General features: G+C 39.0%; 2 protein-coding genes across 6 annotated transcripts; both read right to left on the reverse strand.

Annotated features, from left to right (window-relative positions):
- Window positions 1-33,130: 33,130 nt before the first annotated feature.
- On the reverse strand, window positions 33,131-59,505 carry calcrla (calcitonin receptor-like a). 2 transcript variants are annotated; one of them, XM_054615370.1, is made up of 13 exons: window positions 59,378-59,505; window positions 42,009-42,117; window positions 41,042-41,195; window positions 40,690-40,800; window positions 39,597-39,709; window positions 38,682-38,773; window positions 38,476-38,602; window positions 38,081-38,234; window positions 37,667-37,727; window positions 37,152-37,218; window positions 36,203-36,421; window positions 35,472-35,513; window positions 33,131-33,868 (listed from the first exon to the last, which is right to left on the reverse strand). In XM_054615370.1, the coding sequence occupies exons 2-13, from the start codon at window positions 42,081-42,083 to the stop codon at window positions 33,647-33,649; spliced, it is 1,437 nt and encodes a 478-aa protein (XP_054471345.1). In that variant the 5' UTR covers window positions 42,084-42,117; window positions 59,378-59,505; the 3' UTR covers window positions 33,131-33,646. The 2 variants fall into 2 exon arrangements, with proteins under 2 accessions (XP_054471345.1, XP_054471344.1); XM_054615369.1 differs by lacking the exon at window positions 59,378-59,505 and having other exon boundaries at window positions 42,009-42,207.
- A 576-nt stretch (window positions 59,506-60,081) lies between these two features.
- On the reverse strand, window positions 60,082-97,595 carry tfpia (tissue factor pathway inhibitor a). 4 transcript variants are annotated; one of them, XM_054615303.1, is made up of 7 exons: window positions 97,463-97,593; window positions 76,362-76,562; window positions 67,546-67,722; window positions 65,070-65,147; window positions 64,208-64,267; window positions 61,683-61,831; window positions 60,198-61,549 (listed from the first exon to the last, which is right to left on the reverse strand). In XM_054615303.1, exons 1-7 carry the CDS (start codon window positions 97,548-97,550, stop codon window positions 61,532-61,534), a joined length of 771 nt encoding a protein of 256 aa, XP_054471278.1. In that variant the 5' UTR covers window positions 97,551-97,593; the 3' UTR covers window positions 60,198-61,531. The 4 variants fall into 4 exon arrangements, with proteins under 4 accessions (XP_054471279.1, XP_054471277.1, XP_054471278.1 ...); XM_054615301.1 differs by having other exon boundaries at window positions 60,200-61,549; window positions 61,683-61,871; window positions 97,463-97,592; XM_054615304.1 differs by lacking the exon at window positions 65,070-65,147 and having other exon boundaries at window positions 60,082-61,549; window positions 97,463-97,595.
- Between the last annotated feature and the right edge of the window lie 46,584 nt (window positions 97,596-144,179).

Here is a 144,179-nt window from a genome sequence, read left to right on the forward strand (position 1 = left end):
GAATGGTACACACACTATGGGGCTTTAACTCACACATTAACTATCCTGCCCAAGTTCTGATCCCTTTCAGTAAGACATTTGAAAATAAGAGTGGATCATGATCATGCAGAAGGATTAGCCATGTCCTCACCAATCTTCAGCACTAAGTAAGATGCATTTTGACTGAACACGAAGCTTACCTCCCCTGTGATTTGCGAAATGTAACACCAGTTGTGTTTTTTTTGTCCTTTTGCAAATTTAACTCCAAGAATAAATTATTCTGTTAAATCCCAAAAACAAACTGAACAAGTAATGTCCAGTTTTACATCCAACTTTCTGTGATTCTCAATACAAACCTTCTCTGGTCCAACTTGTCTATGTCAGTTTTTTTGCATTTTGCTGTAGTTTAGTCACTGTAGACTATAGCACATTGTCTCTTTTTTGCTTAAATAATAATACATTTATTTTTCTCTATGTTAAGAAAATGTAATTAAAAGATAAATTACAAATTACATTAAAGCTCAAAGCAAAATGAAGGTCAGGGGGCTAGAGAGGTCACACTGACTAAAGATGAACAGCCTACTGCATGATATAAAATACTGCCTTACAGAATACAGTAGAGTGTTTTGGATCAGTATAAAACAGTAGCATCATATTTATGGTTAAAATAATGGAAGTAGGGTGTGATCTTATGCGCTTCTTCATGGGCCCCTATTTGAAACCTTGTTTTAGGGCATCCATGTCTGTGAGGTCTTGATGTATACAGTTGATTATGCCTGTAGCTAAGGGCCATTATGTTTATTGATCTGTTGTGATGTTATCCTGTTTGATCCTAGAGGATTTATCGTTCAGCTGCACTTAACAAGGTAGCTTGTTATCCTGCCTGCTCCTAATGATGCCAATGATGCATTGATCTAAAGCTGCCTGTGTTTGCACAAGAAGGTTGCATCGCTTGATGCAAAGAACACTCAGTTTTTTGTTAATAACATCAGCAGAGCAGTATCCAAGGTTGCAGCCATTGCATATATCCTTTCTCGTGACTGCTCTTGAGGGACACGCTCAGTGATTAGCAGAATTGTGTGTTACATATGGGACATATCATCCATGTCACTTAAATCAACATGACAATAATATCGAACAGGAAGTGTTATTTCACCTATATTATGCTCATACAAACCTGTACCTATCTAGTTTCTAGAGTTATATTCAACACTTTGAGAAAAACCTAAACTTTAATTCATCAAATTTACCTGTATTGCAGTTTTTTCTAACCTGACCTCATGCAGCAAATAACCGTGTTTAGTTGACACAAATTTTACTTTTTTTCATTACGCAATGTTACTTCTATTGCTAGTGAGCGGTGTGTAATGACTTCTTTGTGTCAGATTTTTTGCAGGATGGAGCAGTGCGTCAAATATTGAGACCAAAAAAAAAAAAATAAAATAACGAAATGCCAAGAAGAAATGTTTTAAGATATTTGAGAGATTTAGGATCAGAATATGAGAATGTTCTTGCATTCTGAATGTATTACATCAAGGAAGCAGATGTCAGTTAGCTTTAATGGATTTCACAAAATAATGGGAGTCTGATTTCCGGGAAGTTAGGCAATCTCCACATGTAAAAATTTCCATATGTCAAAACAACATTTTTCATGATCATCGTGGAATATGACACGCATACTCTATTCTCTGGCAAACAATTTGTAACCCTCCTCAAATTCTGTTAGTGGGGACCTTTTCGTTTTTAATGCTGTGCAGGCCGGCAGTGTGCAATATGTTCCCTCCCCAACCCAAAAGGCCTCACAGGAAGAAGCATGACAAAGGTTCAACCAACATATGCGAGCAGGTCATCTGTTGTCCTGGTAACTTTGCTCTGAGGCAGGGCCCCCTCGCTGTGCTTTCGGCTGACAAGGTTTCAGGTGCTGACATTTACTTTCATTCTGTTTATCCGCTCTCCATTTTTAGAAAAAAAAACCGGTTGAGAATGCTTATGTGTCTAAAATCTGGCACTTACAGTACTAATTGTTATGCTGTTGTGCAACCGTGTTATCCTTGCTCTACAACAACATGAGACTCACTTCACTTAAAAAGAGCCAATGAAAGGCTGGAATATCTTTCGCTCCAAAAAAGGAAAAATAAAAAACATGTTTTGTCATGTTTTACCCTTAAGAATATATTTGATTAATGGTATGTCCCTATATGGTTTAGTTTTCCCCCCCCTTTTTTTTTTCTTGGGGATTTTTCTCGGGTAACATCTGGATTGCATTTCACGGAGCTTGGCTTTGAAGAGACCTGCTGCCCCTTTCTGTTGAAATGGAAATGAGTGCAAATTCTCTGGTGAAAGATTAAATCCCTGAGAAGTGGGGAAACATTATTTACGGTGCATGGGCTTGGGATTAAGCCACAGTATATGTATGAAATTTGGTTGTGCGATTTAAGATGCAGGGCTCAAAGAAACAGTTTGTCATTTTGGGAAGTAAATTTAATCACTTAACACAATGACTGAAAAGATTGTAAATTCTTTTAAATGGTGGCGTAATGATCAGGTACATTTTTTCAAGCGGTGTCAGGCCTATTTGAGTATTTAATGTACTACAAAAAAAAAATCCTGGAAGCCTTTTTTCCTCCCTGTTTGACAGAGTATCTCTTGCCTTGTCAGCAGACAGTCGGCACCACGACCACTTCCTTCCACTATTGACTCCTTCCCTCTTTTCAGTCTCCCGGCTGGCGGTTGGCTCCAACATACATTTACAATGCCATTTTGTTTACCTATCTTCAAAGTGGAAAATGTGCTGAAGCTTAGTCTGGTGAGCTGACTTGCTTGCATCCCTACAAAAAAATGTATGACCATTTCCTTCTTTTTTCCTCAGTTTCCTGTGTTCTCAGAGGGACAGAGCATGGGTCTTCAACCCCCCTCCCTCAACCCCATTTCCCACTTTAAAAAAAAAAAAACACTCAGAGTCTGTCTCTAACACACTCTCTCACTCAACGAGGGGACAAAAGAAAACAGAAGGAGCTTTTACTTCCACACTTTTCTATTTCTATTGTTCTGTCTTGTTTCTCCTTTTGGCTGGTTCGGGGACAAGCCTGGTCATTTATAATACAAACATCACCCTGAACGCTCAAACTGCCTTCTTCTTGAGACGGAGCACACCCAGGAGAATATTTTAAGGTTCAAGTGTTAGCAGGAAGGACTGTGGTTGCATTCGATGTCTTAAACACCTGGAGACATTTTATTGAGAAGCTTTTGAGATCTCGATAGTTAAGTGATTCTGAATAATTTAAAGTATATTTTCTGTCAACTTTAAATTACTCAAATGCTTTTTTGATTCACTAACCTAACATCACTGGGAGTGAGGGTCCAACCTTCAGGAATTTCCTCAAGGAGTGAGGGAACAATATCAAAAACTTCACTCACTAACATAAAGATAAAATAAAAACAGACAAAAGTCAGTCTAAATGTGGAATCAGGGGTCACACCAAAAACTTTCAGACTGTGAGTTACTGGTGGAAAAATTCTATGAAGCACTGTTTGTGCTCAATCTTTTCAAGATTTCTAAGGATTTAAGGCATGGCAGGCTTATAAGTGATGCCGACTAACTCGGGTCCCACAGGAGATCCATTTTTCTGCCGTCTACAATTGTGAAATTAATTTGAGAAATGTACTCAGAATAGGATGTTGTTTTGAGCTTCTAGCATGCACAGCACAGCAGAGCAGTGAAAACCTGTTTCCTTAATTAAACCAGCCACCCACAGTATCAGCCTGTTTCCCTTTTGGACTGACATGTTATATTCTAGGTCTTCCGTTTTCTGTTCCAAAATATTCCCATTGACATCTGTGTTTTGAGTGAGAGTGGATGCACCTGTTGGTGTCCAGCTTGACCAAGGATTAGGAAGTTAGAGCAACTATATTTATAATGCGAAAGACAGCGGTTTCCCCTAAGAGATTTCCTAAAGCTGCGGAACATCCCTCCTTTGCTAAGAATGCTCTCTATGTTTTAACAATCCCTGTCATCAAAACATAATGATACTAGAGCTGGTAGAATGAGTGAAGTCAGTGTGGCCTTGTGAGACAAATGAAAATGCATGCAGCCATTATGGATCATTTCATCCCCTAATTTTAAGCCTGAACTAAATAGTTTTGCTAGAAAAAGAAGTCTGGTAATTAACATTACCACTTTGCACCTGAATGTCGTTACATGTCTTCATACACATTTTCACAGCCAATGTCATAATAAAGTGACGGTGTTAGCTGCTGACAAAACAAAGGAAAGATTGGAGCGAAAAAGAAAACACCTCAGAGTATTGGGCTACAGTTACACATCAAAAATGTCTTCCTGCTTTGTCCTTTGGTGCCAGAATTAATATAACTAGATTTAAGATAATAAGATACTAATAATACTACTACTTATACTCTAGTTAGTTACAATATCAGCAAGCCTTCCAGAGATGGAGAGAAAATGTTGGCAATTGTTTAGCTTAGCTTTTTGCTAACCTCCCCAGCCTTAATGGCTGCTGCAAAAAACAGCCTAAATTATTAGAGAAATGGAGAGCAGTGTAGCTAATGGGCTAAACTATTAGACAGATTAAAAGATGGCACGCTGTTGGGATTATTTACTTTAACCAGTGTAGCATCAAAGCACAGTGGAATAAGCAAGCTAACTAGTGGATGGCTGGCTACTTAGCTTTCTAATTCCGCCAGCACATGATCCAAACAAAGTTGCTACTTTTCTAGCGATTATAATGTGCTTTCATAGATGAAGCATTAGGTTGTTAAATTGAACTAATTTAGCGGCTGGCTAGTTAGCTAGTTATTTTGTTAATTCCTGTCATGCTATACTGGTTACAGAGACAGATCCTAAAAGCGGTCTGTCGGCCAACAGTAGTGCTGGAACTAACGGTCCCTCTGCCTCACTCCGTCCTCTCCGGAGCTCCTGTCTGCTCTCCCCACTGGGGAAGAGCAGAACCATGTTCTCATTTAACAGTTGCGGTCCTGGAGAGTGAATGACTGTAGAGAAGTACTGGTATTCTCTTTCTTTAAAAAAGAAAGGTAACCATGTGAAATAAGCTGTGATGACAAGAATACTTGGAAATGTTCAGTGTGAGTCAGTGAGAGGTCACTGCTGCATGAAATGAGCCATGTGCAGACATCTGCAGGATTCTCAGCTCTCAGATCAGAGCCCGCAGAATGTATACAGCCCAGCTAAAGCCCAAAGAAAATTCTATAAACATATACAAACAAAAATAACAAGAATGTTGGAAATCGTTTAATGGCAACCGACTGGCGAATAAGTGCCTCAAACTCTTCATCTCTTAATATTAACAAAAAAGCAGAGGGAAATGCAAAATAATTCACATTCTCTTTTGCCAAATGTCTTAAAATTCATTCAATATTTGCACTAAAATTGGTTGAAAACTTGGCCTGTGACTTGATTAGGCGTCTAAGCAATCCATTAAAAAATATAGACCACCAGTGAAGGGCAGCAAGGATGGCTGTAGCATTATCAAGCCTCTTATAGTTCAATAGAAGACAAGAATTATTTTGCACAAGCTGTAGACAAGAGACTGATAAACAATGGGTCTCAAGACAGTGTATAGCACAACCAGCCTCCAACTGTTCATTACCCTGGAGACCAACACATATTTGTACCTTATACTTCAGGCATCAGTTTTCATTTAGACACGTAATGAGCACTGATGGGGAGGTCACAGTAACAGCTGAGGGGAATCCAAATACTAATAAGTCCCCTGATCCATATCCATTGCCAAAACACAAAAAATGAGAAACCAACATATGAAGAGACAAATGTGACGATCAAGTATCTACAATGACTATCTTTTTTTGGAGGTTAACTTTTTTTATGGACTCATGGCTTCAAGGGTATAAGAATGATTAATTAAGCTGGCCAGTGAGCACAGACACAGACAGTGCTCAGCTCAGAGCAGCTCAGATCTGGTCTGGAAACACTGACTGCACGTTATGCAATATCTCTCTCAGGAAGTCGCTTTACGTCTTGTGGATTATGGAAATTCCAGCTCAAGAAAGATGACTATAACAAATGGCGTGGTATGATTTCGTCAGATTGGTTTACCCCTATCTTCTCTTATTTTCACGTATACAGATTGTATATCACAGCTGTGACAAATACATTTTCCACATCTCTGCGCCGTTACTTATATCCACCTCACTAACTCGATTTAAACTGACCCACTTTTTTCCCTTAAGCAATATAGGGGGGGGGTTACAACATTCTGAGCAGCTAATATGGAACCTTGATTTTTATACTCAATCAACACAGCGCTCGGGAAAATTAACTGACAATGCATAAGTTCCCTCGAAAACTGTATCAGAGAAGGATCTGTCTTCAGGTTCAGAAAGAACATGTCTGTACATTGAACTATGAGATTGGCTTACCTTGCTTCAAGTCCTGGATGTCTACTGATTTTAGTAGCACCTCATCAAAAGTAGGAGGGAGTTCATATCATATCCTTACACCTATATTATAGAAATCGGAGCTATTTTTTTTTTTTTGCAAGTTATGCATCGTTTTCCATCAATTTTGACCAACTACGGTGTGTGAGAAATTTAGTTAGAAATGTATTGATCTTCAAAGAAAGTTAATATGTATGTTATCACCCTCTTTAAAGACAAGTTGCAGGATCTCATAGTCATTCAGGCGCACATATAAAAGTAAAGGACAGAAAAGCAAGCAGAAAATTGTTACGTTTTCCAAAACTCCAACCATTTAAGTAAATGTCCTGGCCACAAAATTTTAAATAAGGCCTTCAGTTCAAAATAAGAAAAATAAAGCAACACAGAGCTTGAAACTTCCATCCTGCATAATGATGTGTGTTTCTGGTGTGTGCATTTTTGTTACTATTTCAATTATATATATATATCATAGCCTCATGCTATTTACGTCCCTCATATCATAAGTTTGAGTACTTCTCCCTCACCACTGTGTGCAATTGTTGCTCTCAGTGTAGTTATTTGCTACTCTGAAATTATTATTTTTTCAACAACTTTCTTCCTGTCTGGCAACAGTTTCCATGACTCATTACTGCATTTTGATGGCACTAGAGACACATTAGCACAAATCTAAACACATGGCCATGCATCACATATACAATGACACGCTGCACCTTTTAGCCTAATATATCCAGGGGTGCAAACTCATCAGGGATGAAAAAGGTGACAAGGATCCGAACCCCCTAGGGGGTCCGGGGCATGCTCCCCGGGGAATATATAATTTTAATATATATATATATATATATATATATATATATATATATATGCATTCATATGCTTCAATGTTATTCCAGTAAAACACAAATAAGCTGCGGTTATCTAGTTGCTATGCTAGCTAATTAGCTAGCTAAGGACACTTTTAATAACCTTAAACGATTTAAATGGAAGAGTTAAATTTGCATGAAATGATAGCTAGTTATCTAGCTGATGTTATAGTCTCTGCGATTTAACTCATAAAATTATAATGGAAAAAGGTAGTAACCCTCAGGGTGCTGTCAATGTGCAAGCTGCCAATTTAATGGTGATTTAAGCTACTCTATTGGGTTTATATATTTGTAAATCTGACTCTGAAAGAGTCAGTGCCTCACCAGCCACGAACCTCACCGCACGTCACTACATACACAGTGGGTTATTTGGCCCAAATATGTTCATGTGCAAAGTAAACAACAATCACTTGTTTATGTTGACAACAACTCATGTTCTACAGACACACCATATAATTCATATCAGCATGTTAACGTTATATGTAACTTATTAGCAGCTAAACTCCGGACCAAACTCCGCTGACGGCCGTGTCTTTTATGTAAATGTAAATTTTTCGGCGTTTTTCGCTTAGATTTTTCAAAAGTTACCGAGAAATAGACACTGTACTATCCGATAACACCGTTATTGTAAACAGCAATAATGGTTGATGTGATTTGCGAGGCGTCTGTCAGCCAACTGTCTAACATTAGCACGTTAGCCTACTTTAGATAGCCTAACATTCTTGCAGCGTACCAACGTCACACGTTACCGTAAATGCTATCTTAAAAAGGCCGCTCGAAACCAACGGTTTTTGAAAATGCCTTCACCCGAAAGACATGTCTTGTAATACACCTGTCTATTACGGCATCGAGGCAGCTACCTTCCATTTCGAACAGACCGAAGACTCGAAAAAAAAGTGTCATGATGACATGGGTTGGCCAAACGAACAAGCCTGAAAAAAATATTAGATTCATGACAGCTTGCGTTCGCAGATTACTTGGAGGACCCCCCCCAAATTTGTTTTATTGCAGATCTACACGAATCACACAAATGACCTATTTTGGATCAAAAACGGCGAATTTCGCCGAAAGGTGACGAGTTTGCGCCTATGAAATATCAACTGTTTAATTATTTCTATCAACAAAGAGCCTCAAGCTCACACACTCCAGAAGCTAACTTGTACATAAAGTATAATTACCTCAAAATTTTAACTAATTTAGCTAGTTTTAATAACTAGTTTTTGAGTATTTGTACTTACTCACATTCAACCACTGGAGGCCCATTTAGGATTCAGCCCAAGTATATTGATCCATGGTTCAATCTTCATCTGGAGCACGTGGAAGCAGTGGATTTTACTTAAATAACATTTCTGAATATCTATTTTTCTCGGCCAGATGAATAACAGCAACACATGTAACATTCCAATGTATTATTAAACGTAAGCTTAGTCACTAAATGTGTGTTTAGATTGAATGAGAGGTGAATTTCTGCGTTGCGGTATCTAGAGTATCTAGTGCAAATTCTTTACTTGCAGACAGTTGCACCAGATGCTAGTGTTGCACCAAACTTTTGTGTTGACAAGGGACCTGAAACAATTAGATCACGGATACAAGCGACCAAATAGGCTTCCTTTGTAGGGAGGCTGGGCTCAGCCTTAGAGATAGGCTGAGGCGCTCAGACATCCAGCGGTAACTCGGAGTAGAACCGTTGCTCCTTCGTGTCAAAAGGGGCCAGATAAGGGGTTTTGGGCATCTGATCAAGATCCTCCTGGACGCCTCCCATTAGAGGTTTTCCATGAACATATAACGGGTAAGAAGCCCCGGGGAAGAAGACCCAGAACACGCTGGAGAGATTAGATATCTAGTCTGGTTTAGGAACGCCTCAGGGTCCCTGAGGCTAGGGAGAGGGACGTCTAGAATATACCCTGATAGGCCTATTGTCACTGGGACTCAGCCCCAGATAAGCGGAAGATAATTAATGGATGGATGGATGGATGGATGAATTTAAAAAAAAAAAGTGCCGCCCAGAGCAAAAAAGGTGTCTATGCATTGACTTAATGTGTTTACCACATTCAGTCTGAACACAATTTAGAATACAGCGGTATAATGGACCTGTGAGGCAGCCCATTATCCAATATGCTTGACCCACAATCATTCCTAACATTAGAGAAAATGTGTAGAAAGTGACGGAAACGTTGTGACTGAGTGTAATCTGGGGAGAAAACAAAAAATAACAGGCGCTTTTAAAGGCGTCTCTCTTATATATAACATACTTTTTATAAACATGCTCACAATCTAAAATTAGTTTTCACTGTCATAGCCATTAAACAAATCAGGTTTCCAAAAAAGAAGTTCAGGAAAGCTAAGGGGAAGCCACTGTTCTGACACTAATAGGAGAAAGCAGTGGGTCCAGCATCCTCCGGGTCCAAATCAAGGGCACGGGAACTTTCTTTTCAACACACACAGGAAGTTTCCACAGGCCATCCCCAGTGCAGGCACACCACTTAGGCTGTTAATTCCATTTAATACCACCACCAACTCCCATTTCCTTTCAACAGTTGCTGTGAGTTTGTTTAAGAGGTTGGGCTGGCTCACTGTATCTTGTTTCACATGACGCTCCACTACCACTCGAAGAGCACTTTGGGATGCAGCTAATCTCTGAGGTAGATGTTACGCAAAGTCCTAGAGACCAGCTGAATGGAAGATATCAGAACATTTTGTTTCAATGTTGTGTGAGAGGGGATCTGGGTTGTCCATATTATTGTACTGGCACACATTTTTTTTGGACAGTGCAATTGGTGCTTTAAAGCTTAAACAGTCATAGGACTACTAACAGTATGTTGCATTACTTTCAGGGCCTTGTTACTAGTGAAGCAACTTGCACTTCATAACTCAAACTGTTTGATCAAAAAAGCGGGTTAAAAAGGGTTTTGGTCAGTGCAAAGAGACACTTCCGTCTGTATCAGTGTCTCTTAGTTTGTCTTAGCTCCACCTCATCCTTCCTGCCCATCCTACCAAGCGCCTTGAGGACAGAAAGCGTTCTCATCTTCACTCACCACACCTACATCTCACAGCCAAAGTGTATTCATCTTTCAAGGGTATCTCATATTTTCCTTTTCAGGTTCACCCATTTCAGCATTTTGAAGTCATCCAGTTCATCCTTGATTTTCTCCAGGTTTTTGCCCTTGAAAGGCTGCTAGCAGAAAGGCTGAGAAATACATTTTTAATTGGTAAAACATCTTAAAATGAGAACTAGAAAATGCAGCGTAAATACGTCTTATGTTATTTTGTGTGTAATCTTCAGTATAAATGAGACAGAAAGGAGAATGCTTAGGGAATCCATGAAGACCTTTTTTCATAATGGGCTACCATTCAAAAGACGGTTGTCCCTGATGTATTTTGTTCTACATTGCTATTTGAAGCGCTCAAACACATAGCAGATGGTGATTAAACTGAACAGATGGAAATACATGCAATGCTGTAAATGGTTTAGAGATGCCACATAGAATATACTATATGAGAATTTAACTAATATGCTGAGACATAATACAATTTACATGATAACTTTCGGATACTAGGTGATACATGGCTCATATAAACCTTGGATGAATTAAAAACTAACCACCCATTAAGGGAATAACATAACATGAGAAAATACATTCAACTTGACATTTTAACATTTCAACGATTTTCTAAACATGATACCTAATTATCGACAACATTCAAGCAATCATTGTGCTAAACTACAAAATGTGTGTATCAGAACCACACAGAGCATATTATTTGTCAAATCTAACGTAGCTGTCAGATAGCGATTGTCAAATCTTTCAGGCAGGAAACAGATTGTGACCAACACAATGAAGCTTACTGTAAATCATATTGTAATCGTTTGTGACAGAAAAAGGCCTGAATAGACTCATTGTGTTTTGTATGCGACTGAGTTTAGATGAACATGAACTGCTCTGCTGCCAAGGACACAGTAGATCTTATCAGACTGAGATGAGAAGGAATGCTTTGGCCTGTGGATTTTAGCTGCTCAATGACGCTGATACACCAAATCACCTACAATGTCGTCTGACACTGGTTACAGTTACCTTAACAAAGCCCCGAAAATCAATGACAAAGTTGGTCTTTTGTCCACCAAATCAACACATTTGGCTCATTCCTATTGGCATATTCTGATCCGCCACTCCTCGAGTTTGAGCTGCTGCTATCAATAATTTTATATTTACAATGGATTAAAGACCATGTGGATGTGAATAGCATGATGGTCCCAAAGAAGTTATCACTCAACTCTGCAGTTCAACCCAGCAACAAAAAGCATTCAAGCAACTTTACTGTAATTCCCAGACGTATCGGACATCTGTTTTCAGAATGCAGCTCCAAAATGCTACGTTTCAGTACAGCACCTACCCAACATAAAACTATTGACAGTTAGTGACTAGCTGATGAACATAGCAACCTCTTGGGCAGCTGAAGAGACAGATATTTCTGAGTTGGTGGACCCCAAAACCGAGGTTAAAGCAGATTAAATATTCGACTCACTCAAAGCCCTAAACGAGGGTTCCGGGACAGTGGATGTCACATGTGTACAGATTGTACATTTTGGGCTATACAAAATAAATTGAATTGAATTGAATTAAATCAGTGAAGTAAATCTTAATCTTGTGATATCATCAACTATTAAATCTGACACTGCTCTATAGAAAATTAATGGGAGATTGATTTTTTCTAGATATTCTCTACATAAAATGTACCCAGAACAATCTCCTGGGTGACTCAGTGTCATGTATAACATATTTCCCAATTCATTATGTATGGATCAGTGTATTTGAATTGGGAGAGAGTTCTTCGTGTTCACTAATCATTTAGCAGACTACAGGAATACCACATATTAGTTTTGAAAATGGGCATTGTTCCCCTTTAAGGTTTGGTTGAGTTGAGGAAAAAGACTTGGAATATTATACATCTAGGGGAAATTTTCTGTCATTAAATTAGCATTGACTATTGGCAGGTGATTGAACCAACCTTGCTATCCCTGGTGTTAAAGTCACATGTTACACTTTAACTTTTGAAACAGACATAATTTCCCCAATTGCAAGATGTCATTTATCAGGAAGATGTAATCAAACATGATATATCATATATCTGAAAATTACACTCCCTGATTTTGGTGAAGTGCCCCACATCCCAAGATTTTGCTGTAGCATGCCAACAATGTTTTAGAGTTCGTTCAAAAATGGTCCAAACTGAAATATCTCATCAAACACTGGAAATATATTTGCTACACATAGCTCAAGTTGTTGCAGATGATGAATCTCAGTGGCGTTGATGATACCCTGACTTAACCTTTAGTGCTACCATGTGGTTAGTGTTTGTGGTTTTTAATGCAATGTCTCACCAACTATTGGATAGATTGGCACACAGAAGATGCTCAATTCGCCAATGCCCTGTGGTAGCTCTCAATAGAAAGCCCTTCCTTTTAAAGTTAAGAGGCAGCGTAATCTGATGAGGCAGCCGGTTACACTCCAGATGAGCCCGAATGTAGCCTCAGGTCCTCCACCCTTTTTTTTATTAGCTTTTTTTCTGGCTGCAGATTAAAGACAAATGATTTGGCATAGCCATTAGGCCTTGTCAACTTTAAAAGAACTTGCATGATGCTCAATCAGACTAAATGTGTTATATTTTACTTGTAAGATTTCATTTTTTAAAGACTTCATCAAGTGTTCGTTCCTTTTCCCAATTTTGTCTTAAGTACCACATAAGTAGCCGGTCCTGCTCCACATTCCATCAATCAGATCTTCCGCCAACTCTCTTCAACAGACTCTGGGGGGAGTATTCCTGATCTAACCATGGCATCTCTACCCCTAAATATACTATGTCACAATAGGGTTTAATCGCGAAAGACACATTTACATTTCATTTTTTGTGCACGATGTAGTAAATGTATTGTTCAGTCTAAATGAAGTCTCACCTGACTGAACTAACTTAACAACCAAATTCTTTTAAGGGTTTCTCGACAACTACACGTTCAGAATGGGCACATGCTCAGATCGGCCACCCCCCAAAACGGGCACAGTACTAGTATTTAAAACTTGCAAGTGTAGAGCATTAGTAAGCTATTGTTGTGCCAATATTTTATCAGGTAGAGGCCTGGAAACAGTTAAGCTTTTCCATGGTAATGCCCACTATTATTATTCCTCATGTTGGGGCATCATTGTTCAACTGTGTGTCATTTCAGGAACCCTCTGATATCGAGACTTGGTGTTCCTGAACATGGGGCAATCTTTGAAAGTGTGGCTTTATCTCAGCAACACATATCACTTTGACAATGCAGAATTAATAATTTACATCCACTGATACTAAACACCAAAATCAATTAAGGACTTTATATGATAGATTTTGTGCATGATCATTGAGTGGGGGTGGCTGGACTATTCCTGAAACCCATCAAAACCTGTGTTGAGCACTTGAAATCGTGGGTGGGCTCTGTTGTCTTTTTTTCCCTCCATGCTTAAAAACAGTGTGAGAGCAAATTCTATTTTCCGTGAGTTGACTGTCACTTTAAGTGGGCTCACAGGTCATGTTAGTCATTGTTATGATGAGTCATTCATGCTGCAGTGCTGGAACTAACTCTGCGTCAGATACATAGTTTATTTTCTTCAAACCACTAGATTAGATATCTATTTTAGTGATATCATCTATGAGTTTATTTTTCAGGGTTCCTAAAATATAAAGCATGTGTTTTGCATGATTGTTTCATTTTCATGACAAATGTGACGAACCTTAACATACATTTTCTAACGCACTACTGAGACTCTACAACTAAGTCCACTTACTTACTGTTTTTCTGAAGCTTTCAATTGCTTCACATGGTTTTCATCAGTAGATGGAGGTAGTTGTTGTGGAGATGGATGTGTTAACATACAAAATTAGTACCTTATATGGTTTCATAGCACTTTTAAGACTTATCTGGGGATGAAATGATTGCATATGAACAGATCTCCATGGCAACTGAGTCAACTCCATCCACTGTGATACAGTTGAAAGCTCCAGGAAAAGCCGAACTGCGGTTGGGCGTGTGTGGAGGGAAACATTTTAGTAGACATGAAGAAATGTTTGATTTGTGCACTGTCATGGTTTGGTATTTAGAGAGGCCTCGGAGTCCTTCACACTTGGCATGCCTTATGTGAGGAGGCTCTGGTTGTCTGGAAAGACAACCAGAGACAAGAGGAAGACCATGTCTGTTCATGAGTCTCGACCGAGGGTTACACAACATTGTATGGCCGCCTCCCTGTTGCTGTGTTTATACGTGATTCTGTATGACGTGAGATAGACTGCATAAAGCTGGGTAAACATAATGTTACTTTACGTTGGTTAGTATGTGTCCATGCATACGAGCTGTACCGTTAGATGTTGTTTCTAACAACTCTATTTAAATAAGGCCAACTGAGGCTCATCAAGTTATTCTTGTATTTATCTTAGGGAAGATTTTCACAGTTTTACACATCAGCTTGTTTTGGCACACCACTTCCAGTCGAAAAGACAAAAAAAAACCCACAATCATGATGCAGGATGTTGCACACTTGCTTTATTCGTCATTTCAGTTTCAAAATGGTATTCTCGCTCATAACCAATCATGTCTGCATTTATATCTCTGAGTCATACACCTGAACTTGAAAAACCACAAACTCATACATTGTAGGATGTGTTGTATAATCATGTGTCTTCCTGATGTAAATACGATGTTTTAAAGTGGTGTCCCCAGAAAGGAAGACCACTTAGGATGAAAGCTGATTTGGCAGTTAATAGTGACATAGTGCTTTACTAAGTTTAAAAGCTCCATAAAGTACTTGAGAAATCAAAGCAGGATACAGCATGTTTAGTTAGTTGTCTAGGTTAACTAATAGGTTCTTGTTTCGGTTTTCTCTTGTGATTTGGTCCATTTACTTAAATAAAAAGATCTACTTGTCTGAATCATACTTCAGTACAAATTATTTTGCTAATTATTCTTTTAGAGATAACCTGACATTATCTACAATCTTTAGACTCCACCAGAAAGATTAGATAAGAATATTTTTTTATAAACACAGAATGTAAGCATATGCTAGAATGCATTGCAAATCCAAGCCAGAACAACTTTTAAAGCAATGATAAACTTCGACTTTTTCTTTTTTTTCAGTCTGTCCTCTGATGCCAAGCTCTGCAGCACTCCCACAATGAAGTCAACATTAATTCAATATCATTTCCTTAATTGCATTGAATTGAGAGCAAAGGGCAAAAAAATAGAGCAGAGATTTTGTAAACAACATATCCTCTGTATACAGAAATCTCTTATCAGGGGATGTGCAGGAGATTAAACAAGAGAGGACATATTTTGCTTGGAACTTGAAGAGGACAAAGCATTGTGACCCACTAAATTTTTTTTAAAGCAATTAAACCATGACATCAGTTCAACAGGAGTGAATATATTTTTTTCTATATTTCTACAAAAAGGTTTATATTTTATTTATTTTATGTTTAATCATTGTTTTAACCTAAACTGTATATTGAACATAAAGCAAGCAGTAACGTTTAGGATTTACGTCAGTTGCTCACATTTTGAGCAACTGACGTAAATCCTTGGGTAGTTGCAAGATAAACCAGCCGGGCGCGAGATGATTGATAAGATAAGAAAGACGAAGACTAAACATCTCCGCTACATGTAAATTATATTTATTTTTTCTGGCTTTTCTCAATCTTTGCTGTTTTTTTAAAGTGAAATGTTGGAGACTTTTACTCCATCAGGATTGCAAAACCTAACAACTAACTGACAATTAGAGAAGAAAAACATCACTATCTGGTTAAAGTGCTTGCAGCTCATAGACGCCTTGTGATGAGGGGTCACAAGTCAGCATAACCAAGCTATGGCGGGTCATTGGCCCAAAAATGGGTGTGAACTATGTGCATTATGAAGAATATATATCTGTATTTAACCTTCATTTGCCATATTAAATTGTGCTGACACACAGCAAGTTTAAAGGGATGACATAAACACCCCTGTGAAAAATCTTTTTAGTTTTATGGTTTCTGTTCGTCAGATGCTTTAATTCATTTTATTGACAATATGGTAACATCAACTATTTGGTTAGCTGCTTAATTAGAGCAGTTGTAGCTTGTGGCACATATATGTATCTTGAGATCAAATTTAGGGCCTCGTGTGGTCAGGCACATTCACGTCTTTAAGGTCCTCTGATTGATCACAGCCTGCTGCTTGGTAAGGTGATCACACTTACACTGATATGCTGCTTATTTCTACCATGTGCAATGTGCTGCTGCCACTGACAAGGACATGCGACACGTTCAGTATCAGTAAACTTTGAATGAACAAGCAAACAGAGCTCTGAGCAGAAGCCGGCTTTGCGGACTGAGTTGACCTTGTCATTTAATAAGCTCACTTATGCCGTGGTTATGTCAAAGCTAGCGACTAATATGCCTTTTTGGAAATTAATACATTTGCTTAGTGAATTTCAATGTTGTTTCTGACCATGAATAGCTGGATTTTTTTTTTTCTTCTATGAACCAGGATGTAATTTACCTGCTCTTCTGAGTAGCCTTGACTTGGGTGTGTGATGTAACTGTCATGGCTGGTGTATTTCTCAGGATGCATGGTATTGCAGTATTGAGTGTGAAGCTGTTTGTATGAGCAGCTCTCATACAAAGCTGCAAGTTGCAATACAACAGGCCAAGCATTTGTCCCATTACGAACAGGCATGTTTTGCTGGGCTACTGCACTAGTTTACTCGAAAGACCAGTGTGTAGGGTTAAGTGGGAACTAGGGGTGAGGTTGCAGATTGCAACCAACTGAATACTTCTCAGCTCGGCTATCACTCACCAAGCCTGTTGAAGAACTATGGTGGCCTTCAGATATTGTAAAATATTGTTTTGTTTTGTCCCTGCAGTAGAAGAAGGAGTTTTATCACAGTTTAGCTTATCTCTCTTGTCATCTTGGCATGACTAATTGAGGTTTACAACAAGCTGGTTGGGACACATGGATCTTACTATAGATGATCAGCTCATAACTTAATAAAGAGCCATCTCCTCCAGTTATGTTTGCCTTATGGCTCTACACTGTGTGGCTCTGGGTATGTGGCAAGGAGGAAGCCCACGCAAGGTTATACTCACAGCAAACATCATTTATTAGACAAAGGTTAACAAAAAACAAACAATGAATCGGTTGGTTTATTGTCAGCAATGAATGCAGTGCATGGATGTGTGTACAGTGTGCTGTGGAGGCGTTGCGATGCAAAACAAAAGACAATGATGCAGGGTGAATGCTAGGAAGACGGAGCCAGAGTGAACACATGGACCAGCATTTATAGCTCAAGTGCCCAGGTGAGCCTCATCAGCACGCAGCACCCTCCCATATCAGCCAATTGCCTGCTAAAGTTGGCCGGGAAGGCCTACAAAACAGTCAAGCAAATGTTTTATTATTTGTTTTAAATCTATCTGGTCAATTTAGTCTTGTGAGCTGAAGAGGCAACTGCATACTCTGATACATGGTAGTAGTGTTGATCTATAGTTATATTAGAGCAGGGCCAGATAGCAGCACAGACTTACAAACTATGATGAGTTTACAAAGTTAATCAGGATTTCCAATGTGGCAAATGCTGTAAACCAATAAATTGTGTCTTCTCACCACAAAAGCATCACACTCACTTTATTTATTATTTTATTGAATTGGAATATTATATATAAATTTAAAAAGCTAGTGTCTGACCTCCTTGCTCTCATGACAAGGACTGTACAATTGTTTGTTTGGAAAACTTTTTCCAAATTGCTTCTCGTCTACGCATTAGCATGGCTTACATTTGTGTGGAGAAAAATAACTATTTTTACAAAAACAAGCAAAGAGGGTATCCACACTTTGAGGCAGTGGTTTCTCACAATTGCAGGAAGACTCTTTAGTGCTCGTGGCCTTCTCACTAAGGAGCAAACTGGGTAGACATTTCCTCATGTGATAGCAGAGCTGCAGTTTGTCGTGTTAGCAGACGTCCTGGATAGTCGGCTCCATAAACAAGCCACTTCTTCCCCTTATCTCTAATTAACTGGGAGGATGTCTGTAAATTGGCGAACATTCCAGTATGCACGGCTGAATGACAGACTTCTTGTTCTCTTTTGCTTCTTCACAATGCAAGAGGAACTAATTGTTAAACAGTCAATGAAGCCAGACTCAAAGACAACATCCAATCAGTGTAATGTATAAAAAACCTGTAAAATAAACAATAACTATGGGGTACATTGCCTTGATTGGTCAACTCCACAGTAAAGCTCTTTGCAGCAGAGTGATCTAATCCACAATAACCATATCTGGTCAATACTAGTGCAATAAGATTCAGGCTGCACATTGCTTGCTTGTTCCCTATTAATCTTTTTATGTTGTCACAACCTGGTTTAAAGGAAGAGCTACGGATACCACACATGACTCTTTAAGTAAGTATAATTTATTTTAGGAAGCTAAACTAAGTGTCACTCAGTTCATCAGTGTGTGTTGATGTGTGAGTGTAACAAAATCTAACCAAACCAAGAGAGGAGGGAAGGATTGACTGTTCATTCAGCAATATATAGCTTCACAGTCACACCAACCCAGGTGTCAGCCATCATTCCTAATGAGCCACTCCCCAGATCTGGAAATTGGTTTTGAGTCCTGAGGGGACATCATGCCCGCCTTGCGTGCCCAAATGATGAGGTTTGAAAAACAAGGAGCATCGCATTAACCTTTGATTTGGATTTTGCAGTGGACACAAAAAGGTTAACAGATTATGTTCAGTGTATTCCACCAAAGTAGAGGTAGACCAAACATGAACATCAAAATGTTGAAGGGCCCAAATAAGAGCAAGTGGTTCTTTTTCTATGACCTTTGATACACTTTAAACTTATTAAAGAAGTAGTTAAGTGGTCTTTCAACCCTGTCTTTCAATCCTTCTATAACAAAGCTGCCCAGTCCAAAAATCAATTGCAAGGAATGGCATATCCAGTTGGTGAGACACAAGAAGGGGAGCTAAAGGCCCTTCACTTGGTCAAATGTCTGTTGACAAATTGGAGACCAAACATATTTAATGTCACTCTTCAACAACTCAGTCAGTGGGGCCCACACAGAAACAAAAAAAGGCACAAAACCCACGGTAATAGCCAACCATCCTCAGGAAACGTAACATCTCCAGGTAAGTGGATGGAACAGGAAAGTATTGACAAAACTTTTGCATGAATTAGACAAGGTTACTCTACGTGGAAATACAAATGTGTATATGGAAATAACAAGGTGAATTAAGGTGAAGAGGAATTATTCAGTTTGTTCACCATTCTTCTTTTCAATTCTACGCAGACATAATGTATGGAAACACTGGCAGTGTGTGGGTAGACTTTCTGTCGTAAAAAGGCTGTCAATCACGTTCACATACAGAAGAATGAAAAGAAGTAGGAACAAACAATCAGTGTGTGGGTATACCAGTGTTTCTGTGCAGATAATTGCAATCCAAGCAGCTCCAGAGTGTCATAGTCTTGGATTAAACGACACTTCTATCATTTGATCATTAGCAGTAAACAGAAAGCACAGCGGATGGGAATGGCAATACTTTTGCAGGTATTTGAAAAAAAAAGGAAAGAAAAGAAAAGGCATTTTACTGTGAACCAAAAATGCCTACCCACTGTTTGCACAAGAGGAAAAGGGGGATCAGGAGAAGAGCACCAAAGTTATTGGAATACATCCTCAGATTCATGTCACTATTTTGTGCAAATCCATCAAATAGATGTTGAGATATTTTACTAATTGTTAAGTGAAGACTTTGACCTGTTCGTGGTAATGGATGAAAAGTCATAGGATCGCCAAAGTCATTATGGAGGTTCCCTGGGAACTATGACGAAAGTTGCATGGCAACCCCATCTCATCTAGACATTTCACTCTGGATCAAAGTGGTGGACCCCTTGGTTGGCATAAATAGAAACAGTGCACATGTCATGCAATTGTACCCATTTGTTTAGAGATAGAACAGTAATCAAAATATGCACATCACTTGTTTAAGATCTTAGCTTACCACTCTTTGTAAATGGCATTTTTTGACACAGTTTAATATAATTTATTAATTGTACTAATTGAAAATACTCATGATTAAGGCACGATTTTGAGTTGATCTTGCTCTCCGATCAGAATTGGGAGTATCGCTGCTGCTGTTGGTGTTAGTTGAACTACTGAACTCTTCCGGGGTTCCAGGGGACAGATTTAGAAAGGAATTAAATCTCTAAACCTCTGGTGTCAAATCCAAGGGCACAGGAAGTATGACCGTTACAGCACACAGTCAGTGTATGTCCGTTGCCATGGACACAAATGCACAACATGAATGGTTTGCAAAATCCCACAATATGCAACATTAAATAAAACTAAATATATGGCAAAACTACTGCTAAATAGGGATGTTTATTTGAACTGCACAGACATACACACTATTTACAAACTTTCAAAGACAGAAACATGGACATGTGATTCACACACATATGGGGACACACACACAGCTCTTATTACGCACACGCAAAAGCTATGTCAAGGCTTACCCTTCTATTCTCACTTTCTGCAGTGTCCGTGCCACTGTTATGATACACCTGTCAACACACTCCCTGACGTCAGCTGCCAAATAGCTTTTTTCCACCGATGTGTAATTCCCCTGAACAGGGTGGATATATTGAGTTGAGCCCACTTGTAGATATTTAAGACAATCTCTCAACAATGTGGTTAATAGTAAATGGAATTGCATTTTTCAAGCTCCTTTCTAGTCTTCCGACCAGTCGAAGCGCTTTTCACTTCATGCGTACGTTTACCCCATTAACACACACATTCATCCACTGATGGCAGAGGCTGCCATCCAAGGTGCCGGCCAGCCTGCTCATCAGGATCTAATTTAAATGCTCATTCATGCACCGATGGCACAGCCTTAGGGAGCAATTTGTAGGTCATTATCCTTCCCGAGGACACTTCAACATGGACGACCAGCTCCATGTCCTGAGCCACAGCCTTATATTGAAACAAATAAAAGTTGAAATCACATATTAAAGCAGAACTCTGACAGTTTATCTGCTGCTGATTGCCCAGTCATTAGAGTGAAAAACGAATCACAGCAGGATGCATACAAACGCAATGACTTTGTTTGCACTTCTGGCACATTGCACTGCAATCAGTAAGTTATCAGCAAGTTTATTAGTAAGTGAACAACAACCACAGCATTCTAACCCAAACTCTATTCTTACACTGCGTTCCAAACAACTCTGCACTTGAAAATTTCTGACCTCTTACTGACATTTTTTTTCAATGACATGCCATTTAAAGTTGGTGATCCTACTTCTGATCTCGGGTAAATCCATCTACCCTGACTTAACAAAGAAGCAGTTATCTGACATCACACAACAATGGAAATTGGTAAACTATCAACTATAAGGCAATGTAAAGTATACCTGCTTGTATTTTAATTAAAATAAAATATGATAACATAAAAAACCTTGTTTTGCCTATTAATTGATATCAAAATATGTCTAAAATATGTTTAAAATATGTAATTTTAAAAGTTATTCAGAAAAACATTGAAATGCAAAAAACTAATGTGGAGGATGTACTGCTGAGATTTCGATTTTGTGTACACCTTACAAAGAAACACGGTCTGTCACGGTCAGCCATGTTTTTTGTTTACTTATGTCACAGTGCACCATGAACACTTGGAGGTCGGATGTTAACAATTTCAAACAGGAAAATTCCAACCTCTGAGTTGTCAGGACCACAGCATAACTATACCCAAACTGACATGCCATCTCTGATACTTCCAAAACAGACCTTTGAGGGGTACCTATGGAGTCACATACTTTGAAGCTTAGGGCCTCTGACCAAGCGCTGGTATTTGACGAGTTGGGAGTGAGAATGTGTTGTCTTCCGCCCTTACTGGTCTCGACTATCTACAGGGTCACTTTAGCTGGCTCCAACTTCCTGCCATCACCAGCTACAGATCTGTAGCAGGGTTTTTTAAACTCATGTAATCTCTCTGGAACTTATGAGAGAATTAACCAAGTATAAGAACATTATTCCAACTCATGTTCTAAATGTTCATTATTATGTATATTTTTTAATCATCATTGACTCAATTAGATTCCCATTAATTGAAAATAAAATAACATGCACTGCCTTTCCATTTCACATCTTGAAAGCCAAAGCCCCCATGGGTGTTTCCCAAGAAATGGGGAGGCTTGGTGAACCCCTCACCCCACTTACGGTCAGAGGGAGAGAAGCAACAGCAAGACTCTCAGATATCTGCACCTGTCCATGCTGTGAACCCAAGGAGGCCTCTGCTGACAAGCTATGGAGTATAAAAAGAAGTTTGTGAGGGTTCAGAAAGAGATGAAGAGATAGACAGTGAGGAGAGAGAGAGCGTGCTAGGAAGAGGTCAGATAGAGTCAGGCTCAATTTCCTGGTGCATTATGTTGCTCAAGTAATAACTTAAAACACACATAGCTTCTTCTGTAAACCAATCTAACTGTGGAGTAGCCCACTTACTCTGGATTAACCCCTATATTTAATACGGTGGGATAAAAAATTGATATTTCACAACAGGAAGAATCACAACTTTAACAAATGAACATGAACACAACTAGTGTATGCAGCCTGTTGCAGTTACTCCTGCTCATTTCTACCAAAATGATAAATACAGTATTTCTGATTCTGATCCTGATATAAGGATAGTGTATCAGAAACAAATCTCTCAGCTAACCAATGGCGTTGACAGACAAGAGTGAACCGCAGTAGCTGAACCAGACTGTGCTGTCAATACCAAAATTTTTGGCAGTACAATTGTTAAGATATCGTTGCCTGGATTCAATTGGTGAATCAACACTGCCAGCACTTAAGCCTCATTTCTAGCTTGGCAAAAACCAAGCTTAAGATAAGTTGTTTCCTTAAATTCGCATGTAAACAAGTTTAAACTACAGATCAAACTAGTTGCCAAATCGGCCAAGGGGCGTAAAGTGGGGGACCAATGGCCGCATCCGACTTCCTACCCCCTACGTCTGGTGTCCTGGCTTGGATCACACCCATCAAACTCGGCCTTAATTTTGATCTCAACGACACACCTGTAAAGCTTCATGACTGCATCTTACAATGCTATGGCATTGACAAAATCTGCCTACAGACAGACAGACATATACTCAAAAACCCTTCTGTTGTAGTTCCCTCTACAGTTACTGTTGCGGCTGGTAATTATCCTGTTAGGATGTTAATATTATAAATATTAAAAGCACAAGCTCAAACAACTGTTGAGACTGACAAAATACAAATGCTGATGTAACATAGAGTGAGTCTGACAGGCTGATTATAAAGATGACCTAAAATGCCACTACACAGAGGATAATGTCATGTTCCCATAGCAGCAAGAAGCATTCATTTGTATTACTGCTTGCATTTACACCATCTGACAGCTCAATGGTTGGTCTGTGACTTTACCAAATAAACATTTAATAAGGGTGCGGTTATCTTGTGTGGTGTGAGTCCTCCATTTTTTTCCAAGGAGATGAAGGGAGCTGCTGGGTAAAAGGGTCTATGAGTTGCTCTACTTGTCAGTTGCAACCATGACCCTGATCAGTACAGAAGGATGGAAAGATACACGTATGGTCGATAATAATAATCCATGAGGCAGTAGAGTAAGGTGAACAAATGGACAAAACAAAAAAATCTATAAAGCCTGGAAATGTCACTGAGGTGTCATGACCATGGCCATGTCTCTGTTTATTCCTTGTGTTTCATGTGTTTTCCCTTGTTTGGTTATCTCTGTGTGTGTGTGTGTGTGTGTGTGTCTCTGAGGTGGGTGTGTCACCCCTCCCACTCTCTCACCACACTCTTCCCTCACTCACCTAATCACCTCATCAGCACAAGCATACTCACCTGCTCCAAGCCACACACCTGCCTTCTATCTACTCATCAACTCTGCAGTATTTAAACACCAGTCTCACACACACTCACTGCCAGATCGCACTCCGCATTATGCCAGACCTTCCAGCGTTATCCCCCGGACTGATTTCCCGTTGCCGAGCCTGCCTGTCTGGACTTACCTGCCTTGCCTGTGCCCCGGTCAACGACTCAGCCTTCTGTCCCCGACCCCGAGTTTAACCTCCGCTTCCTCTGATTTATGTCTGCCTGATCCCCTGCCTGTTTCCCTCTGTGAGTCTTATCCTGCCTGTCTGTATGCTGAGTTCTCTGCTTTAAATAAAGCGCCAGAACTGTATCCGTCTCCTGGTCGTTCTGCTTTTTGGGTCCACACCACATTCCGTAACACTGAGGTATCATTGTGTTGATAAATGTTGATTTGACACAAAAATGAGGAAGTTAAATCAGTGATTCAATATGAGTGTGTTTTTGTGTATATGCAAGTGAGCAAAAAGGAAGTGTGACAGTAAGAGTGAGCTACATAAAAAAATTGCGTAATTCGTAGACTCTTTTGGGAGGCATCATTGCGTGGTCGCAGCCAAGGACAAACTAGGACTGAGATTTAGCCCAGGACTAAGAGATGGAGAGGCCTTTGGAAAAAGAAAAATCAGTAATTCTTAGTTTGTCATCTTCACTATGAAAATCACTGAGCCAATCAGATTTCAACAAAAATGAGGATCAGTCAAAATCAAAAGGGGATGCTCACAACCACCCCCAAAATAAAAAGTATTAGATTGGCCCAAAGCCACATTCAGTAACTACTGAGATTGGAAATGAAAAATCTTTAACCCCCCGACCTAACTTCCCGATTGGCCAATTCTCCCCTGGTTGCGGTTATTGAGAATTTGCGCTCGTTAAACTGTGTATAAAAACAGTTAATGAGCTCATTTACTTACTAGCCTGCTAAATGTTTATGAATAATAGTTCTTAATTTGTGCGTATACACATGCTAATACCTAATCGGAGTGCACAAATACTTCATTAGTTAGGCCCATGTTATTTGAATATAAAACGGTACCCTCCTTAACATTTTTAGGAGAAGATGATCTTTAGAAAAATTTCATCCAACAGTTTGTCTCGGATTCCTGACTCAGATCTGCCCTTGGTTGCATAATATTCCTTAAAAACCTTCTGGTATGACCTGTTAAAAGTGATATCTGAGATTCCCAAAGATAAACAATCTTTCTCAGCATCTTATCAGTGAAGTTGGCCCTTTCCTACTTATACACAACATCAGCTATCGGTACAAGACAGGGTAAAGGTTTTCATTAAGTTAAAGGCCTCTCTTTCGTTCCCGTTTCCTCTGCTGTCATGAGGTGTGGAGGATTGGGCTTGATTAGAGAGCGACAAGCACGCACATTGGCGCCCACTCATCCTGTGGAGCTTTTTCAGTGTGGGGCAGTGACAGCTTCAGACTACACTGGTGTGTTGAAATGAATTTAACCTTTCTTACCATTGCACTCCTAAGTAAGTGAAAAACTGTATTTCTTCAATGAGAAGCTTATGGACTAATGCTGCAACCAAGCACTTTGATAAATTCAACATCTCTTGTGGCTAGAGTGCATTTTGGTTTGGCATAATTATTATCTTATCTCTTGTCTGCATTATAATTCCCACTCATACCCCAGAGCCAGTAACTGAATAGATATCCCAGTCTTGACCTGCTCAACTCATTAACAATTTAAGTCAGATTTCAGTTTAGGCCCATAAGAATCCATTACCCAGAGAAAATGTACATAAATATACATCAATCTTGTCCCTGTGGGAGTGAAGAAAATGAGTTGAGGAAGGCTGCTTATCTTTGCTGTATCTCCCCTGACTCATCGATGGAGGATCAAATGAGAGAAACTATAATGTTTAATGTAACAAGACCACCACTGCATAACAGCAGCAGTTATATACTTTATAGCCAGGAATCAGTCTTTGTCCACTCTAAGACACAGAAAATGAACAAAACTCCAAGAACATAACATCAGACATAAAGACTTAGAGGTTTTTTATCTATTTCAAAATACGATGGAAAGATCAGAGGCCAACCAGCAATACACTACACGTGGTTGGGGCAAACTTTGCTACCTAGCCATAACTAACATATGTACAGCTAGAATAAAGGATTCTGGTTGCAAATAAACAGAATGCTTAAAGTTCAAAAGTCTGAACATACTTTTAGAATGATACATTTTTACTTTAAAGATATTGATTAAAGCCTCTTTAATGAAGCACATATAACATGTCCATAAACAGCCTCAAATGTTGCGTCTAAAAATGAGTAGAAAGAGCCATCTTTTTATCTAAACTGACATTTAGTTACTAAACAACCAAAACATGTTTGCTGGGATGATGATGAAGTTGTGGTTATTTAGCAGTAAGCCCCATGACTAAACTAAACAAAGTAAAAACCAAAGATACATGTGTGACCTTTCCACCAGATGTTGTGCTGTCCTTGGATGGAAAGGGAGGAAAAAGTAAAATAGTCCGTGGGACAGATCGTACAGCTCTGGGAAGCCCTGGAGTAAAATAATTAACTTCTCCATATATGTACCACAGACTGATATTTTCCAAAGAAAGAAGAGATATCTGCCATGTATGACATGCAGTGTCTGCTGCAGAGTTCCATAAGATTAACTATTTGATCTCAGGGCGCATCCCTTAAGGCCGAGAAAAATAGGCGCTTGGGAACAATTGTGTGCCTCTCGATATATAGGAAGCCTATAAAAAAATGATTTTAGGGCAGATAAATGCTGCATGGCCCCTTAGACAGTAATATGTCGGACAGCGGTGTTTTTTTATAAAGGTGCACATCCTTGTTCGTAAAGGCACTCAACAAAATGTTAGGGCAACTGATGTTGAACTCAGTCTGAAGTAGCGCATGTTGGAATATTTTATGGCTTTCAATTCTGATGCTCTAAACCTCCTCTAGAATACATTCATATCGTGCGTGAAAGAAAAACACTCTCCCACTCCAGTCAAAAAGTGTAAACGAGAGAACAATGTAATAGCCCCCATGTTGTGCCGTGTACAAATGTATCACTGCATTTGAGGCTAAGTGCGGGCGACAGCGCCCTAAAGCAGCCTCCCCTTTACCGGTCACCAGCCAGTGGTGTGCAGCCTCGCTTATTCAGGTCACGGAAGGGGGAGACAAGCCACCAGCCATCAGGGGAATAATACATGAAATGTTCGTTCACATAGAATTACAGGAAAATGTGTGCCTCGAATAGTTTGCTCAGGTGACATGTTGTGGTTTGGATCTAAGCTTCCACATGCTGCAAAGTTAGATAAGGGTCATAAGGAATTGGGTATGTCAGCTCAGGCTGGGTGGAGGCAGTGGAGCAGTAGTAGATGAGTGGTACAGGGAGTTATAATTGGACAAAAAAGATAGAAAGGGGGCGGTGGTGGAAATGTGTCTTTAGCCATGTGTTGTTCTACAGACTACAGTAAGAGAGCTGTGGATTGAACTTTTGAACTCATCTCCGAGCAGCTTATGGAATGACAGTATGAACACATTCTTGTGGAGAGACGCCCTCGGCATTAAACAGGAACTCTGCTGTACACTGCACTAGTGGACTTCTTTGTTTTAAAGCAGGTACTGGAAAGAAAAAGACAATGACGACAAATCATTAGGGTCTATTTGTGAACAGTTTCTGGAGCATGGGGACGGAGTGTGTTGGTAATATTGCGCAATGACAAAATATGCCACTGGTGCATAATCTAACAGCCCTGCATCTACGCATCTCATAATTTCATGAATAATATTACAACATAAATATTCCATGGGGACCGCACTCTTTGGAAATTATTAATGCATCATCTCAGAACAGAATTTCATTTATCACAGCAACAGCCTCAATGATTTATTAAAATGTACCATTAAAAAGCCCCACACTGCCTTGCTTTTTAATGTAAGATATAATTTCCAAATGCATGTACCGTGATAGGAAATGCAATGAGGTATGGCACTCAACAGGCGTATAACAGTTATAATCTCCCTCTTTTTAGCTCCAAAAGATATGTTACAATATAAAGCAAAATATTCTTAAATCAAAACTGATGGTTAGCCCATGAGTGAAACAGGTTTGTTCACTATGTTTTACTAGAAAATGTAATTAATTTCATGTGGTCACAGGTGGATATTCTTTGAGTCTAACTTTAATTTATTAATTTAAACCACAAAATTGCCATACGAGAATACACATATAAGCAGACACAATAACTGATATTGATTCATCACCCACCTATACCATAACCAATAATCTGTTTTAAGATCCTTAAAAAGTCAAGGTGAGCAGAGTTAAATCAAATGGGACAATAAATGAGAATCAGAGACACATTTCCACTAAATATAAAATCACAATATTCAATTTATAAAATATATTCTACAACTTCTATGGTAAACTTTTTGAAACTCTGTGAGGTCGCTGCAGTGTTGACTGATAATATGTATATGAATATGTAAAAGCTTAACTTTGCACTTATAAAAAACTACTTAAATATGAACTTATATCTCAGGGTTTCTTCTCTACTCTGCAACATTTCAATGATTAGGTGTTCAGCCCTATACTATCTTAAAAGGCGATGTACTGAACATTTGTCCTCACAGTCTCCTGTAAATGCATTGCTCACAAGGGGGATTGAATTGGATAATTTGTATTATTAAAGTGCCAGTCATAATCCCGTTATCACATATTATTTTAATAGTCTTTCCTCAAACGACTCACTACCAAAGGGATTGGGAATATAAAGAGGAGCTTGTTTGTTCCATTCAGCAGTCACTAAGGGGACCCTTTGCCAGTGTAGCAGATGTTCCTCATTACAAGGCTCCACCACAGAGCCGCAGAGGTGTCAATTCAGTTACATTGTGTTCCTAAGATTTGGCAGACTTTATTTCGACACTAAACTCTTATTGTATACAGTCAGTGAGACAAACATGAAGGATATTAAACGTTTGCTTGTCTTGAATACTCTGCTGAATGGATTTGCTTGCAGGGTAAAGATTGAGGAGGGACAGGACCATTAATAACCTGCCCAGAAAACTACCTGCACTGGTAATGGTTTCATAACGAGTATAAGGTGTGAGATTAATTAACTGGCATGGTGTAGCACTGAGATATAAAACAGCTGTACAACATGTCTTTTTTTTTCTCTTGCATTACGTTTGTTTTCAACATAGGCCTTTCACAAATGTATTTTAATCATAGTCTGGGTAGGAGGGAGGACAGGTTGGATGGGTAAATTACCCAGGAGGAGGCTGTTTTTTGACCGCGTCATTACACTTACACCCCTACCATACTTGAGCATATGCTTATTGCATCTTGCGGACATTTAATGTAGCAAACGTACCTCTTTAAAGCCAAACCATGATGTTTTACTTAACATAACCACGTAGTTTTGTTGTAAAACATCACAAAGTGATTTTGTTGCGTCTTTCTTATGTTTGAATTTGAAACTTTAACCAAGTGTTTAAAACTGTGACAGTAATCCGGGAGAAAATACTTTTCCCTCGACATATAAAAGAGAATGCATAAGCAAAAGTTGTATGGAGGAGACGGGGTTGAAACCTTCACACTAATCCCAAAGGAAGAAAAAAAAAATAACTCTCACAAATAGGACAAACATAAAAAAAAGATGACGACTGGCGCTGTGCTATACTGTATTAGTATGCAGATACACACAAGATAGCAACATTGTCTAATTAAGTGAAATAATAAAAAGAGACACATTGTACGTATATTTATATACATATGTAATATAAGTGTGTATGTGTGTGTGTGTCTTTACATTCAAACAGTGAGGAGTTAATGTGTCAGGACTACCAAAGTTAAATACAATACAGTAAAACTACAAACATTGCCCATGATGCTTTTGTTGTACTTTACATGTCACCAAAGTGTCACAGAGGACTTCACAAACCCTTTGGAGCCATATGAAAAGATATCATACATAAATACTGTACACAACCAAAATAATACATATAGGAGTAACTACATTTGCCAGAAGCCTTTGGCTTTTCCACAGTTGTGAATAAATTGCTGTAGCTTTATGAAAGATTATGATGCATCACTACACAATACATGACTTGGTATATGAAGACTTCATTGTACATGAATTGCTTGCTGCAAAATCAGAGCTGTGACAGCCATACATGTTATCTGTATAGTTTATGATTAAATGGAGAAACTGTCCTGCAGATCTGACATAAAAAAGTACAAACTGTATACGTGATAATGACAGCTGTTGCTAAGAATACTGAGAATATATTCCTGTGTCTGAAATGAACCCTTTGCCTCAAACATTGGCAGCCAAGATACCTTTTTTTCACAGGCGAAAATAATATATACATTTAGAAAAAAACATGTCTCTTTATCTGTCAAATGCTGTAAGTCATCACAGCCATCTTAATAATGAGGATATTGAAAAATTCAAAGATTATTATCAAGAAAATGACTCACCTACCAAAGACAAAAGTTACAGAATGGAAAAAAAAATATGTGAAACAAGATGAGAATTTTTAGTTTCCAATACTGATTGAAATAGTAAAGAAAACATGCCCTTTGGAACGGTGCATGTAGGTCTTCACATATCAGACATACCACACTATTTGTTTCAGGAAACATTTATGTCTGTTCTGGTAAATATGGCAAGAAGAATTCGCACAGAGGCAGTGATACTTTTCTTTCTTCACTTTCAAATACAGGCAAAATAGAAAGGTAACAGGTCTCCACCGAGGATGATGGCAAATAATACGGGTCGACGGATAGAGTAGCTTGTTGCAAGCTATTTCACACCCTCCCTTTTCAAAACATACAAGTAGAACAAACAACTGCTATATCAACGTCCCACACACTGTCACATAAAGACGGTCGCTTCGTGGTTGAATATGCGCCAGAGTAGAAAGAACTCATAAATACTGTATATATAAATCATGCGCACACACACACACTCATATGTTCAACTTCCCCTCTTCTCAGACACGCTAGATTTACAAAATATTACATCGGTTTACACACAGCCTGCTTTAGCTAAATGCTTTACAAAGAATGTTTGTTGTAGTACTATTTTTTTTTTTTTTGCACCATTTCTTGTGAGACCTGATAATATCACTTCTGAATAAGGCGTGTGTTCAGACTGACATTTACACTACAAAAACGCATGTCCCTCGTTTCTTTTTTAATGAGGTCAACCCGCCCTGCAAAATAAGTCAAACCCGACTCAACTTTTGGTGCAATAAAATCTATCATCATCTGGAGACACCCTGCATTGGCCAATCAAATAGGTGCAAGTGCATTTCAGGAATGCCTACTGCACACTTCACAATCAGAGGAGATAGGAGGATACAATTATTTTCATCATGGTCTACAACTCAGGGTTGCAGAATATTTCCTCATAGTGTTATTATTCCTTGGTGTCTAGATGTTTGATAAGCCTTGAAGAAAGGGTTTGGATTTTCTCAAATCAATCTTGACACAATACTCACATGCCATGTAAGGTTGTTCTCATATACTGTTCGTAGCTATACCTATGACAAGGAATGCACTATAATTTGGTTGTAACCAATTTTATCAATTTGTATTGTGTTCACGTAGGTAGGTTTTCGGGGTGGAAAGGTGGGTATTTAACGTTCCAGGATACCGCTGTTAGCCGCTCAAAGTTATTTCGCCCAAACAGTGACTTATTTGTTGCATAACTTCTGTACTTAGCAGCGCCACTTCATTAGTTATTTTAACCCAAACATTGACTTATATCTCAAGTAACTTATGCACTTAGCAGCGCCTTTCCAGTAGTAATTTTAATCAAAATGTTGACTTATTTGTCAGGTAACGTACGTATTTAATTAACACTACTTAAACATAAAAAAAACAAAAAAAACTTCTCAGACATGTTGTACATGTATGCTGCAAAAGTTGGTTAATTAGTAGCCAGTAGGAACAAACTCACTTGATTTGGTTTTCAAACCCACTCTTCCTCTAAAAAGGCCCGTCTTTTATGCTGCCTAAAGGCTCTATCTGTTAGAAGTGCTAGATGTGACTTCTATTGATGCTTACTTGAAAATTACATTAACATAGGCTGAACTTCTTTTCTAATTTTTTGCACCAAGGAATATGGATTTTGCCCCAACAGTGTAGTTGCACTTTGATGGCATTGATTCAGGGCTAATACGAACAGAGGGAATCAATTCAACAACCAATACCCCTTAAATAGTATTTAAGTATTGTATTAAAAATGGACCTCGAAAATCCAAAACCTATCCCTTAAAAGTCATCGATGTATCACTCAAACTGGCCTTGCTGGATCATATTTCATTCCCTCCATTTTTAACACAGTGCTGTTTTCAGTCTGAACACCCGGTAATGCTTGTATAGTGGTTATATCTAAAGAATCTCAGAGGATTAAGGCTAAAGAGAGCAGTGAAGGGGAATGTGATACATGTCAGTCCAGAGCCAGGTTTTCTAACTTCACTGTTACATTCAAGTGTAATGAGTGGATATTTGAGTACATGTGATTCAAAGATGGCTTCTCGGTGATAATAATGTGTGAACAAGTTACATTACAACCTATCATGTGGTTTACAGGATGCACAGGTCACTAAGGATCACTTAAACACATTAGAATGATAAAATCTCTAAAGATGAAGCTTGCAAGCTCACGGTATGATTCCATAAATCATCTGCACGTAGAAACAAACACAGAAACCAACAAGAAATACATAGAACATTTACATGAAGCTGGCAACAAGTCAAATTTGACTAATTTTGAAAACATGTAGCATGTCAACTTCAATAAATACTGTATGGTATTTATTACTTTTTCTTTTAATAAACAATAATACGTTCAGATAAATTAAGTTTAACATGTGAAATATATAGCTGTAATATATTATTATGCACCTGTTAGACGTCTTATCTTCGTTATAATTCAGTTTTTAAAATTATAAAATAAAATATATGAGGCAGGCAAGGATTTCTTGGTTTGGCACTAACCATGTCAAAAGAATTTACAGTGTAACCAAAGGCTTTTTTGTGCACAACATGAGCCCTAAAGGGACAGTCAAGCAGTTAATATTCATCCCTTTAAAAACAATTTTGTCAGGCAGAAAGGTTGCAACAATATTGTGATTATCAGAATGCATCTTAGGTCAAGTGAAGCAGTTCAGTGTCAAATTGTAGACAAAACAAAGCGCAGGAATAGTTGTACCAAGCTCAACGTACAGAACTGTTAAAGGGCCTTTGTTGGTGTGACGATATCCTTCAGGCAGTTGAGAGCCCAGGTATACAATCCTTTTCCTCACCCATTGCTTCCAGCATTGTATCTAAAGGAAGAGGTGGGTATGCCTGGTGGACACTGCGCTTCAAACATGCTGCAGTTTTTAAGGGGGGAATAGGGCGGGCAGGGCTCGGGAGGAGTGTTGTGGTCAGGCGAAAGGGCTGTCCGACTTTAAGATAGAGGGGTCGGCGTCGTGGTAGCCCTTGCCGTTCATGTGTTCTGTGTGGCCGTCGATGCTGTAGCAACCCTGTACCTCTGTGATGGAGGAAGCTGTATAGGAGGCTGAACGCAGGGCATCTGAATGGTTTCCTATGCTGCTTCCAAACTGGATTTGATACTGGTTCCAGTGCCTCCTCAGAACCGCTTGGACCTAACCAGAGAAATCACACATCATATTTAAATGGACCGCTAATGAATCATTAGCTGGCGCACAGCTAAGCTATATGCATTAAAAAGTAAAAGTTCAAGATTTTTGAAAATACACTTAACTGATTTGCTTTCTCTTCAAGAATTAGAAAAGATCAATATGAGTTTCATTTATGTGTGTTAGGTATGGAGCTACACCTTGGACATAATTAGCCTAGCTTAGCATACAGAGGGGGAAACTGCTACTTTAGCTTGGCTACACAACTTGCTTGATTAGGCTTTGAGGCTTGTCAGGACAATATCTAATAAATGTCTGTAACTGAGGAAATGGTGTTTTTTGCACTAGTTCACTATCGAGTTAATTAACAAAACACATGTTATTTTCACTGGGATTTTTTTTTATGTTTAATATGGTATACTCACACAAATGCTGGTGATGGTGACTTAACACAGCACCAGCATGAAATGGTATGTTCCCCTGAATCAAATGATGTAAAACACTTGAAAGAATAAGCGTTTATTTGTCTTTTGGCTTTGGATGGTTAATCCGTGCCCAAAAAGAGATTAAACATGTTTTCATCCCACTAGGAAGTTTGTGGACCATCAACAATGGCTTGAATTGCAAATTTACTGGCAATTAACAGCCATGGATTTTGCCGAGAGCCAGGTTAACAGTTTCCCCCGGTACCAATTTCTGTACTAAACTAGTTATAGTTTAGCATGTCATGTACTTTATGTCATCTCAATCTCAAACAAAGCGTATTTCCCAAAATATTATACATTTCCTTTCACTGAACCTCAGGTGCCAATAAATACAATATCTATCTTGTGTCTATGCTTACGTATGGGGCTAGAGCTGAGACAGGGTTAGCCTAGCATTAAAGCTGGAAGCAAGGGTTACCAGCTAGCTTGGTTTGGTCCAAATGGAAAAGAAAACAAACTAACTAGCTGATTAATTAACAAGCTACATCTCTTCAGTTTAATAATTCACAAACAGAAATGTAAAAAGACAATTTGTCCTTTCATGACAATAGTTATGAGTTGCTGTACAACGGCTAGGCACAGTGATGGCACCCACAGCGTTGTTTTCATAGTTAGCTAGCCAGGTTCGGTAACGTCCATACTTGGACAGAGCAAGCAGGCTAGCTGTCTCCCCATGCTTCCAGTGTTCATGCTGTTCAGCTTAGCTTAATACCTGCTCCTTATTTACTGCAAGGACTTGAGGGTGACATTTATCCTTGTATAATAAGCCAAGGTTTATATGCAAATTATATCAGATGGCCGTCTTAACATGATTGAGTGGCTCCTGTAAGACTATAATTTCAGGCAAGTAATTTTGTACGCCAATCGATCACATGAATAATTGATAGCAATCAATGTATAATTGGCTGTTTGTCAACAGTAAACAATCTTTAGTCCACAGCAAAGCCTTGGGGGACTGAGCTTATCAAGCCATTCTGCTAATTCCCCATCCTGCTCTGAGGGTCATGCAGAGGAAGCTGTCTCGTCTATCCTTCATCACAAAGGGGAAGTGTGGGTGAGTGTGTGCATGCAGGTCTAAAAAAAAAAAAAAAAATACATAGTGAAAGGGCTTGACCCCATCTTACTTCTCCATTGAAAAAGCAGAAGATGGTGGCCACCAGCAGACCCTGAAATTCAGAAAATGAAACACATGAAGAAGAGAGATGATAAACACATAATCACTGGACTTAATCATCAAAAATAATTTGTTTGTAAAGCCCTATGAGCTGTGAAGCAGAGGAACTTAAGAGATTCAGCTGAGTGAATTTTGAGAGCTGATTCAGCCTGTTGCTTAAGATGCTCTCCTCACACTGCCCATTCTGGGACCTCTCAGGATGATCAGATAACACCTCAACAAACATCCAACTGATTTTATCCCCCTCAGATAATTCATGCCTTCCTTCCTGCTGTTCTTCCCTGCGCTACAACATAAACAAAGCCTGGTCAGAGGCCAAAGGGAATGCTCGGCTCTTAATGGAAGTTAAGATGTGGTTTATGTCCAGGCAATAGCTGATTTTAGTAATATTAAAGTCTCCACGTTTCATAACAAATGGTACACATGTTACAAGGACAACAGGACTTCATAAATAGTGCAAAGGGATATTGCAGTACAGCCGACTGTAAACTTTGAATAGCATTCTAAAAATATACTCTGGGCAAGCATTTAAAGAGCATGACATAATGTACAGCTGTTTATGTGTTTAAAAAATGGAAATGTTCAAGGAAGCTGGCAACATCGCTCAGCCACAACTTAAACACATTCCACAGTCAAGGTGGCTGTTCTGTCTGGACAACTCGAACCTGATCACCGTCTCACCTGGTAATGCATTAGTATGTGCATGATGTAGTCGTATATCTCGGAGGACACCCGTCCCGCTGGCTTGTAGGGGATCAGGACGTACTGGATTCCCAGAAGAGGCACCAGGATGAGGGTGGCCCTCACGGCTTTCATGTAGAGACTAGACTCCGCTTGGTGGGTCACCTTCAGTTTGGTGATGAGCACTCGCACAATGTTTAGTAGAAAGAACAAATTGACCTAGGGGGGGTAGCAGCAGAGAGGACATCACTAAATCAGCATGATATTATGGCTTTTAGCTGGTGTCAGCTGGGTAAAGACTAACCCAAGATAAACTGTTAATTCACCATCTACAGACCTTAAAATATGTACCAATATATAGTAGAAATAAGCCTTGTGCAGACAGTTTAAGCCAAAGGTAGAAAAACGTGATGCTATTTTATAAATAATAATATATATTTTGGTACACCTGACAGACCCTGACCCTTACTATATTGAAATGAAACATAAGGTTAGTTGGCACATCATTTCATAACTAAAATGTCCAGTACAAATAAAGTTTAATAAAATAAAAATAAAACATTATGAGCAAACATCTTTTTTGGGCCTGAAACACGACCAAATCTTTGTTCAAGCACAGAACATTTAATTCTGCGTGAGTGTTAAGGGACCAGTTTTCTCTGAAGCATGCCCAGCTATGCTCATTTGGTGAATTCCTAGAATGCAACATAGGCCTGGGGACCAGTGGGTGGATCCTCAGGGGGGCAGACGCATTGATTTCGCAAGATAAAAGTAATTATGCATGCTAGGAAAACATGTCTGGATTCAGACCCCCCACAGTGTCCAATCAGAAGAACGCAAACACAGACATTCATTGCGCAATAATAACAGTTAACCAAAAGAAATGTGGAATAAATAAGATGTTCTGGTGATTTATTTTGCTGTCAGGGGAAAGAACGAAGCCTCTTACCAAAAGAGCAGCACAGATGGGACCGTGGATGATGTAGAGTAGCGATGTTTTGGAGCTTATCCAACACCTTCAGCCGAGAAGAGAGGGACAACACAGGCACATTTACACAACAGTATCAGTGCATCACGTGACAGCTGACCCACGATACAGATCAATGGGTTTAATGAGAAACGAATTAGCATTAACAGCTTAGTGGGGGGACTGATTAAAGAAGCTTTCAGCGAGGTTGAATGATTTGTTGACCTATGAAAGGTCCAGATAAAGATCAAACAATCTTTATCATATTAACAGAATATATAAGTATTATTATTACTGTGATATTATGTTCCCTAAATCAGCTGAATCTCTCATTGTAAACACATTTTTAGGCAGGATTTTATCTTTCTTTTCTGTGTATTTTGATCAAGGTCAAAACATTTTTATTACTTTTGTTTGGCAATAATTTAGTCTTTTCCACTATGTATATTATCATAAGCAGTAATATTAATTATAGATAATGCAAATGGAATGCTTACTTGTCGTTGTAGTAGTAACTTCGAGCAACGGCATGTATGGAAGCCGGAATGAGTGGAAAGCCTGCAAAATAAATTCAAATAAAGAAGTTTCAGGTAATTCAATACAAGAGTTTTAAGCCTTAAAATAATCCTTTATAAAATAATCCTTTATTAGTCCCGCAGCGGGGAAATTTGCAAGCCTTGCAGTCACACTTCTTTTAAAGTACAAATGTGGTTGGAGCCATTTTTTATACCAACCTTGTGCTTACAGTACTGTACTTTATTCACAGCTCAGCCATGAAAAGGTATACCAAACCTGTTTTTTATCTGTTTTAATGAACTAGAATCAATGACGTCACTTGATAAAATAAAATGGACTTCTTCTCACAGCAGAGAGAGCGACTGTCATTGACACATCACGTTATCATGACTTACCCCAGCCTAAAAGATAGTACCACATCAGGTGTTGCTTCTCAGCAAACACAGCCACCACGATGAGAGTGTGCAGGTAGATTCCCTCACACAGCATCCAGAAGTAATTGCAGCTGAACAGGTATAGATGAATGAACTGGAACACTTTACAGCTTGTCTGAGGAGGAAAAACGCACACGTAATGAATGTGGTTGCTTAACTCTGCTTCTGCTTTTTCCTTGTGCAGTTCTTTCACAGTAATGCAAAATGAATAAATGAAAATAAATGGGGGGAAAAAAACATAAGAGGGTGCATCTTTTACCCTGAATTATGATTATAGGATCATAAAAGTAGAAATCTATTATATGAATGCAAAAATTCTTCGTAATAAAAAACTTCAACTAAATACATAAACTCACTGGATTCCTCTGCACAAGCTCCTGATTGTTTGCAACCACTGTCAACCAAATGATGGTAATCACAGAGTTCAGAACAAAAGAGAAGAAGAGGTTTTTATGTAGCGTGATCCTTTGGCAACTTAAACTCCTGCAAGAAGACAAAAAGGTGACATTAAATCACAGCGCTATTCATTTATTCAGTTGATGCTGAAGATTTGTTGACTCACTTGAAATGGAAGAATATCCCGAGGGAGACAAAGAGGGAGGTCAGTGACAGGCCATGTCCTATGAGAGCCAAGTAGAAAAGATTCATTGCAGTCTGTATGGAAAAAGAAACAGACACAGATTAGATTATCTGGATCTCCTAATGACTGTCATATTGTGATATGATATTAATGTGCTCTTGAAAAGGACTCATATCCTTTACTCCTACAGTCATTTATTTGAGGATGACATTACAATCATGTTAAAACGTAATTAAAGTTTATTAAATGTCAACATTTTGTCATGGATATTCATAGTCATCAGAAAAGAATGTAATTATTATGGGGACCCATCATACTTTCAACAAGTGCCATCCCATTGACCAACATGTCCCACCGATCAACACTTTGTTCCACACCGAGGTACACTATATACTTCAATGGCTGTGAATGATTATGGTCTCCAGTTGATGAATGCTGATGTTTGTAATTCCTTGATCTTGCTGCAAGCAGCATCCTTGGGCCAAAATTTCCATCTAGAGCCATATGCGTTATAATTTGTATAGATTGCCACTACAAATTTTCAGGCACCCAGAGAACAAACTTGATTATGTCTCATTACTTCAATGACCACGTTTTGTTTTTTTGTTCTCCCTCCCAGACTGCACATTTAAAGAATCATTCCAGTACATTTCAGCCAACATAAGCATGACTCTTGTGCATAATTGTGTTATAAAGTTAAATGTATGTGTGAGAAATAAGTGTCTATTGGTACCACAAATGATGCATGTAATATGGACATTAGGGACCTCTCACTATCCTCTCATCACTGCAAATCTACAGCAACTGCCCACAGATTCTATTAGGAGGTCAGTGCTAACCATGACTCACTTGCTTTTATTCTATGTGCATTAAGTGCTGTTTCATACAGTGACCTACCACTCTGCCTTCCTTGGTGTGTTCATTGCAGCGGGTGTAGTTGGTCCAAGTCCGGTTGCTCTCCGGATGATGGAACCAATTACCACTGTCGGTGCAGATCTTTGTAACCATCTCTGCAGGTAATAAAATGATGCAAAGATGTGAAGACAAACCACCTTCCACATACACTGATATATTGAATCCTGTAGGCTGCTTCTTAGGGGAGATTTCTTGATATTTATCATTTGTGGCTAAGCAGGTGGGAAACCAAGGGGCTAAGTCAAGAAGAAGGTCCCCTTGGACACACAACCAAGCATTAATACACATGGAACTACAGAGAGCATTGATAGGAGGGACTGAATCTAATTATACATCTACATATCCTGCTGAAGGAGATCAGGATCTTCCAGCAATTAAAACTAATTTACTCTTATAAACACATCATGCATATACAACACTTAACACATGGAAACACAATTAATCAATCTCTATAAAAGCTTTTTTTTTTTTTTTTTTTTTTTTTTTTTTTTTTACATGTGGATGTTTTTGTATTCAGTCAGAGCAAGTGATGTATTACAGCGAGCAACGCTCTTTAACACAAACCCTGATTTTTTTTCTCACCTTAAACAAGTCATTTTTTTTAAACCTAACAAATGGTTTCACAATGTTTAACACGTGATATTGTGCATTTTTGCAAGCGTGATACTAGGCTGATATGAAACGTATTCAGGAAAAGTATTTTTGGTTCCAGAAACGGCAACATTCACCGTACCCTGTGGTTTGCAGAAACGTACAATGCCAACATTTTTTTCTGGCGACTAGGTTGAGGATCGCTGCTGTCTGTATTTACGTACCCATGAAGCCTTATTTTCCAATATGCATTGTTTCCAGCAGTTTAGGATCAAGTGTAGGATCAAGCATTTTTTAGGAATTGATCCACAGTAAAAGTCAGAATATCTCTGTCTCTGCTGCTTCTTTTTTGACTATGTCTTTGTAATTTCCCCCAACTGTATGGAAGTGCAATACTAAATTGCTGGAGTAATGCTTTAAAGTAAAACCAAACACCCTTAATGCAAATGCACCTTTAGAGCTACTGTGAGGCACAGATTTTTACCTGAAGGATCAAAATCCTGGAAGTAGTCGGGGCAGTGCTGCTCTGAGTTCACACCTGCTTTGGTGTCGTCCCAACACAGCCAGCCATCCCAAGTGCGATTACACATGGGCTCTAAAACCACAGGAAAGGACATTTTTTTCAGATAGATAATCAATAAATGTAAGTACACCATTTTTTTTAAACTAATTATTTAGCACAGAGATTTTACATAATCAAATTATCCAGTCTAATGGATGTTGTTCTACGACACTAAGCCCCAAAAAATAGCAGGGTAGAATTTTGCGAGCATGCAGTGTACTCCAATTACTCTTGACAGCTGTAAAGTTCAGAAACATGAAACATAACAAGCTACCTTGTCTGCCTTGGGGATCGTCCTTCATTATCTTTTGATAGCACTCAAACTGTGCTGTAACTATCTGGTTCCTGGTGATACTTATGTCATGGTAGACGTTGGTCGGATGCTGCTGCTGGGTTTCATTCACCTCTAGGCTTGCCTTCACAAAAATCTGCAAGGAAAGGGAAGACATGGTGAATAAATCATTTTTTGGTTCTGATTTTAATAAAAGGATGTTTGTCCAAATAGGTCCTGGCGGGTGTCTCACAAAAGATACACAGGCATGAATACCACCGAGCAGCAACATTCTGCAGAGAAAATGTTATTTCAAAGTCTTTGATCACTGATCTTCATTCCAGAAAAAAAGGGTTTGCATGAGAGCATATGTCTGGACCCAATTTCGGCTGTGTATTCTGACTCTATGGGACAGTCCATTATATCCTACTCAGAATGCCAGGAAAGGGAGTCCAACATACACAAGCTTCCATTAAATCCATTGTCGCTCCATGGAAAATACGACATCTTAGCAGAAGTATTGCCAAAAAGATATGTCTAACTTATTTATCACACAGCAGATACTAACCTGAAGCAGCTTTTTAATCCTTCACAAAATCCCCAACATAAACTGACATAAATTCTAGTCTAAATAGGTCAAAATTAAGAGTTATTAGAGTTGAATAGTAACCCATTGCATTTCTTTTTAGAAATAAAGATCATAACACACCATTGACTTAAACTATCTATAAAGTTTTTGTGATGCAACCGAATGAGATTCACGGTACGATAAACTTCTCCAAAAATATCATGGTGTCACGGTATTCATCAAATACCGTTAATAAGCAAACATATGACAACCATCAACTTTCCTACAATGATATTCTGTGAAAATGGTTTACCACTGCAACCCAAGCAAGCATGGACAAATTGGATTCATGCAGGTAAATTTATTAAATGAAATATATTTTGTGCTTGTGTGTCGTCCTACCTTTGTTAGATCACACAGCAGTATGAGTGCCACCATCCCACTCCGCACAATGTTATCCATCTTCCTTTTGGCCATGTCAAAGCTGGTTGATGATTTAACAGCTGCAGATCTGGAACAGAGAAGCAAAATATCAAGCACTGTCATTAAAGCAAAAATAAAATGCCCTCCCTCATGAAGGCCACTCCATAACACTCCTTATCTCTCCCACTGTTGATAAGTGTCTCACCCAGTGGTTCTAATCCACAGAAATGTTGCTTCTTTATTTGCCATCACAGACAGTTAAGCTGGAACCGCTTAGGGACAGCTAATACAATAGAGAGCATAAGTTCACAGCCCACACACAACAACTTTTTTTAAACACACACCGACTTTTTTCTGTTTGCTGTTTTTGGGGCAGTGCTTTTTTTTTTTTTTTTTTTTTTTTTTTTTAAATGGTGAAGTCAACAGTCCAGATTCTAGCAGTTAACGTCAAACATATTCAAAATAATCTTGGTGGATGGGTGGGAACGACAAGCAGCAAGTGGATCAGCAAGTTTAGAATTATTATTTTAAATACATTTAAATTGTAGAGCTTTTGAAGGAACACAACAAACTATATGCTTTATATCTGCAGACTGTCATCAGAATAGCGACAATATGGATGAAGTTTGATCTGTCGTAATCACAACTCAATAACTGTAATAGAAGCGTGTCTACCCCATCTCAGGCTAATAACGTGCTATCATTATTAGAGTTAAAAGTGCCCACCATGGTAGTAGTATTTTGACTTGGTGATCAAAGAACCCAGCTGACACAATAAGCCGTTGAAATCAGCCCAACAGAACCCCATGGATCTTAGAAAGTTCCTGTTTCCTGACAAAAGTCATGTAGTCACAGCTGAGACCTCACATCCCTCTGCTCTCACTGCCGCTACGTGTTTTGAGAGCCATGTCTCCTTTGGACCCTCTCATCAAGTCTTAAATGTGTCAGCATTGGTTAGTGGGTGTGTTACACATTTTGTATTTTTAAAAGATGACGCTTGGATCTCATCAAAGCAGAATCCCAGAAAGGAGTCCGGGGCAAAGCCGCAGGCCACCGGGATTTAATGTCACGGCTGCTGCATAGCAGATGAGACAAAATTCAAATGGAAACATATCCCCCAGGTCGTACAAATCTGCTTTGCAAAACGGTGGGTGTACTAATGCACCGGGGGAATTTAGATAGTTTAAGCCTGCCTGCTACTGCGTATGTGCAACTATCGAAAAGGTCTGCAACTGCACCGGCTCTTTTTGCTCAGATTCTAGAAGCCCTGTGTGCCACTTATAGTGAAGCAATTTTTTTGTGTGTGTTATTTTGGCCATAAATTATTTTTGTCAGAGTACCATAAAATCACAGTATTGCACAGAGAAATGACAGAGGGATCGAGAACCTGAACCCAGGATGACAAACATGTAGGTACATGGCCTTGAGGAGTGGATTACATCTCCATCAGAAGTGAAATTTAATAAACGTCTTTCATACCCAAGATGAACTAGGTCATGACTTGTATTTGCAACATTTCAAGTCTAATTAAATTCGGTGGAATGGAACAGCTAGACAAACTCTGCATCAGCAAATTAGTAAAATGCATTGAAGAGGAGGCCATTTACAAGACACATGGCCTTTAACGCTTATCATACAAACATTTGTTTTCTATCGTTGAGGATAAATTGAATTGTTTTTGTGCCATAAACTTTGTGTATCAAATGTTCAATATCTTGGGAAAAAAAGAGACCTCCCCTTCCACTCAGAGTGCAAAACCGGCCATCTGCACTTTTAAAGGAACATTCAGGGTGCAGTCTCTTGTTATAATCCTGTGAGACTAATAAATTAAATTGAAACCTCTATTGAGACAGTTTGTTACGACTGAAGTTTTGCCTCTATAAACTGCAGGCATCTAATTTAATCTGCAGTTATATGAGACAACAACCTAGTTTGTTGTCTGGTATGTTTTTAATATGATGTATTCATTTCTATAGACACTAACATATATTCCAAACAACACATGCAGGCAACCAGCAGGGATTTCATACATGCTAACATTACTATGCCTATGTGATCTTTAACTTTTTCTGTCGGTGATGGTCAGGATATTTTCGAAAACTGGAAAAGCTAACTTTACTTAATCTGTGCCAGTGTTGTGACTGCTACTTGCTACCATTTCTCTTCTGAATTCCTAATGTCTGAAAATGTCCATATATAAGTTACATTATGACATTGTAAACATGTGATTTCTACCCATCTGATATGCGCGCGAAAAAAATGTTAGCATCTTACGTTTCTGCAAAGCAACCATTCATTAAAGTTGGACTTTTACATTAGGGGTGTTTTTTTTTACTGGGGTTGTATGAGGTACTTATCAAAAGTCAATCGATTACCTACAGTAGAGGGTAGTCCGCAAAATATTCTAAACATAAAGTACACTTAAACTGATATTTATTTTATTAGCCTAAAATACGTTTTGGTGCTGCCCCTGTCCACAGCATTACATTGCTATAATCCCTTGTTGGTCCTCCTGTCTGCTTCTTTAAACTGGGGGCATGCCGACTGCCCTCTACTGCACCCACTACGGATGAGGACTTCATACAACCCCTCGTTAAAACACCCAAACTATCACTTTACTAAGTAATACTGTTGCCTAAACCTAAAGTTTTTTTGGCTTTATCTAAAATTTCACAATGTTCACCATGTGGTATTGTGTGAGGCTGAGCTTATTCATGAAAGACATTTTTGGTTCAGAAACATCAACAGTCAACAAATCCAAAAGGTTTGCAGAAACGTACCATGCCAAAAAAAGAATGTGGTTGAAAATGTTAATAATACTTTAAATAAGTAGTTGAAATAAATACTTTTAATGGAACAAATTATGCAATAGTAATGCAGCTTCAACTTTGATCAAAGCTTGGATATTCATTTGCTTGCCAAACACATTTAGTACAGTCTTGCAACACACTGACAAGGGAGGCAAAGCAGGGGGCCGTCGGGCAGCACATCACTGAGAGATTTGACCCAGTTGATTCTTACGAGTCTCCCTGCAGCTCTGTCACCAGAGGAACTGGCCCAGTGCCTCCTCAAGTCTGCTCAGAGTTAAAACTGCTTTAACCCGGGGAGAGGAGGGAGGAGGAGGAGGAGGAGGGGCTTACTGAAAGTGGGATTGTAAAACATTATGGTGATGTGCAAATTAGAAACAGCCAGGAAAAGATCAGCTGCTCTGTCACACGTGCATGCAAACACACTAAAAACACACACGCAGATACACACACAGCGCTGTGCTTTGCCAAGTTCCCCAGCTGTTTCTTGGCAAAGGCTGTTTTTTATACATTAGCAGAGTGATACAGAGGATACATCTTGTCAGATGGCAGCACTGAACACACGTTGCAGAATGCTTTCCCAAATAGCTGCTTAAATGTTGCTTATAGCTAGTTGTGATCTGTTTCAAATTCATTTTTTTGGCATATTATTTGTGTTGTTTTTTGGTCATATACATTAAACTAATAAACTAACTTAACTTCTATTCTATTTTTGAAAAGTATTTTGTTAAAAGCTAGTCACACACAAGCTATTGGTAATCAAAATGTCACCCATAACTGTTTTCTACCAGGATGTAGATGTACAGTAGGCATACATCAGTAGCAGTGTTTTGAGTAAATATAAAGAAAAAAGTGAACAGATAAATGAATGATGGTCCACAACACCAAAAAACCCTGAAAATAACTCCTGATAAAAACATTTATACTTTATGAAAACCTAGCTAATTCCAGCTCAAAGCTAAGAGAGCGACCTCTACAGAGGCACAACACTTGATTATTGATCTGTTTGGGTCAACTTCATCCAACCACGAACCGGTAGGAACAGTGGGTGGTCCACTATTATCTGTAGTACCTCAAGAGTGTTTCGCAGAAGTGGTTAGTCATGTGCACTTTGCACAAGAGCTGACATCACCTACATCTGCCAGCATGCAGACAGATACCTGGAAAAACAGTACATGCATAACAGCTGTTGTCTTCTCGCCCAGTGCCAGAGCTCAGCCTGTACTTATCAACTCCCACCGTCCCTGCAGAGACGTTGTGCTGAGCTGTAAACATCCTTTTGCCCTCACAGGATGTTTGGCGCCTCGTACTCCAAGTTCCACTCAGTGGCATTCGGATGTCCATTAGACTGGTGAGGGGCAATAACACCGTAACTATTACTATTCTATAGCTGGAAACAGGCCTAACTAGAGAGGGAAGTAACCATGGGAACTGATGAAGTCCCTTCATGCAGAGGCACTTAACATGGGAATAGTGTCCTGTTTTTTTTTTGTCCCAGGTCTGTTATTTTTGTTCATGTTGTCTGTTTTACTTCCCGTCAAGCAACGTATTCTCATACGTTGCTTGACGGGAAGTAAAACAGACAACATGATCAAAAAGATAAGAACGATATAAAAACACTCTGAGGAAAACACAGGAAACTTCAGCAACACGTGTCAGTTACATGCATGCAGTCTTTCCAAAATGAACATCCGTCCCTGAAGGCAAGAACTTTAGTTGGGTTTACGCAACATAACGTATTAGTTAGATAAAGGAAAAATATCCTGGTTTGGCTTAAATCAACTACATAAGTGGCATTACTTAAGTATAGATTTTACTTGACAAAAAAATTCAACGTTGACTTCTCGTTTCTCTCAGGAAACTAACTGCGGTTGCCTAGGTGAAACACCCTTTTTTGTTCGACTCACCCACCTGGTCTCCCACCCTCCATGAGTGTTTATTTTTTGCGGTCTTTACACTTCCTGGTTCATGATTACGTGGTGACATACAAATTGATTTAGTAAGATATCTACAAATTAAAGTGCATACATTTTCGTTTAGGTATAGCTACGCATGCTCTACGAGAACATCTGGCACCAAGACATATTCCTGTACATATGTTGCATGTGGAAAATGAAGTGATCCGGAATCTTAAAGGAGTTTGTGAAATAAATATAGATTATGTGGTAATTCTTCTTTTCAGGTGGTATTAAACATGCTTAATACCAGCTCCACTATCCAATAATACTTGAGGTGTAAACCCACTCAATATAATTCGCAACATTGTTTTTCAAAGAACTATAAAGTGATATTTTTCCTTTTACCAAAAGCCAAGACAATCCCAACTGATCCAGCCGGCTTTCCGGTGCACCGAGCAGCATCTGGTGAGAATGCAAAACAACTGCCATGTTGCACTGCAATGTTGGCTTGTTTCTGTTATCAGTCTATGAAAGCCAAACACAGAACTGGTCACTGAGGTTAGTATCGTATGCTGTATGAACAAGAAAATACTGCGCACAGGAAATGGCCCAGTTCTGCTCTCTCGATCTGATTTCAAATGACCTGCAGTCTTATATAATTTCGATAAACAGTGGGAGTCAGGAAAACTCTTGTTCATGTCCCAAGAACAGTTAGATTTATATAAGCATATACATATAGCATTTGTATTTCCAAAGCAGGCTGCACCTCAAAAAAGGTTTCATATCTTGATGCCTTTGGTAAGATATAGGAACATTTTATATCACATCACCTGTATATTTGGCCAATATGGAAAGATAGCATTTTTTACTTATTTTCTGGGTAAATTTGGATAGCCTTATCCTAAACTACACTGTTCGAGGTTTCTTTCTTTCATCCTCGATAACGCTGCTTCAGAAAAAATTGAAATAATGATTCAAAGACATCTTTATCAAGATCCTTTGTTCAGGTTATGTATTTATGTTAAAAATTCCTAAAACTCCCAAATATCAATATCAGTAACTGCCTCAAAATTCCAGTATTGGTTGGGCTGCAGAAAAAAGCGAGAGCCCTCACACTGAGTTGTTCAGCAGATGGGAAACTCTCCAGTACCTGAGGTTTACAGCTGGTGAATGAATGGAAGGGGAATAATATCTTGGCCATGATTCTGGAGCATGGGTTGATAATGGAGGTCACTTTCCAACCACGGCCAAGCATGACTGCCACAACATATACCTTTGAAATTATGAAGCTGCTGAAAGATGTTTAAAAACACCTGTGCTAAATTGGCTAAAATGTGCTGATGTTAGAATGTAGACCACCCCTTTGGCAGTATTGTGATATGAGGTATTTCAACATTCTCTGTTCATGTGCTGCATCCCATCATACTGAACTCTTAGTGTAAATCTGATGTTGGAAACCAAAAGAAAGTGCTCTATCATGACGTTACTCCGCCCCCAGTTTTGCTACATGCAACACGTGCAACACGTGTGCCAATTCTGTGCCTTTATCAGCTTGTCTTGCTTTACTTCAGCATCAAACACTTTTGTTGGGAAACAGCTTGTGCCTCCATGTTTCCTTTTAAAATCAGATGCAGAAAGTAGACAACTTAACTCCTCTCTGTCCATCTTCATATGATTTCCTTGCATATATATTTATTATGTTCCATGTATTATTTATTACTGATTATGTGATAAAATGTTCTACCTGTATTGAACCTCTTTTGTTTCACAAAATCTACCCAAACATACAGTACCAGTCAAAAGTTTGGATACACATTCTCATTCAATGTTTTTTCTTTATTTTTATTTTTTTTCTACATTGTAGATTAATATTGAAGACATCCAAACTATGAAGGAACACATATTGAATTATGTGGTAAACAAACAAATGCTCAACAAACCAGAATATGTTTTATATTTTAGATTCTTCAAAGTAGTTGAATGAGAAGGTGTGTCCAAACTTTTGACTGGTACTGTATGTGAGGGAACCTGACCAGGATATCTTGACATGGACAGGGAGGAAGGAATGGGCTCAGTTTCCAGCCGGTTTGATCTCCCGCAGTTTTTTGTCATTTTGGAAGCACAATGAAAGCTGATGAATAAATATAGCTGACCGAAAAGGGTATATAAGACAGGAAATTCTATCTTCAGTAGATACTGGGCACAAAATTACAAGGAAGAGGAGATAACGCTTTTGAAATCGTCGTGGAAACACGGTGCCTTCTGAGAACTTCCTGCCTCAATCAACAAAACCAAATATAGCCACCCAGCAAACATCCCAGTGCAACTCCACTGTGGATATCTGTGGGTTTACTGAGGGAACCCACACTAACCCCATGTAGGCCCCCAATGGGTAAGCCCTTGCAGGGCTCGAAGCAGTTTTGCCTTTTTGGGCCCCTATGTGGGTTTTTTTGTGGGAAACCCACAGTAAGGCATACCCACAGAAAACCCAAACAGGAAAACCAGGGGTATTGAAACTTTTTTTAAAAATTATTTTCATTTAAGTCTTCATGTGAATTTTGCTGAAGTCTAAGGTCTTCAACAACTTGTTTCCAAAAGTTTGTAAAAAACAGAATGTTGTTGGACAGTAAGCCTCATTCTGTCATTGTTATCACTGGTGCAATAAATCATTCAAGATTCAAGAAAATAACATTTCAGCTATGTATTGTGAAGTGACACAAACATTTTGCTCAAAAATGAGTCTTCACAAACTACACTTTCTCAGCCATTTGTGGAAAACCTCCTGTAAAAAAAAGTCACATTTAGAGTTTAACATCCAAGCCATTGATCCTACCAAACCTATGACGTGAGAGCAAACCTCATGCAAACCTCCATGTTGCCGAGGGCACCGCCAGATGTCAGGGAAAACAATAACAAACCCACACAGATGTGAGGGAGGAGACCTCTTTGTTTCATAAAAAGACCTCCGCAACTCCAAGTCCACCCACCCTGACTGATGCACGCAATATTGTTTGCATTAACATGGCAGGAGGGTGTTGCGTTCTAGCTCAGACAACAATCCGGATGCCGAAGTATTCATGTCATTGCTTTCACGCCCTCGTTGCCAGGATGCCAGCGTTCTCAGGGCGAGCACATGGATCTACTTACAACTACGGTGCTGAAAAGAGGAAAAGACTGCATTCTCATGTGTAGTTCATGGGGGAATACGAAAGGAGAGGCTCACTGTTGGTGCTAAATCTTGTTGGATGATGTCACATGTTAGATACGCAACCATTCACAGTGGTCATTCAAGCCCTCGAGGCAGTATGGTAACAGTACAGGACAGCTGATGCAGCACAGTATCCCAAGGAATTATGAATATTCAAAGATTCTGTCACATACAATCTTCTCCCAAGGCCAATGTTCAGTGCCAGTGCAAAACATAGTGTGTTCTTTTTATAGCACAACGGAAAGTCAATGTGTGGAGGATGGGTTGGTGGCGATGGGATTTCTTGTCCCTTTATAAACCAATCATTCAGCCTGGTCTCACTCACAGGGCGGCAAATACCACTGCCTGGGCAGTGGACCTTGGCGTTTTGATACCGACACACTAGGCACACTTTAGCGTCCGTATTAGACGCACCAGGCTTTCAACTACCTCCAATATGAACACATCTGCGTTATTACTAGATACTTAGAGTAAAGGGCATAGTATTTACAGTGAGACGTCCGGTAAATGGTGTACAGGAGTAGGGGCAAATGGGTCAAACTCAGGACTTTTACCCAAGGGACAGGCATTCAATGTAATGTCAGGTGAGCCGCTATGCCACTTAGTCACATTACTTTATGTCCGTGGCTTAGGTTACATTGCAAGCGTATGTATTTTAAACCAAACCATGATGTTTTTTCCAAATTGTTCTGTTACCATGGTTAACCGCCAATGTTAACCAAGTGTTGCAATTTAAACGGACACCGCTTCACAAAGTTAACGTTGAGTGCAGAATTTGCAAGCCAGAGACTCAAAACATTGAGCTGAAAGACGCTAAAACATTCTGCAAAACTGAGAGGAACTGCAGAGTTGGTTTATAACAATATTCATCACTACCAGGAACTACTTTCACATGAAAACTCATTTGAGCTATGGTCAATACAAATAAATCTATTATTGCAGCTTTAAAACTATTGTAATCTGGTCACATTTTGACACAGAAATTAATCTGAATGTTTCCTTCCGACTGTAATGAAGTCTCTTGCATTTTACTGATTATATCAGCCAATTAATACATATTTTGGCAACAAAATACAGTGAGAGCTTAGTCTATAAAGAGTGCCTATCCTGCCAAGTTTGGAAGAAATTAGGGCAACACTGCATGAGAAAAAAAGAGGTAAATAGCTGCTCTAAGTAGTACTTCTATTGAACATGTGTACAAAGTTTCATGTATGTCCTACAGGGTATGGTTTAACATCCTTATTACCAAATAGAGTATGTATAAGATGAGCAAAAATATCACAAAGCTGCACTTTCAAGTATCCATAAAAGAGGCAGTAACACAGGTGAGTCATACTGTGCTGGATGTCGAGTATGTGTGAGCTTCAATAAAGGTCTGCCAGTTTAATGAGTTTTGAAAACATCACGGAGCGGCTAACAAAGTCCCAATGATGCCAAATATTCAGTGCCTGTGCTCTACAGTTGTTAAATGAGTCACAAGAAATCCAGTGTGGGGAAGAGTGTGAAAACTGCTAAACACAGCAGCGTTATAAAAGAGAAAACAGCTCACTAATACAGATAGATGCACAACATTATTGTGTAACGATGTCGTCAAAATTGAAGATATATAAACATGACACCTGCTGCGAGTCCTGTTGCCTCATAATTGTTCCATTATCCTAACTAATCAAAAGGAGCCCCTGTAAAGCCAAACTATTGGTTCTAACCCTGTTTTTTAATTCAGCTTTTATGCAAATTACTTTTTTTTTTAAATCTCTTTTTGTGAAATAAACGTATATACTTTCTTGCTAAGAGGGAAACGAGAGGACCGATACCACTCTTGGGCAAATTCACCACATCATTTCCCGGCTGTTGTGGCCTCTAAAAAAAGAGTAAATTGCACCGAGTTGCTAAACTTTATAGGCCTGTTTCACTGTAATGTAATTTGGCTTGGCATATTTATTGTGAACCGTTGAAAGTGATGCAAAACTTAATGGTGCTATTGGTGGCCGCAATCAAGTCTTTGTGAATTCTCCCTAAACTGTTTAGTTAAATGTAGCTAAAGCCAACAGCCACTTAGCCTAGCTTAGCATGATAGGAATTTGGGGGAAACAGCTAGTTTGTAGTAGTATTTTCCTTTTATGCTTAACAGTTTCAGGCCCATAGCGGAAAAACTCTCATGAAAAAAAGCAAGAATGAAAAATGAGGCAAAATCAATGCAGAGGTTTTTTTTATCATCCCTGGAGCCCTCAGATGTATTTTGTGATCTTTAGAAGGGGCATGACCCTCTGGTTGACAACCACTGGACTTAACTACAGAACTGTCCATATAGAGCAGTGAAAAGAAGCTCCAATTGGATTAGCTGAAGATAATATTAATGTACTTAACATATAATTAATGTAGGTAATTCAGGACTTTTACTTGTAACGTCATTTTGTTTTTTCTTACATCGTGTTATTTGCACTGAAGTACAGCTCACTAACACATACAAAAGGATCTTCTAATCTACCTTTCAGCAAGAAAGTGTATTTCCAAAGACAATACCTGAACACGCTTGTGCATGTCAACAGGCATCCCATTATTTGCTCAAAAGATAACATTACATTTCCCCTCTGAATCTGAATACCATCCAATACCATGCCATCATTATTTGAACAAGATAAACACCAGGGTTGTCTTCGGTTTCTTTGAAAGGAGGTTAAGAGTACTAGAGTTCTAACCATAGAATAAGGATCCTATTCCACAGGCCGCTAGTCTACGCAAAGGAAAAGTACTACAAATACCTCGATAAAAATACACTGGTTAAAAATAAACCAGGCTCCATAGTGCATTGCACCTGCATAGCTGCTAGTAATTCTCCTTGGTGTTAATGCAAATGTTTTGATGCAGCTATAGGGCTTCCAGGCTGTGTTTAAAATAGCCTACCCTGCTGAGCATGTGCTCACTGTTTCACCTAAGGCATATAGTACAGTCTGGTGGGAAAGTGTGGCTAATTCCACCTGATTCTTTCCACTACATGGAGCCACATTTTCACAGGTCACTAGATTTTCTTTGTCGAGTGCTTTAAGTGCACTGACAGGCTGACAGCTTTACACATCAGTTCATGCTGTCTTGGTTTTTGTTCCTTTCTGTTTGACATTTCTGCATTGTAACTGATTATTGCTGTTGACAAATTACAGTTTCATGGCCTAGTTTGTTGTACCAATTAGTAGTCATTAAACTGGCAAACAGTCAAAGGGGATTTTCAGGCCAAAAACTGCCCTTGGAGTTTAATAGTGCTAAATTTGATATTCAGAGCGTTAATATGGCAGCAGACATGTATATACTATGAAAGGATATAGTTGAGTAAGTCACTCTCCCTCTGTGTTTGTTGTAATTCGAGCCGACCGCTCATGCTTTTAGTGCATGTGAGCGTGCCCCATCGGCTAGGTCATGGCCGTCGCTCTGCACTCTGCTAATACAGCTGTTACAGCCGATGATGCCGTTGTTAGCCGCAGAAGCGTAGTGCCCACCCTCAAATTTTCCCCAAAAGTAAACACTGTTAGCTCTGACAGCACTTTTGCCTTTGTTTGCACTGTTGTTGCTGTTAGCACCGTTAGCTGAGAAACGTCGACTCAACTGTCACAATGGTTGGGGCCATTTAAAGGCAAAAGAGATGCTCCCAATCTCGTATATTGCACTTTTGATGGGTGTTTGCATGTTCTCTCAGATTTGATTTTGGAGTAGGGAAATGGTTTTTCGTATCAGTGGGTTTCATCGATGGTGTTTTCATTTTCTTTCTGTCCGTGGAAACATTATATACCCATAAATATGCCCTTTGGGATCTCTATGCAAGCTAGTGAAGCACAACTGACTAATCCTCCCTATGTCAAGTGTCATTCTATCCAGCCGAACATTCCCATAGCTCCATACAGCACTCGCAGTCTGTGTTAGTAAAAGGAATTCTCAAATTCCGAAGGCAAGATATGTGACATACTGTGATAACACACAGACACGAACAAGAACTTGGATGAGCAGTTGGAGTAACAATTTTTTAGGCTTTGAAAAGTTTTGTGTCAAAGTATGATCATACCTTTTTTAAGCTTTTATTGGAGTCTGAACACTAACAGTGAGGGGCTGTGTGTGTGGTTCCCTTCTGGTATTCCCACGACAAAAATAACTCTGGAGCTCGGTCAAATTCACACTGTTTTAAGACGGCCTCAAGGGAATATCCTCCATGTGCCTACTGTGGGCCCTACACTTGACCTCCAGGGGAGCTACTCACGTCATTACTAACAGGCTCAAGTTGCTCTGTATGCCTTGGGTTTGTGTTACAAAAACATTTAACTGCTTACATGAGTGAGATACTGTGAAAAAAAGCCTGGAATACTGTATAAGGGGTATTCGAAATGTCTGGATTGGGCAAACTGTTGATAATACCCACCTATGCGGATATACAGTAGCAGCCATAATACAAGTGCCACCACTCATAGCAAGCTTCTTTATAGCGAATGAAACAAGGCCCATCGTAAGACAAAGTTTGCAGGTGGGATTGTGGTAAGGTAAGAATATGAAACAGCATTATAATTCATGAATAGCTAAAAAAGCTTAGATGTATGAGTAAGTAAAGTCCAACTGAAATTATAATCAGTCATTCCCTTTTTGTTAATATTTATTACTCATTTCTTTTTTTTTGGCAAGCTGAGGTAATGCAGACATAAAGCAAACAAACTGATGCTGCAGCTAACAAACCACATAAAAAACACTTCATTAATGGTTCTGAGGAGGAATGACCACACTACTGTAAACTGACCATAAATAACTTAAATTTACAGGTTTGGTTTTGAACTGTTTAACATGCTGCAGCACACTAGCTAATTAGCCAAATAGCCAGGAAAGTAACATTAGCGGCTAGCAGCTTTGGGTCGGGCAAAGGGTGAAACTGTTACAAAGCCTGAGTAGACAGTGAAACTGAAAATAGGAGAGTATCGTTCCATTAGACGGGCAAGAGGCGGACAACTAACAAAAACAAGTGAAATGCCTCATGTGTAAGAACACCGTTAGGTAATATGAGCCTACTGTGTGCCAATGCCTCCAAAACTGTTGAAAATGAAACCTTTGAACTGAAAGCGTTGAACATTTGATTTACAGAGCAGAAGTGTACGCTGTAGCAGAAATAAAATATGCAATTTCAGAAGAACTTGTGAAAGTTAATATAGGCCCGTTTCTTCCTTCTCCAATCATTTCTAAATTGAAATAAGTGCAATGACAATGTATTCAAAAATCACTTAGACATTTTGTGTCAAGCTTGTAAATTTCCAAAAATAACCTTGTGCTAGAGGTTTTTGGTTTCATTAAAATAACAAGAGCCCCTCAAGGCAGTCAAAATTGAGTATTCATCCAGCTCACTCTATGAGTTGTGATAATGACCAGAATAAAGAGCATGGACAATAAAACACTGTGGTTTTTAAAGAGAAACAAACTAATTTGGGACTTTTATAAACCTTGTAAACCATCAACTACCACGTTTTTTGGCACAGCTTTCGGCAGCCCGGATTTGACAATAATAACAGTCACATTTTCACAGTAGAGTAAGTTGACTAATTGGGAATTCAACAGAAATGGCTGCAGACGTTTGCGCACAGCAGCAGAAAATACAAGGAGGCAAAGAGCAGTGTTCACTGGATGATAACAAAAAAAGTATTTGTGTTAAAAAGAGGTGCTTTGCTTGTTTGTGGATACCCCTCAGTACCTTTCTGGCAAGAATAACTCAAACAGCAACATGTGCACATAACGCAACAACAATAGAGTACTGCAGGTTCACCTTTGGAAGTCAAACAGAGAGACACACAGTACTTCCTTGGGACCGCTTCCTCTATTCTATATGCCAGAAGCCCCCTGCCAGGCCGTAAATCAGGAAACCAGTGTCACTGACTGTTTACCTCACACAAACACGATACACCCTTAGAAACCACACAGCCTCTTTCCACTGTCCTCTATCCTCCACAAAGCACCAGGGCTCACACTGCCAGCCAGCCACTGCCCACAGACAAAGCTCCCCAGATGCTCCTTCTGAAGACATTAGCCCATGACAGTTCTCATCGGGCACTTTGTGTGCTGAAATTAAACTGCAGAGGGAGAAAAAAAAAAAGACCCTCCATAATGTATGAGCGGAAAAATTACCTCAAAAGGTTTCACATCCCCGAAACTGAATCCAGAACCCGAGGAGAGCGCTCTGAGAATGGTGCAAATGTGCATCATTGTGCTTTTGTGTAATACAATATCTTCGGCCCGGGGTTAGCAGACAGGAAAAAACTTATAATGTATACTTGGGCTGCTGATTTGATCTGGGCTGAAAACACAATGAATGTTCAACTTGAATACGTTTGAAGGACAATAAAAAGACGCTGGACGGCTTTGGAATTGGCCTTCATATGCCGTATGGGAGCGCTCTTACAGTGTCCGCAGGGAACATAGGAAGTAAATCAAGGGCTAAAGTTTTAGGAGAACCCTCATTACTCTTGTGACTGTGAATCCAGCGACCTTTGCCAGCAGTGTATGTAGGAAGTTAGACCCCTCGTAATAGCATCAGTTAAACTTCTCTTAAATGAAAAGGTGAAAACAAAACCTACCCCTTTGCTGATTGACTGCAAAAAAGGAATCCTAAATTCAACCCCAATGCACCACACAGCTACTGTATGACACTGTCAGCTACAGTGTGAATGAGATTGCACTGGCACAACCTCCTAAATGCCATTGCTTTAGGGTGGAGAGCCACTGTACCATGGAGATGGCAAAGGGCTTTGGGAACTATGCAGCACAGACCTTTGTCTCGCCCACATGGAATGGCTGTTTTCTGGACTCAGGGCAGTAAATACACAGCATGATCGTTTTGGGGATTGAGTCTGTGCAGTGGGAATGTCATGCAACCCAACAATTAGCTAATTTATTTAGTGTAGGCCAAGGCGATTGGAAGATTCCAGAGCAAAGGCCTTGCAGACTCATCTGACGGTGCTGCCAACTGGCACATTTGATGTGTGTGCTGTCCAAAGTGCCCCGACTGGCTGACATGCATGGACAGTGAATAAAAAAAAAACCTGTTTTACTTGGCTAAGCTTTTGGTATTTCCTGAAATACAAACATGTGTTTCCCTTACAACTTACAAATTACGATCAAGTGTAATAATTTATATGAAATGTTTAAAATCTATTCACTGGTGTCAGTGAAGTGGCACAACATTCATTGTTCATTGAGTTAAATGGAGCTGTAGAGTAGTAGTTTCCTAACATGCAGTCGGGACATCCACAAGATAACAAGGGTCATGCAATGCTTAACAGAAAGCAGAATATATACATTTTGTAAAATTTTTGTTTTCTTGTAATATCAGTATTTTTTCTTGTGAATGGCTGGATAATTATATTTCTTCAATCCTCTGGTTAAACGGCTCACTTCTCACCTCCATCAACTAGTGATGAACGTTAAAGTTAGAGGCTGCTTCGCTTTAAAAAGGTCCTTAATACCTATTTTGTCAACCAGCTTTTTAATATGAGTGACGGTTTTCCTTCTGGACTTGTGTCTCTGTTGTTTTCTTCCCAGTAGTTTGGAGTGTCGGATGATGTCATGTACTTGCGTGTTCCGATAAAGATGGCAACAGGAACATGTGAAATGATGATATTTGTGGAGCCGTTTGTTGTGATGCCAGGCTACTGTCAATCAAACCAGACCCACACCCACACAGTCCCGATGACGCAAAGAGCACATTGGAGGTTTGTAAGAGTTAAACTCTTAATAAATAATACCTAGTGACTTCTTTTTAACAAAACTTTAAATTTGGGGGTTGTTCATCAAGTCATAAATATTTTATATTTCCAAGTAAAGCCTACGTTTCAAGGGCCGAACGGTTTTCTTTCTCAATATTTCACAATGAACACAATCTTTCCTTATTTTATCAGTTCCATCTTACCACTTCTTGTTTTTGTTTTTTTGGGGAGAGGGCTTTAAGGTTACTTCTTCTTGGGTTTTTAACATAAAAACACATTGAAACTTTGAACTTTTAAAGACAAAGCAGCGTATAAAAGCAGCACATAATAAGCCTGTTGACTGGATGAATCTGATTCTTGCTAATTGCCGTTCTCCCATTCATCAATACAGAAGTGCGTAATCAAACAACATCATCTGGGAACACTCCCCTTCGTTATTGCGGAAAAAAAACATGACAAGTCTGCAGGTCAGCTTGCAGCAGTATCACATCACATTTGACCTGCTGACAGAAAAGGAAGTTCACTCATGTCCACAAACTTGGCTGTGAATAACCAATCTGCTTCTGCTCTGACTGCTGCTTCTGCATGCTCTACCACCTCCCTTGTAGTATCTTCAGCACAGTGATGACCACCGTCATCATATCCTCCTCCTCCTCCTACACATCACCATCATCATCATCATCATCATCATCATCATTTTTTACTGTCCAGCCCACAAACTTCCAGCATGTCCAAATCTGCTGCTTATGTAACCATGCAGATGATTTAGCAACCAGTGGCCACTGCTTACATCAAAGCCCCGTTGATGAATGGGGCTGATTCACCACTGCTTTCCAGTTTAATCAATCTGAAAACGCCTGCATGTGTGTGTGTGTGTGTGTGTGTGTGTGTGTGTGTGTGTGTGTGTGTGTGTGTGTGTGTGTGTGTCATCCCTTAATATTGATTACTTAATTTACTGAATGGATGCCAAGTCTAGTAGATAGTACAGGAGCAATCCGTGGCTGCATATGGCCGAGTAAGGCATGCATGCAAGCCGATATTAAAACTGAACCTTTGAGAATATGAACCAATACTGTTAATCGAATCAGAGCAGTTAGATGTTGGGTATTTTAATTCCCTTTAAACGGCTTTAAGGTGTTTTTCCATAAATAAAGCTACTGTAGGCTACAGTGTCAGCGTGCGTAAAACCGTCATGCATTACTCAACGTACAATCAGACACGTTTTGTCCATGAAATGCTCCATAATGCAGATACAGGTGGGTCGGGATATCTTTATCTTATGAATACTATCAATTATATGCCTTTTAGATCATCACGCACGACGGGCTTGGATGGTGTCAAAGACCCCATGAAAAAAAAAAAAAAAAAAAAAAAGACATCTTTTTCCACTACATTCTTCCATCACATCCATCATTTTCACATGCAGCTCTCGACAAAAGACAAACAGACGTTTTTTCTCTAATGGATTGAGGACATCGTGGCATATTCTGTTCATGCACATGCCTCCACTAATCCATGCAGATGTACAGTTAAATGACCTCGATACACACACACACGGACACACAAATTGCACCGTCAAAAACTCCGCGTTAATTCCGCTCGACGTTACCGGAGCTGAAATTGCCCAGAAAAACAACAACAACAACAACAACAACAACATGGAAGTAAACACAGCGCATCGCACACATTTAAACACTCCCGTATCGGTGCGTCCTACCAGAGAATTAAAACAAATCCAACAGCAGCGCAGGATGGATGGGGGGGGTTGGTTGTTATACAGCTGGAGCAGACTCTCGAGGCTTTGGGTCTTGTGTGTCTTCGGCGCAGAGCACCAAACGCGCCGGATCTCAGCCGCTCAATGAGAGCAGCCGAGGCGGCTGTCAGGTTGACGTTGGAAGGCAACCCACTACTTCCTGTTACATCACAGCCTGGGAGCTGTGGAGAGCTGAGCACAGTGCAGGGTCTGATGCAGACCTGAGTGTGGACTATGGTGGTGCAGCGTTTAAAGTTAACCGTTCCAAGCGTAGTAGCGTTTGACACTAGTGGATGTTATTTCCCGACATGAAACTCTGAATACTATTGCAGAGCTTTCTTCACACTGATGGCGAATCACTGACCTTTACATTTAAATGTACTTATTGGACAGAAGTTATTCAAATTTCAATACATTAAGGATAAAAAAAATACTGGAATCAGCCTATGAAATAAAATACTTAAATATGAATTGTAGAATGTGCTTAAGCCCTCAAATTCACTGGACAAAATACACAAGACAAGACCTCTCTGTCTTCCCTGGTAACTTTTTGGGCGTTTAGTTAAGTTTTGTGTCTCTTCACAGTCATTTATTAATTTGATTTATATACTGTACAAAAGGTGCAATAGACTGAAGTAAAGAATTGTTTGGAATATGATGATAGAAACATTGAAAGAGTTAAAAAAACAACAACAACAACAAACCTAGAATCAGCTTTTACAATAAAGCAGTGTTGATTGTATGTGCTTAACTTCTCTGATTCCCTCACAAAAAAAACCACAGGATGTTGCTTCAGTGGTAACTACAACCCTGAAGGCAGACCGACAAAGTGAAGCTTCAAGATCAGGTTTCATTTAATGGCTTTAAATTTAATTTCAAGGTTGTTTTTTAAAACAATTGCAGATTCTTTCCTTTTTTTAACACACCAATTATCAACAAAAATCCAACACATTATTTTCCTCAGAACTTGACGTGTTAACAGTTGTTGATGCCATAAAGTAATTTCCATACATACATGTTTTGTCATGTGAAAAAGCTTTCTAAGGCCTATGGATACTATGGGATCTATGTTAACATGATATTTAAATGTATTGATTTGCTTTGTTTGTAATGTTAAACATTTTGTACGCGTTACATACAAAACGACTGATGGGACATTTATCAGACAAAGAACCAGAGGAGAGGGAATATTATAGTCAAAGTTTATTATATAAACTCGTACAGTCCAATTCTTTACAACCATGATTATAAAATGATACAGAGAAGATAATACTATGCAGCCAACAGAGTGCTGACGACCTCTTCAAAAACTTTCTTTACACAACACTGCCCCTCTCTGGTTTTCCTAACCAACAACACCAGCAGGCCTGCTATAGTGATTTACTGAACTGCATAAAATTGATTAAAAAAGAAGGAAAAAAGGGTGTGCATGTTTAATCCGACAAAAATAAAACTGTCATTACATTGTTTACATTGATTTATAGCTGGGAGGACACTGTCATCTTGATTAATGTGCCTGCTTGAGATGATTCTGTGTACTGTTGTGGCTGTTTCGAATTGCCATCAGTTTAATCTGCTAATGCTGTTGTTCACATTGATTTACAATAGTGGAGCTATGCCAAAACTCTTGTCGAAAAATCATCAGTTACTCTATAGACACAGTTAATATGCAGGGGGAGCATTCATTTTTATTATTGAACAAAAATATTGCCTCAACTTTGGTGTTTTCCCATACAAGTTACAGTGACTTATTTTGATGATAACAGAGCCCTAAAACAGTAAAATAAAAAAGGCATAATATATTTATACAAAAGCATTGGTGATTGAGCTGCTACTAGACATAAGCAAAACAAATTTGTTTTTTTGTCAATGAGATATAGAAATAGTCATGTGGATAAGGATGATAATTGCATTCAGTCACTACAAAGGTAAATCACGTACACTAAATGTCATTTAAGCAAGTACAGCAGCACTACAAAACAATATATATGAGTTTAGCTCAACATAAAATATGGACATAAATAAAGGTGGCTCCGCTGTAGTGCAGATGTGATGCAGGGCCGACTGTTCAGATGGAGCGGTTGACAATTCTGTTTAGGTTTTTCTTCCTTATTCGGATCATCTTCCCGCTATGAACTGCAACAGAACACAGGGACATTATACAATAGTACGGTACATGTAGTTTCTAGAATGAAAAAAATACTAGGTAATTAATTAAAAATATTTTTAAGAAACATTTTGAAAATGATAGCACTTAAAATAATCATACCAATGTTGCCTCTGATGCACTGGTTAAAACAGTCTTTCTTGTTGGGGAAGTTGTTCCCGTTTCCCCCGCAGCCGGTGTAGTGAAACATCTGGCATCTCTTGATCCTGGGGTTGAATGCATACCTCTTCTCTGCACCGTGACATGTCCCCCTGTCCACAGGAGTTAAGCACAGCTCTGAGGGGTTCAAGTCTGTGATTCAGAAGTAGGAGACAGAGAGTACATTGAGGCTTTAACTTAAAATATTCTAATTTTCAACCATTCAGAGTCTAACGTGATCCATATCATCTTGTATAGCATCCTTTAATGTTATATCATGATGTTTTTGGATCTCTTGGATCCATTCCAGCTTGATTACAGGATCAGGTAGGAGGTGGAGCTCCTATAGAAGAATGATGCCTGTTTGCTTTTCCTAAACTCCCTATTAGCTTTTAACTGCTACTAATTGGCATTGTACAAACACAGGACTTTCACCTCAGAGACAGCTGTTTATGTCCCGTGTGAAACCAAAAGCAAGCATTGAGTTTACAGCTGTTGTAAAGCGTTATGAAAAGTATTTCTGGTTCAGAAACGTCAACAGTCAATGTATCCTTTGGTTTGCAGAAAAGTACAATGTCGACATTTTTTCCCCCAACCCCACTCCAAATGTGTTCATATCCTCTGCAGGCTCTCCTCCTTAAATGGACCGATTTGAAAAAGGGAGAGTTGTTATCATGTCTCCACAGTACTGTTTATGTTATCTCTTCTCCAGCTTTCTCCATGGTGAGACACACAGGAATGTTTTTCAGTAACCATGAGTGCTCTTTCCCTCAACTGAAGGACATTAATGATAGACAAGCTTTACAACTTTAAAAGTGCAACATTAGATCATTATGTAGAGATTAGATAACTTGAAAAAATGAAAGCATTGAGGACTGGATAAAATGTGACTTAGCTGTTCATACATTTTGAAAATATTTATAATATTATCATCAATGTTAGCAAAGCATGAAACATTATGACAGATTTGTAATCCCCTGATATTCAGTTTAAGTTTAACTTTCTTAAATTATGTTTCAATAATAATTTTGTACCATGTCTCAAACATTTGTGCTAAAACCTGAACTTAATTCTGTGAGAGAGAGAGAGAGAGAGAGAGAGAGAGAGAGAGAGCTGCAAGCTTCAAACAGCCAACTTGTACCTCCCTCTGCTGCCCACATTGCATGCTTTAATCAATTCATTTTTATTTTATTTTCATTAGACATAAAGGTCTACAATACAACTTCTCCCACTGACACAAAAAGTGTACATTACTGTATAACCACAAGATGTCAGTCTTTGTTTTCAACATTGCAATACATGCTTGGCATAACTACACCATACTCAAGATGCATGCCAATCCCATAGTGCTAAATTTCCAGATGTATGGCTTTGAAATTCAAAGGCTCCATTTCAATACAGTAGTAAAAACAAAAACTGTCATAAAAACGGACATGAATCATTACCAAGGATTATCCTCTAAATCTGTCTGATTTAAGATCTGATTCATTTATTGTTACTTCAAGGGGCTTTACTTTCACGCCAGCATTGTTCCTGGGTGATCATTTTGTGATCTCATCGCAGAAATAAAGAAAAAAAAAAATTGATAAGGAGGCAGTGTTATTGAAGCTAAGTCATCCTGAATCTTTCCCCTCCCAATATTTTCTGACAAGAGGAAAATTGGATTCTTAAAATTCTAACTCTTTGAATGGGTTGAGGGAAGCAGGCCAGGGTCTCCCTGAGTTCTCCTGCTGTGGCACAAAAGAGCCTTGAAACACGACAACCGTGATGTATGCTCCCTCAATCCTAATACACAGAAAATCTGTAAATGGGAATACGTGACAAATGGGCTGTGGGAGGGAGACACCAGTGCACTATGTTTCTGCCCTATGCCTTACACAGCAGAAGCAATTTTGTAAGCTGTCTACCATCTATGCATCGCTGCACCTTGACTTTTTATTTCATTTTATTACAGTTCAGTTATTGGCAGCCCACACTGGCTTAATAAAAAAAAATAATGATTTGCTTACATTGAGGTTTAAGCATAACTCAGAATTCAGCATGGACTGGATGCTTCTCTCAAGACAGGATGATTGATGTAATTACTGGGATTTCTGTAATTAATTAACACTGCACTCTGGTTTTGTGCCTTGGTGTCAATGCAAATATGTGATGAGATCAAACTTTTTCTTCTCATCTTGAGGGAGAAAAAAATTTTTTTCCTTCCTGGTCAAAGTCAATGAAGATGTATGCCAATTCCACAAAACTGTAATCATCAACACAATCTGCTAATCTCTGATGTAATAATGACTGAAAAAGTTCCTTCTTAATGTGTGTTCAGACAAAAAGCATGTCTCTCGCCATGATGCAGGTCCTTTTGTGCAGTTTACTTTTAGCCGCCACAATTAGCCATGTAGCAACTGTATCACCATTAGCGGTAAGCTAGCTAGTAACATTAACCTATACATATTTTAACATTATATTGACATTTTCGCGGGATGTTTTCTTACCTTTTGGCCCTGGATTAGAGTTGTTCGATTGCACCTGCGGTTCACTTAGACTCACATCCCCTGAGAAAATAAAAACATCAAGAGAGAAGTCATTTTATTTTGAGAAATGTGCTCAATTGATTTCTTTCCCAGAATGAAATGAGAGGATCGATACGTAATATGTAACGTGACGAGAGTAAGTAGTGTTGACGGACAGAGACTATGGTTGAAGATTTGATGTCAAAACGGAAAGCAAAATCACCTATTTGGCAATATTTGGGATTCAGACCCAATGTTAATAGAGAACCTGAGCGCCAGGTGGAAACCTGCGGCCCCACAGTCAACGTTAAAGATAAAAATAACTGCTCTACAGATATTGAGCGTCATCAACAAATATCTTTTCTTGTAAAATATGTGGTTTAATAATCCGCGACATCGTTTTTCGTCTTTTAGGATTACAAACCAGTTGGAAAATCGCTTCACTATTGGAACATTTTCCATGTTTCCCCATGCTAATCTTTATGCTAAGCTAGGCTAAGTGCCTGCTTGTGTTGAGAGTGGTGTCAATCTTCTCATCTCTCTCTCAGGCAAAAAAGTGTATTACCCAAAATGTTTATATAACCATTCTTTTACAGAGTAATCTTATTTGACTTTGAGGCAAACTACACATTCTACGTGTAAGCACAAAATTCAAACACAAAGTAAAAATGAATGCAAAACCAAATACGTATTGTATAGTGCGTTGGAGTTATTTAACACAAACCCATTAAAAGGGGTTGATGTAATATTTAGCAAGTCTTAACAGTTATTAGTTTTTAGATAAGAACAACAAGCAACAAAACGTAAACACAATATACTTCAAGTGTGGTGTATTTAGACTTACCAACTAACATGGTGGGCTGAACAACAACAGTTTTATTAGCAGACAGTGAGTGGAGTTCTGGTGCCTTAGTGGGCTTTGCTATATTGACAAAAAAAAAGAAAAAGTACCATCTTAGACGGTGTATCTCCACAGTTACCCAACATAAATCCAAGGAATTCATGCCTACAGGTGCATCTCAATAAATTAGAATATCATGGAAAAGTTTGTTTATTTCGATAATTCAATTCAAAAATTGAAACTCATATATTGTATAGATTCATTACACACAGAGTGAAATATTTCAAGCGTTTATTTCTTTTAATTTTGATGATTATGGCTTACAGCTAATGAAAACCCAAAATTCAGTATCTCAGAAAATTAGAATATTGTGAAAAAGTTCAATATTGTAGACTCACGATGTCCCACTCTAATCAGCTAATTAACTCAAAACACCTGCAAAGGTTTCCTGAACCTTTAAATGGTCTCTAAGGCTGGTTCAGTAGGCTACACAATCATGGGGAAGACTGCTGACTTGGCAGTTGTCCAGAAGACAGTCATCCACAAGGAGGGTAAGCCACAAAAGGTCATTGCTAAAGACGCTGGCTGTTCACAGAGTGCTGTATCCAAGCATATTCATAGAAAGTTGAGTGGAAGGAAAAAGTGTGGTAGAAAAAGGTGCACAAGCAACAGGGATAACTGCAGCCTTGAGAGGATTGTGAAGCAACGGCCATTCAAGAATTTGGGGGAGATTCACAAGGAGTGGACTGAGGCTGGAGTCAGTGCATCAAGAGCCACCACGCACAGACGTATCCAGGACATGGGCTACAACTGTCACATTCCTCATGTCAAGCCACTCCTGAACCAGAGACAACGTCAGAAGTGTCTTACCTGGGCTAAGGAGAAAAAGGACTGGACTGTTGCTCAGTGGTCCAAAGTGGTCCTCTTTTCCGATGAAAGTAAATTTTGCATTTCATTTGGAAATCAAGGTCCCAGAGTCTGGAGGAAGAGTTGAGAGGCACATAATCCAAGTTGCTTGAAGTCCAGTGTGAAGTTTCCACAGTCAGTGGTGATTTGGGGAGCCATGTCATCTGCTGGTGTTGGTCCACTGTGTTTTATCAAGTCCAAAGTCAACGCAGCCATCTACCAGGAAATTTTAGAGCACTTTATGCTTCCTTCCGCTGACAAGCTTTATGGAGATGCTGATTTCATTTTCCAGCAGGACTTGGCACCTGCCCACACTGCCAAAAGTACCAATACCTGGTTTAATGACCATGGTATCACTGTGCTTGATTGGCCAGCAAACTCGCTTGACCTGAACCCCATAGAGAATCTGTTGGGTATTGTCAAGAGGAAGATGAGAGACACCAGACCCAACAATGCAGACGAGCTGAAGGCCGCTATCAAAGCAACCTGGGCTTCCATAACACCTCAGCAGTGCCACAGGCTGATCGCCTCCATGCCACGCCGCATTGATGCAGTAATTCATGCAAAATGAGCCCCGACCAAGTATTGAGTGCATATATATATGAACATACTTTTCAGTAGGCTGACATTTCTGTTTTAAAAATCCTTTGTATTATTGGTCTTATGTAATATTCTAATTTTCTGAGATACTGAATTTTGGGTTTTCATTAGCTGTAAGCCATAATCATCAAAATTAAAGGAAATAAACGCTTGCAATATTTCACTCTGTGTGTAATGAATCTATATAATATATGAGTTTCACTTTTTGAATTGAATTATCGAAATAAACGAACTTTTCCATGATATTCTAATTTATTGAGATGCACCTGTATATTAAGAACAGATCATATTAAATCCCAGCGATCAATCATAATTCAAGTAAGTTTAATTCATTGGTGTCAGACCAAAAAGGGTGTTGGTCTGAAAACGGTAATGAAACCAGACAGAGTCATCTATCTGAAATTCTTATCCATAAAAGAAAAAAAGATTTTCCAATTGATGTTTCAGTACATGGGCTGCCTGCTGAAATGGTCACAGTCGAGGGACTCTCTTGTTAATTTCTTTGACGATTTCAATTTTCAAATGTCTTTTAAGTTGGGCCTAAATCTAGTATAATTGGATTTAAATGCAAAGTGTTTTTTTTTTTATATTCATCCAAAAGTTAATTTTCTGAGGTAGAACTATGTTGGTTATGTAACTGCTCTGAAATGAGTTTGCATGTGTTGTACAGCAGCTGTGATCTGCTGTGCGTTGCTGTCCGTGAACCCAGAGCAGTTCACCTGCATACTGCTGTAAAGTAAAGGCAGGAAAAGTAATTATTTCTGTAGGTGTATGGCCTTAGAACACTTTTTTTTCTTTTCTTTTTAAGATACAGTCCATTTTCCACCAAATGACAACATCTTCGGAGCATTTGCAGCTGCTGAACCCAAACAGTCTTGGTGGTTTTGAATGGAACCAATCAATGCGGCTGTCTCGACAGCTTGGGTGTTTGCTAGTCTTTATTGGAAAAGGTAAAAAGTTCAACCTGGCCTACCTGGGTTCTGACATTTCGCCTGGCACTCTGACATGCTCCTGAAATTGTTTGCATTGCCAAAACAGCCACCGTAGAAGAAATGCTTGCACTGCTGACTATTGCTGTCAAAGAAGTAGCGCGTCACCAGCCCACGACAGAGACCAGGAGCTTCGGCTAGGTGACACGGGTTCTTGTCATCTAGGAAAGAGAGAGATAGAACAATTGTTAGAAAATAAGTAAATAGTCCATTCATTATTGGGTTCGTTGCTAAATAAACTGATATTAATTGTGTTCAATTTCTGTGTTTTTCTTCACACATCAAATTGAACTGCAGTGAACAGTTCTAATTCACACAGTTCCCACCTTCTACTGGACTCTATGCGTAATACAATTTGCTTAAGGGAGTGCTGTCCTTTTTTCTTCAGCGAACCGCGCTTTGCCTACTAAACTGCCTATCAGACTCCGCCTATGGAGTGGCTGCTTCAAGAACCACATCAGTACCCTCTATGTCCTGGCGACATTGCAGGGTTGGATCTTCACAAGGCCTGCCTCAAGTGCCTCTGCATTGACTAGTGTCATTTTTGTTCTGAACATAATGCTCTGATGACAGCCTGAAATCAACAGTCTGCAATGACTGGCCTCTTGGTCACAGCTGGCCCACTTCCTGTCTCTGCAGCTGGACAGTAACATTTCTTCAGTTTTCAGATTCACTCACAATCTTCCTCTGCAGGCTGAAAATGAAACACTCACAGCAAGAACTTCCTTGTGTTCCCCAGTGAACCACATCACCTCCCCTGTCATGCTTTTTCTTCTCTGCTTTCTTTTTCTGTCATATCTCCTATACCTCTTACCTCAGCTCTAACTCCCCATGTTCACTTCTCAGCGGTAGCTGCATATATTATCACCCTCGGGTCTTGGAGTATTGGGATCAGGGCATTGCAGCTCTGAGCTACAGTTTGATGTTCATCTAAATTCTGCATCGGAGCATTTCAGAGAGAGGGTGACAAGAGGTGCTGCAGGACAGCCAGGATGAGAAAAACAAGGCGGATTACGAGCATTAACGCATGTAAATATGTTGTAACTGTAACTTGAGATAAAAATATAAGATAATCCTTTATTAGTCCCGCAGCGGGGAAATTTGCAGGCTTACAGCAGCGTAGAGTAAAGTGCACACAAGAGACATAGTAGAAGAAAGACAAGATAAAAGTAAAAAATGAAAATAAAAAAAACCAAGTATTATAAATAAGCAATAAAAAACTGTAGAAAATCAACAATAACTGAAATATTATGCACCCGGAAAATAGCCTAATAGGGCCTGTTTAAATGTCAGCAATTGAGAAAGCTTGTGAATGTAACACTTTTGGCATTTTAAATGTGACAACGATGGTATTTTATTCTGTAAATAAGTTCTCCAAAGTTGAGGCTCTGAAATAAATAAATTAACCTCGTAAACAGAGTCCCTACAACCTAATGCTGTGAACCCAATCTTTGATTGTAAATTATTATTTTTTTAATTCTAGTGGAGATCCCAAAGTTTCCAAAAGTACCTAATAAGACTTTTTTGGAGAAATATGTCTTAAATGATGCAAAGTGCATATAGAGTAATAGAAGACTGTACATAAGAAGTGGACGTAGTCACCATGACGTCACCCAATGGTTTGTGGACTGATGTTTTGAAGCCTTGAGTTTGGCATCTTGGTTTTAGCCATGGCTGTTTTGTTTATTTGCAACCGTGGTTGAAAGAGGAGGGTGGAACAAAGTACAACTGAAGGCTAAATAGGACATATTATGGCAACTAAAAATGATACAAATGATTTTCAGGAACTGAAATCACAAGGGTCAAAGTTAAGGGGTTTAGGTTTTAAGACAAAAACAGACAACTCTCAGACCGGACAACCCTGTGGTAGCGAACTGTCTGGATGGTGGCATTTGAAGGGTTAAAATTCTGAAAATGAATTTAAATTTAGTAGTTAAGATTATGACTGAAATTGATTTGAATATTTTATTTCATGAAAGTGGAAAATAATATTAAAATATTATCTTCATAAAAAAAATGAACGACATCAAAGCAACTTTTTAAAAAGGAGGCACGGGGTTAAAGGGACACAAAGGTGCAGGGATTTTAATGAGTCAAAATATTAATAGGTTACACTACAATTTCAATGACAATATGCAATACTAATGAATAATTCATACATTTGAGGGGACTGCCACTCTGCAGATTGTTCACATAATATCTGTCTAGAACACCAATGTGTTTGTTATATACTTCTTTTTACGTTACGTAGCGTTATCACGTGCTGACGTCATCTACTCTAGGTAATAAACTGACTATGGATAAGTACTTCATACAACCCCAGCCCAAAGAATGCAAACTATCCCTTTAAGCTCACATAGCTTATGTAAGACATGCAGCCATCAAGGGCTTGCAACAAGGCAACAATTCCCTGACAAAAGGTTCGTGATTTAGTGGCTAACAAGCTAAAAAAAAAAATCAAAATCAATCACCTTTGTCAGAAGCCAAATTAGAATTCTGTTAGGACATCTCACAAAACGTGTCCCAACAGCTGCCAAAGGATGTCTTACACCATGCTAAACACTCACTATCTGGTTTATCCTTTAAGTCTTTGAATAACCACACTACTGAAGAGTGTCGGTGATTAAAAGGATATCGTTTTAACATCTAAATGCAGTTTACAGGGTGACTTTGACTTAAAAGCATGGGCAAAGAGACGTGTCAAAGAGTACTCTGGCGCTCTCTCTGGAGCAATGCAGTAATGAATAATTCAGAAACACCACTCTATCAGAGCTGTGAAGGTGGAAGAGGTGATTTGTGTTTTGAGGAGAATTACTGGTCAGCCGTTTTTTCAGACGCTGGGTGTAAATTAGAAGGACCATTATTCCAGAGAGCTTTAGCCGTTCTCCAGTGAGGACTTGATTGAGAGGCAGCAAATGTAATGTTTGTTTTCATATTTTTGCCTCTTTGTGTGTCCTACCCAGAAAGATGAGAAAGATGAGATTTCTAATGTACAATGGATCTATTGCAAACTAACAATGTTTAGTCTGCACTTTTTATCACCCCATCCATCCCTTATCCCTTCGCTCGGCCAACTGATATATCACTGCTTGCTTCCGATTTTTTGTTCAACATATTTCAACTTATTTTAAATGTTTTTGTTGTTTCTGTCCCTGAAAGTGCTGACACAATCTTGGCCAGCCCTCCTGTGGAAAAAAAAAATCTCTAATGGAATAGATATTTAAGGAAAATCAATGAACCAAGGCGTAAAAATAACTGTTGCCACTGGATGGAGACAGACGTAATCCAATCCCATAGAAAGACCTCAACAGCAAAATCAGCCTGTCCTTATTAAATATATCTGATTGCTTTATTACAATACTATTGTTTGCATATTGTAAAGTGCTACATAAACATAGTGGGATCAAAGCAGCTGAGTTCTAAGGAGAGTGAGAGTTACTCTTCAAAAAGCTTCTTTTTTTCAGATCCCAAAGCCCCCAAATTGTCGGTTTACTTTACATTAGGCCAGTGGTTCTCCAGTTGGTTGTGGAGAAAAAAATAGAACAACATGATAACACAACATTGTTTCTGACGGGGATGATCCAGCAGGTCAGGGAGAGAGAGATAAAGGTCACTGAACACATCTAAACTCCACAGTGCCTCGAGCACAATGGTAAAAAACTTACACCACAAACAGAGCCTTATTTATTCACACTTATTTATTTGAGCATATATGTGTGGGGTTTTGATTTGATGACAGGATGTGAGCTATCAATGTGTTTGCAACGGTTGAGAACCAATGCCTTTAGGCAATGAAAGAAATCAAGAAGCCTTAACTATAGAAATTGTTGGGTAGGTTTGGTGTTTGGTTTTGCTTGACTTCAACAATTAATTGTCAAAGCAATTGTTGATTCATTATCTGTTAATTAACTAACTGGAGTAATCAACTAGATGTTTCAGCTCTACAGAGCAGGCTCACAATTTTCCCTTCCAAATTTCCTTAACCATCTGCCAAGTTCTGTCAGCTCCAGCAACATTTGGTTGTTTGTGCTGTTCTTCCCTTTTTTAACATTGTCTGTGCTCACAGACTGAGCATAATCCCTGAGCTAAGGACAGCAAAGTGCAAATGTCACAGAGAAACACTGTGTTCCTGTCTCTGACCTCTTCAAGCAGAGCTGTGGAAGGGACAGAAGACCGAAAGGAGAATGTGGGAAACAATGGCTATGACTCATTGGGGTTTCAGTAAAGCACCAGGGCTGGAGAGCTAAAACCTTTGCAGATATAGGAGAAAATTTTTCCCAGACAGTATGACAGAATGTCCCTCACATAGGTGTGTGACCTTTAGAAGAGCATTCATGTTAAGTGGACGTGTCATTACATGTGGTGCTGGCGGCACGGGGGATATCGGAGGGCATTAAGGTGCATAGCCTGTCCAGATGACCATTTTTTTAATGCTCAATATTCTAATGATATAATATATAATATAGTATTATAATACATTTTAAATATGATAAACATGTATTACTAAATGACAAAAAATCATGGTAGATCACAAATATATCATTGTAATATTGCAATTTTCTTGAAGTGATATGACTTCCAACTCATTAAATAACAATTTTACTCTTGTAGCATTACATCTTTCCTTAAAAATAATATATATTTTCAGAAAACACATATGTGGGAAATGTTTTGAATGTGCAAAAAGTTTTGAACATGAGCAAAAAACTTTCTGAAACTTTCTCATAACCTCTAGAGGTCAATAAATTAATTAACGTTTTATTGACGTGAACAGGTGGAGCATGCACAATAATATATATTTTTTTACACAAACAAAAGACACAAAAGCGGAGAGAAGAGTGAATCATGCCTACATGAGGTTTGACTCAGCAGAGATAACATTAAATTAGTTGATTTACAGGAGAATAAATATTTGTCAATACAGAATGCCTCAGAGCTTTACTGCATTATATTCCAATATATTTCAATATTTGAAATTCACCTTGTGCCTGAACTTTGTGTTTTCCTTAACATTAACAAAGACATTGCCACCATGCATTGGTGCAAAAAAATCACCAGACTGCAGGAAATTAAGTGTTAGTAATTCATAGAGGTAAGAATCTAATGCATGCATATACTTTTATAAAGAAATAATCAACATCATATTGAACGGTAAAAGTTGTAAAAAGTCAGTCTCAATCACTGAAAATGAATTTATTGTTGTAAATTTAGTTTCATGTTTAATTAACTTACAAATTAATTAGACCTAATAAGCCAGACAAGATCAGTGTGACTTTAATTTCACTGCAGTGGAGTTCAAGGCTAACTAATATTCTCACTAATGACTTCTTTGCAGCGATCTCAATCATGTCTGTTGTTTTTTTTAAATGTCCACACTGCATACTGATTGTGTATCCTATGTGCTACACACCAATCTTTGTAGTATAGGTGACTGCTTTTGCAGTTGGTACCCAGCGTACATGTACTTGGATACCAACAGGCAATGATAAAATATGCATCTTTCTAAAGAGATGCAAATTAAACTTAACAAAAAGAAAGCAAAGTGTATTTCTAAAGATGAATTATTATTTTTTCTTTTGTTTTGTTTTCCGAGATCTTGCTGTAGCTAAATCACCATGGATGCATTAAGGAGAAGTGGATACGCTGCTCAGATATAGCACCCAATTCATTCCTTTGAAAGTTCACCAGGCGCATGCGATGGAAAAAACTATTCACTCTTCTGATAATAAAATGTATTATATAATTTTTCCAGTGCTCCTCTTCAATCATTGTCAACGGGAAGAATATTTTTTGGGGTTAGTCTGGATCAGATGATGATCTAGTTGCAAAAACATGTGTGGCCACTATAAGCCAAAACCAATTCAGTGCACTGGTGTCCTTATGACCATACAGCAGTTGCAGCTGATGGGCTCCAGTATGACGGCGGAAGCGCGGAAGCATAGCGCTCAACCTCGGGTTCGCCCTCTTCTAAACACACTCTGTTGTTGTCGTTGTTTGCACTGTTTGCGCTGTTAGCACTGTTAGATATGAGCTGCCGGCTCAGCCGCAATGTTGAGTGCTGAAATGATATGAACAGAGGCAAAGATATGCTCTGACTTTTGTATTGAGTACCTTTAAAGATGCCCTGAATGGATTTCTTGTAAACAAACAAAACTTGTGTTTACCTTACCCAAACATTTTGTGTGTATTCGGCATTACATACATTTTGTTTGATTGCGTTTGTTGTTCAATGCTATGCTTACTGGAGTACATAGCCACCCTTGCTCAGAATGACTGAATTGAAGACAGTGTTTTTCTTTCTGTTCTAGTCTTGACTTTGGCCATTGGGCCAAAGTCACCACCGATGACAGTAAAAGCAGATACACACAAGGATGCACGTTCAATTTAGATAAAAGCGAACACTCCTAGGTGTTATGCTTTCCTGAGAAACTGCCCTTTAAATGCCATGGAACAAATGCAAGTTTTATAGCTCTGTTTAATGCAATGTCATCTTCTTTATGATCAAAAAGCAGCGCAAGACTGTACATTCAGACCAGCTTTAATATCTGACAGTCACCTTCATATTTCTGTCTTAGCAGTTTTTATATAATGTCACCTCAGCTGGAGCCAGAAACTCCACACCTCCAGATTTGTCTTTACAGCCCAGATTTGTTTGGGTGGAGACTGATGACGGAACACAGTATCCAGGCACCTACTGCATTATGGCAATGCCTGCAAGATGCAAATTCATTCATGGTCCTCTTGACATGCAATAACAAGGTGAAGGTTATCCTTTGCCAGTGGGAGAAAGCCCTTTGTCACATCACAGAATAACACGCCATCTAAATACTTTGATAGATGTGCCATTGCTTTCACACAAGGGCATATTTCATGTTGAGCAGAGTATTAAAGGTGTATTTTTATCCTGACATATATCATTACATACTGTACACAGCTGTTAAAAAAGAGAGAAAAGTGTTTCCTTTTGTGGACGTAGCGTTTTACACTCTTAACTCAGCACCAACCTGAAGTGCCTTTGAACCAAACCAGCTTGTATTCCTGTTGATAAATTCAACTCCCAAGGGTGAAAGATCTAATTGTGTATCCATCGATTGCTTTTCAAGAGCAGCAGTGTCATTACTGACATCTCACAAAGGCTTAGTGCAGCGTGGTGAGTGACACAGTATCCCTGCACTGCAAAGACTGCACCCAGCAGGTATTGTGCTCTTAGATTGATCAGGGAAGATACAGCAAAGACCAACAAGCGCGTTCTGTCACGGCAACTTTTAGTCCACATTTACGTTGTATTCCGACGCACTCGCATTGACCTCTACATTCAGTCATACTCAGGCTCTCTAGCATTGTTATAAAAACACCTAAATTCAATATTGTGAGCAATCCAGGATTTAGCTTTTGTATGTGTGTAGAAAACGTTGTAACAGCTGCCACATAACGTGCTTGAACCTGTGGCATGCAGCTGTGTTGAGCATGAAGGTGAAGCGAAGCGATATGACACTATAGGAATGATAAAGGTTAAGTTTAGTTATGCATTTGACAACTAAATAAAGAGTTTAAAAAAGCTACACTAACCACACCACCGTCATTGTAACTGATTGATGAATCTTCCGATTGCAATTCAATGTGTTGCAGACATATCATCAGGGTGGCGTGAGTGGAAATAAACTGAATCTGTGTTATACATATCTGGATGTTTTTACGTACATTATTTTGACCTCAGCACTTAGATGGGAACGCTGCCATATCTTACCCCCGTCCATCCATAATCCAGTCGGGAAAATATTTTTTTTTTTACTTTGAATCAATTTAAACAGCAAGTCTTAGTTGGATGCACATCCCTTCCTACATACAGACAGCACAAACATATTCAGATACTAACATGTAGTAGATGCCCACACACTACAGATGTAGACCATTCGTATTACGTTGATCATGTGTACTTAATAATGTGTTCTTTATCCTACCTGGTTGATGCAATTAGTAAGCAATAATAATTTGTTAACACTAGATACGATGAATGTCGACATTTTTATTTGCATTCTGTCAGATCAATGGCCATTATAAAAAGTTATGTGGTATAACAACGAGTTTAACAAGCGTGAAAATCCACCAAAAACAGGTGGGAGGGGTGGTGGTGGTTGGATCAAACACAGGACACAAACAGCGGCCTCCTGGGTAAAAGTCCTGTGTGAAACCAAAACTGACTTTATGCTTGTTGTAAATATCGGAACAGAAATCGGTATATTCAATATTAAATTAGTTGGATTGGGATCACAGGCAAAAATAAAACTTGATCAGACATCACTAGTTATAATGAATTAATTTAACTTCAATTCATCATCAGTTGAGTCAGTGTAACCTATAAATAATACAAAACCGGCTGCCTCTATAAAATCTGCCTATATTTTTCATTAACCAGATGGCTCGAGTTAAACTGTTCAGAATGAATGGGCTGGCAATGTTCCATTTTAGCCACAGACCAAGAAAATGACTTCGTAATAGGATTTTATGCCCAAGGTGGCAATAAAGTCGAATGAGGCACAACAGTCCTTGAAAACGAAACTTTTCATTTGCTAACAACAACATTACAATGCAAAGCTATAATACATATCTTTATCCCGCGTACTGTGATTGTGAAAAGTATTCGCTTTGTATCAATGATCTCAGGGTCGGTGTTCACTGTGGTTAACTTCAAGTGGAGATGGTTGAATTTGTCCACCAAACATCAAGGCGAATCATTGAAACATGTCAGAAACCGTTTTGTAAAAGTTGTTTTAAGTGCCAGCCAAAGAGTCTGACCCACCTGAGACGACGCATGTTTCCTCACAGGCTTCCAGGGTCTCAAAATTATTTGCGTTTCCCCCGCAGCCTCCATATTCAAACAGCTCGCAGTGGCCCGTGTCGACATTGAAGAAGAATCGGTCCTTCGTGGCCTTGCAAGGTCCTGACTCGTCCTTCAGGGCGCACAACTCATTGAAGATGAAGAGCTCGGGTTGAACTCCATCTGTTGAGGTGGGATAGAAAGACAACACTTAGTACTCTGCTTCTTCTGGCGCTCTGTGAAAAGGATTTATTGTGTGTGTGTGTGTGTGTGTGTGTGTGTGTGTGTGTGTGTGTGTGTGTGTGTGTGTGTGTGTGTGTGTGTGTGGGAAGAAATTAGGTCACAACATCAAACTCTAACCTCAGGCTTCGAGATAAGGTAAAGTTGCATGACTGTATAATTTCCAAAAGACTTCAGTGTGTGGTTAAACAGCTTACTGTTTTTAGATACTCTGTGGCAGATGGAGGCTGTGTGAGGGATTTGTTAACGGCAAAGCAAGAGCTCTGTGACCTCCCTTAACATTTAGACCGAATAATTAATAATTAAACTGGAAATATTGTAAAGTCAGGAGAGCCACTACTACTTTTCTGTTTTTTTAATAAAAAAAAAATCAACTTATGTTGTAGACACAAGCCTAGGGGTGTTTTTTTGTACTGAGACTAAGGAACCACCAGGGAGGATATAAATCCCCCCAGTATATAGAAGCAGATCCAGGCAGGTGGCAGCTGGCAGTAGAACAGTGAGTGAAGGCAGCAGTAATTTCACAGGATGCAGCACACACCAACAGTTTGCACTGCAGCAGATCGAGCAGTATGTTGCAGAGCTTGAGAGACTTTAAATAATGTGCTGAGTTACCTCTGCATCAACACACTTATCTACTGTCATTATTGTTCATATAAGCTAGCCTGGTCAGATCCGGGAAAGAGGCGAGACCCCCGTGAGCTCTACTAACCACCGTTGCTGATGTCAAATCACTATCTCAGCGTGCTGTTGGGAAATGGCTTTCTCGGCCCTCATCCTTGCTTGTTTTAAAAAAAGGTCCCTGTTATGCATGCCTGTAGAGTTGCAGTTACTTCAAAACCCACTGAGAAAAGAGGATTCTCTGTCCAAAGGGATTTGCAGCTGGCCAAGGCTGGGTGAGTGAATTGTTCACTATATGAGCACAGAGTGGAGAGCGACATAAAAGGAATGAAAAAGGGAAAGGTCAGAAATGAGGTTGTGTGTTGGAATGTGCATGTGGTCAGGTTTTAAGCCATGCTGGTGGCGTGGCTCTATGGATTGCAAATGTGGTCTGTTGGTCAATAGATGCCACTTTAGCTCAGACTCAAATCTCTCAACAACCACTGCATGAATTGCCATGGAATTTGTGCATGCATACATGTTCCCAAGACGATGAATCCTGTTGACTTTTGGCTTTAACTTTTACTCTGGCGCTGTTATGGGGTTGACATATGTGGTTTTGAGAGAAATGTCGCAACAACTATTGGAGGGATTGCAATGAAATTTGGTAAAAGTGCAAAAAATTGGAAAGATTTTATGCACGCTGCAAGATTACTTACAAAGTCAACGCAAAGACGCAAATTTGCACCAGGCGACTCGTCAGCAGCAGTTGAAATATTTAACCTTTATTGGAAAATTCGTGCAACGTTATGTTGCAAAAGCCTAAAAGGGTTGAGTTTCTCCTGATGTCAGAAATGGAGGATAAACTTATTGTCTCTGTCTGTAAAGGGATTGGAGAAAAGTGAGCGAAGCAATAATACTGCATAGTTCTGAAAAAAGTTCTGAAAATATGTATTTGTTACTCAACTTACTACGAGCTGGACAGACATTGGCTGTTTAAAACACAATTTCTTTTATTATTATCATGGCCAAGACGAGATGAACATTTCAAAGTAAAAAAGTTCTCTTGTGGATGAAAACACAATTCATCAGTCTAGCTATAGCACTTTGTGCATTTAGAACAGAGCACATCTTTGCATAAGTACAGCCCAACAGAGTTTCTGGCATGGCTGTAGACTCTTTTTTTTTGTGATTGAGGTTTTGTGATAATAAACACTAAACTGATAAAAAAAAGTTTTGTCTGGTATCGTAGGTTGTTTAATCATCATTACATTTCTTTCTCTGGTGTGACTGGAAAGTTGGAAAACAAACATTAAATCATCCTTCCAGTAAGGTTCAAAGTTCTATCAAAACACCTCATGTAATGGGAACCACCCTGCCTGTCCTATCAGCACAGCAGTAAACAAGCAGTCCCTCTGCCAGGGGAGGTACTGAGGGCAGCAGCTCACCACTACAGCCTGCCCTACTCAAAAACCTGTCCAATTCTGATTTACAACCGGGGACTTGGGACACCAATCAAGTACTCCCAATCTCCCTCCTTCCACCTGACCTCTGGTATTGCTATTGCATGTGGGAGCTTGGGTTCCCTGCAGATTCTTTTATTTGTGTTCTTCTTGTTGTTTCTGATAAGCTGTAGAAAATAGGGCCATCTAGCAGGGGAGGAATTACACAGCGACACACATTCTGGTTGTCCGTCTTATACCCAAACCCATTTGGGCTATGTAAGCACAATGCACTGCTGAACCTCATTAAACAAACAAACAACTAACAAAAAATTGGATGCCTTAGGCTACCAGCATTGTTCTTTTTAGGGAAAACAAAAAGTATAAACATGGTGCAGACTGCTCTTTTGTAAATCTAGTAACTAAGAATGTACAATATGCCAGACTTTGGCCGCCCAAGGAGAGGGAAGAAAACAGCTTCCTAATATTGATTGCTGCTCCCCTTGTGTGAGACAGACCAAAGTACAATAAGCGGTGTGATCTTCAATCACTAATGTCAAATACTCAGACAGAGGCTTTGTCAGGTGGTCCAAAAAAAAACATCCAAACAAAATGTTAATCTTAACTAAAACATTTTTCTCTAAAAGGAAACTAGAAAATTTCCTTGAAGGACACTCACAGATGAATGCAAAAATACACATCCACATAGACTGCATTCACAAAGTAAATATTTTTAAGACCATTTTTAAAAGGATATAGACTGCAGCTTATGGGAGAACCATACCGTGAATTGTAACATTGTCCAGTAAAGATTAATAGAGCAATAGATACCGTGTTAACAGTTCTAACTTTGAGCTTTTAATACAGTGCTTAATTTTGTATCACCTTGTGAACTTCAGCCAGGAATGAACACTAAAACAGTGCAAAATAACTTTCAAACTGAAGCACATTCTGTCCATTTACCATCAAAGCTTTTGAAAGAAATTGTTTTTAAAAAAATATGTTAAATGGACAAAGAAATAAGCTTTTAAGACTTGCAGTGATCAGTCACCAGCACTGCCAGTCGGTTGACACCTGCATTGAGTGACCCTTACTGGTATCTGTGCTTAACACTAGCACCACCAGTCCGAGAAACTGTTTGGGTTCTTATAATGCAAATTACCCTGTTTAGCTAAAAAGTACCTTTTCAGACCTTTCAGCCCACGACTTTTCCTTAATGTGTGTTTTTGATGTTTTATGAAGCCTAGAGGGTACCAAAATAAAACAGACGCACAATTCCGAGCATTTATTCCTCTAACCGCCACCTGCTTCATCATCTAATTTACTCTAATAAGACCATAGTGTATTAAATAAACATCATGCTGTATTGAAGAAGACTTGAAACTAGCATTTAAGACCATAAACTCATGTTTACAATGTTTAATGAGGTAGTTATTCAAGTGAGAGGTAGAGTCATTTTCTCAGAGGCTTCTTTACAATTGCACTTCTTTTTGGAACCAGAGGAGTCGCCCCCCTGATGGCCATTAGAAAGAATGCAAGTTTAAGGCAATTCTGTATAGGCCTCACTTTTCAGACCTGGATGTTGCTGCATGGATGACACTCTTCCACATTAAAGATCTCCTGAAAGGCATCCTGGCATTTATAGGAAGGCTTTTAATGTGAAAAACACCAGGAAATGAACGCCAGGAACATCGATCAAGGCTACAGCAAAGAAGGAACATCTGGAATTCATTTGTAGTAATTGAGTTTGAAAAAAAAAATCTGTTAAAAGACAGAAATTTGAGAGGAGTCTTTTACTTTAGTTCCCAGTACAGGCAGAACTGGTCACACTATTGCAGGCAAACATTTGTTAGAAGACGACTACAGCAAGCACTTACGTAATGACAAGTATATTTTTAAATGATTCATTGTATTGATTTTTTGTTCATATGCGCTTTATGGTGTATAATGGATTTTGCAGACTAGACATTAATATAAAACTGGGTTAAAAAAACAAAACAACAGATTTGCACACACGTTGCAACGTCTCTGAATGCAAACAACCTTTCTGAGCAAAATCCACAAATCCGTGCAAAGCCCCAAATCTGTCATCAGGAATCCTCAATGTTGTTGAACAGAAGGTAAATAAATATAGTCCTACGCACACAATGCATCAACAAAAACCCTTGGAACTCAACCAACAAATCAGCCAGCCCCGTGCAATAGAGACCATGCTGAAAAAGGAGGCAGATTTTAGATGCATCAAATTTCCCTTGGCAGCTAGTCTCCTAGGTATCGCTGAAGGCCTTAGCCTGGCCAAGATTTGCACACATACTCACACATTTGGATAAGGATCTGAGTTGCTCAACATGCACTGTGCCAAGCACCTCTGTTATTCAAGAGATGGGCAGGTTGAGTCGCTTTGAGGCCCAGTCCCAGCTTGTTTAATATACCAGAAGATTATCCTGCATCTCCATTTCTAGGTCTTTCACGACACCAGAGCTCAAACGTCGTTACGAGGATGACAGCAAGGTATGATGCACTAATGAAACAGCTGGAGAAAGTGAGACGGTGCAGAGTGTAGACAGAGACATAGAGAATGCCACAGTGTTGACAGCTCCCAGTGGATCTGTCATCTGCAGCTTTAACTCGATGACTAAGACTCCATTAGAGACAACTGCTTATTTGCTTTCTAAGGGGAATCCTTCTCATCTTTTCCCTACACTGTGAAATTGAGAAAATAGTTCAATTGACAAGAACGCTAGATTCTAACATATATTCATTATTAAAGTACAAAACATAATTTCTATGATCCAATTCAGTAATTCCCAGATGGTTCCCCACAGTACTTAGGTATTCATTGTGTCTGCTAAGGTGACTATATATGGCGCAATTATTACAGCAAATACAGAAAAATATATTCCATTTCTCTTAAACTAATTGTTGAAATAGTACAATTTCTAAACCAAAAATAAGAAATTTCTCTATATTGCATCTACACCAAATTCACATGATAATGATGATGATGATGATGATGATGATTATGGAAATATATTTGACAATAATACCATATAAATGCTAGCCACTAAATTAAGGCTGTTAAAATGATCAGGTCAACAGGGTGCCACCTCAAATTCTAATCTAAATTTGTTCGTAAAAGCACAATGTTTTCAAGAATGGATAATTGTCTACTAATCAATGGACCTATCGTTGTTATACAGATTGTAAAGACCTCTGAGGCAAATTTGTATATGTATAACTGACTTGACACCATGAATCTAACAATGGTTATGGAAAACCAATAAATGCATTTTGTTATGCACCACATTTGTATGTAGATATTGTGGAGGTGTTAATGGGGTGGGGCCTATATGTGTAAATATTTGTGGAGGACTAAGCATATTCATCCATCCATCTTCCGTAACCACTTATCCAGTTAAGGGTCGCGGGGGTGCTGGAGCCGATCCCAGCTGTCAATGGGCGAAGGCAGGGTACACCCTGGACAGGTCGCCAGCCTATCACAGGGCAGACATATATAGGCAGACAACCACTCACGCTCACATTCACACCTACGGGCAATTTCAGAGTCATCAATTAACCTAAGCTGCATGTCTTTGGACTGTGGGAGGAAGCCAGAGAACCCGGAGAGAACCCACGCTGACACGGGGAGAACATGCAAACTCCACACAGAAGGTTGTCTGGCCCGGGAATTGAACCCGGGCCCCTCTTGCTGTGAGGCGACAGTGCTAACCACTACACCACCGTGCAGCCAAAGCATATTCAAGAGAAAATCATTTGGCTCCCATGCCTCAAAGTTACAAAAAATGAGGTATTGAAGACCTGGAAGTGTTAAGCATTTTTTTTTATTGTTGTTACTTGTTGACTTTTTCTTAGTAAGCTTAACTAGAGCTCCATATAAACACTCCTAGAGTGAACTCACTTACTCCTGTGTAAATCAGTAAGTTAGTCAACACTGTTGCAGGTAATGTCTTAAGTGACTCACTTGGCAGGATGGTTCATGAAGCAAAGGGGACAAAGTCCATTTAAAAAACGTGATGTTGGATTGTGACACATTGGTCAGAGCAGTATGCGTGTGCTTTGGTGATCACCAAAAGGGCACATCAACAGCTGACGTAGTCGATAGGCCTGCAATGTAAGAAATACTGTCAGTGTTTATCAGAGCCGTGCCCTGAGGCCAGCGGACAAAGGGCTGAGGGTGAGTCACAGTCCGTCCCAAGATTGTACAGCTGAACCTTGAACAAATGAGGCTACCTTCATCGTATATGTTTGTGTTTCTCTCATAGAAGTAGCTCCAAATGGATTACTTTAATGGCCCTGAGAACACAACATTTTTGTTTGTTTCTCCATTGAAAATGTAAAAGCAGGGCCTTTATTAAATTCAAGGACAAGACATTTGTATGTTCAAAAAAGCAGAAGCTCTCTTTGAATTGAGAGACTGCAAAGCCATAGAGTGCTTAGAGTGAGTTTATCAATTAGAGTGCTGCATCATTTATTATTTACAGCCTAAATGTTGCTAGCTAGTTTCTATCTGTTAATCTGCTACTTCATATCTGCTACAGTTAGTCAGTGACCATGAAACAGTGTTGGAGGAACTACTTAGATCCTTTACTTGTGTAAAAGTACTAATACCACACTGTAAACATATGCTGTTACAAGTAAAAGTCTGCCCTTGAGAGACATGCTCCTTCTTTAACAAGACCATCTTTGACCAAGCTCTAGAGACTCCAGCATCTTCTGTGTTGTTTTTTCATGCTCACATAATTAATGCTAACTAGATACAGTTGAGTAAATATGCTAGTAACAGTTGCCATCAAAGCCAGTGAAATGTTCCCATATCTTACAGCTTGTTAACATTCTGTTAATTATATTCGTAAGTCATAATCAAAGTTGTGGCTCTTGAAAATGTGGGATATTGCACTCTTTTAAATTGTGATTTCAGCTATACTAATGCAGATTTAGGAGAAATTAAACATGATAAAATTTTTCTTATCTTTAAAAAAAAGGGACAGTACAATTATACAATTTAAAATCTGCACTATCTGCTTTTATCTTGTTTCTTAACTTTTTTAATAATAAAGTTAATATTTGTCATTTCGATTTCAACGTTAACTCCCCATGTGGATTCTGGACCATAATAATGGCAATAACTTATCTTGTTGGATGTTATTTTGTCCCAGAAATAATCGCAATATACAATGTTATTGTAATTTAATTAATCTTTCAGCTGCTGATATAATGGTAATACATTACCATTAGGATGCAGGGACACCATTGAAAAGAGCATTAAACTTTTAATTGTAAAGATATTTAAACATTGGTATTGGAATATGACAAAAAATATCCTAAATCAAATAAAACCACAAATCGAGGCTCATGCTGTTTCAACAAAAACGCGCAATGCCCATGCGTTATAACGGGAGGGAAACTCTACTGTTCATTCTGGCATCAAGTGTTGGTTACATTCTTATGTAAACAAAAGAACATGTAAACACAAGGGGCAATATCAAGGTCATGTCAATATATCTTGCCATAAGTCAAGATAATGTACAACATATTGATATTATGATAAGAGGCTCTATCAAACAGGATAAAATGCAAGAAGACCAGTGCTCCTTTCACAACACTTAAATCAATCCTGAAGATGTATATTTAATGGGAATGCCTCCGAGGCTACCAGCAGCAAAAAAAAGGTCAACCTGAAATAGATGGTGGGCAGGAAATCTAAAAAGAAACAATGGCAATGATCCTGCAGATCATCTCAAATGCTGCTCATTAAGGCAACAGACTTTGTCCTTTCAGCAGCCATAGAGAGATGACCTCATTCCAGCAGCAATCTTGCAAACAGGCAGAGCACTTCCTATAGCGCTTCATTTTGGGAGATCAAAGTGGGCTTCAAGCACCTTCCAAAGAACTCTCTCTGTCTCTCACAGATCAAAAGAACTTTAATTCGTACACGTTCATGTCTCCAGGAGAAATCAGTTGCCATTTCGACAAACAGTTAAATCTTTGAGAGCTCCCGTTGTGTGGTTGGGAAACAGACTGGGGGCTACCCTGAAGGCTGAGTGGGTAGTGAACCTATTTGTGTTTGGGCAGCAACAGGCCTGGTCCTGTATATCTCAGTACTTAGAGCATAGCACGAACTCTGCCAGGATTGGCAGTTTGAGTGTTGTTGGAGACGCCCAAGTGGAAAAACTTTGCACTCGCATGAAGTATCAATGTCAATGCAGTGTATTTTAGCCCGCGGGTCTCAGTGCAAGCCTTACTATACAAATTGAATGTGGTGTTGCTAAAAAAGATTGCAACCAACCCTCTTGTTCTAACTAGTCGCCCTGCAGGGAAACCTGCTTAATTATCTAAAAGGCTTGTGAGAACCCTGCATTTTTAATCAGAGCCTGCGTGTTAGTAGGGCAGGTGTTGAGGGAGGATGGATGCAATGAGCGAGTTAATTGTCCCTCCAGAACACGATAGCTTTGGTAGACCCATTTGTCCCTGCCAAGCCAGATTTAACATTCATCTCGGCTTGCCTTTTTCCACCCACGGTCTCTTGACAGATAAACAAAACAAAAATCAAACTTTCTGTCTGCCTTTTCATGGCTTTACCTCCCCTTCCCTCTATCTAGCAGCTGTTTTAATCAACTGACTTTTCTCCGATGTCAGCTCAGTGGCGGGAAATCTCCACCCTCTCCCTCAGCAATGGCATTATCTTTTCCTGGTAATATCTAAGTAGAGCCCCAACCTGTTTTCCTCTTGGTCACGCAACAATAGTGGGACCCAGAAAGATTCTCTCTTCAGTGATTCCGCCAAATCCGCTCTCTGACATTTGCAGAGTCTGAATGCTGGCGAACCGAACAATCCCACTCAATGCCAATTAGAGTCCGTCTTGTCTGGTTCTCAGCCAATCAATGCGACAAAGTGCATTACCTGGGCAGCACTCCGGTGGGGGTGCATATGATTAGATGAACTGCAGGTTTTTGACATATATACATAAACCGGTCATGCCTTTGGTAAAGAAAAATCATAGCATAGGAGCAAAATGGTATGTGGCCTCTTCTCAGTCCAGAAGGAGCATATGGCAAACAATGATGTGGGCATAAGTTTGCCATAAGTTGCACAAGCCTGTAGGGTAGATAGTACCGAGGCACCATCTGCCAAATTGAGGCAGGGCCCAATTACAAAACACCCAGTGAATTATTCATCACATCGCTTGCAATAAAAATCACACGATTCAATTGAATGGAGGTATTCAAACTAGTGATAGAAAATGTTCAAGAGAGGAAAAAACCAAAGGCTTTCAATACAAAGAGCAACGGCATATTAGAATGTGATTACATTAACATTTCTGTACCCGCCTGAAGGGAAACAGAGGCCATGAACAAATGTGACTTTAATTAAGAAAATTGTTATGTAACATAAAATCCCTCTACATATTTTAAAATGGGGAAAGTAGCAATTTGTGAGCTGCTTATTTGTCAGCAAATTGCTGTAAAGTTGATACATTTTCCACATTGGATATCAGGATTTAAGTTGATCTTCAACACACCAGATATGTGTTCTGTCAGCGTAGTATCATTTTTAAATAGCAGATTTATATTTTGCTGGTAAATCTAATAGGGGATACATTTTGCAATGTAGGCCAGTAGAACGTTCTATCATAATGCTGGTCCCACGAAAGCCAGATCCATTTTAAATGACACAAAGGAGAGTTACAAAAAGCAGTCGAAAGAGTAGAGAGAAAGGCCACAATGGGATTCAGCCCCTGTCTGGGAAGGCTGTAAAATAAAGTTTTACAGCCATTAAACATAAACATTTTACAATTTATTTAAACACATCTGCAGTAAAAATCTATGAGAGTTCCTGAAAGGTTTTTTTAATTTATTTTTACATCCAAGAAGCTTCTGCTTGTGAATATATTGGGGTATTTAGTGATAAACTGGCAGCTGCTCAGGTTTCTGTACCGTGCTCACAAACTGTACCAGATTATTTACTTGTTTTACATCTTTAAATAACTGAGCCTTAATTTAAGCTCCTTGTAAATTGAATTAGCTCAGTTTAGATCTAAAGCAGAGATGCTAAGAAAATCTCACGTGCAGAAAGTGGAGAATTTAAGAACTGGCATCTGGCCTATCACACCATTTGTCTAACACACAGGCCCCAAAAATGGGGGCCCAGCCAAGCCTTGCAGGTGGCTCTCCTCCACGTATCGTACCATCAGGAGCAACCAGAATGGTCACGCACTACGATTATCTCAAAGAGATCAGATAATGTGGGAACACACAGCTTTGCTTATTCAAGATGGGTGTGCAAACCAGGCAGCCACCTAACAAATTAAATTGCAAACCATTCACATCTCACATCTCCTGTATGCAATGTAAATTAATGTGAATTGCTGCTTATTATTTTCATTTCAGCTGCTGCAAAAGCTTGATATGCAGACATTGAACCCTGTGTGAAACAGAAAGTATTGTCTTTAAAGGCCAAATTTTATTAAATACCACATTTTACACAATATAAAAGTGTGCTCTGTCATTCTGATACTGATATTATTCATTGTTCCCTTGGGGAAAACTTGGATTGGGCTCCATGTGACTAAAGATGAGCTCTAATTAGAAAACCTGCAAGTAAATATACAACATGAACACATTACCAACACAATGAACAAGTATATGAGCCTATAAAGATAACCTCAAGTACATTCTCAAGTAGCAGTAAAGACATTATGCACAACCCCCGAGGCCAACAGCACATTATCTTTTGGTCTAATGTAGCTTGACTACCATATATCTGTTTGAATGGCCCTAACGTTCCGTACCTGCACAATACACCTTTTGAAATTCATTCATATTGGCTATTGTAGAGTTGACCCACAAGAGACATAATGTATGAGGAAGGTGCAATGTTATTGTTGCTGGCCTTTGTATGAGGCCAGAAAATGTCATTGTTTTCTTCAGGGTTTTATTAGATCATGGAAACTTATTGAAAACATGAATTTTGAAACATCCATATTGCAAGTTTTCCGATACTGTGATATTGTGTTATCCCATTGCAATATCATGAATTCAAAATATTCCTTATCTGAACTATGACACCCTTGAGATGTGTGGGAGCAGTGTTTTTCAGAGAGTGCTGTTTGCCACGAGGCAACGTTATTTGCTTTTAGAAAATGTAAAAAAAGAAGAAAACACTATAGCCAGTAAATAATTCCCACCGCAGGTTTCTGAACAATCACTGAGACCTTTTACCACATGAGAATAATAACCGCTTGTATTTGCTATTTTTTCCAGTCTGAGTAGACAAGCTAAAAGTGATTTTTCTAAGTGCATCTTCAATACCCCACGTACAATGAAGCTGTTATTTGTCAGACATTGAATCGGCCCTTGAGGACTCTGCGTCCTGCAGGTATGAACGTTTGTGCCTTAGTCTTTTCTCCTTTAATGTAAATGCGATTACGCAGATGAATCAATGGGACGGACAGAAGGCGAGAGCAAGTGGCTCATTCCCCGTCTGTGCAAATGTCATCCTCGACTGATTGTACTGTGTATGCGCTCTTGATTAGATGAGAGGATCGATACAGCTTTCCTTTTCTGCAATGCAGGTTATTGTTCAAACAGTACAAATGAGAAAAAAAAAGAGGATGTTTCTCTATCGGTAAATGGTGAGTTTTAGTGAAACTGGAAGTTTAGTTTGAATGCATGCTTTCCTGAGAGGGATTAACCCTGCTGCTACTGGGATCACAACTACTGAGGAGCAAATGAATGCATATGAAATACACTCAAAGTTCAACTGTTCATTTTTGTTTTTTTCTTCATTCTGTACAAATCAACAGCACATTGTTCTGTTCTGTCTGTTGTGGTCACCAGAAAAAATGAGCATAATGCACAGTAGCATGTCTGCAAATCAATCATTTTGGTTTGTTTTCTATTTAGTCTGGTTCGTTTTCAAGTAGCACAAATGAATGCAGACCACATAAAATGATTTTTGGCACTGATCTCCTGTGTCCATGGATATCCTCACTATTTTTGTGGACTTTATTTAGCATATTCTGTATGTGGCCCAGATGTCAAGCAAACATCAGACTTCTGCTATTGTTTGGGATATTTTAATATTCCACTTGCTGAGAAACCTAGATATGCCCATATCCTGCTCTTTACAATAATCTGTTTTTTATTATCCGAGTACATATACACACATCTTGGTATGCATTTGCAAATACCATATTTCTAATAATAAAATCTAGTTTTTATTTGTCTATGCTTCTTTCTCACAGCCAGAGAGTTTATATTACCACTATTATAGTTGAGTCACACAATTTTAGACATACAACCAATGCTTGAATCATTAACATCTTTTTCTGTATATGGTGGAAAACTTTAAAAGAAATAACCTGTTTACATGCTTTTCATTTGTCCTGCTATCTTTTTCTTTGTTGAATAATAAAGGTCTTGTTGTGCGCCTGATATGGCCCACATGACAAATGCAAGATAGCTAAAACACTTTAGTGAATAAGGCATGTTGTAGTGGAGAAGAGTTGTGCAACCTGTTTTATTTTTGAAGGATTTGCATTGAACCAGAAACAGCTCTGCATGTTCTCAAAGTTAGAAAACGTAGGGCTGAAAGTAAACAGTCAGATTCAAACACATGATCCAACTACACGCAGCGCTGACAGCAGAGATCTCTACCTTCTCTTGAAAAAATTGACATTTAGTCAACACTTTTGCTGAACAGCTTTGGAGTACAAAAGTCATCTCAAATGCAATAACAATCAATGCCAAACGGTTGAAAACCAGACGCCCGTGGTCCACTCCCACTTTGTCTGAACTCGCACAGAGTGAGGACAAAGTGATCTCTCTTTCATCGTTTTGTCTATCTGAGTGCTCCCTCAACAAGTTCAGACTCTACCTCTTTCTTTTATTCTCTTAGCCGTTTGTTCACTCCATTGACAGTTGCTATGGTAGAGGGCAAATCTAACAATAACACAAGCAATCGCACACTATTAAATAACACAAATCAAATTTCTTTTGGCATCCAGACATCTTTTCCAAGTGACTTATTGTACAATAACTGCTATCTCGCAAGAGTTCAGTATCCTGTGAGATGCATCACTTCCTGGAACTCTCCCTTAAATACAGCTTACAATTATCATCCTTACGACTCATACAGGAAATGCTGGCTTAGCCTTATCAATCTGCAGATGGCCAGTTGCAAAAAAAACTCCATGCTCATAAAAACGATACCACTGTCGTTTTACACAAACCAGAGGGAGTGAGTCATGAAGGCATGGATAGGACAGAACTACATCCCTAATTAGGATCGGTGTTGGTGTCATTCAACCCCCGCCCAACATGCAAAATATGTATCCAATTATGTGTCAACATTCAAGAGATTAAAGCTTCCTGTCAGCTACAGAGCTACACTAATAATGTATCCAAAGCTGTAGACTACTTCCTCCACACACACTGCCCCTGACAGATACAACACACTGTGCACACAGACAGACCAAGGGGACATTTGAACAAAAGGCTTACTTTGTCTGCGATTATGCTTCATCACCAAAACCAAAAATGTATGCAAGTTAAACACCATGAGTTGATTTTTAACCACATTCCAATAGGCGGTCTTGAAATGTCTTGTTTTTACCAAAAACAATTGAAAATATATTAAAATCACAATGATATAAACAGAGAAAAGCACACCAGAGATACCAGAGAGTGATCATGGTTGGCAAACATTTCTATTTACTGCTCACTTAATAGTCACTCAACAAGTGTCTTTATGCAGGGAATAATTAATGAGTGAGCAAGGAAGGAGTTTCAGAGACATTGCATGAGTATGTTTAGAAACCTGTCAAAGGAATCTTTACATTTTAAAGTGTAAATTAGTTTGTGGGAACCAGACAAAACTCCATGGGAGCTTATTTGCTCTGGCAGATGTGTCGCTCTGCTTTGAACGAGATTCCATTGACCTAAGACAGGCCGGGCCAATCACAACGAATTATCTGACATGGAGCGTGTTTGAGATTAAGACCGTGAAGACAGGCGCTGTTGAGGCAAATCTGTGATGTCATCAGGTATGTGTAACGTGTGGATCTGCTCCATAGACGATAAATTGGGAAAGATCTTACAGATGTTGCTAAGAGCATCAAGGGGTATGTTCTGAGTATATGGGTGCATTTTCTGTCTCTGAACTTAGAACACTACAACAGATCAAAGCTCATGTGGGTATATAAAAAAGAAAGCAAATATTCTGTGGGTCTTTCATTCATGTTAATGGAGCAGCTCCAGACTTTATACTTGATGATAGGTTTTAGATTTACTCCTCTGGTTTCTGGCTTTGAGAGAATAGCTCATGTTCACAAATATCATTTGAACTTTCCTAGTTCAACTAATATAGGTTTAAAGCATTTCTTGAGAAACATACCATCTATACTGGTCAATAAGAGCTGGGAAATGCTGAATGATTCTGACACTTCCAATGCAGACACATATCAACCATTGGTTAGTGTGCACCAATATGATTCCAACACTAACATTACATCCTAAAACCTCTTTTATCCATTTCGGTCTGGTATATCACGATCAGCGGATTGCCAGTGAGCTGTCTTATCTTCTCCTGCAGGTGAGCAAATCAGATAGTTGTCGGTTGTGGAAATGAGTCTGCTCTCAGACTGCCCTGGCCAATTGTAGCTCTGAAAGGAAGAACTAACTTAACCATCTTGTCATGTTAGTGGAGAAATGACCAAGGAGGCAGTATCTTCTCTCTAAATATAGAGCAGAGGAAGTATCCTTTGCCAATTTATACTGGCGGCAGTGCAAAGGACACACAGATTAAAGTGTGGCTGATGCCCCTCCAAGTGCATTTGTCATCGCCACTGCGGTGTCAACCTCGAGAGGAAAGGCCTTTTCTCTACAGGAATACATATCTTTACCACAAAGCAATGTAGTATGCCATTTATATGGAACTACAATACTAGTGATCAAAGGTTTGACACTCAAAACCAATATAACTGGAGCAAAGTATTTTGTGGGAATGCTATGTGTTGTATTACCGTCTATTGTTTACTACGTAGTCTTCATAAAATTGCTTAGAGTACACTAACTGATTATTTGTATTCTTGTCTTTGTTTCATTAAGCTTCACTTTGCCAGGCAGGATTCTCCCAATGTTGCAAGATTAATGTGTTTTTGACAGAAACCACAGTGATGGTTAAGGTGTGTTTGATGCAACATGGAGAGGCGACTGTTAGTTCAAAACTACGATGGTGAGTACCTTCAATGAGAGTTTCATAGACAAATGGTTCATCCAATCACCTGCCAAGTATTTTTCGAAAGTGCCTGCCCCTTTCTAAACGGATTCCAATGACGGCTTCTCAGATGATTCTTTGTAACTAACCAAGTGGTAAATCAGGTTAGATTACACCCACTCATGCCCAGAAAAAACTGTCAACTAGCACTCTGAACTTGCATTACCGTTGTCATGCTATACAACAAAGTGTCCTTTATTATTTATTTTTACAGCAATGACTTTTGAACTCTACACTCTGTGTGTCTCTAGTTGTTTAAAATGAACAGAATCTCAAGTTGTTCGCTCTCACTTAGATGACATAATGTCATTGACATAATGAGTTCATGACTACCACTCGGCCGTAGGGCATCCTTATTCAGGCGGGCACTCATACAGTATCAGTGCTTATATTATGTGTTAAAATGGGAATATACACTGTATACTCACTGTAATTTACTGAGACAGTGAGAGGAAAAGACAGAGACAAAAAAAGGAAGATATAACCAGACAACCAGTGCACTAGCTGGAGGCGTCAACACAAGAAGAATGCAACCCTTTGCCTCTGAGAAGTACAGTAACCTACAGTGATGCTGTGTAGGGACAAACTGGAAATGTTCAATAAAGGTAGGTTTGTCCATTAATAAAACAATGTCACATACTGAGATTCTACTTAGACGTGGGCAGTAATGGTCAGGAAGCAGAAGAGACACTTGAAAAGACAGGAAAGACATTTTGAGGACTGTCGTTAATGGTCAAAGGAGGTGCTTTGGTGAAGCAAAGATTACATATTTCTTGCTGTTATTATGACTCACATTACTTATTTCCACTTTTGGCCATCATTATTTAATCCATGCAGCCAACTAAAAGCACTACAAATAGCAGGGCTCCTTAAAATTCTTCCGACAAAAAAGAGACGTGCTGGGACTAGTTAGTGTATGAAGGAAATACATAAGTCTAAAAGAGGTCCTTTTAGAGATTGAATGCTGGACTGTTTATTAGATCAAGTCAAGTCACGACCAAGGTTCAGGAAGACAAGTCTGAATCATGTCTCAAGATTTTAGAGGACAGGTTCAGGTCAAATTTCTAGTCTTTAACGAGCATGTCCAAGTCAAGTGTCAGGTCTTTAGAGAGCAAGTTCAAGTCAAGTCTCAAGTCTTTAGAGAACAGACCAAAGTTAAGTTTTAAGTTACTGGAGGGCAAGTCTAAGTCAAGTATCAGGTCTTTAAGAGCAAGTTCAAGACATGTCTCAGGTCTTGAGTCAGCAAGTATAAGTCAAGTCTGAAGTCTTTACAGAGCAAGTATAATTCAAGTGTCAAGTCTTTAAAGAGCAACTTCAACTTTCGAGGTGTTATTAAATAGTTTTAATATTTTTACATTTGGGGTTGTCCACTCTCTTATATGAATAAGGTGTTTTGATTTGCGAAATCTCTAAAAAAACATTGTACGTTACAAAGGCGCGTCCCTTTTATTTATTGTTATTAATTATTCATGATAGTTTTATCCAAAAGACCAAACTACATTCAGTCAAGTATTTTCAAAATTTTAAGTGTCAGCAAGGCAAGTCTCCTCATCTTAGTGCCTTAAAGCTTCAAATCAAGCCGAGTTGCAAGTTTTCTCATTTTATGATTCAAGGCCAACTCACATCCAAGTCTCAAGTCCACAACTGTAATTAAATGTAAACACTAGGATGGATTACTTGTGGACAACAACGACTGCATTAGTCAGTCATAAAAAGAACCCAACTAAGAAATTATTGAATGAGTTGCCATGACATAAAGATAAAGATATATATATATATATATATATATATATTATATGGACTCAACAAATATCACTCACTGAAGCTCGAGATTGAACTCAAAATAGAAAGTGGGAGTCGGTATGTGCTTGTATTACAGAAAACAGACAGAGAGTTCTGAGTTGCATGATTCGGAGAAGATTTTATACAGTTTAGTTTATTAATAGTGCGTATTATAATACTGATGTCACCCCCAGAAAGAGATGCTGCTTTTGCTGCATTGAAATAGCTTCAAGGTGAGATTCATGTTAAGACAAAACAGACGTTTTCTCATTAAAAGAATGCTAAAGGCCTGCGTACCGGTTGGTGTGGAACACATTATCTAACACCTAATCGGCTAAGCAGAGAAGTGTCTTCACTTTCCAGTTATAGGTGTATTCGTCGACTTGAAACTGTTTTTAGTGACAGTTTAGGCGAGCACTTTTCTGAAGTCTACTCCTTACTGCAAACGCTAATTAAGATGGCACATGCAACACAGTTTCCTCTCATCCTATGGCCTGAAGCGCCCTAATAAAAGGGCCACTTCAAACAGCAAGTGAGCATCTAATTAAATTTCTCCACAAATTAATGAGACACAATGTTTACTCCTCCGTGAGACAATTAGTGAAGCTACTAAGACTGTGCACCCATGATACAGCTGTTTAGTTTCAAAGGGGCTCAGTGAGTCCCTTATTGTTTCACCTCTTAAGAGCACCTAAATGATATGCAAATAGTAAAAGCTAATGTTCCTCTATGGACAAAACCTTGCTGAAGGCCCCTGTAATGTAAGTAGCTCAGATTGCCTGCCTGTATTTACCTATGGCTTGTGTTCTCATATCTCTGATGGATGCTATGTGTATTGCCAAATGGTAATGCATTTTTGTAATACTGCCCAGAGGCTCAATTTTTATTTTGGAATATTCTAAGCACTCAGCATATTTGTGATTATATGCTTTAAAGGTTAAAACGCGAAACATAAGTTGTTTGAAAATGTCAACTATCAACAAATGTCAGCTGATGGCTTGTGGGACACTGGAGCTTCTTAAAAGCAACATATGTTAAATGCTTGGTCAGGAAAAAGGCTTTGAGAATATAAAATCCTGTAATGAATAAGGCTCAAATATATTTTAATTCAAATATATGCATAAATTTGAATGCATGCAAATTTCCCCGCTGCGGGACTAATAAAGGATTATCTTATCTTAAAAGATACATATTATGCAAAACATGTGATGCTTGCTCTTATAACACAATGGCGCAATAGCATAATTTAATATTTATCATTATCTCAAGGTGCAGCAAAAACCTAACTGCAAAACTATTCATTTGCTGTTCAATATAGGAAAAGAACACACCCAACTGTCTTTTCTAATGGAAAATAAACAGTTGCTTAAGGGACTAATGGACAAAAGAATCTTTAACAACAATCAAGTAGTTGCTTTTCTATTCATGATCAGATTTTGAAGAAGTCGAACAGTGGGCACACCTATGAAAAAAGCTTATGTTTTTACAAATAAGGCTGTTCTCAGTAATGCACTAAAACTGTATATAACCCACGTAATCATGAGCAAGGCGAGGTGACATACTATCAAATATTTATATAACAATCACAATCTAAACAAGGCAGTATTGCTTAGGCTGTCATTTCCATGGTTTATTTGCTATTACTGTTTATCAAGATTTAGAATTTAATGACTCCAAACTACGTTTGCATGGTATGGAGTACAAACATAATACATCAATTGTGATCAACATACAACATCAACAAAAATATTGTCACCCCGCAGGAACAAAGCGCAACATATGGACAGAACAAAGTGTTTATAACACATCACAGCATTTTGCCTTCACAGGCATCCAATCTCTTTTAGATGTCACTTTAAAGTACTATCAAACACATATAAGGCGTTGTGTTGTCTGGAATCTGAGTGTATCACTGGCAATTCTTTTGTGGTATTTTAATGAATAGTATAGTAGATAATCTAATATTCCATAAGAAAGTGTTGGTTTCTGTGACTCTGCACAATGTGATATGAAACGTGTCTGCTGTGTGCACTGTACATGGGTACTTAAAGCTGGACTGCGGACCTTTTGTCTCCCACCCTCTGACAGTTAAAGTAATAACCAAATTGGAGAGACCATAGCGACGGAGCAGCAGGTAGAAGTATGGCAAAATTCTGTTTTCTCGACTGGATTTAAGTAAATGTTATGCAAGGGCTTGAATGTAAAGGAAATTAATATTTATTTAAGAACAAAACAGAAAAAATACAAAATGCAAAATTAGTGAAATTGAACCAGAGGAGTGAAAGGGGGCCCACAGCTCAATTTTGCCCCAAGGCCCACTAGAGGGTTAATCCAGCCCTGACTAAAATGACTCACATGTAACCAAGCATGAAGGGCTATCCAAACTTTGTAAGTTCTTAAAGCACCTTTAGAAACAAAATTTAATGGTAGACTTCACATCCATCACTAAACTAATTTGTAACAACTTAGGGGATTTCACAAGAATGTAGGAAAAGGCTTGGACATCGAGGAGTGTGAGTATTTTACAAGCAAGAATTGTGTTGTATTTGTAATAAGTTCCTAAAGAAGCTGTCATGCCTTGCTGCAAATGCTGCTCATAGACTGTAAATGTTCCTTCCATACAGGGAAATGACGCGTAAAACCCTCGGTACAATATGTCACTGAAAGATAAGAAAGGCAGACATTGACATTAAGGCTTTACAGTGAAGTTCATCACCAAACCTCCTAACTGCAGACGGACATCTCTGACCTACCACAGCTGGATGACCTTTCTGGATTTTCCCTCTAAACTACATAGCTTTAATTAGTGAAGCCAGACCAGCTCAATATTTGCTCTCAGGGATGGAGGAGCAGCAGATAAGTACAGTTTCTCTTCCACTTTGGAATCAGACCTGCCTCCGCTCAGACCTTTCTCAACTTGTTGGGTATCTGACATCCAATCCCAACAGCCTCATTATCGCCTTGTAGGCTGTTGCGACATGACAGGACGGGAGGAGGTGCCAGGCGGTTCAAGTGTGGGTCGTGGCCGGTATGGGAGCTGATGTCGGTGTGGACTTTGGCCTAGACTCCCCACATGTCTCCCCTCAATATTAAGGACATAGAAAGGCCTCCAACACAACAAAACAAACTCAGTGGTGCGTTAACGATGGTGTCGATACGCAGCAGGGTTTCAGTCAAAGCATAGATTATGGATCGCCTGTGTGTGTGTGTGTGTGTGTGTGTGTGTGTGTGTGTGTGTGTGTGTGTGTGTGTGTGTGTGTGTGTGTGTGTGTGTTTATGTGTGATTGACCACTCCTTGAGCAAAACTAACACAGTAGATCATTTATTATTTTTTACAAGTGTTCATTTAGATAGTTCATTTAGTTTAATGAGTCATTTTTAGGAGAGCATATTCCGTTTGAAAATGAGTTTGCGCTTCTGTTTTGAAAGGCAAACATCATAAAAAACAATACATATTTCAGCAATATTACATCGAAGACAACACGTACTACAGGAAAACAAACATACATGTAAAGCCCAAACAAGAATAAACCGAAGCCAGGGCATACAGAACATGTATGTTCACAAACTCTCAGACTCAAAGCTCCACTTTACGCACGACTTTAAGTGACTTAAACTTTCCCCCTGGCGCTGCCGTGCAGCAGCTCAGACGGGCTGTGAAAAACGCTGAACACGGTTGAAATCATTTATCTACACATATATCTGTATATTCAATCGTCTTACCTTGTCTGTGTCTTCTGCAAGACCCAAAACGGGCGACAAAGGAGAGAGAAACGACGCACAAAAGCCACCACTTGTTGGGCAGAGGCATGCTGCTGTGGAGGGGTGCAGGACTGAGTGTAAAGTCAAGAGGAAAACTTCATCAAGTTGTAGGGCTGAAGCTGTGAGTGTGTGTGTGGGTGTGTACTTCCGTCTGATAACACTATGGGCACTACGAAATTGAAATTGCCAGTAATTTCCTAGATGGACACACACATTTCAGGAAACAAAATATTCCCCATGACTCATAACTTTTTAAACAATTAAAACAAAACTAATAAGGATTTTTTTTTATTTATTATACATGGCTTGTTCTCTTATTACCCATATAAGGAGTATGACTCAAATGCTTTAATAAAAGGACGGTTGGCAACCTGAACAATGGCATCTCAGCAGAAAACGTCATCCTTCTGTTCAGCACACACACAGGCTCTCTCTCCCTCTCTCTCTCTCTCTAAATTGGGAGCTAATGAACTATGGCAAGCCGAGAACCCAGGCTGCATCTTTTCTACCCCTCAACAACACTTTAATTCGCTCCCAATTCATCTGGCAGTGATGAGAAATTTACTTCTGCAGCCCAGACTCAGCTGTCCGTTTCATTCATGAAATTCGTACCTGAGTTATGGCCTTTGGAGATGTTTTGAATCCCCTTTTCAGCTCCTCTAGTGGCACTGTAATTGAGTTTCAATCTGGCACATGTACACTGAAATGGTGGTACCGCGTACTTTCAGAACTTGATTACATTTATTGCACTCTGTTTATCGCTGCACAACGCACAGTAACACACTATGTTGGCTGCACTGTGCCGAGGCTGGAGATTTGAGTCACAGTTGGGGGGTAGCCCAGGATAAAAAAGTTCTGGCTTTGAATGACATGCATGATGGAATTTATCCTTATCGTTATTCTTAGAGTCTGAAGATGTGGGTCGTCTACTGTACAGATTGTGAATCCCTGGAAGAAAAAAATGTGATTTGGTGGCATACAAAAAAATGTGCTGAGCTGATCTCAAGATGAAAGCAAAGGCAATGATGTCAAATCCACAGTCAACTGGAATACTTCACTTGTTGGAGAGTCCACATGGTCCACAAGCTGTAATACTTGTAAAGAAATATCACAGTGTCTGTGTGGAGAGATAAACTGCGCACAGCTCATATTGTGTGCTAGGCAACCAGCAGAGACTCCAAGAAGTAAACGGTCCCGGAAACGAAATAGTCTGGAACATAACCCAGTGAAAAGTTGAATTATCTTAGGTCTGGTTTGGTCCTACAAATTAAACAAGATAGCCTATAATGTGATAAGTAGTGAGCTTCAGAAGTGCTTGTAGGTGAATAGAGCAGTCCAGTAGTTTTCCCCTGCTTAAATTGTTGTGCTAAGCTAAGTTGGCCAGCAGTTGGCCAAAAGTGAGTGTATCACCCAAAATGTTAAACTCTTCCTGTAAGTGTGCTATGATATTTTTGACAAAAGCTTCTTACTTGTATAGCAACAGACTGATAAAGGCCCTTTCCTGTTTCAATGTGACAATTTACTGTTTGTTGCTGGTTTAAACTTTATTCATTCAGTTCAATACAAAACTAGGCAGATAAAAGCACTGAAAATAATCTACAAATCTCAGAAACCTCCAAACTGCACAAAAGTGAACGCATCGTGATCTGTTCTGTGGCTTTCATCAAGCTTCAAGCCACGAAGTAACATACTGTATAGGAAAGGGGGGCTCCAAAGTACAAAGTTACTGCTTTGGTCGTTGAAACATATTGATACAATATAGTGATTAAAGCTTAGGGATTCAATGTTAGTGATAAGCCTGTACAAGAACTGAACTTCTCTACTCTTGATATTGCTACTGTAACTGTAAGATAAGAGATAATCCTTTATTAGTCCCGCAGCGGGGAAATTTGCAGTAACGGGGTAAGGGGTTTGACATTCAGATAAAGTTGATGGTTGTAATTGTTCAGTAGATCAAATGAATTCTGTTAGAAGTGTAAATCTATTGTATACTTTATAAACTCCAACTGCTTTCAAAGAAAGTGAAAGATATCACAAATCCAAATTGTTCCTAAACTGATGTCCACACTTAAAACTGGTTTTGCTCTCCTCAGATGGTGCCACAATTGCCAAGAGTTTTTGCTGGAGCAAGTCTTAGCTGGGAAAATCTGTGGTGGGAAAGTTAATGTTTGTTTGGTCTCCATGTAGAGTTGATGAAGTATCTTCCAGACAGCCTCCTAAACCCCAGTGGCTCATAAACTTCCAGCAGCAGAAGGTTGTGGTCAATGTGGTCAGCTCCCAGGAGTGACTGTGTGGAACATTACAAATATGATGCAGAGTAGGAAATTAACAGAGATCCTCAGTCCACCTTCCTTTGGCAAATACAGGTTTAGAAATACAATAAATAAAATAGTGCTTTATCTCTCGAAATGTCATTAAGATAACCAACTGTGATACTCCCGTGGAGATGTTGTTAACTGCATGAGTCAGTTACATCACATAAACCCACCCTGAGTAAACGATGACTATTTCATTTCTCATGGGCCAATATCTTCCGGATAAGTGCTTCTTTTTGACAAGTAGTGTGTCATCGTTACTAGAGGTGTCATATTCTGACGTGCAGCTTGCTGTATTGTAGAAGCAGAGCCAGGAATCCTGGAAGAACTTCACCTACTTCCAAGGTGCACGTAGAAAGGAAATTGGAAATATGAAGAGAAAATAACTCCTGTCTGTTGTATTCAGATAGATTTAAAGCACAGTTCCAAACAGCACAGCTGTCTGTTGTGAATGACCTTCTTCCTAAGTAGCAATTTGAGTTGAATGGCAACATTCATTAACAGTTTGATAGTTTGAATTCATATAGTTTTGCAAAAGGTACATATGTATACATATTTAATTCCACATTAACATCTTTAACTGACAAGACCCTGGCAAAAACAGAACTGCATAGAGAAACAGTTTACAGGCAGGAGCCTCAATCCATTAAGACCTTTTCAAACAGGATGCTAGAGTCAAGCAGCATCAAAGAAAGGGGTGAGTCCCTACTGAAATGGCTCCCTCACTTCCCACTCCCAGAACATCGCATAAAAGACCACACGGCTTAAAAGTAATGCTAATGTTGGACCGTGGCCATAATATGTCAATGTTAACAGCTTGTAGTGCTGTCCCCAAGTGGCCAAAACTGAATTAATTTAGGTAAAATCTACATTAACGCTAATGCCAACAAAACATTATATTTTACTTAACTTTTGATTTTAGTTGCATATCTCTTCAACCAAATTCACAAGCGACATTTTGTCTTATATGTTTCAGGAAAGTGTAACTCAGCCATTGTAATGTTTCTCCCAGAATGCATTTCACTGTCTTAAATAAGCATCATTATCTATCTGATGCTACTCAGTAAAGCTCTACTAGTAGGTTATTTAAGATAACCTTCATATTCTAACTGAGAAAATATAGTAGTTATTTTCTTTGCCACTTCAACTTAAGTCATGTGTATTATAGTATATAAGATGTATGGCAAACACATTTTAAGATATCTGAATGTGGCGCATGCTTTAACAAATATTAAGAACTAACATTAAATCAAATTACTGTCTTTTTCGGGATAAAAATACTCACTTTTTGAGATTCCTGAAACCAAATAAACCACACAAGCTGAATTAAACCATCGACAGATTTGTTCTAGTTTTGAGAAAACTGAGCCTTGGAGGCTGGACATGGCGCTGAACCACTTGTACCACACCAGTCTAGAGCCTTGGCAGTCTTTTAGTGTGTGCATGCATTTGCGCACGTGTGGGATGTCAATGGACAAGAATGTGCCTGTCTGTGAGACTAATCGGGCAGCACTATTACTCACTCTGTTCAGGGAAACTGTGCCTCTGTGGTCCACCACCTTCTGCATGGATAGTGAGAGAAAGTAAAAAGTCACATGGTCAAATCCGCAGCTAAGCTTTGATGGAATTTCCAGTGTGCTGATTTTCCCACGATATAATGGCCTCACTCCTTACACACTTTGGCGTGTAGCAGATGACATGATGTCATTTGTCTGGACTCCCAGTAACGTCAGAGAAGAATGGGGGTCCATGATTTTTTTGTCTTTGGATGGAAAAAAGATGTTTTGGAAATGCAGGGACCAGAATTATCAATTTTTTTGTATTTTAATTGTGTAATTGATTTTGGAGGTAATTTGGAGGTAACAGGTAATTAATCAAAAAATTGGAAACACATGACACATAAAAATCAGCAGTAACATACTTCAGCTATAACATTCATGGCCTGCAGGTGGTTTAACTATTAAAACTGCAGCTGGTGATACTGTCATATCAATTAGCAGAGTGGTTCCCAATCTGGGGGTTGGAAACCTACAAGGGGTCACAAGATAAGTCCAAGGGGTCTCAAGATTATTATCAAGTTAACAAAGGAGAAAAAAAAGTTGTTTTACTTGCTTTGCTTGTGGTATGCAGGAGAGTTTCTACCACCACCTGACCCTTCAAACGATTATAAAAACGGAAATTTAATAGAAGAAATCCTCAGTCTCTGTTTCTACTACTTGCAACTTATATATATATATATATGCAACTTGGTAGCAGGTCGCTTGTCAATAAAAGACAAAATGGTTGAGAACCAGTGCTTTAGAAGGTTATATCAACATGTCAACATTTGGATGTCTAAACTTTTACCGCTATTACTTTCTTTTCCCATAGGGTGATGTAGGTTATAATAAAAACTGGACTGGCAATGACCAAACAACTCCCCCTAGTGGAGAATCAACATGGCTTGTGAGGTAGTGAAAAAGTTCCTTCAAGTTCTTTCATCTAAAAAAACTAATTTCCTCATTCCATTCATACATGCAAGTCTATCAGTAGTACACCCGGTTGCTGAGCATCTGTAGGTTTTGGTGGGTTGAAGTCTCAGTCTTCAAAGCCATCATTCTCTGTCCTATTGCAGCTCTCCCCAAAAAGACTTGGGTTAAGCCCTGCTTAAGACCACTTCATTCTGTCATACCCTGTTTGGCTCAGATAACACTTGCAGAGCTTTAGCTCCATTTGAAATCCTCTGCTGCAGCCAGACATGTCTCAAGTTATAATGAAAAGAAGTTTCAAAATAGTCAAATGACTCTGGTAGGACAAATCAATATGAGTGATTTAGCATGGCTAGCAATGAAGCTTTTTGTTTTGACCCGCATTATTCTGTTAATACTTTTCAAATAACACTTCCTGTTCACAAAAGTTCAACTTCAATATGGCCCTCCTTTATTAAGTTAAACAAAGAAGTGAACGATTTACATAACACTCCACAGTGAGTCAATCATCAGATCAATAATTAATTTAATGAGTCAGTGGAAGTTTTTTAGTTTGACAAAGGATGGTTCTGTAGGTGGTGGATGAGAGAGCAGATACTTGAATACAGGCCGGCATTGTGGGTTTGAGCATGATTCACAGCTACAACACCTGCTGGCTTTAATGTGGAACTCCCCTTCTGGATTCTGTTACAACCTGGTGCACTGCAATGTCTGTCACAATATAAGCTTAGTAACTTCTGAGGAGCCGGTGAATAAGCACATTTTAATTAAAAGACAAAAACGTGGCATGAAACTTTCAAGAACACACATATATATCTTTACATGTCTTTCACAGCTGGCAGTCTATATGTCTGAAACTTGAAATGTTGTCAAGCTGACGGGGGGTTGTAAAAAAGCTCTCTCACCTTGGGCTGAAATACAAGCTGCTGTTGCTTGGATATCAAGAGGAAATAACACAACACCATACTATACATTACTGTTCATAGCCTTGTACAGCTGTTCCCTGGGCAGCGCCATAACCAAGCTTGTATTGACTTCCAGTCTCAATTAAATATATGAGACACTTTGATTGCATCTCCATGGGACGATGTTTAATTTTGCATCAAGAGAAAGAAAAATCCATGATATTAAATTTTACATTTCTTGATGTATAAAAAGCTGCTCTCTATGTCACAAGGCAGGGCAGTAACAGATTAAATTCCATTGATGGATAAGCACATCTTAATTGGATTTTTTTTCTTCTGTGCGATTAACATTTAAGTTATGCAAGTGAGAACAAGGAAAATCAAACATCATTAAGTTTGACATCATCATTGCCATCAGGTGTCACAGTTATATTAATGCAGCCACCGTCTTGTGATAGAGCATTATTGAAAAGCAGTTTGCGAGGGCTTATTGGACCAATTATTCAAACCCAGACACAAAGGATAGTCTGCTGGATGACATGTGCACAGTTTAAAAATCAGTCCTTGAAAGATAAAAGCTGCTTCTTTGGTTCCATACATTTTTCGTCTGACATACCCAAACACACCCTCATCAGATCAACACCACTCGTCAACATTTTTTCAGACCAACTGAATAAAAATGTACAAAATACTTTAAGTTGAATTAAATAATTATAATTCCAGTACTTGCCTTTTTCATGTCGGTGTGTGCATCATCCGGTTTAAGCATTCTCTTGCTATTTATTCCTATTTCATTTATTAGTTTTTAAAAGCATGTTAGACTGTGTCAGTTTTGATTTTATTGTCTTACTTTTATAACCAATTGTGGAAAAAAAGTACTTCCATGTTATTTGTAGCCTTTAGTATCTCTCAATAATGTATTATAGGATGCCTATTGTCTGGAATAAACACCAGCATGACAGACAGGTGTGCATGCAGAGCTAAGATGTTTACGAATCAAAAAAATCAATGAAGAACAGTTTGCTAATTATTTCACAAAGAGGACATGGACATGGTATCAATAAATTACACCACCCTAGGTCACACCCCGTCCCCTGTGCTGTGCATTGACTCGTTCAAATGCTCCCCACATAATTTTCTTTATCATATGGCCATGAGGTAGGGTGCAAAAACAGCGGCGCTGTGCCATATGATTACAAATCACTCACAGAACAAAATATGGAGAGTGCAGAAAGGAGCAGTTAGCTAGCAATGCCTAGCCATTACTTTTAGCTAGCAATGCCTAGCCATTACTTTTAGCTAGCAATGCCTAGCCATTACTTTTAGCTAGCAATGTCTAGCCATTACTTTGAGCTAGCAATGCCTAGCCATGACCTTTTTAGCTAAATGTGTTAATCCGTTACTTTTCACAAATTAGCTTTATGTTACTTTTAGCTAATTATGTTTATGATTTACTATTAGCTAACTACATTTATCCATTACTTTTTAGCTAATTACATTTATCCATTACTTTTTAGCTAGTTTTGTTTATTCGTTACTTTAAGCTAATTACGTTTTTGTTTTAATATAAGATAGTTATGGTTGTCCATTTCTTTTAACTATTTAAATGCTGTTGCAAAGTGCATTTATATAATTTTTTGGTATTAGTTCATCCATTCAACAATCTTCTCTCATACTACGTGGACATTGCAGTAGTAACTCTGCGGTACAAGTACCCCTGGTTGGGAATCACTGTTCATACCCCCCATCACTAACACGCACACGCACACACACGCACACTGAAAAACACACTATCACTGAAAATTATTTCTTTTTGCAATTGTTTTTATCCTGAGAGACTGAGAAAACTTCGACAAATCGTTGTGAGATCAAAAATCAAGCTACATTTCAGGAACTAAAAGACTTTCCTCTAACTCTTTTCTCTAAACAGATAATTACCAAGTGTATTATACATGAACTACTCTAAATCATTTCACCATGTGCACAGTTTGCAAAGACATCCAATCCTAGTTCAAGGAGGGATATGAATACATATTTTTTAGCATGAGTAGGTTAGATTGCATGCACAAATTAAAGGAAAAGTCCACTGGTACTTGATTAAAATGGGGGGATTTCCAGCTCACACAATTACTTCATACAAAAATAGGAGTAAAGGATTTGCTCTGTAATTAAATTCCTTATATAATAAGTTCTGAGTATCTGATTGTGGTTATAGGGCAAAAATAATATTGAGAATCGGTCGTATTTAAGGCCCTGATGAAGTCTGTTAATTTGACGCTTATTCTAAGTTTTAAGATGACACTGCAGTCTAACTTTAAAGAGATTGTTCTTTCGAAAGCAAAGTTCACATACCCCCCATCACTAACACGCACACACACGCACACTGACACAAACACACTATCACTGTTTCTTTTGTGCTTGCAGGCATCTACTCTGAAAAGAAAATTATTTCTTTTTGCAATTGTTTTTATCCTGAGAGACTGAGAAAACCTCCTCGACAAATCGTTGTGAGATCAAAAATCAAGCTACATTTCAGGAACTAAAAGACTTTCCTCTTACTCTTTTCTCTAAACAGATAATTACCAAGTGTATTATACATGAACTACAAAGAAAAATGTGTTTTCTTTTGAGTCAAGGTCTGTTAAGTGGCCAAAAACTCAGTATGGGCCTCCAGCATTAAGTACACCACTGCAGAGACAACAAACCCCTTACCTAATGTGGATAAAATAGTCTTCTAGAATTTTGATTACTCATAGGAAGAGTAATTTTGAAGAGTTTTGTTACCCATTAAGAAAAATGAAAGAATAAGTAATTCTGTGTACACCTGTTTCAGCCTGAGAGGTTTATTGACAATTGTCTGCAACCACAAAAGATACAATTTGTTGTAAAGAAACAATTGTTTACTGATCAAAACAAGTACTTATCACTTACTGTGGTTTAGCTTGAGAGGGTCAGACTAACAGTCAGAGCTTTCTCACACAAAACTGCCACGGATGAACATAAACCTGACTGACTTTGAGTGGATCATGGTATGATGTAGTCTGAGGAGTAGTCCTCAGTTTTTGAGCAGACAGTAAAAGGATATACACTGTGTTATGTGAGCTGTTTTTGTCCAATTACAGTGTTTTTTTGTAGTGCACATTACACAAGACTATAAAAGACTACAACACAATAGATACAAAAAAATATAGAAGAGGTCAAATTGGCCTGAGTTAGTTCTTTACTTTATTAACGGTATCCCTCAGGGTCAAAACACAACAACGTTGAGAAAACAAAACATTTCCAACCCCTTCTCACCCAATGTGTCAGATAACGCAGCTTGGTAGAGGTGTAAAGGCCCTGAGTCAATACTCAGTCAAAACATGTATATTGGGATATGTTGAGTGGAAAACAAGAGAGACTTCTACACCGGATTCATCTTAAAACAAATGTGACATTTATTGAAGGATAACAGGGTATATCGCCCAGCAGTTGTACGTGCACGGGCCTAGCAGTACTGAGAAGTTCAGCAACTAAAAGGTGCTTAAACAGAGTGCGCATCATGTTATATAGACTTTTATGAGTTGAATATGATAGGTCCCTAAAAAGGAAGGCGGCTCTTGGTTTAGACTTTCTGAGGGCCTTATCAGTTAGTGAAACTGGGTTTCTGTGATCTGGTTTCTCTGCAGCATGAGCTCATCCTTCTTTATGTGTCTCTGTTCCTTTTCCATCGTACGGCCAGGCACTAGAACGCCCTGACCGGAGTATTTGACCTTCAAAGAGAACTCATAACATTTACCGCAATGTGCACAGTGATAGTGTGATGTGAAAGCATGAACAAAATATACTGTGCTCGATATTTGTATGTGTGCATTTATACATATGAATGTAATATTTACATGACAGATATCAGCATAAATGCTTTCTATCTGCAGGTCCCTGATATTGCTACAACGTGTTGAAATTGGCAGGGGGATAGCTAGTGACTTTAGCAGAACCGGAGCTAACAGCTAACGTATAGAGATTCCATTGAGTTACATTATGATGCGATCAAGTAATGATTTCTGGAGCTTTGTATATCAGCTGCTATAACCAAACAAACCAACAACAAAAAATTACCGTATATGGCTTATTTATGAACAGCAATCAAACATGACAGTGCCAAGTTCAAGGTATTTTCCGCACAAATAGCCTATAATGCTACATGTGTAGTATTCAGGTTTTTATTTCATTTTATGTATGTTTTTGCCATGTCTTCGTGGCCCCACTGGTGCCGGACCACAGCCAGAAAATGTAAATGTTTTGTGAAACTTCGTGTTCTGTGAAATGTTTTGTGAATTATATATATATTTTTTTTATTTTGTGTTTTGTGAAGTGTTGTTGTGTTTTGTGAAATACGCTCAGCTGAACAAAATAGAATTATCCTTTAAATGAAAAAGATGAATAGATGAGAAATATAATTAATGCAAATGCTTAAACGCTCACTGAATGGTTTGATGATTGTTCATATGATGTGAATGTAACCACTTTTTCTTGCCTTTTTGTTGCCATCTCAGGGAATTTACTTTGATGTCATTCCCATTTATATATGAGATTGCTTTTGATTTAATATATCAATTTCCATTGTACATATGAAGGATTTCACACATAAAACATGCTGTATAAATAAACAAAATAAAAACAAGTCACAAAAAACACAACACTAAGAAAATTGTTTTTTTTATAAAAGACTAAAGAATGGGGCAGATGAAGTCAATCATTGTCTCTGTACTTGGTACATTTTGGACTTTTCTTTAGTCACCTTTCTGTAGCCACTCAGAATTCCTGTATACAGCTCTCGGCAGCCTGAACCTGTTGATCTGACAGGCATCTTGGCCTGTCAGATCATGCAGTTCAGGCTGCCGAGAGCTGTAACACTCTTTTTGTGTCAATAACACTATTAGGCAAGATGGTATATTATCTTTCACTAACTTGCTTTTTACTTGTATATATGGATGATTTGTTCTGGCAGTTGAATGACTTTAAAACATGTTGCGATATTAGTAACAACATCACTTTTTTTATATTTATGCTCTATCTAACCACTCTAACTATCTCCCTGTAGTGGTATATGCAACAGCTGTTGAGTGTATGCTGCCAGTATCCTAGAATTTAGTAGCAATTCGATGATCACAGCTCATAAAACAATTTGTTGTAAAATTCATTCAACTGTATTTCTTTGAATATAAATCAGATCCTCCCTCAAAATGGATATGCAGTAAAACGGAAACGAAACATTTCTAATAGTTGAACTTGGTTTCCCTTTCAGCAAGTCCCTCTGATTCACATGAGAATGCCTGAGCAGGAACATTAACCAGTCTGACTTTCAGTCACGAAGGACATGTCGAGGAGGCTATTCTGGAATAATTACATTTCAGGCTAAAATTAGAGGCCATGCTCTACAACAGATTTGAACAAATAGCAGCGATTTCCCTTTGCAAGCTATTCTCCTCCGCCGCACAAATGCTATGCTTCCTCTGAAGTGATGCAATCAGATAATGCAATGCAAAGCCAACTCTCTAAAACCCATTTTAATCATCTTCTCCTTGACTGTCTAAGCTCTGTCTCCATGGATCTGAAGCTCGGAGGTGAAATGGGGAGTGAGAGCTGCACCATTAACTGTGGAAAAGTAGCTGAGGAAGCCATAAATCTCTGAAATCACTAAAGAAAACCTTGTCTTGTATTTAAAGGTGCTAAGTTTGAAATTGTGAGCATTAATATAGCAGCAAACAACTATTTGTTATGTAAATATATAGTTGCATACACTCTTTAAACAGATGTTAATATTAGCAGAAGATGTCTCAATTCCAAACACATTAATGTGACTTTATAAGGACCAGACATTCTGTGTTACTTTTAACATATTTGATTTGTTCGGAGTTTTTAACACAAGATTCCTGTTGGATTTTCAAACACATTGATTTTGTCAAACATATATCTGTGGTCCTTATTCTATTGCTAATGATTTGAACTTGAATTTGAATTTGCTGACACCCATCTGTAGAAAAAATGTAAACTTGTAGTGTTCAATTTATTTTCAACAATTCTGGTCATATAAAATATTTAATCAATACAATTTTTAATGATTAATAAATCATTGAACTCATAAAGAAGTCTGTCACAATCTACTGTAGAAGGTATAGACAGTAGACAGGTAGAGACACTTTTATTGTTGAGTTTAATTTTGTGTTTTAATAGCCTATCTTGGTATGGGCAACTACTTAACAGCTATAGCTATAAATGCTATGCAAAGCTATTCTTTTCCTTATACAAATAAACATTTAATTAATAAATAATATAAACATATTGATTAGTGCAGCTTTAAACCCAATTAATAAACTACCTTAAAACCTTTATTAAAACAGATAGTTGTATTGTATAGATGGTGACAGGTATTTGTCAAAATGACTTCAAGATAACATTATCAAATTCTGCAGATTATGTAGACATGTATTGATGAACTTCAGTCAATTTTTTTTTTTTTAAATAGACAAATAGTGTTTAGGAGGGACAGCTGATGTTTCAATGCGTCTGGAACCTGTCAGGTTGCCCTGTTTGATCAATACCTTTCTCTTGTGTTTCTTTATGACAAAAGCAAATCAATCAAACACTTCTTTCTCCAGCCTCGTAGGTGACCTTACTGAAAAAATCCTATATTTCACGTTGGCCACTCACGTGAACGGCTTGTCGTATATCAATAACGCCTTTCTCAAGAGGGTGCCAGTGGTCAGAAGGAAAGATGACAGTTCAGTCTTGAGGATCTTTTATCAAATCAAACAAGACATCCACTAGTTGGATCTGACGCAGCTACACAGTATAATCCCTTGGTAAGCAACAAATAATAAGTGCTGCTCCTCGCATGTCGCCTGAATCTGGGTACAGCTCACATCAGTGGGAGGCAGAAAACAAATAGACCCATATAAAGTGTGTGTGTGGGGGGGGGAACATTTTCCCGAGATTAGACGGTTCGGGGCAATAACAGACGTGATGTAAACAGAGACAAGAAGACAAAAATCTTTAGTTAATAATTTATCAGTGCATCCTTTCTTTTATTTATGACTGAGTTGTTACTTTTAGTTGCAAGAGACGGGTAGCGCTCATATGTGTAAGTGATCACTATGAATCATGTATCTGGGGCTGCATCTTCTTTTTCTGGTTTGACATATTTCTTGTGTTTGCTCCTGATGTATCCTGGTGGGACTCTATGTATGCGTCCTGTCAATGCTTTACTCCATCCCTCATTTGCTACCTGTCACGGCCTTCAACAACATGACTAATGAAGTAAATATATAAATCTCACCCCCCCCCCACTTGTCCTCTCAACTACATGAAAAGCTGCTGAGCTGCAGAGAGATCTATTTTGAGGTTACCCTTCCTTACTGCATTTGCCAAGCCTCATCAGGAAGCATTAGTAAGGCAGAGCAGCGCGAGAGAGGAGGAGATAAAAATGCCCTCATAATCAATGCAGCGTATGCGAAGTACCCTCACTTGTAGGATAAACCGTGTTTGAGCATGAATATGGCTGCCATAACTAACCTGATCCAGACAGATCCGGCCATGGGGGGAAGCATCCATATCATACTGCATATGAGACTTATTGGTTCATTCCAAGACCTTAACGGAAATCTTTAATCATGGTAATGCAAGGTTAATCAGGCTGTCAGATCTGGGATTAGATGCACATTCAAAATACTATTAATGTTATGAACTTAATCTAAAATTGAACTGAAAGTGCACTCGACATTGCACTTCCTTAGATCCTCAGCAATACACCCATCAAGTGGGAAGTCGATGAACGGATATACCTTTCTTAATTTATCTTTGCATGTGTCAAAATGTTGCTCTTATATCAAACCCGCTATGGACACAAAGTCTTGCCAGAAAAGCTCTTGATTTGTTGAGACAAAACCAACATCTATTGCAATGAAAACAGTGGTGCAAAGTAACAACATTTACAAGTCCTGTACGTAAATACAATTGGGAGGAACCTTTACTTTATCTCGTCCCCAGAAATCTGCCTTTTTCATTTTCTCAGCAAAAATAATCTTGATTGTTATTCGAATTATAAATTATTTTGCAGGATTTACAAAAGCGGAGATCGTCCGTGCTTGCAAATCTTTTTTTTTTAATGTCTCAAGATCACAGGTTAATTTATGACAATTCTTTAGAAAATGAAAGGCAGATTTCTGGGGACTAGATGTCCAATTAGTCATCGTAGGTTGAATGTGGAGGGAAAGGAAAACAAAACGCTTAGTTTGAACAGTAACCTAATCAGCACCACAGAGGGCTGGACAGCTCTGCTTCAGGCTAAACAGGGTTAACTCATTTTAGTGGGTTAAATACAGTACGCTATACAGTGTCAGACTTATACACATGTTAACCCATAAAAAAGTGAACTCTGATTATAAAAATAATATTAGTAGTAACTGTTCTACTTAAATGCTGAGGACTGATCTGAATGTTACATCGAACAGACTTGATTGTGATACGCTGATAAATAAGGCATATTTCTTCATCTGACATGTTCAGCTAAAATCAGATGGCACAGTTTTCAAGACGCCCTCCATGCATGCTGGCATGTCACTTCTGATCTCTGATAAACATTGAAAGTAATTAGAGGAAACAATGTTTTGTTTAATCATGATCAGTGGTTGATTATCTGGTTAAAAATAACAAAACTTGTTTTTGCAAAATAACAAAATACCCTTTTCCTAAGGATGTTTAAGGACTGCAGTTTCAAAACTCCATGATCCTCTTCAGCTGTTTAATCACTAAGAAGAGTTAAGACAAACAAACTCTGAAATCAGTTGTTTAAGGTTTAGGAACAGAGAGAAGAAAAACAAAATAATCACTTTGATGGTGCAATATTTGACTTTTGGCTTCACCTTCTATGCGCTTTTGATGCGACTGATCCCTTTGTTTGTATTTGCATTCCGATTTTGACTTTTAAGCAAATTGCATTCCAAATGAAAGCGGCACATTTTCATTTCAAATAGGTTTGTCCCCGTGAGGAGTCTGACGTGAGAAGCACACCAGGCCTGTCAAGTATTAACATCAAAGAGACGTTGAAAATGTGAAGCTGATTGAATTGTGGCTTTTGCCTGAGCTTTTTTTGTGTGCCTTCTTTGTTCCTGCTAATTAGCTCCCTGCATTTTCCTGCATTATCACATTTATTCACATTTCTTAGCAACTTGAGAATATGATGCAACTCACCATGAATCTTTTAACATTTTCTCCATCAGCCAGCTAACTGAAAAGCAACAGCCCATTCTCGAAGGAATTTCTTTCATCTTTCTTAAAACAGTGAAATCCCCACACTCCCCACTCATCATTCTCTCGATCTCTTTCCCTCTATTTTACTAACACACACCAACACAGGTGGGATCAGTGACTGAGGTCGGCTGCTGTGCACGAGCTGGAGCTGATAGTTGGAATGCCGCTCAGGGGGCTGGTGGTTTGCATCCAGAATGTGATGCAGCAGGCCGGAGGTTTGTTGGCTCATGCCCACTCTCTCTCCCAGTGGCACTGAGGATTAACCCCAGCCCTTCTGCTCTACCATCGCTTCTCTCCCCCGCCAAGCAGCTCCCCGGCAGGCAGGCAAACAAAAGCAGGTTAACACCAGGTTGAAGACAAAAAAAAAAGAGATTACGAATTTCAATCACATATTTACCCCCATTGGAGGCTTAGTGTGAGGATAATTTTACTTTTTGCCAAAAACCTTTTTCTTGAATGCTGGGCACTCTGTGACTTTAACCTTGTTGAGGTCTGTTTAGAATAAATATCTCTATGTTGTTGGAGTACCGTGTGTTCTGGAACAGCCTGATGTGTAATTACATTTCAGTTGATGTTTTTTTCATGGTGACCTTGTAGTGATCCTCTTCATTCAGTCTCTCACAAATGGACTGTTTAAGTAGATTCAGAGCAGTGTGGCCACTGGACATCATAGATGTGAACCCCTTCTCAGACCAAACTTCTAATCCACCATAACTAGGAAGTTTGGTGTCATTTTTGCAATAAAAAAAACACAAAAGCAAAATTTGCTAAAATTATACTCTAACATAAGCTTCAATCATAAGCATACCTGGCTAAATACTGACAGTAGTAACTTAAAATGTAACGTCCAAGGCCATTTGCTAACATTATTTTGTAGGATTACAGTTTACATAACAAAAAAATCTTCAGGAAACACTCAATATGTAGTTTTGCTCCAATGTGTGAGGGAGACCAGCCTAGTTTCATTCCCAGGTCGTCAAATACTGACAGTTTATTTTTCCCCCTCTGCACTGACGCCGGGATATGGGAGGCAATTACACTTTTTGTCACCCCGATTTCAGATACTAAAAAGAAGTGTGCCCTGCCAAGTATGTGCAGACCTTAATGTTTAACCCAAACTGGTGCCTATACCTGTCACAGTCTCATACCGGCGCGCAAGGCACCCTTTAGCCATGTGTATGAGACAAACCAGGCTTTCAAACAACTCCAATGTAAACCCATCCATAGCAATATTAAACACTCTGCACAATGAGGAGGTCGCGATGGATGGATGGATCAAAAAAACACAGGACTTCTACGCGGGACATTTCTTCTTGTGTCCCCCAAAACGAAATTTTAATTTTGACTTATTTTAAGTTGCATGAGTTAACTTAACAAACTTCACTTATTTCAACCCGATCTGGATAATTTCCTAAATCTAACCAAGTAGGTTTATTGTCTAAAGTGCGTTAAAAAGTGATTTCTAGGGGTCCAGACCAAGCGTCCGTATGTGACGAGTTGGCAGTGAGACTAGGTTGGAATAAGAACGGTAGGGTAGTGACACTGAGTCTCCAAAATATGTTTTCCTAAAGGTATCCAAACAGTGTTATGTTAAAAGGAAATAGCAGTGTTTTTTGCATTTTCAGTATAATTGATACTATAACATCAATACTTGTGCTAACTAGCTACCTTACAAGAGCAATGCTACTTGTTCATTTCCATGTCTTCCTCATATACTGGCAAGGATGCTGACATTTTGCCTGGCACATGTAGCTTTAGCCTCATTCTTGGTATTTTGTATGTAGTTATCAGTGCTTATTCAGGACTGTGTTTCAAGGAAATGTAAACTACAGTTTTTCAATCAAGAGCTGGATCTGATGTTTCTGCTAGTGTAGTTAGCAGTCAGTCATTTTAGATAGCAATATCAATGACAGTGAATACAAAATGGGAAGCCTGCTTCTGTCTACCTCTCAAAAGTCAAGGTCCATTGTTTGATGAATTGCATAGTCCTTGAATCCAGTACCGAAACTTCAGTGTACTGTAGGTGTCATTCTATGAATTATGATATCACCATCAGATCATATAAATCAACTCCAAAAGTTCCAAGAGAAAGAAAATAGTTAAGGTACATTTGCTTTATGCAAGGAGTAATTAGGAGAGAGAAAAAGAAGAAAAATAAGAACTAATAAGGACGAGTCACAATGAGACAATCCTTTTAATCTGTTGTGGCACTTATCATATCTATGACAACATTGCATCTTTGCATTACTAACCATCACCTGGATGTATCCCAGACAGGTCCCTCTCTTAAATGCAAAAAAAAGAGGAAAGTTTCTGCTCCAACTCCGTTCATGTATCAGTAACGCCACAAGGTGGAATACTGATGCGTCACTCTGCAACTCAATTAAAGCCAGATCGCCTTCAAACTTGATCTGAGGAATCAATTTCTAACTCTGCCCAGTTTTAAATCGCCGGCAATGGATTCTGCAGTGTCAGTGGGTGAGGCGTCGTTACTCACAACACCTGAGGGAAGTGACACCGGATGTAATGAGATTCTCAATACCCTGTCTCTCTCATATACATCAGCAGCACTAAATAGCATGAAGGGAGCTGGGGATTATGTTTATAAATGTTCTTTGCATGGCAGCCTGGAGAAGACAGGTCCTTTTAATAGCATCTGTTCTGTCTCCGTGCATTCATTTTTCCCCCAACCTATGATTGCGTAATTTAAAACATGACCATGATTGATGTTTTGTAAGATGTTTTTCTCCCATTATAAATATAAAAAGAAAATGTATTCAGAGGTTACTGCTATCCAGTGTGTCTAAAAGTAGCGTGGACCTCTTTGCTTTGGGGATGGCTGACAGGCTGGCAACATGTCCTTCTGGATGGTAGCAGGGTTCAAAGGTCATTGCTAGACTGCCTGCAAAAAATTGTCTTTCCACAATAAGATCTTGCCATTTCTTTGTATCAATGACTTTTGAGAATAAGGAGACATTTATTCTATTTTCTGAGCTAAACTAGGTCATCATGAATGAAAACTTGTCTTACAAATGAAACATTTGTAAATGTGTATTCAGTTATATGCCAGTCAAATAGGAGTTATTGTTACCTACTGGCCAGAAATAGTGACAAAAATGTAAAATCCGTATTTTCCCCATTGGTTTTCTTTCCTATTTTCTTACATTTGCCAGTATGACTGTTCTGTAATACATTGTATAAATTGTACTTTCTGTCTTTAAAAGCCTTGAAATTAACTTGATGAACTCTCTCTCTCTCTCTGAACACTGAAGAGGGATGTGTTGGACATAATGACAAGGATTGCCTTGAATATTGATGTGCAATTAACAGCCAAAGTAATTGTGTTCACACATTATCATTATTCATAGTCATTATTCAAGAGCAGCAGTCGCTTGAAAAGAGGAAGACTCCTGAGCCATTTATTTCCTTCTTTACGTCAGCTCCACTATCAACAATCTCCAGCAGCACCAGAAATGTGTGGGAGGAAAAGCAAGCAGCCCACACTGACTACGGTAAAATAAGTCGATGTTGACTTCGTTTCCCTCGTGATGTGAACAGGGGCCTGTTTAAACCGCACCATTTGCTCTTACCATCTAATAATGACGTGGATGGTTTGACATTGGAGTTAGTTGGAATTCTGATGCGCCTCATACAGAAGCTTAAGTATTTTGTTGCATCAGTATGAAACGCAGAGGGTTACTGTCCAAGTGTCGATATTTGACTAGTTGGGAGTGACACCCGGTGTTAGATTCCTCCTCTATAAATAAAGGTCACAATACATCCTGCATTTGCACTGAGCAGTGGCAGTGGATGTAAAAAGTGAACTGCAGAATTATCCAAATGTCCAAATGTGAAGCAAATTCTTCGTTAAAAAAAAATGTTTTTTTAGATACCATTCTATCCCACATAACTCTGAGGTCAAACAAATAGCCTCAGACAAAGAAAATGACAGGTTCTGAATCTCTAGAGGGCAGCTGTTATTGGATACTAGAAAGCCAATAGTTGAAAGATAACAACTAAAGTGGTAATAGCAGTCACCTCAGGGTGAATTGAAAGAGTAATTTTCTGGTGTGATCCAGCAACTTGTCAGCTCACACTTTGTTCTGTGATTCGTCCTTGAGCTGATCATAGATTCCATAATGTGATCCAACAGGAAACCCTTCTATGTAGTGGGAATCCATTTATCTCCCTGAATGGGATGTCTCATCTGACACCTAAGCCTCTCGTTTATTGTCTTCCTCACTGTTAGGGGCCATTTTAAATCCACGCTTTGAGAAAAAAAAGCCTCAGGGAGAAACAGAACAAAACACAAACACAGAGACACACAAACAGAGAGATAGTATCACCTATCCAAATGATTAGCGATGCTTCTTTCTTGTATCAGTTCAGTGTGAAAGCAACGTGAAGAGAATTCAGGTGAGACTTTTTTGTGAAACACATGTTTAGATAAATGTGCACTTAGCCTTGTTACACAACTTGGTGGATAGCTTTTTTTTTTATCTTCGCACAAAAGCTTTACATATAAAAGAACAAAATGGATTGATAAGAATCACATTGTGGACAAAGTACCAGGTGATATCTACTACCATACATATACAACGCACTACAACCATTACGCTCAGTTTGGAAATAAAGTTTCTGTTTGAATTTAACCTAAAAGGGAGACTACAAAGAAAAACGCCTGCTGTTAATTAGAAAAACAAGATCTTATTAACAAGGGAAATGATTCCTCTGGGAAACAGAGCAGATGTGCTGATTAAGTCCCTAAACCTGGAAATCACTCTGAAAATTTACTTCACAAGTCTGGCTTTATGGAGCATCAAACCAGGCAGCGTATAGTCTGCATACGAAATAGGTTCCAAGCTATAAAACACCTTTTTTCACATTCTCTTCCTCACTCTCTCTCTCTCCCGTCAACCTAACAATATGTTAATTTGTTAGATGCTAAGATAAGAATTCTCTACTGTGTATTTAGACATGTATTTTTTTTATCGTCAACTGTTGCTGAACAGAAGATGGATATTAGGCAGGGACTCTTCTTATTTCATTGCAAAATGTCACAGTCTGAGAGAAAATAATGAATAACAACTTGTATTTGAGGGTATTGCGATAAGGCTGAAAAACCCAGTCCATAACAATCAATAGAGACAAATGGGAACAGTTATATAACAAAAGAGATTTAAATTCAAAAGGTCCTTTAGAAATGTGTTTACCAACCTAATATATTTCTGATTATGTATTTTCCAGGAATCTGGACATTTTCTCCTCTTTTAATAAGGCTGTTTGACTCTAGGGTGTCCTCTATGATAGGCTGATTAAAGCACGAACCTAACCTTCTGTCCCATTGACTGGACTTCAAATCTATTAAATAATTCTTAAATGCTTTGGATGGCTGAACACAATTTGCTGCATCCTACAACACTCTAACCAACAGGGCATCAAACCTGAAGGACCAAATAAGTCGTTTGGCAGTGCAATCTAAAAATCACCAAGCAATTATACTGCTTGGTCAAGGCTAGGGTAAAGGTCAGGCTAACCCGATGCACCTGATAAATTGCCAATGTGCTGAAATAGCTGTTTCTTTGGCAACACTGTACAAGAAATTAGGTTTATATACATTTGAAAACAGCTTATAGTGATCATGTCTGTCAGGGTCAAATTGATCACGATAAGCGAATAATTGTTATAATAGATTTTTTGTTTTCCTTTTTTTTCTGCAGATCACCATCTAATTGACATTTGTATATTCATGACATGAAAATTAAATAATGAAACCGACAGCTTCGCTATTTACTGAATTACAGTACTGTACAAATTAAATGACTGTACTGTGTATAATTAAAAAGCACTGTAATACAGTACAGTATGGATTATAACATCTAGCGTTTTCTAGGCCCACTCAAGGGAATTATGTGACCAGGTATCATTGGATTTTAAAAGGGCGGCTTCAACAATAGGCGCTTTCATTGGGCATATTCGTTTCTCTGTCTCTGACACAAGCAACCAGACTGTTCCTTCTTGTTTGAGTAGACGACACATTGGGAAATTCTGGGGCCGAATAGTGGGTGAGCAAATACAATCTTTGACTCTGGAATGGACTCTTTGGCCCAACAAAACACTCAAAAAGCTACCATTGACCTTTTCAATATTGTCAATTTTCAGTAATTGTTATGCAGACACATCATTTGCAACTGAAAATGTCATGTTTTAAAATGTTTCCCAATTATGTGGAAAGTAAAATTATTCGAACAGTAATACAATTCTTGCAAAACTTATAAGCTGTTGGCAGCATCCACTTTGAATGTTGTCAGCCAATTGAATGGGCTAGAGGGGGCCTGCTACACTTACTAGTAGGTCCATTATCATTTATTCTCATGGTTGATTAACGATAGGAATTCTAGAAGGTCTAACCGACATTTAGTGTCAGTAGTACTCATTACCTAGCTAGCTAATGTTAGCAGAAACCTAGTTGTGTTGTCTAAATCTAACCAAAACATTACGTCTAAACATTACAAAGTAGTTTTGTTGTATTAACATAAACCAAGTAGTTTTGTTGTCCAAACTTCTCCAAGTAGATTTGTTGTCTAAACCTAACATAGTCGTTTTGATGCCTAAACCTAACCAAGTAGTTTTTTTGTCTGAACCTAACCAAGTAGTTTTGTTGACTTAACTAACCAGGTACCTAACTAAGTTATTTTGGTGTTTCAATTTATAACGTGAACCTTGTGTTGGACAGTTTCACAAAGTGGTAGGGGCAGTTTGGCCCGCCTGAAGTATTAGAATTGTAGTGATAACATCTGATAACGGCCATTTAATGGGCTGACTGCTGGTTGCAAATTAGTTGTAAATTAACATCAAGATGTGCATAGGCAATGAGACATTAGGGATTACATCGGGAAAAAAACGCGTTTTGGGAGTTTAGACAGGTCATATGCTGGCAGGGCACTCACAGATCACAAGGAGTCGCTTTATCCGAAAAGATAAACTGAAGTCATCCTCAGCATTTGAGCAGACAACAGGTGCAGTTGTTTATCTGGTGAGGAGAGCCTCCTTTAAACAAATCAAGCTGTGGCATATTTAAACACACCGGCAAATTAAGAAATCAGAGCATGAACAATTTAATGAATGCATAGCTTCACTGTGTTGATCCATCTGATTACACTTCCTCTGTTCATGGGTATTCAGAACACCTGAAGTCCAGCCAGGAGTCATTTTCTCTGGTTGGCCTTTCCTTGCCTGACCTTCCAATGATTAATGCAGGGCCAGCGCCACTGTGTTAACCTCCCAACACCTCTGACACAAGCTCCCCTCAGCTGCTCGGTTGCACAAGTCCCCACATTACCAGCCAGATGTTGAGGCGAGAGGGGCTGGAACATTTTGTGGGCAGTGTGTAATTAATGTGTTTGACAGCACATTAAATCTAGACCACTTGAAGAGTCTAACAGCTCTCTAAGGAATACATGCACAAGGAGCTCTGTGTGACACGACGCTACGTCACCAGGCAGGGATTGTCACGCTGGTTTCCTCACTCAAGTGCTTTGTTCTCAACAGCTGCAACGTATTTCCAGGGATTTCTTTTTTGTGTGTGAGGCATTTGCTGTTGTTGATTTTTATGTGGATGTGTCACCAGTAAAGTTGCAATGTAACCAGAATGTTTTACCTCATTAACCAGGAATTCACCCTTTGTCATTGGAAAATAGAAAAACAAAATGCTTCTCTGAAACTTAAAAAAATGGATTCACATAGATGACTAAAAAGTTACATTTAGGATGCATTCTATAGCCTTGTTGTGTCATTACTTATGTGGGAAATGTTGAATAAAAGCATATTTTTTAAGGGATAATACCAGGTTGATCACAGATTGAGACTTGTCATCATTACTATTGGTTATGATAATATTGCCCTCAACAAAGTAATTGCTGAGATCTTGTAACGCAGAGACATTTTTTTCACCGGTTTAAGTTTGATGATCCCACTTTCCACAACATTTGCTTTTGGTCAACTACTGTATGGTTAAGGTTTGGAAAATATTGGGACACTACTTTCCAGCATTCCTGCATCAGTACTTAATTCCTAAGTATACTGATCTTAGCAAACAGAAATGATGGCCAAAGCATCAAAATAAAATCCACTCTGTTATGAGCCCCGAATTATCCTTTAATTGTATGAGCCACAACCAGGACAAAGAATAAGCCGATAGTGAAATTGAGTGTTGATGTCCTCCTGTGAACTGGCACAAATGACATCCACATGAATGTACGAATGGGATCCCTAATTTCCTAAGGTCTCGTAAGCAAAGGACTGGTAATAGAAAATAGAAACAGACAACACAATAACACTATTAGGTTAATCAAAATAACCACTTTCTATAATAACATAAGATTATTTTCTTCTGCTTCCCTACTGAACCCGGGAAATAAAGGATCTGAATAATATCAGGCAGCTGGGTACACATGGTCCATGAAAGATGTCGTCCCCATCCATCATAGCCAGTCAGTAACAAATTAAAAACTCCGACACATACCTGTGGCGACTCTTGAGGTCGCCAGTCATTGTCATTTTGAACTCACTGTGCAGACGAGATGAGTCATTGTTCTTGTTCCCGTTAAAATTCAATCAAAGGTGTCGGATTGAATGCAGATGACCCATGAGCAAACTAATGACCAAAGTGGTGCCTCTGACATGTGCAATGGGATTCATCAGAGTCTGATCAACAACATCATCTGATTATGGGATTAACACATGAACAGAAAGACCTGGTCTACAGTATAGTCCTCTCCCTGATTACAAAAGACTGAAGAAATTATGAACCATAACCTCTACTTAGATAGGAATTATGGCACATGAATTCATCAAGAGTGTTTCCAACCCTCCTGTATTCATGAGAAATTTTCAATTTGCACAAAAGACATATGTAGCGGACGTGTCTGAAATTAAAATAAAGTCTGAAGGCACCATTATAATTTTTTTTACACTCTGCTTAGGGGAAAAAAGGTGGCGTATGAATAAAAATGAGACAACTAGCAATGGTTATGTACATGAAACGTGCTTTATGCCGTTCATGAATCATTTTACCTAAACCTTGGCGACAGATGAGAACATCAGATCTGTAACCGTCCTAAAATGAAATATGAAAAACATAAATGCAATGTCTATCATGTTTCCAACATTGTTACCATTTTTTTGACTTTGACAGCTGCTCTTTTAAATACATAATTTTGTTGCATCTTCTTCTTCCCCCATGGTTTAAAGCTTTTGTTTATCTTGACTCACGCACTCCCAATATCCACATAATAGTAGCTGATGGTAATCTGAATTTTGATTTTCTCTAAATTAAGTTGTACTTTTGCACCAAGTAATGATCCATTACACACTGGGGTGTAAACAATAAACAACATGAAAATGCGAAATACTCTTTATTGTGAAAGGTTAGAACGGAAGGAGTGGATTCGGTTGGTGCTGTGTGCAAGACCAAACTTTTCGTTTAAAACAACAATGGCAGCGCCTAGAGGTTAGGGTAGATGCTGCTTAAGTATTAGTTACATCAGAACTGGAGAGTATTTCTTTACTTTAAAGAAGAGCAGAGAAATACACTGAAGGCTTTTCTTGACGGAAAAGATGTTTCACTATTTTTCCGACCGGCTTCAAGTGTTTGATTGACGGATGGTTCATCCAATCACCTGCCAAGTGTTTATTTGAAATTGCTTGCCCTTTTCCACACGACTTCCAATGACAGCTTCTCATTTGGTTCTGTGTAACAAACCATCTGGCAGGTCTGGTTAACCACCACCTGCTTATTTAAATCTCCACAGCCCAGAATTTAATAAGGATGCCACACGTTAATGGCCTCTAATTGCAATATGATGATTCTTGCTTTTTAACAGAAATATGTTGCAACACCAGATGACAATGTGTTAATAACATAAGGCCCCTTCACTGCTTTTGGTGTCATGCTGAGTGTTGGATTTGGCAGACAGATGCAGGACTGTTTCACATCTGTGTCCAATAGTGTACTTCCTTTGAATAACAAGTACGCGCTCGCCTCCTGCCATACATATGATTGTTGATGGCAACTGTTGAAAGGACTTTTTCTTCATTATGTAAATCTCCTGGGTCACGGCATATTTGCGCTGTCCTTTCAAACGGAGGCCAAGACGCACTATCATCTGAGGTTTCTTAAATCATCTGTGAGGAAAGGCTGCATCACAGCATCGTGCAAACATCGAGCAGCACAGATATGCAATCGTTTGACCTTCTTCAAACAGGGATAATGGGTGCAAGTTAGTCTAGCATTTGCTCAAACAATAAAAATAAATGTTTTGCATCATTTATAATGTTTTCTTCTCAGACAAAAAAAGGGTGCTATTTATTTATTGATAGAAATACAAAGCAATATCGTTGAGTTATGGAGAATATAATTAGTCATAGTGAGATCTAATGTGCACATCAAGGGCCGTACAGTTTAATAAAGAATGTAAATGGGGACCTTTCTAACCCCTCAGCATGAGTCAACGGCTTGCTCATATCGATTTCCCATATCTACTGCACTACCCTAAACTCATTCTGTCCCCTGAGGGAAGAACACCATCTGTATGCATGGAAATGCTGTTCCATATGTATGACTCCAGTAGGAGCAATGTGCGTTCAACACTTTTTTTGTGGCAGAATGTACATTTGTATTTCATTTTATAGCTACTATATAGCTTTATTTGAAAAACATATTTTTTTCTGAGTTGTTACAGCCCTGTGTTGTTTGTTTATTTTGCATATCTATATCAGTAGTGCTGTATTTCTATCTCACTTGCTTCAATTGTGTGTGTGTGTGTGTGTGTGTGTGTGTGTGTGTGTGTGTGTGTGTGTGTGTGTGTGTGTGTGTGTGTGTGTGTGTGTGTGTGTGTGTGTGTGTGTCTGATGAATTGCAGGCAGCTTTAACTGTTTAAAGTGATTGCAGAGTCAAAACTGTTGATTGCCAACTGTTACCACAGGTAGACTTCACTCCTATGCTGCGTTCCAGATAAATCAGACCCCCAAATTTTCCAACCCTCTACTAGAAAAAGTACAATAGAATGCCACTCAAAGTCCGAGTCGCGTAACCTCTGGGCCAATGCATTTACTCCAACTTCAAGAATACCATTTACAACTTCTCAACAATGGAAATTGTTAATGGTAAACCATCACTTTCAAATACTTTTTCCTCTTTAAAATTATAATTATACATACTATCATGTAATAAAATTTGTTTCACATTAGGGCTTCTAGTACCTCATGCATTGTTTTTCTCCTCTGTTTCCTTTATGCAAGGAAGCTGCACTGCTGAGAGTACAATTGTGTGTACACTTGTGTGTAAACATCAGTTTCTCATGGACAGCCATGTTTTTTGTTAATGTTTTTGGCGTCTTGCACTTGAAATGCTTGGAGGCTGGAAGTAAGAAATGTCAAACTTGGAAACTCAGACTTTGACTGGAACGTAGCACAATTTCAGCTCCCTGCCACAACACCAGCAGCGTGTGATCCATGTTGACAGAGTCGCTTATGTAATGTTAATTGTCAGCTTGAAGCTTGAGTTGTTAATCTAGTGTTTTTGTGGATATATATAATTTGGATCTTGCACATATTTTGAGATTTGTCAAATGCAGGTGTCACTAATAACTTTAACGTGGGCAACCCAAATGAGGGGTTCCAGTGTCAGGGCCCCGCAGTGCTGGCTCACTTATCACTGCTTACGGGAAAACATAAAGTGAGTACAGCCGTCATTAATGCCATTAGTTACATCTGTGTGTTTGCTGTTATGACAAGCAAAAGTGCTGTGAAGAATTCAATTCAATTCAATTTTTCAATTCAGTTTATTTTGTATAGCCCAGAATCACAAATTACAAATTTGCCTCAGAGGGCTTTACAATCTGTGCACATGCGACATCCTCTGTCCTTCCCTCACATCGGCACAGGAAAAACTCCCCTAAAAAAACCCTTTAACAGGGAGAAAAAAGGAAGAAACCTATGGGAGAACGACAGAGGAGGGATCCTTCTCCCAGGATGGACAGAATGCAATAGATGTCATGTGTACAGAATGAGCAGCATAACAGTTCTTAGATACAACACATTCAATGTATATGACATAAATGATTCATATAATAAGACTACTTATAATAACAGCAGCAATTATTACAGTAGAATTATAGCCATGAAAATAGGGATAGTAATGTGACTAATAATAATAATCGAAGTAGCAGTGGGTGTCAGTCGGCTCACAGCAGGAGGCACGACTACGGTCCAGGTACCACAACGATTCATGGAAACCTGCAGAACGAGAAAGCAAAAGGGCTTCATCAGATCAGTACTCTGTAAATGGGAGAATAAGTAACAATAAATTGTGTTTATTTAGCATATTTTACAGGATATATGTAACAAGATAATACAAGGCAGTAAAATAAAAAAAAATAAAAGCTGACATTAAATAATAAAAGAAATAGTACAATAATGAGCATAATGAGAAAAACGTTTTAATAGTGACAAATGTGTTTGTTATAACATTATAAAACAACAAACAAATAAAACAAATACCTAAAAAGAAATCAATATGGAAACGTTTTTTACAAACTGCATAACTTTACTGAAATAGGCCGGTTACATAAAGTGTGACCTTAGCCAGCAGATTTCCAGAGGCTAATAAGAGGTTTTTAAATAAAAATCCCCTCCTGCTAAAAGGATGAAGTCAACTAATTATGAAAAACCACATAATTATTGAAATAAAAAGTGAGTGGGATTCCTGCCTTTGTTTTAAATTTCTATTGTATTTTTACAAAAGCGGTTGATGTTTAGGGGGGCGGGGGTTTGGAATGGAATGCTGAAGGGACACAACCTCTACATGCTGGATGTGACAAAGAACAGGACTGTCAGTGAAAGTGAAGTAACCAAATTAAAGTTATATGAAAGCTTAATTTCAGAAGCTTCCAACAACATCTTGTTGCCTTCCAAGTGGACTTGGTTGTCATGGAGATGGTTTCGTTGCTATTACATGAACTTTACATGTATGGAATTTATGTTTCTGTCTCCTTCACATAACGGACCATGGTGTCAGTGGAGAAGAAGATGGGGAAAAGCAATGCAACTGAATCTGCTTGAGAAGGCTATAATGTAAATGAAAACAAGCATATATTTTTGGGGGAAATAAATGGGTGTAATACCTGACTTCTTTCCAGCTGGGTTTTATTTGTTTGTAAAACAGTTTGACTGGGATGGGAAAAAATGCCTTCATGATCATTTGTAAATCTTGATTTAGTTGTTTATCATGAAACACTAACTCATGAAACACTAATGTGGTAAGGTGGCAGGGAATGAGGGGAGAGAAAGAAGGGGTCGGCATACAACAAAGGTCTTTGGCTTGTCTGACATTGGGGACACCTTCTATTATAGGTGTCAGTGAAAAAACCAATTGGGTACCAGGACAGCCATATTATTTACACCCTAACGTGATGTTTTGTTATACGTAGTAGCAATCTCTTAAAGAGGGGGACGCCATCTTTGTTTGGTGTAGCCCATGGATGAATAATACAAAATGGATATAGCGTTGAAGGCAGAGCCCCATTCATTCTCTATGAAAGTTTCTCAGTGGAACCCCAAAAATGTCAAGTTCTGAGTATAGGATTCAGATAAAAAATACCCAGATCTTCAAGTGGTCTGCTTCATCCATGTGGCCCATAGAGCAGGCACACTTGTGTTTCCTTTGACCCCGCCTCCCAGCCCTCGTTCATTCACATGAACAAATGAAAGAAATTGATTTGGATTTGGCTATTAGTTAATTACAACTTTTGAGAATTGTAATTCCAATTTGTTCCAAAGCCTGTCACTTTTCCTGGGGGCTTGGTGTAGCCTAAGTGTGTTCCTCCGTGTGTTCTTGACGTAACTCATCCTGATTAAACCCTGGAGATTAAAAACAGAACCTGGATTTTTAAGCTTGAAATTTGATTCAATTTAACATTTAAGGGAATAGGAAAGAGGGGACCACCTCATGTCTAGGTTTCCCAAGACATGTAACACATTTTGGGCTTATTGTCTTTTATCCTGGTGTTGTCTCATCAGGTAGATGCAGTAAATAAGTCAGCTATTGAGTCTTTAGTGGTGGCATAATGTTTATTGTAGGCCAGGAAACAACACAGGGTTGTATGTGATGAAATAGAGATCTAAGTAGTCTGTATTATATGCCCTCCATGTGGCCAAGGTTGCCTTGATGAGCACCTCGGAGCCGACAAAGCCAGATTTCCTTAATCACTCCAACAGTGACATCAACGTTATAGCCACTGACTGTGCCAAGCCCTAACTCTTTGATTTTTTTCACTCCAACTCTGGCGAGCACTTCCACAGTATTTGAGTGATTGCACATTCAAATGTCAGTATGCTGCTGAAATAATTAAAACCGCACAATTGATCCACGTGGCTGCACCCACACGTTGTTTTCCATTTCAGAGCCATGCTTGTAAAGAAGTTACACTGAGACATCTTGAAAAAAATATTTCATTTCATTATGTGTTCATTTTGGAAGGCATTTGGTAGAGCATTCTTTTGGCTCATATACAAAATTAATGTACCTTCTTATAGAGGCATAGAGAAAAAAATCAATGCAAAACAAAACAAAAAAGGCTGGTGAACAGGCACAAATACTCTCTGTACTTATATTACAAGTCCTATCAGAACTGTAACCTCCTATCATTTGTATGTGCAACTGTTTTGTCCTGTAAATAAGGAGAAAATGAAAAATGTTTTGGAAATCGCTATGAATAATGAGCTCAAAGCAGAGAGGAGGACATGTTATCTAGTTTCCATCTGAGTTTCATTTCTCCCAATTTCAGAGAAACCATTCAACAGTGCAGCATTGTTTCTATTCCATTTATTTTACATCTGCTGGGTCTTGTTGCTGTACATTTACAAAGTGTGACATTGTATTTTAATCTGTCATTTTAGTGATTGGAGTCCTAAGAAGCCACGCTAAAATTTCAAAGAACCAGAGGATGTGGATATAGGTTCCCTTGTGGGTTTTTTATTATTTTTTTTACCTCTAGTAGTGCAGCAGTGTTTGGAGCTTCTTTTATTAAATCTCAACATCTCAATGAATTGGCACAAAGACCTTTCACAGGCATTTATTGTTCCAAGACTATGTATCCCAATGACTTTCAGATGCATGCTAATCTAGCATCTAGCATTAATCACCTAGCCAAATTCCTTGTATGTGTAACATACTTGGCAATAAACAGCTTCTGATTCTGATTCATAACATAGCATACCTATAAAAGATTATGAACATTACAAGATACCTGCTTAACATCAGCTTGTTAGAATTGTGTTAACATTCTGAAGTGTATAGAGAAAGTGCCATTCATAGAGTTGTGTGGATGTAGATTCTTAGTGTTTTTAACAATGAATGCCAAGCATTTTTAAATGATTTCTCTCTACACATTACCACAATGGTATGCTTACGATTAGGGAAATATGTTACAAATGGTTAAGGTATCGTTAATGAACACATTACCTCCTGCAGTGGCACAAAATATTGGTACCCAAAAACACTTACACTGTGGAATCGTTAACTAAACTTATGATGAAACTGAACTCGAACTTGCACAATGAATATCATAAAAACAGGATAAATGTAAAGGGATAATATGGTATTGAGCTGAGGCTGAGGAGTAAATCTCATAGTAATCTACAGTAGCTATCAACTAATCTACATCCGAATCTATCTCCGGAGCAATTCTTCCCTGAGTTTGAATCATGTGGCAACCTGATGATTCAGCTTTGAGAGAAAAATGAGTGCTTGTCAGATTTAATTTGAAAAAGCGGTTGTTAGCTTTCCACATTTTCCATATCAGTATGCCTTCTAAAAGACATATTCCTCATTATTGAGTCACCTGGTAACGAATGTGGACATAAATCCCCCTAGGAGCCAATCTCCTCAGAGCACGCTCTCAATTTCCAGCCTGACCACTCAGCTTGAGCTGCTAGTTCACTACGTCTAAGCTTTTTTCCAATTAAATACTGTATGCACTCCACATGCTACTATGCTACAGTGAGCCTTATGTGGTCTGCTGAGTGTTAAACCCCAGGTCAGGTTTTACTGTACGCCAGCGCTAACAATCTCTCATGGGAACTAAGCTGCCGACACACACCTGCTCTCCAACTCAGTCTCCCGCTCCTTTGCCCGGACCTGTGTTTCACTTTCAATTGTGCTTCATTCTCCCTCAAGTATGAAGGTAATTTGGAGCAATTTAGAGTCTGTTATGTCTACATTGCTTCGCTGAAACTGCTCAACAGTTAACAATGTGAATGTGTACCGTCAAGTGCTTTGACCTTAGGAAACATTCAGAACTGAAGCACCCAGAAGATATACGAGGGTGTTATTAAGAGCAATGGGGAAGCTGTCCATAAAAAAGTCACAGCCTGACAGTGTTGATGCCTCAAGTGACACTCGAAATATAGTCGACACATTTTCTATTTCACTTTTATTGCAGTAAACTCTGGATTTATTACACTCCTGCAACTGACTGTAAGACCCAATTCAAGTTTAAGCCCAAAAATACTCAGAAACCACATTATGGACTTCTATCGACTCAATATTTCACAGCTGGTCAAAAATGCTTAGCTTCCTACTTACACTGAACCTCCAATCTTATATGGTCTTGTTTTTCATTTTTCCTTTTGTCAACAAATAATTTTGTCATTCAATACTTTACGACTTTCTTACCCTGTCTGTGACACTCACGCAAATTCCATTGGTTCCTTCTAAAGACATTAGTCTTTAAAAATGATTGAAATATATTGTCTCATAAATCATTTTTTCCTAAAACAGAAGGGCACTTTAGTTATTAAAGCGAACATTACTCAAACAGGAGTAAATGGTGCGTTTGTAGGGGACTTTAATACACATTTGGTTGTCTAGTGAGTATTTAATTTATATGGAATTGATTTTTAAAAGACACTGGCTTTAGATACAAAGTCAATACTTGTTAATAGGATTCATTCCTTGCTGATTTTTCTAAATAAAATAAAAAAATATTGAAAAACCACCAGCTTTATCCTTTGACGTAGGTAGGGTATGAGACACTTTCAGTTCACTTTATTTGAACATTCAATTATAAAACTCTGAAAGAAGACATGACAAAGACTCTAAATAAAAATGAAGCGCAGACATCCTGCAGGTCACCAAAGCTCTGCCTCACCCAGTAGATCTGGACATGAATTAAAACCCACCATGCTTGATGCACCAGACCAATCAGACAGACTATGTGGGCGCATCTTTGAAAAATTCAGAGCTCCTGTCTGATTGATAATCATATTCATTCATGTCCTTGATGGAGTCTCATTTCTTTTAATCCATGAGGCATGATGAATGATTTGAGACTTAATTGGTGAAACAATTATCCCCCTCTCTCTCTCTCTCTCTCTCTCTCACTCTCTCTCTATCTCCCCATTTTCTTCCTCACAATTTGACCTTCAAAAAGGACAAATTTGATACTGCAGATGTGTTTTCTGACAGATGGATTATTGTCACGTGGCGGACATGTTGGAAATAGCCTGGCAAGCTGAGCATCCCTCACAGCGATGTGTCACAATGAGGGATACTATCTGTGATTTAACAGGTCATGGCAATGGTCAGTGGGGGGGCAGTGTAAATAATGACCTCAAACATAGCAGGGGCAGTGACACCTCTAAAGCTCAGTAATAACATGTAATATGCAAAATAATATGCCCTTTACTGAAGGGGGGTTTTTGAACTTTGGAGAGAGCTAGCTTAGCATAAAGACAAAAAGCAGTGGACAATGCTTTTTGTCTTTATGCTAAGCTAGGCTAATTACGTCTCTGCTACTTTTTCCAGTATTTTAAGGGTTATAATTTCAATTTCAGTTATCCAAGTAATTCATCACTATCTTGACATTTTGGGAGTTTTTTGTCATACCAGGAATTTGATGTTAGTTGAAGTGACTGGTGAAGAGCGTGCTAGCTGGCAGCTAGCCTCTCCCAATAGCGGAGATGTGCTGCTCCTCGAAATATGGGTGAGCATGCCGGTAACTTCCAAATTATCTTTATCTCCATGTTATTTACTCCTGGCAAGCTTGCTAATAAATATCCTTTCTGGAATCAGCTGACTGTGTGATGATGGGATTTCTGTAGTCATGCGTGCAGTCATCGGGGCTAAGCTAGCTATCAGACAATAAATACCTCCAATCAGTAGGCTGGCTGCTTGTTGAACCATTCAACATTCAAACAACTTTCCCAACACTGGACATAACATGGTGTTGTTGATACGCATCCATCTTTTTTTGATGATAATCTTCCTTTATATTGTCTTATACTTCTCTTTAATTCATATTAAACCTTTTTCGATAGGTTAAATCGCTGTTGGTATGAAGTAACAATCTGTCTTTTTGCAGCTGTGCTGTCCTCAAGGCTCCTGCTGGATGTTTGGCTGGACCCTGGATCATCAATAACCGGCCCACTGGCAGCCTGCTCTCCCTGACTATAAAAGTAACAGCAGCAAATGAGACTGACAGAACACGACATAGGTCATTAATGGCTAGGGAGCCAAAGCACCAGTGCATAGCATTTAGATGGCCGCAGTATAACTATTAAGCACTTTAGAAATGCTATAAATCAAACACGGGGCAACTGATCAGAGAGCAGCATTAATAACATCGTGTGATATATGTCTTAATAATACGAGCATGATGTCCTAAAATACAAATGAAGACGTTTATGCATAGGGAGATGCAGGATGAAGGATGCAATAGGCCCAGGTTAAAAAACATGGTGCACATTCAGGTTGTGGAGTTCAGAGAGGTGAATTGGCATTTGCGGTTACTCCAGTAATGTAAATTTGATTCACAAATTGTTTTTTATTAACATGAAAATAATGTAACATTATTATTATTATTATTATTATTATTATTATTATTATTATTATTATTATTATTATTATTATTATTATTATTCATTCTGTGATTAAAGCATGCCATAGTTTATTTGTTATTTTTAAAGAAGCACCATACAACAGTGTATTTTTGGCAATTTTTTGGAATTTCTAAAATCCAAGTTAAAATAAGTAACTTTATTTCCCCACACATAATCTTAACGATACATTGATTCAAAACACCAAGTTTTAATCTTTTGTAGTTTTAATTTTTTGTAGGATATCCTGCCAGATTTTCAGTCCACCACTCATCTTGTAAAGCGCCACACAACTGTGGGCTAACCCAGTCAGCCTGCTGGTGGATGCTGTTGTGTTTTTGGCTGGGTGAAGTTGGGTCACTAGTGATGTTTGTGTGTGTGTGTGTGTGTGTGTGTGTGTGTGTGTGTGTGTGTGTGTGTGTTGAAAAGAAAGAAAAGAAAAAAGAAAAGAAGAATGATGGCATCACCACTCAATTGATTTAGCCAAGAGAGTCTCTTAGTTCAATTATTAAATCCTGATGTGTACAGCCAGCTCTCACGCTCAGGCCAGTTTCTCTGCAGCTTGTCAGTTAGCATCCCATGTGCTGTGTGTCTCTATAAAATCCAAACCTGAGTCATAAGATTAGCCTTTTGCAGTTACTTTTAATTGCTTTTGCATGGCAGCGAAGTGCCCAGTGCACAACCTGTATCTTTATCTTTGAAATCCCAATTGGTAAGATTGAAGGGTTTCCTCATATGTCTTGTTTCATTCATACATCGTACATCAAGTAAAAAAAAAACCCCCAAAAAACTGCTCTGTCTTGGCTGTCTCTGGCTTGTCGGTAACAACAGAGTAGACCTTATTCCCTCAGAAGATTCTCTTTGGAACTAGGGTGTGCCCCAAGTGGTTCCCGAGAACAATTTCAATGCCTGCACGTCAGCTAAGGATACAATGCACTCTTGTGACAGAGACGAACAATAGGAGATGTCACCACGTACATGTGCTGTGTTTTTGTGCAGTACGCCAACATACCTGCTGCCCAAGGCAAGATAGAGACATAGGAGAAAAAGACTTGGCAGGGATATCTTACCAGATGCTCAGCAACTGTGTGTCTGTCGGCTCTTCATGCCGGCTGCAAGGAGGTATTGTTTTATATATATATATATATAAAAATATATATAGGAGGATATCAGGTGCATTGGACTGCAGTCTAGTTTAACTTATTACCCATGGGTTTAGATAGATTTACAGTGCAAGAATACTCCATAAAAATAGCAGAATACATTACTATATATTGCAAGAATACATCAACTTACTTTCAGCACTCTTGCTTGGACCACACCCATCTTCGAACTAGGCGTTCATTTTGATCTTAACTACACATCTGTAAAGCTTCGTGATAACCCCCACTCCACATTCACACACACAGACACACACTTTGCTTGGCTGTGAAAAGTTTTCTTAGCTGTATTGAAACAGTAAATCAGATTCATAGAAAAGGGAGGACCAATACATTAGCATGCAGTAAGTTTTTTTTTGTTGAAAATCTCTTAACCTCCTGACAGCAATCAATAAATTAAATGATCTGACATACGTACTTCTGTCTGTCACAGGACAGTATAAAGCCCATCAGATAATTTAAATGACCTGCAGCTACTCTTCCCAAGGATTCAGCTTGACAGCTGTGAGAGCCATATTCATTGTTTCGCGCATTATGATAATGTTTTCTTACATATGAATGAAACACGAGGTAGTCGGATAGAGCTATAGCGATGACAATGATGGCGGACTCATTCTCCAGTTCAGGGAGTGCGCGTCCATGTGTTGTCGGAGAGTGGCTCTGGAGGGAAGCCTGAAGGAAAGGATTGGGATATTTTTTGGTTGGATGATTTTAAAAATCGAGATTAACTCTTGCTGGTTCCTCCAGAGTTGCCGACCACAGCTTTAAATAATGAAATATACCTCAAAGTCTTGGTTATTACATCACAGTTCAGGAGGGGGTACAAGTCAGCCTATTAAATCAACAGTATTTACATATCCAAGGATGAGGCTGGTAATACTCTCAGCACTGTGCCCATTTATTTAAATTGAAGATATACCTCTTTACATGTATAAGAGAAGGATAAATAGTGTTTTAATTATTATTAAGGCACTTTAACAAGAGTAAACAGGGCATTACTTGTGATCTATTTCAGCTGTGGGGAGTATTTAGAGCAGAATGTCTGTGTATGTGAGGTCGACTCAAAATAAACTGCAGTGTGTGTTCACGGTAATGAAGGAACATGTCACCCAGTACAATAGTGTGACTCATTGATGTGTCTTTTTGTGCTACGGCACAGAGGAATAATGATACATCAGGCTGTGGATACACACATACACAAAATTGTAGTAGGATCAAGTCATTGTTTGTTTGGATCTTTTCAGATGTGTGGATAATAATAACAAAAAAGAATACAGAACATTGCCAGACTTATCCTGTTTTTGTTTTTTTTTCTCCAAATTTCATTTAAAAGAATTCCACATAACTTCAGATGTCTTACTTGATGAAGCTAAAGAGCAATGTTAGGTTGAATCAAGCAGTGTGATAATACAAGAATTATACAATGTGCATTTTGAATCACATTAATCATGTCTTGCAAAGCGACGAGATGCATCTCATCTCCAAGTGGAACTCTCTAATGAGCGGCTCGCCACCGCACCCTTGCTGAGAATGCTTGCACTATGCATCATTTCCAGCCGTGCACACTGATAATAAGCACTGTGCTTCTCACTTGAGGCGTGGAGAGGGGCTGATTTGCTGGAACCATGCTAAAACCCTTAATGCTTCATTCACCCGAACCATGTTGGCCTCAAAACCCAGTCCCTACACTGGACCGCTTGGCTTTGGAGAGAAGGAAACGGACAAATCACCACTCTTTTGTTCCGTTAGTGGGTCGTTCCACTGGGGACGTGCTCGGTTGGTGGATTGCCAAGATTCATTAAAGCTCTGATCCAAATTCACGGGCATTCTTTTGGACATTAGCAGCTTTGTTTAAAAATGTTTTGTTTTGCACAATTGTTTTGCCCTCTCTTTTGTCATCTTCTGCCTCTCTCAGTCCTTCTCAGGCTTTTCTCTCTCCCTCTGTCTTTACAGCCAACAGACTCCGTGACACCTAGGCCAAAGGATGTGGTCCCAGCACGTCAACAAAAAAAAGGTAGGGAAGTGTTGATAGAGCAGAAAATTGCCCTTGGTGGTCCCTTAAGTGAGGCTGGAAAATTAGGTAGCCATGGTGATATACCTCGGTAGCTGCCACAGAGGCCCCACTTAGCAGCTTACCACACTGGGCAGGTATCGACCATTCCCCTTTGGGCACCCGTCTGGCCTCAGTCTTTGCCACCTGATAATAAAAACAAAATGCATTAAGACTCAGGGCATACCGAAAGAATGAATGACAGCTGTGTTAGGTGGCTTTTTTTTAGGGAGGGAGGGGGGTTGTTTGTTCCCCAGTTTTTACATTTCTTTTGGGGGGGGGGGGGGCTGGCATAGCCGTAGGGCAAGATAAGATAAGATAAGATAAGATAATCCTTTATTAGTCCCGCAGCGGGGAAATTTGCAGGCTTACAGCAGCATAGAGTTAAAGTGCACACAAGAGACATAGTAAAGAAAGACAAGATAAAAATAAAAAATGAAAAATAAAAAATAAAAATAAAAAAACAAGTATTATAAATAAGCAATAAAAACAGTAGAAAAACACAATAACTGAAATATAATATTTACAGACAGAAAAAAACTATTTTAACTATTATTGCACAGTGTTTTTATTGTCATGTGTCAAAGAACCCATAGTGACGAAATGTGTTGAAAAATATCTATAGATGCATTCTTCACCCACTGTATTATCATTTAATTCCCCCAAAGATGAGTTTCTGCTAGCCAGTGTGATATTGCTGCAGGCCATTCCCATACACTCTATGAACAGCTTGGGTTGGCTTACCAATGGCCTTATTAGCTGTCATGAAGTTGTCACTGTTATGAAAAATCAGACTGAGCAGTGTGTTGTGTTCCCAACAAAGCGGTTATTCTTCACCCACTTTTCCGAAGCACTTATATTTCGACAACATTTGGCAAAGGAAATAGCCCGTTTTCCACTGTGGTCTTCCTCTCTCTGCTGACAGTGCTTTAAATGTGCTCGAGTAAATTAATCCGCACACACACACACACACACACACACACACACACACACACACACACACACACACACACACACACACACACACACACACACACATACGGCACACATACGTCACATGCTCATTGACCTGAATTAATATGCATCAAATAAACATTTTTGCTGCTCTATCACACTTCATAAACTGGGTGACAGGTGGGGAATATGAAGCGATTTTATTATCGTGATTTCATTTTCTGTCAAGCGTTTCTAATGGCAGCAGGCACGACAATCAGATCTGACTGTAAACAGGGTTCATTGAAAATCCGCTTTGTGTTTTTCTTTCCCCCCCCCAGAGGGAATCTTAATGGTCCAGTGCAAATATCTTTTTGATGAAGTCTTATATGGTGTGATTACTCTTAATGAGCCAATCTGCTGGCCCCCTGCTGTAAAATCCTGCTCATGATAGCGTTAACGCGTGCTAATGTGGACCACATTGCCGCTCACCTAGTTGGAGACCACACAATATGACTGATGATACGGCTCCTCTGAATTCTGTGAGCTTTTTTTGATTGATTAAGCTGTGATATATTTTGAGATTTCACAGTTGCTGCTGGTGTGTGGATAGATACTCAACTATCGATGAGCTTTTTTTTATTCATTGAAATCCCATGATAGTTGTTGCACCTGTTGCAATCAAGTCAAAAACACTTGACATTTGCTTTCAGCTTGATTTGAAATAAACAAAGACCCAAAGAGCAGCATATTAAGGCTGGCAATGTTTGAGAGAGCCGACTCTATTTGCCTCCGAGCCCGGTGTTGTCATGATAAAATGTCCTTCAAGTTCCCTCTGAAAGCTGGCAATTAATCTTGAAAGCTGTTCATATTTTCTCTGGCGCATCTACCGAGGCAGGAGGGAAATCAATGGCTAAGCTAAGTAATGAATTCCTATTGGCCTGCAGCAGCATGTGCACTGGCACTGCCACTGTGCAGTGGTACTGAGAGACTCCAAATAATGTGCTGGAGAACAATTTCACTTCTCACGGATGAGCCATAATTCACCCCTTAAAGAACACCCCTGCTATGACATTCTTATCAATACAGCATGCTCCCCTTGGCTACCACTTCCTGATTTGGCTCTGGACAAATTAGTTTTGCCCACAGCGCCATTCATCATTTCCATTGCAACTGAGCAGGAAAAGTTTAATAGATGACAAGAGGATCCTTTTCTGAGATATATTCTGATCTGCAACCTTGTTTCACCGGATATTTTTTCCCTAGGGATGTGAAAACCAAGCACAGTACATGTTGGGTGAATTGTGGATTTTGAGATATAATTTAAAGATGGGGTTGATAATCCTGAGTAAATAGCAAGAGTACGATACATTTTAAAAAGAATCCAACCGAAAAACCAAGTGTTGCAAATTCTTCCCAAAAAAAGTAGCTAGCAGAACTAGCTCTAAAATTAGCTTAATATAGCAAGAAAGCCACCAAGTTGGCAACATTGACAGCCACCCCCTTCAGGCCTCCCTCTAAAGCCACTCCCCCAAAATGATCATAATGAACAAGAAACATGGCTAATGCTAGTACAGCTCTTTAGCTAGCATCTTGCTGAAGACTCCTGTGACGCACAATGATTGCACAAAGGCAGACAGGCAGATAGGCCGTCCAATCAATTAATTCTGGCTGACTGAAATTAATGGACGGGATTATTACAGTCCTACATCCGCCACAGATACTGGATATTTTATTTGTCAGAGCATTTCATTTATTGAGTGCTGTTGGAATGTAATGAGAATTTCAACCAAGATAACAAAAAAAGTTGTTGAAAGAATATTACCAACCCTGGATTAAAGTGCTGTTATAGTAAAGTATCAAGCTGGTTCTCCTGTTTCACCAGGAGTCATTCCTGTTGGCCAATCACTCAGCTTGCCCGCGTTTCCCTTTTCCTAATGAAATCTATTTATTCATTTATATTTTACTGAGGGGAAAAAAATGGTCGTTCATGTACATTTTTATTGTACACAATTTTTACATTTTATGAAATTTTCCTTTGTTTCTTCTTCCATTAATTTGACATCCAATTTACCACAATGCAAATTATACCCAACTAAGTAAATTAATTTCTAACTCATGTTAGAAGTTTGTTTTTTTATTTAGTTTGCATTCAGAATACATAACATTTCAGGAATGATATGACTCAGTAGAAAAGAGGCATTCAGCTGCTATCAATTTCCCCTCTGCTGTCTGCTGTGGCCCTTTTGTTGATGCTAGATCTCTTTTCAGATACTCTGACATCACTCATCCCCACCTCCCTCAGATATGAGAATGAACATGTTTATAAATGGTTTGGTAGTGGAAGACACGGCTAATCATCCATAAACATAACTTTTTTAATGTTAGTACTGCAGATCCTGAACCTTAAAGCTGTATTAATCAATATTTTTTCATGAGCAATGGGTCAACTAACTACTTGTCGTGTGAAAGGAATCACAATCAGTGCTAAACACATGATAAAACTTTTCCAACTCTGTATTTCCCCTTAGTTTTACAGAATGTTTTGCTTTCTTTAAGCACATTGTTCTGTCTTTAGGGCCGCTACTTGACTGTTTTGGGGTTTTTGTTCTGGTCAACAATGGTTTCGAGCTGCGGCAAGCTGCTGTTTTAACAAAGAAAGCTCTGATTAACCCACTGTAATTACACTCTCTCAGGTAGCTTGTGAACACAGCGGAGAAATCAGCAGTTATAACCAAATATTCCCTCAGGAGTGTGTGGAGACCAAAACAGAGATAAGGAGTGAATATTGAAATTGCTCTCTTTGGGTGGACGGTAACACAACTCCATATGAATGCTAATGTTGCACTGTGTCAGCAAGATGCATAAAAAAAGCAGATGTGTCCAACGTGAGTGAATTGTTCATTTTGTGGAGCCCTCCCCTTAATGGGACAAAGGAAACTATCATTTATTTATATAATGTTTTTGCTTTTAACCGTTTTGTAATCACCTTGTGGCATTAAATGCTGATGGACTGAATGTAATCTTTGGTTTTGCATAAACATCTGGGAACTGCAAAGCTTGGAAAATGGGGCACACAGCATTGTAGCAGGTAGGAAGCCCATATCATAGCATTTTGGAACGAATTAATTAAAATGCTTTTAAATCCCCATCATGCAAAGCCCAGACAATGCAGCACACAGCTCATCCATAGAACACAAGCCAAACAGCAAGCAGCATCACCCACAGCACAGCAGAAAACAATTTATAGCTACAAGGGTGAGTCTTGGCTATGATCCTTTGGTTTGGACAGTTTGTTGAGAATAATGATGATGGACGAATAAATCACCTGCATTTGGCTCACTCTATGACCTGAAAAAGCAGCCAACATGTAGGAGGGTAAATGTTGGCAATATTTTATTTTGGTGCAATATTTCAGCAAAAGTTTCAGCCCACAGATTGTTTTCAAACCAAATAGGATTTGTTGCGTTGCATATGCAGTTCTCTTCACTTTCCAACTGCACCCCGTACTGGCCCTGGAGAAAGGAGAAAAATGTTGAGGTGTGAAATTGGGAATCACTTGGAGCGCTACGTAGGCTACTCATGTCTCTTATCGGCTGGACCATTCTTAATAGGATTTCCAATGCCATGTGTTCTGTGCATGTGGGTGCCATCTAGTGTGGTGATCACCTTTGGTCATCGCCCACTGAGAGAGATTTAAGGTTTGAACAACCCCCAGTCCACAAATGCAATCATTTACAGTATGCATATGAACACATAAAACCAGCCAAAATGCACATTTAAACAGAAGACACCTACACACATAGATATGCATTCGTGTCAGCAGACACATGTAAAAAAACTTTGAAAATATATTTTTATAATATGTGGTTTAGAAATTCTAATGTTACCTGTATAACCTTTTAAGCAGTGGATTTTATTCTGCTTGGACATCATGGTTACATTAATTTAAAATACAGACTCAGTATTCAGGATGCACACAGTACTTCAACGAGAAAGCAAAGGCGCTCACTTGTGGTCAATTTATTAAGGCAAGATAGAATACTCTGTGATGTTTAGCCTCTGATTGCTTTGAACTCATCACGTACTTACACTCTGTCAGACCCCTTGGTCTTGCTTTTTAATCCTCTGGTAGGCCCAGCGTACGGTAACATTAAACACTTGGTGAACTCAAAGAATTCAAACAAAACCAATTAGGTGCTTCATGGTTTGGCTTAAAGTGGCCCTATTATGATTTTCCACTTTTTTCCTCTTCTTTAGTGTGTTATATATTTTTTTGTACATGTAAAAGGTCTGTAGATTGTAAAACCTGAATTCCACGCCTTAAAGGAGTTACCCTCCTCCACGATTGAATTCTCTCCTTCACTTCTGTAACATTATGAGGTCATAATGTTAGGGAAGTGACGGCTACTTTGGCCCGCCCTCAAACAACAAAAGAGAGAGACAGAGCTAAAGCTCACATCTACCATGGTGTAGTGGTTATGACAGCAATCTCTCACCCAGCTGGCCCGGATTCAAATCCTGTTGTGACCAGTCGTTCAGTTTTCAAGGTCCGGAGGAAGACTTTTTTGAAATGTGAAACGTTGACCAATCAGAGCAGACTTTGCTTTCTGGCGGGAGGAGCAAGCGCTACAACGGAGCATTTCAGAGAGAGGGTGAGAAGAGGTGCTGCAGGACAGCCAGGATGAGAAAAACAAGGTGGATTATGAGCATTAACGCATGTAAACATGTTGTAACTGTAACTTGAGATAAAAATATGCACCCGGAAAATAGCATAATAGGGCCTGTTTAAAATAGTTATGTGAACTTAGTCAGACGTAAACAATAAAACAAAAGTACATAAAACATGTCACAAACATCTCTATTTTAACTAATGTAACATTATGTATAATGACTATTTCCTCCAACAAACACAGTTTTTTTGCATTATGAAAGGAGAACATATTAAGGAACTTTGGGAATACAGTGGATAACAATAACATTAAAAAGCAGTACGTATTTAAGAAGCTTGTTAAACTTTGAATCATGAGCTAGAAATGTTTTTATGTTAGCCAGGGTTTGGAACTGCTACACTATAACCTTCAGCGTGCTGGTACCCTTTATATATTTTTTTCAGGCCTTTCCCTTAGACAGCCAGAGTCCATCTCTGACTGAGAGGGGTGCATTTTGTTTATTGCCTGTCAGAGTACAGTCATTACTAAATGTATAATTTGCTAATGGGGGTCTCACTAAATTTAATGACAGCTATAAATGGAATACTCCACACACACACACACGCACGCACGCACGCACGCACGCACGCACGCACGCACGCACACGCACGCACGCACGCACACACACACACACACACACACACACACACACACACACACAAAAATGTAAACCTCTCCTCTGTGATGTACCCTGGAACTAAGTGCTAAATGTTGCATCTAAATCATTGATTCAACGGTTCACTACAACTGTAAACCTCACACTCTTGTATTTTATTAAAGGCGTTTCAGGGCAAGAATAAACCATGCAAGAGTCTGCAGATGCGCACACACACACACACACACACACACACACACACACACACACACACACACACACACACACACACACACACACACACACACACACACACACACACACACACACACACGGACATTGAATGTGTAGCAGCTACTCACCATTACCATGATGAAAAGTCATCTTTTTGTGGCCTTTGATCTTCTATTTCTCTGCATCCTGTGGGTGCACAGAGCTGGATAATGAGTCGGTGGCACAACAGACCTGAATAAAGTATATCTGCATGGATTCAATAGTTCTATTTCAAAGCAAGGCCCCAGCTGAGCAGAGACAAGAGAGACTTGGTTTGACCACTGGATCTGTGACTGTATATCGGTATAAATCATCTCCAAGGGCATTGCTGGGCTCCTCATATGACCTTGTTAGTGGAAATCAAGCCGTGCGGAAAGACATTTTATACATTACGGTTGAGATGATTCAACTTACGTCATGGTCACTGCAGTGTTAAAATAACTGGATACATAAGATAGTGATGCTACGGATGACAGTAAGTGGACATTTATGTGGAAATTCATAGGCTGTCATAAGGCAGCGGACCATGATGCCCCTTAGGGTGAGCCCAATGGAATTCTTTATTCTTTAGAATGGGCAGTATAACATAGAAAAGAGGCATATATAGCAAAGTCAAGGAAAGTGGTAATGTGGTAAAAGCAATAGTCTATTAAAGTTTTACATCCTATACATTTTCAAAATTCAAGCAAGAAATGGCAAATTTGGAAATGTTCCCATATCCTTTCGAGGCATTTTTATTATGCAGCCAGACCTTTAGACTGATATTTATGAGTAAAAGCCCAGAAACTGATTTACACAAGCTTTATACAATGTGTTCTCTAAGTTATTATGGACTTTGGTGTGGTTTTAAGCCACCTTGAACCTCTGCAAGGTCTTGAGCAAGGTTTGATTTTGATGCCTCTGACAGTGGTCGCAGCAATTATTATCCAGCAGCCATGAATCCTGAGTTTAACCAGCACATTGAGAATCAGAGGGGGAAAAAAAACATATTTCACTTCATAATATCACAAGAGACAGGTTGTACCGAGCAGGCAACCAGTCACTGTTGACAGGAAAATCAAGACCCATATCGACGAATGAAACGCACTCCACCCACAACCACACACCTTGAGCATTTCATATACACTTCTGTTATTACTGCCCTTTACTCTTACATTTGGCCTACTTTTTTACAACCACGTAATCATAACTCTCAGACGTGTACGCGTTAGCTAGAGCGAGGAGGTGATTAGCTTAGCTTGTCACTTCACCAGTGAAAAATGTCCATGCCCTTGTGCCCTTCACAGGCCTCTGCTGAGGCCTTGCTTCCCAGAACTTCATGGAGGCAGCTTTCTGGATTTTTTGGACCCTGGAAAACAAAGAGCTCTGGTATCTAGCTATGAGCCCCTCACCAGAGTCCTCAGGGAGAAGGAGTGGAGTTTCCCTGCAGTCTTGTCGCTGGAAAAAATACAGGCATCCATCTATCCAACGAACGCCACTTTCATCAGCAGGCGTAAACCCATACTGCTATCCCCTCTGAGTCAGGTTTACGATCGCCTAACTTACCGCTCGAAGTGTCTCCGACATGGCCACCAAACTCATGGCTGGTTTCCCTGGAGCTAGTCACGAAAATCAGGAAGGCCATGATGGCTTCTCTGATGCTCACCACATGGCGGTGTCCAGAATTATGGCAGGGCAAACCATGATAGGGCCATTTCATCCTCCCATGAAGGCTATGGAGTCGGATCATTTTTTGTGCATCCTTTGGTGAGGGGCTCTTTGAAGGGAATAGGACGACTGAAACCTGTTGCGGTTCTCTCGCACCACAGTGGTATTTACTACAGTGAGCTAACCTATGCGTGTGTCGGTCCCGTTGGTTCTTCCCAGTGTGTCTCCGACTTTCCCCAGTGCTTTTTCTCATTATGTTGTTTGCATGGTAGACACAGCAGCTGTTCATTCAAAACAGCATGTGTCTCACTGATTGTGTTACGCCAACAGTATTGCTCAGAGGGATGACAGCCACAGACATCTTCCATCCGTTACTATCTGCGTGATGTATCTGAGTTTTCCCTGACATACTCAATATTAAAGGTGCTAGACGGCAAATTAAGCGTTGCCTGACACTGCCACTTTTACGTACTTGTCAAAAGGTACACCTCTGATCCGATCATCAAGGATTAGCGGGCTGCATGGGGACTGGTACATTATCTATGTCCTATTTTTCTGCAGCGTGAAGAGAGTGTAACATCATTCCTCCCTTTTTTTCCCACACAGGGATGACATGATGTAAAGTGTGGCACAGTCAGTGCCTTCCTGTCTGATTACGCGTGGCATTTACAGATTGAGAACTAGTGTACGTGGGCTTCTTGTTGACCTGTTGTCACAGTGCAACAGGGCATAAACTCAGCTTCGCCCTCAAACCGATAGTGATAGCATTTACAAGTCAAAGCCTATACAATAGAGAATGTTAGTTACCTATTGTAACCCCTGACTCTATGATTATAGGCTTAGCCCTCCAAGTTCTGGGCCCCTCTTGTTCCAACTATGCCAGTTTAAGAAATGCTGCTTTATATCTGGAGCAGAACTATGGTAGCATGGCTGTTATATGTCGCAAGTGCAGCCGTAAGGGAGGGCCGAGCAGGGCACAAGGGTGAAAACCAATAGTGATAGCTCTTAGAGCAGACCTGGGCATTGTACGGCCCGCGGGCCAAATACGGCCCGCGGGATGATTCTGACCGGCCCGCGAAAGATTACATGATAATTAGAAAATAAAACATATTTTCTAATTATCTTATGGGTGGACTAAAACCGCATTGCTTTTATTTTGAAGCCCATTTATTCTCACAGTGCACGCAATCGTGTACGTCAACTGTGCACGTGAAATGCGTGTGATTGACAACCTGTCTTCCTTCCGTGTCACCCCTGAAAAATGCGAAAATGTCGGCTCATGCCAAAAAGAGGAAAGTGGATGCCGAAAGCAGAACTTTCAAACAAATATGGACTACTAATTTTTTCTTTACTGAAGTCAAGGGTAAACCTGTGTGTTTGGTTTGTGGGGAGC

Source organism: Anoplopoma fimbria, chromosome 16 (genome assembly GCF_027596085.1).
Source record: "Anoplopoma fimbria isolate UVic2021 breed Golden Eagle Sablefish chromosome 16, Afim_UVic_2022, whole genome shotgun sequence".
Classification (NCBI taxonomy): domain Eukaryota; kingdom Metazoa; phylum Chordata; class Actinopteri; order Perciformes; family Anoplopomatidae; genus Anoplopoma; species Anoplopoma fimbria.

What these genes read in the sequence shown, in the direction of transcription:
- calcrla (XM_054615369.1), bottom strand. Translation starts at nt 42,152, where the DNA reads ATGACAGTGCTTGATATTTTGCTTCTCTGTTCCAGATCTGCAGCTGTT. An exon ending in TGCTGTGTGATCTAACAAAG is followed by an intron (nt 41,196 to 42,008) that starts GTAGGACGACAC and finishes CTTTCCTTGCAG; the next exon opens with ATTTTTGTGAAGGCAAGCCT. An exon ending in ACATACTAATGCATTACCAG is followed by an intron (nt 35,514 to 36,202) that starts GTGAGACGGTGA and finishes TCTGAATTTCAG; the next exon opens with GGTCTGCTGGTGGCCACCAT.
- tfpia (XM_054615301.1), bottom strand. Translation starts at nt 97,550, where the DNA reads ATGCCTCTGCCCAACAAGTGGTGGCTTTTGTGCGTCGTTTCTCTCTCC. An exon ending in TCAGCCCACCATGTTAGTTG is followed by an intron (nt 64,268 to 65,069) that starts GTAAGTCTAAAT and finishes TTATTTTCTCAG; the next exon opens with GGGATGTGAGTCTAAGTGAA. An exon ending in CTCTAATCCAGGGCCAAAAG is followed by an intron (nt 61,872 to 64,207) that starts GTAAGAAAACAT and finishes TCTGAATCACAG; the next exon opens with ACTTGAACCCCTCAGAGCTG.